The sequence below is a fragment of the Meles meles genome, chromosome 15 (assembly GCF_922984935.1).
Source record: "Meles meles chromosome 15, mMelMel3.1 paternal haplotype, whole genome shotgun sequence".
Lineage (NCBI taxonomy): Eukaryota > Metazoa > Chordata > Mammalia > Carnivora > Mustelidae > Meles > Meles meles.
Window position 1 is genome coordinate 5,893,697 of NC_060080.1, and position 133,952 is coordinate 6,027,648.

Consider the following 133,952-nt stretch of genomic DNA (forward strand, 5'->3'; position numbering starts at 1 on the left):
CTTGACGAAGACGGAAATCTCGGAGCCAGTTTGTCAGGCCCTGGATTTGCGGCTGACAGTGACTTTGGAGAATTGTCCCGAGACTCGAGTGCAGCCTGGAGTGTGATCGCGGCAAACTCCAGCTGATGAAGAAACAGCTGCAAATCACCCAGGGACGCGGGAACGTGTCCTGCAGATTCTCCCCCGCGTGCTGTTGTCCCTGAGAACGAGCGCTCCCGCCCACGGCCGCTCCCGACGCCCAAGGCGACTCTTCTTTCCAGGGCTCAGGTCCGAGGTGTCCAGCGGGTCCCGTTCACTGTTACGTTTCCTAGTGCATTTGCTCCACAAACGCTGACCCGATGCTGTGTCTGCGCCGCACGCTGTTCTCGGTGCTGCAGACACAGCAAAACGGGGGTCCCTGCCCTGGGGAGATGGGGGGCGCATTCCAGCAGTGAGACCGAGATCATATACAGGAAAATTCTAGCACATTTGCGGGGGTAAGTGCTACGAAGGAACTTAAAGTAAGAAAAGCCAGCAGGGGCCGCATGATGAGCCCCAGCCTGACCGACTCTTGCTGGGCTCCCGCCCACCCCGCCATCAGCAACCGTGGGTGCTGCTGGCTCTGGGGAAGGACAGCCTCGGGGCGAACGAGGGAGGGCAACTGGCGGGTGTGGGGCAGCAGGGCTGCAGCTGCTCCTGGGACTCCCCGAAGCCACATCCAGCACGTCTGCCCCCAGCCTTCCTGCAGCAACCCCCGCCCCCGGGGTCCTGTCTGCAGCTCCAGCTCCCAGACAGACCGCTGACCCACCCCCCTCTCAGGCTCCAGCACCAGCGAGCAGCACCTGCTCCTCGTGGGATGTGGGGCCCAGGCCCGGGGCACCCCTCCGGCTGGGAGACCCCCGCACGGTGAGTGGCACCCCTTCCTCAGAGCTTCTGAGAGTGAATTATTCCAGCCCCCTCTTCGTGTCCTCAGCCCAAGGGTGGAAATGCTCCCTGCGGTAACCACCTCTGGGATACCCAAGAGCTCTCCTCTCGCCTTTTCTGTTACCTCGTCGGTACTTGAAACCTAGCTCACAGTTTTTTTTCTCTCTGCTGAAGTTTGCGACCGGACCCTGACTAGTGCTCTGGACTCTCGGACCCCCATGTCCTCTCCTGCGTCACATGAAATCCGCACTGCTCAGAGAACAGATGCACAGGCTCACCAAGTCTCGGATTTAAAATAGAATTCTACTTACGGGTTAGTTCGACACTGCTGCGTAACAAAGTACCCCAAAACCTAGAATCTTAACACAGCAAACATTTATTACCTTGCACAGCTTCTGAGGGTCAGGAATCGGGAGTGACTTACTTGGGTGGCCCTGGCCAAGGCTTAGCCACGCTGGGGGGTCAGCTTCAGACTCACTCATGTGGTCGTGACAAGTCTCTGTTCCTCACGGCTGTTGGCCAACGATCTTAAGTTCCTTGACACCTGGGCTTCTCCACAGGGCTGAGCAGGACATGGCAGCTGGCTTTCCCCAGATTTAGACAGAGAGAGAATGACAGAAGTGACATACCACCATGGTGGGTCACAGACCAACTCTGGTACAGTGGGAGGGACCACAAGGGTGTGGGATGTAGGGAGGGGACACCAGGAGTGGGCGATTCCTGACGCCATCTTGGAAGTTGGCTACACAAGCTCTTTTCACCAGGAACTTTGGGCCCTGGGGTGAGGAGGGATCAAAGCCAGCCCGAGTGTCCCAGTTCCTGTGCTGCTGGGGAAAATCAAGAGACTTCTAGACCTGGGCAGGAGCTCTAACCCATAGGTCCTACAAGTGGGATATGGCTAAGTCCTCACTGCAGGCACCATTTTAGAAGCTCTTTGGAAACATTTGTTGGAAATGGCAGGGACAATTTTGGCTGTGTGACTCCTCCAGGCATATCTTGCTTTGTCACTAGAACTCTCGATGTAGGAATTATGCTGGCATTTTCTCCAGCTGCTGAGATGTCTAGATGTCAATGGCTTATACGTGTCTTCTGTAGTTATAGCCAATATATTTCAAACTTATTAACCAGACTACAATTAATTTGGCTTTTTAAACCCAAGAAGTAAATAGTATAGAAGTAGCCACACATCACAGGACATCATAACTCCTTAAATCATTTTCCTTTTCCCAAATATTACTCCCGGTTGATTAAACACCCAGTCATAAATAGAACCTTAAAGTGAGGCAAATAATATTTCCACTTTTGCAATGGCAGGGATAATAATGGCAAATCTGAAAGATTAGCTACATTGATACATCGATACAAATCTGAATGATTAGATACATCGATATAAAGATTATTAGATACTCTTAAATATTTTGGACTTGAAATGATTATTCTACTAATACATGGAATGGCAAGGTGTAAGAGCCCAGGATAAAATCCGGGCAGTCCTTCCCTCTGCCTGCCCCGCCCAGCGAGAATATGTATGCAGCCTGTCTGGGGGGAAATACTTTAATTACTGGAAAGATTACACACAATCGATAATGTTCTTCGGATCCACCAGAGAAAGTGACACCCTTCAGTAGTTAAGGAGATAAAAAGATCGAAGTTCTGGAAATGTTGAAAACGCCTCTTGGGCCATTTCCACACATTTATACATAGGATCGTGGTAGCTCTGGTGTAATGTCTATAGAGATAAAGATAGGCGACTCGAATCCTAAATGTTATGTTGATATGCAATCTGAAAATAGTCTCTATTGAAGATTTTTTATACACTTCCACATTTTCTGTGTAAGGCCTTCACATTCTTAGTTACAGGCAAAGGCCCAAGTTCTCTGAGATTCCATAGCCAAAGCATCAGTGAAATAGAAGGAAAGGGGGAAAAAAAAAAAAAGAAAAAACCACACAAACCTCTTGCTGGAAGCCGTATGCAAGAGAGAAATGGTGACAGTGTCTGAAGAGAAAAAGCCATTTCTATTTTTTACATCTTTTTTTTTTCACTATAGTAAGGGTGTAAATTTTCACTGACATTTTCCAACTCAGTGGAAATCATTCGGGGGGGATGTGAGTGGACGCGATTGGCCACCAAAAGTACACTGAGGGCTTTGGTGGTCAGGGATCAGCTCTGCTTGACTTCGCAGGTCTTCCGCCAAAACCATTTCTTGCCCCAGGCCACCCTCACGGGCACCCCGTGGCACCCAGAGCTGGGGTCGAGCCCGCGCAGAGCGGCAGGCCGTTCTCCCGGGGGCCCCCGTGGGCAAGTGACTGCACTAGCCTCGGGTCCTTTCAGCTCCAGCGCACTTTCTGGAATTCTCCTGTCCCGGAAGAAGATCAGGTCTGGAAAATGAGGCCGGAGAGCGTGCTTCACGGAGCAGAGCCGGTTTTCCATCCATGCTCTGCCACGATGGTACCACAGGGGAGAGTTTGCCTTCCTGATCTCCATACGGATGTGCGGCTGTCTGTGCTCTCCAAAAAGGCTGCGGAAATATTTCTGGTCCCACATCCTCTTCTGGAACCTTGCTTACTCCCACAGCAAGGGGTGGATTCTGTCTCCTGCCCTTGAACCTGGGCGGGACTTTGTGAATGCAAAGGAAGGGAAGCTCTGTGAATTCCAAGGCTGGTTCATGAAAGGTCGTACAACTTGGCATGGTTCTCTCTCTCTCTCTCTCCCTCCCTCATCACCCTTGGTATGCAGCTGCCATTTCGGGAGGAAGCCCAAGCTGCAGAGGGAGACTGCCTGTAGCTGCTGCCACCGGCACCTGCCATCCCAGCCCCACCTCATCTGTCACCCGCTGGGCACGGGAGTGGGAAAACCCTCACGAGGCCTCCAGACCCTCCCACCGTCTGACCACCATCGCCTGCGAGCGTCCTGGGTTCGAGCCCCACAGGGCTCTCTGCTCAGCGGGGAGCCTGCTTCTCTCTCCCTCGACCCCTCCCCCTGCTGGTGCTCTCTCTCTCTCTCAAATAAATATACAAAATCTAAACAAAATAAAATGAGAAATTAAAATACAAGAACCATTTCTTCTTTCAGAGTCAGAAATTTCACACTGCTTCTTCTTCTCTCTGGCCTAGTGCTTCTAGTCCAAGCCCCCCACAGAGCTTTATTCTAATATATGTTTGCATTTGAAAATTATTTCTCATCCATAATATTATGCTTTTCTGCAAAAAAGAATATGTGTGCTTACATACTGAAATTATAAGTGTTTTTGTTTCCGTTACCACAAAACATTCCTCAACCCTTAAAAATTTTTATAAACATTAAGATGATATTTTACAGAAAATAAGATGTGCAAAACTGTTTTTGTTTTTTCAGTTATTTTCAGTGTACGGGGATGAATATTACTATCGTACAGAACGAGCCAGGGTTCAACACGAACTTTAATCCGTTTGTAGTTGTGTGGGTTTCAGCGCCGCGAAGCCCCACTCACACGACGAAGCGGATGGAGTCGGAAGCAGGTGCGTAGACAGATGTCTACGCAGGGCCTTGTCCACGTCACTGCTAGAGATGGCACCGCAGTCCAGTCTCAGGCGTGGGTTTTAGCGTTCTGAACCATGACACCTCGGCGACATCCAGCTTCCATTTTATTGGTGGCAAACAGCTGGAAATCCCTTGGCTTGAACATCTCCTGGGCAAACGTTCTGGGCACTGACCGGAGGCGGAGCGGGCATCAGAGCAGGGTGATGGGAAGCCGGTCAGCCGGGCCTCGGTTCTCAACCACTTCACCTCTGCCTCTAGGGGCGACCCTGGGCTTCCCGGGGGTCCTGGGCTGGAGGCCCTCTGAGGCTCCCCGCACACCAGCTCAACTCGAGTCTCTTCAGGGACTCGCTGGTAAACCCGGGATACAGCCTGTGTCTCTGCTTTCCAGACTTGTGTACGTGTGGGCCCCGCCCACGGCTGTCCCCCGCCTTCCTGGGATCCTTGTCCTTGCAGGCTGACATGTCAGGATGGAGCCGGTGGAGCGTCATGTGATCTTCTCGCATTCTTAACTGGTACTGAAGTCCCTGCGTGGCAGGAAGGGCAAGTTCTTCGACTTACCCAAACGGACGTCTTACACTCTAAAGACGAGCCTTGGGGGGCAACCATTTACTCAGGGACAGCAAGATCGTTTGAATTGGCTCAGTGACACATATTCTTTATTGAAATTTCCAAAAGTCATTTGGAGGAAAGGCCTCAGTTAATCAAGGCTCTTTACAGGAAGTTCTATGGAATACTGTCCTGCTCGATGCTCAAGGGAAACAGGGCTCGGGGTCAGCTCTGTTTGGAAGAGATTGCACACCATTCTCTCTCCTTGGAATTTCCAAATATACATTGAAAGTTTTAATACATTATGTAACAAAGAAACCCATTTGAATGGACTTTCCAAACTCATCAGACCACGAATCCAGTTTTTTTGTGTTACACTTACTATTATCCTCACATAACCAGCCTTCCACAAGTTTCAAGGGAAAGGCTAAAGTCCATGACAATTTTGGTGACAGACTTTGGTCAGAAACAGCTCAGCCGGGCCCTGGATGACCCCATTCAGCTCTCCGCCTTGTAAGGCGTCCTGCGGACCTTAGCGTGTGTGCATGACGGGGTGGATGGATTTTTGACTTCCGGTTTGAACCATGCCACAGACGGCAGAGAGACAAAGCAATGTGCTCTTTATTTGGGATTTTGACATGTGGGCTTTGGGGGATATTGGAAATGTTGTAATTTTCCAGTACAAACTTTGACATTTTGTTTCTGGGTCACAGAGAAAACACCACCTCTCATCACCAATTACTGTTTTCCTCAAATCCATGCTATTTTTGTCTGGCTTCCTTTGAAACACCAGAACAAATGCTAAGCCTTTCAATTCTCCTCTTGTCATTCAAATTCATGGTACAGATTTTTTTTTTTTTTTTTTAAGTCTTACCTTGTGTTCAAGTCGTCCTTCAGGACACGTGAGTTGCTCTCGAAAATCAACTTGTCTCGCAGCACTCGTCCCGTTGCTAGAATCACAGCTCTTACCTCTTTCCCGGCGATGTCACTGACTGACGGTTTCATGGATGGTCTTTGCTATCATCTGTACCTTGTTTAATCTTCAGGGTCACACTCTCACTTCTGGTGTCAGTTATGTCCAATCACATCGCTTCTTATGTATTTACAATTACGTGGAAAATTGACTTCACATGTTCGTTGATGTTCTTCACTCTAACTACCGGTCGACAGTTTCGAGTCTAGTCCATAGTGATGCATTCCTCTGTCTCCAAGGCTGTTGGGACAAGATTGGTTTGACAACGCTGAGGTTAGTGCTGTCACAGGTCAAAACACGTTGCGACTTGCTGGAAAACACGCGGACTCGGACTTTTAATTTACAAATTAAGGGTGTGGGACTCAAATCTTTTCAGGTCTCTCTGGAGAGCTTTATGCTTCTGTGCGTTGCTAAGCTCAAGACTCTTCTCTTTCCATAAATAATATGATAGCATTTTTTAAAAGATTTAATTTATTCGTCAGAGAGAGAGCACAAGCAGGGGGAGTGGCAGGCGCAGGGAGAAGCAGGCTCCCTGCTGAGCAAGGAGCCCAAGGCGGGATTCGATCCCAGGACTCTGGGATCATCACCTAAGCCAAAAGCAGATGCTTAACTGACTGAGCCACCCAGGTGTCCCAGTATGATTGCATTCTATAATTTTTTTAATTCTAAAATTTTTGAGATTCAATTATTTTTCAATTTACTGCAGCTCTTTCTGTAATCAATTCTGTTCACTTGCTACCCACCAAGTTCCGGTTTGACTCTTGGCCCAGTGCCTTGCCTGTGGTGGTGGCCGGCTGCGTGGAGGCACGAATGAACACTCTCTTGGTTTGTGAAAAGTTTCTAGGCTTTAAGGGAAACCCCAGACAACTGCATTTCAACAGGAGATACTGTGTCAAGAAGGTAGAGCGCTCAGCATGTGAGGAAGAGAAAGCGTGCTCCTGAGCATGGACCAAGTGAGGACAAACCCACAAAAAGCAAGGATCATCTCTGAGTTCCGTTTTCTGAAGATCTTTGTAATACTCAGGAAAATCGACGTGAGTGGACAACTTTAACCTAGAAATCGATGTGAACAGGAGTAAATTGGGGCCATAATGTGAAGGGTGTCGAGCATCCACGGAAGGTCACTAGATCGGATACTTGGGGTGACAAGAGAGACATCACCGTGGTTGGGCAGGAAATGATGGACGCCGTGATTTGGGAGGTTTCAGTGGTATTTGTGGGCAGATAATGAAGAAGGGAAGAGGAGGGAGGCTGGTGGTGGTGGGTGCTAGTGGCAAGGGAAAGGACCCTAAAGGGACAGCCTAGAGAGACTGCAGACAACAGCTAAGAGCTTAGTGACAGGTGGGCTGAGAGGATGGGAGAGACAAGAGGCAAAGATAACTCAGTTCTGAGCCTGAGTAAGGAAATCATTATGGCACCAATGAGAAGGAGGAAAACACGGCAGGGAGAGTTGATTTGGGGAATTTGGGGGACAGTTCCGTGTTAGACCAGCACGGGAGGTGACCACCCACATCTGGGTGGAAAGTTCCGCCGGTGCTGGAGGAAGGGGAGGTCTGGAATTCTAGGGGTCGCTGGGCACACACGCGACCTCCCGGCCACACCTGTCACAAGGCCAATGCCTTGGATCACAGCTCTTTTCTCCTTGCATCATTCCAAAATGAAAGGCCCCAGTTTTGGTCTGTTTCCAGATAGCAATTTCTTGTGCTGTACTCACTGTTGACACCTGCTCCCAGTTCTTGTTACGTTTAAGATTTCAGGATCGTCACAGCAGTCTAGACATAGATATACCCCGGGGGGGCTTTAGAGATATAATAAACCCTGGAGAGTCTGTGTTGTTTGCACTATTCTTCTGAATAACAAAAATACATGGTTTTTTTTTTCTAGAAATAACTCAAACCCAGAAATTTGTACATAAAAAGTCCAAACTCTTGCACCGGTAAACCAGGAGACATATAAAACGCCTTCATACAAACACTGCAATAAAATTTGGAAACAACCCAACATCCAATAAAGTAAATAGGGAAGTAATACATATTTATGTAAGAGAATACTATTCTTCAACGACAATTAATGAATTATAACTATGTACAGCAGTAGTGATAAACAGTGTCAATGAAAAAAGGAAGTCAGGGGTAAATATTAAGTATGATTTTATTTATATGAGATCAAACGCAGGTAAAATTTTTCCAAAAGAAATACGCAGGTGGTAAGGTCATAAAGGTAAGCAAGGAGAGGATGCTTCAAGCAAGGGAATGGTACGCTGCCTATACTTCCAGAAGAGACACGCAGAAGACTTCTAAGATATCGGCAGTTCCTAATTCTTAACCTTGCTGTAGTTACATTGATATTATTGATATTTGCTTTATTGTTGTGGCATAATGAGAGAGAGAGATTTGATCTTTGATCCAGGTTGCTAACACAGCTCCTAAATCCCCTGGAATTTCCTGGAGGAGAGCTACATCTTGTTCTAAAGAGATGGCTCTCCGTGGGCTGCTCGATGGCTTCAGGATGGGGCGGGTCACCAGAAAGACCAAGCCATGATCAGAAGCATGGAGATCTGGAAGATCTCTGGAACTTCTGGAAGAAACAGTGGCTGCTTTGAAGTTTGGATAGTGTCTACAGGTCCTAGAGGAAAGATCACCTTGTTTCCAGCGGTGAGGGACCACCTGCAAGAGGGGTCCTGATTGGCGAGCAAGTCCAGGATGAGCCATTTCCTCGTCCTAATGCTGAAGCCGAGTCTGGCCGGAAGCCGCGCCCTGTGACCACCGTCTTCCCTGTGCTCGGCCAGGCCCCCGGGGGTCGCAGACAAATGCACTAGCCTGACAGAGAGGCTGGCCTTCCATCTCCGTGCAAGCCCCCCAGCAGCAGAGTGATGGCGCAGCACTTCCGGCTGACTGGCAGTCAGTGGGACCCGAAGAGCAACAGGTAGGAGACAAGTTTCTACTCGTGCTGAACGTTAGCGCTTACGAGGTCTAACAACAAAGAGCTGGTTTCCGCTGGCCAGAAAATGATCCGGAGGAGGAAGGTTGTTAGGAACCAAATGTTTGTATCACCTCAAAATTCATTCGATGGAGGGGCGCCTGGGTGGCTCAGTGGGCTAAAGCCTCTGCCTTTGGCTCAGGTCATGATCTCAGGGTCCTGGGATCGAGTCCCGCGTCGGGCTCTCTGCTCATCTGGGAGCCTGCTTCCTCCTCTCTCTCTGCCTGCCTCTCTGCCTACTTGTGATCTCTCTCTATGTCAAATTAATAAATAAAAAATCTTAAAAAATTCACCACATGCAAGTCACAGGAGAGCTTGTTTCCGCCCGCTGTCTCCCGCGTGAGGATGCGAGCGCGCTGGGCATCTGCAGGCCTGAACAGCGCACTGCCAGAACCTGGCTGGGCTGCCTCCCCGATCCCGGACTTCCAGCCCCAGAACTGACACACGAACTCTGTTGTTTCTAAGCCACCAGTCTGTGGTACGTGCTTACAGCAGCCTGGGCTAAGACAAAGGTAAAGGAAGCTGAAAGTCAGTGGAAGCAAACGATTCTGGGCAGCCCGAAACGCCCGTCATGGGATGACCGCTGTGTAATGTCCCCGTGGGTAAACCCGAGGGGTTGCATGGGTGACCAAAGCGCTTCCACTCTGCGTGCTCAGTGTCTGCAAGCGGAGTTCACAGACATCCTTGCAGAGGCACGTGGATAGCTGGGGATACATGCATGGCCTTGGTGTCAGACCTGAGTTCAAATCCCTGCTCCAGCACACAACGGCAAGACCCTGGGCGAGGCTTTTAACTTCTCTCAGCTTTAGTTCCCCTGTTCGTAAGATAGGAGAAGCGTCTGCCCCTCCATATTATTGCAAAGAGCAGAGAACTAATGTGTGCAAGGGGCCAACACGTAATAAACTCTGGGGAGTAGCCCAGTTACCACGGGAGGGAGTCCTCTTTCCTCCATCGTTCCACGTTTCTCTGAAGAAACCAAGGCGGACAAGTAACTGGCACCTGACGAACGGGTCGCAGAGCCAGGGCCACCACTCAAGCCTGGCGACTCTGTTCTGTGTTCCTTCATCAGTGGCCGACTGACCAGCTGACCCCCATTCAGTGGTGGGCTCAGTCAGAACGGCTATCTGGCAAGGAAAAATTTTAGCACATGCACGTGCAAGTGTCCACACACACACACTGTAAGTCTTTCACGAACAGAGTTCAGCTCGGGCGATCCCGTCAGCGAGGATGGTGCAGCCAGACAGGGGCCTCATTCGGAGATTCGCAAGGATCCGCAGCGCCGGGGTCACCCACAGATCTGGTCCACCGTACTGCCCAGCGTCAGGCGGCCGTGGTTCGGGGGAGCGGCACAGAGGAAGAACACGAGAGCTTCTCTGGGAAACCTGACATTCGTGCTGCTGAGTGTGAGGACTCAGACGTGTTTACTACGCCCCGCTAACGTTTTCTCTGACGAGGGAATGGGGAGCAGAAGCATCACAGACCCACGCAGCGCCCAGTGAGGGGCGCTGGGGGAAGAGAAGCGGGCAGTGTGGTGTCTGATGGGGAAATGACAAAATTTGGAGGCAGAAAACCAGGGTTGGTGTCTTCGTTCTGTTTACTTGCTGGGTGACCCTGGGGGTAGGGTAGAGGGCGGGATGGGCCTCACACCCCCAAATCTTCAGTTTTCTCAAAAACAAAGAACACTACTGATGCCAATGTTTCAGGAAACAGTTATAAAAATATAATGCGTGTAAAATTATGTAAAAGTTATAACCTCCTGCATTGCAGTTTCCGCGTCTGTGGTAGGGCTGCTAACAGGATCTGCTTCGTTGGCCAGTTAGAAAGCAGCGAGTTAGGCCCATGTGAGCACTTGCAACAGTGTCTGGCTCGAGTGAGCGAGTGAGCACGCACATTATTAGGCAGATGATCATATGAGACCAGACCTTCACCCCACCACCGTCTCAATGCACTGTCTACCCACCAGCATCGCCGCGTCTCTTGGCTTCTCGCCATTAGTGACTAGTTATCATTATGAGATACCGAGTCCAGTTTTGCCCATTTTCCTTTCCTTTCTGAGAAGGCAGTGACCAGAATCATTAAAAAAAAAAACAAAAAACCAACTCTACTGCAGTAGTGATTTTTAAATAGATACATATTACTTCTCTGTGAACAATATTAAGCCATAATTCTGATCAACAATAGGATATGAAGAAAAATGCACAGAGTGGTGTTTAGGATTATAATCTAACACAGCACATTGGTAATAGACACACAGAAGAGCAAGTGTCTGACAGCCATGCGACCGCAAGACTGCAAATAAAACGATTTTCAACATAACGTGCAAGCTTTAATGAGTGGGCTAATTCATGAAGAATAATAATAAGACCTTTTTTAAAAAGTCAATAAATTTTTAACCAAAAATCCAACATTGTTCCAAAATAATTAGTAGGAACAAAGATGTGGGATGATAATTTTTTCTCTATCAACGTAAACATGGTTATAGATTACTTTTAAGATCTTTATCATTCTAAAACGAACAGAAAGCTACTTGAGAGACCCCAAATCCTATCTTAAAACGAATAGACAATGATGATGATACAGCAAAGAAAGCTAAAATTAAAATCTATCTTGGAAAATGTAAGAATGGACTTCTCTCTAATGAGCTACAGAACAATAGTGATAAACGTGGGACAAAGAGTGGACATTCTGGAGCCGGACTGTCTGGGCCTGAATCGTGGCTTTGCCGCTCAGTAGCCATGTGACCTTGGGCATCTCTGAAACTCAGTTTCTCATTTGCAAATTGAGAGTGATAGTAATTACTTCATGAAGTTATTGTGAAGATTAAATTAGTTAATACCTGTAGAGGTCTTAGCCCATCGTCAGGTGCATGTGTGCTCAATAAATCTAAGCTATTTTTATTCTGATAAATGCATGACAATGTTTTAAATATCCAACGTGCACACAGGAGACGTAGTCACCGAGAACACGAACACTCCGCGTAAACTGACTTTTGGCGCTCGGTGAACCGTCCGTCACCGCCAGCTCGTGGCTGTCGCTGGCGCTGCGTCCGCACGACCACGCCGCACAGGGCGCAGCGTGGCGCCCTACCAGTCCACACGGCCCGTCCACTGTAAGGTGTGGCCCTACTTCCTGACTCGGGAAACGTTAAAGAAAAACGCGGCCGGTTGTCAAAACATTTCAGAAAAGTCAACCATGAAGAAAACCACGCGTCGTGGAGCCGAGGAAGAACTGGTCGGAAAACTGGGAAGTGGTCCGCGGAGCGGACTACGGACAAAGCGCGGACGTGGGGTCTTTCCCGGAGCAGGGGTCCCGGGGGGCCGGGGGGGGCGCTCCGAGCCAGCAGCCCCGCCTGGGGCCAGGCGCCCCCCGGGACCCCGCGCTGCCGCGTCTCACCGCGAGGAGGAGCAGCCGCGAGCCGCCGCTCCGGCTCCGGGAGGAAGAGGCCCCGCCGGGTCGGGCGGCAGCGAGGCCGCGGGTTCCGACGGACGGAAGAGCGGTCCGGGGCGGTGAGACACGTCCCGCTGCTCCCGCTCTTACCTGGCGGATCCCTCCCGCGGCCTGCGCCGGCCCGAAGCGGGCTTCCGCGGCGCGGGGACGGGCGGGCTCGCGGGAGACCGGCGGCCCGAGACGCGCTCCTCTCGCTGGCGTCCGGCCGCGGCGGGCCCCCCGCAGAGCGACCCGCACAGGATGACGTGTGACACCGACGCCGGCCGGAGCAGGGACGGCTGTGGCGGGAAACAGACCGTCGCGCGCTGGGGCCGCCGCGGGGAAGCCCGGCTGGTGTCCCCGCCGCGAGGGCTCCCGCGCGCCCCGGAGCGCTCGCTCTTCCCGCGGGGCGGCCGGGTCCCCAGCGCCGCCGCCTCCCCCGCCGCTCGGCGCCGCCGCGGGGCCCACCGGGCCAGGGCGAGGGACCTGGGCCACCCCCTGGCGCGCGCCCCCGCCCTGTCCGCTCCCGCCGGCCCGGAACGCGCGGCGGCGCCCGCTGAGGCGGCGGAGGAGGCGCGCGGCCCGCGTCCTCACGTCGGCCCGGAGGCGGCGACCCGGCCGGGAGCCAGGAGCGAACTCGCCCCGCGTTGAGCAGCGAGACGGGCCGGTCGGCGAGCTCAGGCCGCCCCACGAACGACACTTCGGAGCAGCCCGCGGCGGCCCAGCCGCACCGCAGAGCCTCGCGGCCGAGCGCGGCGTCACACGCTCGCTCCCGGGCGGGCTCGGGGGACTCGCTGAGACCGAAGCCACAGAGCCGTGAGGCGGTCGGCGGGAAGAGCGAGCGCGGCTCCTGGACGGAAGAGGCTGGAGACGGAGCCCGGCCGGCGGAGCCTGCACAGCGGCCTGTGGCGCGGCCCCGCCGCGGGCGTCCCCCGGGTCAGGCCGCAGCCGCGCGCCGAGGAGACGCGCTCGCGCTCCGCCCGACCCGCAGGTCCTTCCAACGCCTGGAGCCGACACCGACGAAGCGTCCGATTTGACTCCGCAGTTCGCTGGCTTGGGCGACGGGCGTCCCCACAAGGTTCCCAAGGGCTTCGAGCGGGTGGGGGTGACAGACACCCCCGAGCGACACAGGGCCTGGCACTCGGAAGCGACGGCGCGTCTCGGGACGGGCTGGGGACACCCCGCCGCGGGGAGTCGTTCAAAGTGTCCGGACAGTCTCCCGGCGCCCCAGACCGGAAAGCTTCCGGGGCCAACAGGGAGGGGGGCGGGCGTGAAGCGACAGTCTGGGCGCGGCCGGACCCGCCGCGTCGAGGCGACCCAGGCCCGCAGCGACGGCCGCGGCGCAGGCTCCGTGCGCGGCGCTCCAGGTCCGCCGCGGCCCCGAGCTCCCCGCGCGCGCCGGGTCCCAGGTTTGCTCTAAAAGCCGCTGGAGCTTCCGTCCCGTTCTGCCGTCGGAAGAAGGCTTCGTGGCCAAACCCGATAAAGGCATGACAATATAAGAAAACTCAAGATGAAAAGGAGCCAAAGAAGTCAGGTTAAAGGGACAGGAAGAAAAACACACCGAACTCAAAAAGAAAGTAACTTTTTTAAGAACAGAGAGTTTAATGTGCGTTAACGAGAACAGTATACAGTGTGTGCGTTCTCAGAAGCATGCTGGCTGCAACATGCGAGCGGCAGGAGCCGGACTTCTAACAGTAACAGTCTAACTTAGTAGATACTTGACCCGGAAGATGCTAGAAGATACACAATGCCGGGTTATGTGGAATTCGTTGACATGCTTTTTGCTATACATTTGGGCTTTCATCTAGAATTTCATAAACAAAACTTCATTAAAACCGATTCAGATTTTACAACTACTAGGAAAGAAAACTGGCAGAGGTGAACATTTCTCTTCTCCAGCAACTGGTAGCAGGTTACTGAGTGGTAGGTAGTATCTTCTTGACCCGCTTAGGTTTGGTGAGGAAGCCGGGCGTGAGAAGCTAACCAAATTGTCACGAGAAATGGTCTAGTGGGCAGGGTACTAAGACCTAGAGCCCTTGTTGCCTTGAAAGAAAACAAGGTAAATAAGTATGAAATATATGTTAAAATTGGAAAATGACAGTGGGTGATCAAGACCATCTTAGTTATTTCAAACAGCTTCTTAACTTGAATAATATGGAGCATGTAACTCTAGATTTGAGTAAAATGTCATTTATTCAAATTTTAATAATTCGGTTTAAAATATTATTTCACATTTTGTTTAATCTTGGCAAAACTAAGAAAGGGCTCCTGATGTCTGTCACTGGTGTTAAGTAGCACTACAGAAACGATATTCAGCCTCAGAAAGGTCAGGACTTCAGCGTGTTCTCTGCCAACAAATGACCGCTGATGACACCCCCCCGGGCACATTGAGAACACCGCGTGCTCGGGAACCATCACACCCCTTTACCCCACAGTACTGTGCAAGTCACGTTTCGGCCAACTTTGGTCCTCACTCCAGTGAGAGCGAATCATTGACATTTTCATGGGCTTTGTAAAGAGCTGTACTACGAAGAGGCTAGAAATAATTGTTCTTTCTTCTCCAGGACCCTTTTGTGTTCTTAAAAATTCTTTATTTTCTTAATGCCTCACTGTAATGGGAAATTCAGGGTGGAGCTAATCATACAAGCCACCCACGTCCCATTTAGGAAGTTCTCTGCTCTGAGTTCAAGTAGGGCCAAGTCAGTGAAACCTTTCGGCCACCCCAGGGACCAGCGCACAGCAGACTCAGGGCGGTGTAAACCAAGACTGTGCTTTACTAGTAATTTTACTTACAAGGCTTTGGCTGTGCAGTGGTTCATTTCCAGCGATGGTGTTAGATGTTCTTACTTAACTCTGTTTCTTAAAGCGGTAAGAATACAAATTCTCTAATTGGTGAAAATCGTGTCCAACAACTGGCTTAAAACTAGTTGACTTTGAAAACCAATTTTTTACATACCTTAGATTAAATTGGATCCTCTGAAGATGTATCTATTTCAAAGGCCGCATTTTCTTCCTAGACATGAAAGGGTTTAAAATTACGTAAGATTTTAACTTCTCTTTCTAGTTAATCAGTCTCAACCAAGGATTCTCAACCTTTCTGAAGTGCTGAACCATTAAAAGACCATCCAGTGTGGGCTCACTGTTATATATAAATTTCTATTTTTCAATTAATTTTCATAATTATGGCCTATGCCTGAAATTATGGGGTAGGGAAGGGTAGGCGCACCACCACCTGGAAATTAAAAATACCATCATTTCAAATAGCCCGCCCCAGGCTAGATAGCCCTCACCGGTAACCCCAAGCAAAAAGTTTCCCCGCCTGCTTCTTCCCTTCTGCCAAGTGTCAGCATTAAGTCTAGAGGAGCAGGTAGGGAATAAGGGAACCAAGATGTTCAGTCTCAAGTGTTTGCCAAAGTTAATTTTATCGCACCTTCCCTTTTACCTGCTTTTCCCTCAGTGTCACTCATCCACAAAGTGAAGGGGACAGTGACCTCTTTTCTGGGCAGTTGTGTTGATTTACTTAAGAGTGAGCCAGGAATTCAGAGATTTTTGAACTCGGGGATACTTCTAAATAGGCTGAGAATTCCTGGTGCAACCAAAAATTAAGTAGTCTTAAAACCTCTTAAGTTTAGTATTTTAGCCAGAAGAATAAAGAATTTAATTTCATTCACACAGTATTTTCTAATGGTTAGTATTTGGAAGGAAAAAATCATGATTAAAATGTATGTTACTGCAGCACTACAACATGCAAATGATCTAAGGAGTTCTCAAGTTGAGAATTTTAGCAAATCAATTTCTAAAATTACTTGGTTAGGCAATTAAAATTATTGACTGCTAAAACTTACATCATAAAATATAACACAAAAACAGATTTTCCCATCAATTTTGGAAATGTTGATTCAGTTACACATGGTTAAATTTCCCAGAATTTGAGCGCTGACCTTACACCCTCAGCACTGTGAAAACTCTATCAATTGAGAGATGTCAATAGCTTCCTTCATTTCCAGTCTCCCCGCAGGAGGGCTGGACTCCTACCTTCCAACCCACATGTCCAAGGTGAATGACTGGGCTTAATGTTCTGCTACGTGAACAGAACTACCCACGGCTTACGGTGAAGGCAGAATGGTTTATAAAATATGGTAAACCTCTAAGTGACACAGAAGCGAAGGGACTGGCAAGCTTTAAAGCACTGATTTTCTTTTCTATCATGTTCCACCCAGCTTAGAGCAGAGTTTCGTGTATGTGAGGACCAGACTGAGCTATCCAGTATAAATAGATACACACACACACAGAGACATACAGATTCAAAGGGATGACGGTATGACTCAATACGCCATCTGGCTTGTCGATTTCTGTAACAGCATGAGGAGGAAAACTTTTCCATACTGCTCAGACAGTAATTAAGTTGTTACCCTCCCAGGACCTGGACAAGCTACTTCCTGCAGCTACAGAAATGCCTGGTGGAGTGTCGTGCTGTTGGGCACTAAGGGCCAGCACAGCACCGCTCAGGCTCGGGGACCGAGGAGCCAAGTTCCCTCCAAAGGACCAGTGGGGCAGCTCAGCGCACGTCTGCCAGTTGTGCGACTGCTCCATGAACCTGAACGTCTCACAAACTGTACACACATACGACAAAACACACACACAAATTACTCTTTTATTTGTAATCAAATGTGAATCATCACTGTAGTGAATAAAAATTCATGAGTCAGAATAACATGCAATTTTTTTATTGTTCTCTAAATCTATTTGTACACTTAACACCCTAGTATTAACTTCACAAACAGCATAAAGAATGTACGACAGTGATATTAAGCTGCATCTACTCACCGGAAAAAGAACAAAATATTGCCTCTGAAATAATTACTAATTATACAACATTGTGAACTAAACCTCTATAAATACTAAAATGTTAACATTTCAATACATAATGTCAATAACATCCTGCCTTAAATTGGTTAAAAACATTTGTTAAAGTCATGCAAAATAAACACTTTAAGGAAATGTTAGATTATACTCAAACATCAAGACAATGAAACCCAAAACAGCAACTATTCAGCGCAATGACTGGGCAACTAAATAATTTATTCAGTGTATTAATAAAAATCTATTAAGTGAAAACTGTCACAAATGTAACACTAACTTTGGGTAATTGCACATTCTACGATCTCACCATCTACGATCTTATCTGTGACTGAGGATATACTGCCAAAATTAATTCTACATAAATAGGCTATGTTAAAACAACAACAAAAAAATTCAATGCATGATGACAGGGTCCACTTCTAGTCCATATGATACTTAAATGTGGTCATTCTCTTAACCCTGCTAACAATAAATGCAAAGTCTCACCAGTTTTATCTGCTTTTTACCCTTGCTTTGTTACATCTTAAAACTTCTTAAAGTATATCCTTTTTTACGGTCCTCCCCTGGGGTTAGCATGCTAGTTTTGGAATAGATGAAGTAGACAGATATACTCTACCCTGGTATAGAAGGCATAATTTAATTTTACTTGATTAAATATTTCCTTGTCTTTGTCAAGTGCCACTGACCTTTCTGATGTAATTATTTCCTCATTCTCTTGACCCATGAGTATCAGAGCCTATTATTACCCGTGTCTCCCTGATTCTCCAGAGAAAGAGTTCATGTTTTTCCCTCCCACTGCTAGGCTAAGAAAAGTTGGGTACACGATTTAAAAGAGTCACAGAAGAGACCAGCGTGGGATCTCAAGCCGGTGGATGGGGTGAGAGCCGCGTCTGGGATGTGGAGGCCAGCATCCAGGTCCCAGGCAGGTTCTCAGCCCCTCCCCACGGGCCACTCTCCCAGCAGCTCAAAAAGGTCTCATCACTGGGTCTCTATTTTGAGCACTGTTCATTCACCTTCTTATCAATTTTTAAAGCCCTTGTTAAACAATGCGTCTATTATATACAGCACTGGTTCTCTATTTATACAGTAGTCTCTGGGCTACTCCATAACCTATAAATTCTTATCTTTTACCCTCGAAGAGCAAAATTTGCTTCTGGTTCATCTAATACCATGTCTTCCTTTGAATATTTGATGAGTGAATGTTGTACAAAAGGGGTCTCTAGCTTTCCATTTTCTTTGGCAAATCATGCCCTTTCTATCTAATAAGATATTTCTAACCTATTTTTATACTTAGATCTTGTCCCAAAAAATTTTATGAGGTTGTGTGCCAATGCAAGTTCCAATAACAATAGTGAGTTTTTAAGCTTCTAATTACAAAGACAGTGGAGGCTGACTGATCAATCGCCCCTTCTTACACTTTCCTCGGTGTATAGTGTATGCTTCTTTTACCAAAGACCTTCCCATTCATTATTTGTGAATGAAGCGTACAAAGGTGGCATGCACGGATGGGTTCCCTATAAATGTGGGTCAATTCTGTCACAGGGGTAGAGTAATACTACTCTGCTTTTGCTCATTTCTCTTAAAGAATGCTTTCTCTTTCCTCTCCAAAGCCTGTACTATCAGAAGAGGCCACTGCATGGAGCTCTGAAGACTCCTTGGAGAGCCTTGTATAACTTGAACGTTGGCTTCGCTTATGCGTCATGCTTTTGAGGTTTTCATTCTGAATAGCAGTTGGGTTGGAACTGGAACCAGGCCTCAGAAGGACTTGGGAAGTCTCCCTCGTTCCTTCCATTTCATCAAAATTCTGATTGGATCTGTTCGCTGGCGCACTGTTGTTGTTCAGAGTCACGGTACTGGGTGTTCGGTTCAGGTTGTAGGCTTTCTGACACGCTGGCCAGTTTTCTTCAGGACTGCTGGCTATCAAGCTACATTCGGAAGGGCTTTTCTTGTCTTCAGAACAAATGGACATCCGAGCTATAACTGGGTCTTGCAGGCCGCTCAGGCTATGTGGTATCCCCCGTTTTCCACTGCGGCTGTCATCTTCGAGCTCAATGAGATTTGCCTTTTCAAGCTGGGAATCATCAGCCCCTTCATTGTGAAGAGAATGATTGGGAGAACTTTCACTGGATCTCACTCCTGAATCAGATGAGTCCTTCTTGTCAAGGAGGGCATCTGACAGATATTCTTTGGCTTTAATGAAGGTTCTGATCGGCTCAGCACTGTGTTCTGGAGACTTTGATACTCTCTCTACTTTCCCTTCCACTTTTTTATCTTTATCATCTTTGAGCAGTGGAGTATTATCCGACTCTTCCGTCCCAGATTCATCCTCATCACTTGGAAGTTTTTGATAGCGCAGCCCACCTCCCTTAAGCTTCAACTCTGTCTGGAAGAGGCTGGACCTTTCTGAGGACTTCTTGCCGGGGAGCAGCTTACTGCCTGACTGGTCAGACTTCTCATCTTCTTCCGTGATGGGATCCAGGGGTGAGGCATCGTTAGTGGAAACCCCTGATGACGAATAATCTATAACATCTCCCCTCTTCATTAAGAACGACTTCCTTCCATCATCTTGCTTTGGTTCACTATCCTTCCCTTTCTCTTGTTCTAGATTAGAGTGAATAGAGCCCCCTGATGAACTCTGACCCATATAGTACGTGCTATGTGGAGAAGATCTGCCGCTAATTGTTGTGGAACCTGCACCCCCTTCTAACTGAGACATCTGAGCAATATACTCTCTATAGGCATCTCTATACTCGGCCTGCACCTTATCAGTAAGCTTTGAAATTTCAATACTGGAATCCTGGGAATTGAGACTCGAAAGACTTGGGGTTCTGCGAGTTTGTGACTGTGAAGACAGAAAAAAATAAATTTAAGATTTCAAATAAGCAAAAAAAAAAAAAAAGGCATAATAAATATCAACTTAGGAAATATATATGTACACTCGGAATTTTTAAAGTCCTCAAAATACCATATTCTTTTTTTTTTTTTAAATACCATATTCTTTTAAAGAATTCTACATAACACAGTTTAATAGAAGCTGTGATCTTATGGATAATTTTACTGTTATGAGAAAGCTTTATATAAATTTTAATAATGTTAGTTTATTATTAATATTTAAAGGTATAATTAAAAGTTGTATTAACAAATAATCTTAGCACCTATTTTTATAATTTTAAACTTTTAGCTTTATTTAAGGCAAGTCACTTTCATTGATAAAATACAAAAACTCCTCTTAGAAAAGACAAAGAAAACTAAAGGTATATCTCAAAAACAAAATACTCAAGTCTTCAATGTATGTTAAAAAGAACCTTTCTCTGATGAGCACTGGTTATTGTACGGATGTGCTGAATCACTATATTGTGCACCTGAAACTAAAACTAACTGGAATTTTGAAAAAATTTTAAATTAAAAAAAAAAAGAATTATTCACTAAATATCCTTCAAATTTAAAAAAAAAGGAACCTTTCTCAACTTGTATGACATGTTTCTGTCAAATTTTAACTGAGTATGAAAATTTACTCTAAATGCCAAAAATAATAATTTAAAAGGAATAAAGTACAGGGAGCAATAGAAAAGACAAACACAGGATCCAAATGAACAGAACTGGAAGCCATGAGGCCAGCAGTTAGGTCCCAGTAAACAGAGAAATGAAGTATTCTTAAAAGTTTGATTTCCAATGTGAAGTTTTAGGATTTGAATTGCTTTAGATCTCAGAAAAGCTGATAAGGGAGGAGTAAAGAATACAGATTAAGAAAAAGAGAAGGGAAATGGAAGAAAAAGAACAAAGGAATTCTACGAAGGGATAAGAGTGAAGGCTGAAGCAAAGAAGCAGAAATAAGGCCCGGAGTCTTCCTCCCACAGGGCGAAAATGGCCCATCTCCTTGAGAAGGTCCCCTGCGAGTGGGTTCGGACTGTTTGGAGAGCGACCTCTCTGCTCTCAAATGCAGTGTGTACACAGCACTTCGGGGGCCCCAGAGGTCTCAACAATTCTCATCAGAGCATCACAGGCCAATGCCGGTGCCTCTCACTCTCCTTCCCACCCATGTGTCCAGTGGGGCTTCCAGAGGCTCCATGACGTGTGAGGTCACAAGAGATTTACTGCAGAAGCAGATATGGGGGCAAGGGGGAGTCTGGTTGCCTTCTGTTAAGCCAGGCATCGAAGAGATTTGCAAAGCAATCCCATTTTCACTAAAGTTTGTCTTGTTTTGGAAGATATTCCCGTTTCTCATAAAAATGCTATTTATGTTAACAAGTGGTTTATTTTTAAATAAATTATTAAGAATTTTTCAAGTTTCTCAGTTCTTATTTCTAACGTAATATACAGATAAAATTTACATAAACCAAACTCTCTGGGGTCTTCAGTCATTTTTAAGAGTACAAGGGGACGGAGATGACAGGACCACTGCAGAGCTGCCGCATGAACGGGAAGGCTAGGAGCCCCAGGTCACGGGAGGAGATACAAGTGTGGAAAAGCAGAGAAGAGATTTCTTATGGACTGCTAAAAGGAACCCCAGGGGAAAGAAAGGAAGCCCTGCTGCAGAAACACAGGGACAAAAGGGGCAAGTATGACCTTATCTTCTTATAAAAGAAGGCAATTTTTTCTCAGTCAGTACCCAATTATAAAAGTTTCCCAACATAAAGAAAAAGGCACCTGGTAATATAAAAACATAATGACAATAACAAAAAAATGTTTTTAGTACCAAACCAAACCCAACTGCCTTAAAAACGGTAGACCTATCAGGGGCTGCTTTCCCTAAACACCGCTCCCGTCGGCCCCGCTTCTCTGGAGCTACTGTGTTTCCTCCCTGGCTTATCTCCTGTCTTTCCTGCGTCCTACTCTATTTTCCCCTAGTTTATTGTTCTTATTCCCTCCTTACTCTTTCTCATGTGTCTCTCACTTTCCTCTTTATTCCTGATCCTCCTCTGGCTCTTGTCTGCTACGAACATCCAAAGAAGAAACGCACCCATATCTGGTATCAGTCAACAGAAAAAAAATGAATATCCATGAACACTGGGTATTGGTACCGAAAACCTGATTACGCTGCTCAAAGCGATAATGTATGTGGCAATTTTCCAATACAGATGTGTCTTAGCCACTGACGAATGAATTTAACAAGAAAACAGCAAGTGAAGCCTGAACTGTCACCAGCCTAACCAAACCGGTCCAGTCCCCATTTCCTCTCTGTGCCATTACCCTAGTTCACTGCTTTGACAGTTCTTGCCAATTTCCAAAATTATCTTTTGTTTTGTTTTGTTTTACTCACTGTCCTCTTCAGAAAAATACAGTTCCTTAAGAACAGGGAACCCTCTGTCTTGCTCCCTGAAGTACTCATTAAGTATTTTCCGAATGACTACGCAAACGCACCAACATATTCTCAGTGAATTACAACCGGCCTACTTCTCTTCGGTAATATGAAAAATGACATTTAAGAAATACCTGCCAACTTAGATTACTGTGACGTGGGGCACCTTCATCTAGGCCAAGTGTATTCAGTTCTTCAAAGCTGAAGTTCAGCGTGTAGGGAGTTTGACTAGAAAGCTCGGTATGCGGCAATTCGTTGTGTGAAGAGCGGCGAGCGGATTCGCCGTGAGGAACTGGGCCACTGTTATTTTCACTAAGTAAACGTGGGTCTTCAGGGACCACTTGGTTTTCCGCATTTCTCATTTCTAGTACCTTTACAGAAGAAAAAAAATAACGTTAATATCCATACTGACAAATCACATTTTAGAAGCTTTAGAAATCATTTTTTAAAATAAGACATTATAAAATTATAATGAAAATGAGAAAGCAGACTTCTTGTGAGTTTCTCATGAATTTGAAATGTATCTGCTTATCTTTCATTTCAATCATACTAAAAGAAGTAATGGTAAAACCATCATATACATAGCACACTCTAATTTGACCATTACGTTATTATTACTTTAGTTTAAAATTTAATTGGAGAAGGAAACAGGATGCAACTGTAGTGTGTCAAAGAGAACCAAAGCTGGAGAGTAGCTAATGTGGTAAAAGCTACCTTTCTGATCAGAAACTACCGCAAAGGGGGGAAAGAGACGTCAGGATAGAACAGGCCTCAATCCAGAAAGCAGCACGGATGAGAGGGCATTTATAGCAAGCTTTGGGGTGGGGATCTCTGGGTAGAAAACTGCTAGGAGGAAACATCAAGGTTAAGGGGGAATTCTGGCTGAACCAACTTGACAGGATTCTCGCTGAAGGCAGGCCAGGGTGATCAGGTATCAACTCTGGGTGGTGGGGAATGAGTTTGATCAGGGACCAAGGCTGATCAGATCATGAGGGCGGGGGGTTGTTTCTAAACTGACTTAACATGATCTTTGTTAAAACTGGGAGATGCAGGCCTGACAAGGACAGACACCAAAGTCGAGGCCTAGAGGCTTGGGGAGGCTGACTAGAGGCAGTTCAAAGAGAAGGCCTTCGTCAACGAAAGCATGGAGAATTGGCAGGTCACCTCTTTACCAAGGTTCCAGGTGAAATGCCCAAAGAAAAGGTTGCCACGTGCTGCTGTGTACATTGTGCATAACATAATATACAAGGGTTGTACTTAAGTGTAAAAGGCACTTGTTACAGGTTTTTTAAAAATACAGAGAAATAGCAGTTTGGACCAGTAATGATAGCATTTGCCTCATACAATATCATAAATAATTCTATAAACATAAAATATCTTACTGTGCTTCTAAAAAGGTGCCAGTCCCCAAAGTTCATACTCATCTCTTTCTTCAGTTCATCAATGTTACACTGAGCTAACACACGGCCATTTATGTTTGCCTGCATAAAAACAAAGGCAAGTATAAAGACAAGCATAACGGGAGATATCTCAATTATTAGTGATTAAAAAGTACATTTACATTTAGTACTAAGAAAGTCATTAGAGACTAGAAAATACTGACTTCAACAAGGTTACTATCCTGTGTATTAAAATAATAAGCCAACTTACTCTGAACATCAGCTACTCTGCATTTTTCCAAGTGTCCGAGTCACGCAAGTAAAACAAGTCACTCTTCAGGGACAACCCAGAGCTAGGCCTCCCAACTATTTCCAAAACCACCTATACTCTGTCATGAGCAATAAACAAAACCATTAGTTTTTCTCCTCTAGTCTCGTAACATATGAACAGGGACGAAGCCCCTGGGAGGGGACAAAGACATCTGTCCTTATAAGTATGTCACAGACAAAGTTCTAAACGAAGTAAGCTCCGACAAGCCTCTTCATCAGTTACATTAGATAACTTCGGCCATAAAGAATGTCCGCCCACTAAGTCCCCAATTTATTAAATTCACCAAAAATGACTGTGTCACTATTGGGTCTAATTCTAATTTCTGCCAAAGAAGAAGAGATGGAATTTTCTTCATTAAAAATAGGTGGCTTGCTGATTTTACAAAATACAAAACCTGGCTTTGCTAACTGTGGTAAAATGATAGAATACTTGTGCTTAAAACTGACGCAATGGTCAGTCTCCGGGATAATTCTGAAGACATGAGTGCACAAAGCAGGCCTGTGACAGAGGTCCCGCCGCAGAAACGCACGAGGCAGTTCGCCGCATTTAAGAGACCAGGTGCTAAGATGGGCCTCCAAAGCCAGGGCCGCAGGCAGAACTGAGTGGGAAGAAGATGCTGTCATAATGGAAACAAAACTGCCCAGGATTCAAACTGGAGACCTCACCCTTTCCTGACACTACCCCAGCTGCCTGGAGGAGTCAGGTTTGCACCTTGGAAAGGCAGTGCTTGATGCTTTTGCAAACAGGGATAAGCACTAACCACATCTGTAAGGAAACCGACATAAACGTGCTTTTGTTTCCTAAACGTAGGTTGAGATTAGTAAAATGGCATCTATACATGCTCATAATTCTTCTTTTTTTTAAGATTTTATTTATTTATTTGACAGATAGAGATCACAAGTAGGCAGAGAGACAGGCAGAGAGAGAGGGGGAAGCAGGCTCCCTGCTGAGCAGAGAGCCCGATGCGGGACTCGATCCTAGGACCCTGAGATCATGACCCGAGCCAAAGGCAGAGGCTTTAACCCACTGAGCCACCCGGGTGCCCCATGCTCATAATTCTTTACAAAACTTTTCAGATGCCATTCTTTAAAATATGCAAACATTGGAGGCTTGTTATTAATGTCTACTGTAGTTCTCTGCTAGGGAAAGCATAAAAAGCGTACATAGAAGTATCTCCTGTAACAGGGACACAGCCCTGTACGATATGGGAAGCCTTCCCGAATCCCAGGCAACACTGTCCAACTTTGCGGTAGCTACTAGGAGGGCAAGAACAGGACCTAGGAAGAGAGAAACTTCCTCCAATGTGTTAGTCTTACAAACCAGACCCATGAGTTTCATCAGATGGAACATATCATAATCCTATTAAGACATGAAAGTAACAGTTTGGGGAAAATGAAGCAAGTGTGGCTTATTCTGATAATTATTAAGTCACAAATAAATAATGCAATAAACAAATACAACATAAAAACCCTTGAAGGGCTCTGTGCTGTGCTCGGGAGACGCAAGTTGCCGTGTCTCTAACTGCGAAGCTCCGCAGAGCTCTGTTCTTCCCAGCACGGCATTTGACTTACATTAGGTCATTTAAAAAATAACATTGTGGGGGCGCCTGGGTGGCTCAGGGGTTTAGGCCTCTGCCTTCAGCTCAGGTCATGATCTCAGGGCCCTGGGATCGAGCCCCGCATCGGGCTCTCGGTTCAGTGAGGAGCCTGTTTCTCCCTCTCTCTCTGCCTGCCTCTCTGCCTGCCTCTCTGCCTGCCTCTCTGACTACTTGTGACTTCTCTCTCTCTGTCAAATAAATAAAAAAATAAATTAAAAAAAATAACATTGTGATATAGCTACTTTATTTTCTTTTATCCATTTATAAACTGAGGAATATAGGGCAATTTTAGGGTACAAAATAATAAGAATCATGTTTCCATCTGGAGCGTTCCTATTCCAACAGAGAACCCAACTTGCAGAAGCTAAAACTGCAGCGTTCATCGTCCACGGAGCCCACCCCCCACGCGCTCAGGCCCGCTCTGAGGCGGCAGGTAAATGGGAACGTCACCTTTTTGATGGTTGCGCAATACTGAGGCAGCATACTCTGGTCCAGCCCTTCTATTTGTTTCAGTTTCTCGCATACTGCGTCCACATTCATTGAATTCAGTGATGCCACTGCTCCCGAGGCTGGGCCTGACCCCTAGATGAGCCATGGAAGAGTACGTGTGAACAGCATTTAGCGCCGGATGCATGAAGCCCATGACAGAGAAACACTCGCGGAGTCGCACGGAGAAGTACTCTGATTAATAACACATTTTCAGACTAAAGCTAAAAACAGCAAATGTATGTAGTATGGGAAATGCCATTAAGGGATAGATTTAGCTACTGTCTTACTTTAAGGAGTAGCTTATATAACAGCAAATACAGCCTGATCACAACCACTTTTCTAAGAAGACAAAACATTCCATGAATCAAGCACAGGCTAACTTCTCAAATGTTTACAGCCTGACCGCAGAAGGAGAGGGTACAGTCCTTAAGGAGGGGTTTAAAAAAAAAAAAAAAGGAACAAAGAGGGAAAATTATTGATGGCTGTATTATAAAAATACAAAATGCAAAAATAAAATCTATGAAATAATTTTTAAGTGCCTATAGTAAATAGCTTTAAATATCTCTATGTACTACCTGAATAATCAATGACAGCTAAAGTTTTCAGATCCTGATATTTGATATCAGGAATATCAGGATAGCAGGAATATTTAAAGGAATTTAAAACTTCCCTTTAAGAATCTATACAGTAAGTATATAAATATAAAACAATATCACTTCTTAACACAGGTAAAAGTAAATACAATCCATTAAAATTTGGTCTCATTTAAAAGAAAAATCACAACAATAAATAATCTGGTATTTACTTAGAAGAAAAGTGTTTTCGGAATGTGGTGACATACTACAGAAGTATTTGCCCCGTGGTCCATTACATACGGATTGCCTCATTCACGGATGTGGACACTGAGGTCTAAAGAGGTTAAATTTTGGGTTCCAAGTCGCAGAATAAATAGCTGGTTAGTAGAAGATTTGGGCCAGAAGCCCAACTTACCAGTTCTTAACAACTTCCTACTTTCCTTGTTCTAACAGTCTATTCTTGAAAAGTTCAAAGAAACTAGAACCACAATGGACAGAAGACAAGCCAACCAGCATAGCAGGTAACGATGATGTTCCAAATGATCTGCCCTGCTTACCGTTCAATCTGATCTTAAAATAAGTAAAACTTATCCTATCCTCAAGGATGTGTAAATTTATATTCTCTAACTTTTACCATTAACAGGACAGAAGGACACCATAACACACCCCAGATGGCCTAGTAGCCAGTTGTTAAACTTTATCTGTAACGTGAAAGCATAAATGACACTGTCATGAGAACTGAAAAATAAATATGTATGCAAACAGCTATACAGAACGTTCATCCGTATCACATATAAATACAGTAGGGAATGAGACCATATTGAACAGGGAGTTGTAATATCAGTTTTATGACAGGGAGTCTCAGCAATTTTACAAGTAGGAGACGGACCCAGAAAAGTATAGATTACTTTTACTCCCAATTAATGACTTGGGATATCCTGTACCAAACATCTTTCGTCAGTTTGTTTTTAATGAAATATAAATTTTAAATATGCCATATATTATATGGTCCAAGCTATACTGCTTCAAAAATACTAATAGCAAAATATTAGTATTTCCATAATTTAGTTTTCATATCCCTAATCATAGTTCGATTTTCTGCCTGAATGATGTAGCCAATATTCAAGGTATAATTCCTCAGTATCTACAATGGAAATTTAAAATCCTTTGTAAGAATTTTTAATAACCAAACTTGTTTTATCTTCCTTTCCTTTTAAACAGCTTTATTGAGTTATAATTCACATACTCTACAGTTCTCTCTTTTAAAGTGTATGATTCAATAGTTTTTAGTATATTTGCATAGTTATAAAATCATCACAATTCATTTTATGATTTTCACGTCCCTAAAACGAAATGCCTGTCTCCATTAGCAGTCATTCTCCATCCCTCCGACATCCACTCCCAGCCCCTGCCAACTAGGGAATCTTTCTGTCTCCAGACTTGCCTGTTCTGGACATTTTCTATAAATGGAGCCATACAACATGCAGCATTTTATGTCTGGCTTCCTTCATGTAGGATAATGTCAAGGTTCAGCCGTGTGATAGCAGGTACCAGCACTTCATTCTTTGTATTGCTGAATAATATTTATCTTTAAAATGATCTTTAATACTGCCTTCCAAATATTCTTATTCCTCAACCTGTCTCTTCTCTCTGGATACATTTCTACCTCAGATATTCTTCGTTCAAAAACAACAAATGAACAGTTTGATCACCAACATAAATAATTATCATACTGGATTATAATTTATCCTATATAGAATGAGTCCATAATGATGTAAAGAAATAACTGAATAAGTGAAAACAGATAATTGAATAAATGAAGTATGAAAGACAGCTTTTCCTTATAGAGTTGGATTAACAAATATGGAAGGAAACAGAAAATTACCATGAAGAAACCAGCACAGTCATAGTGGTTGTACATAAGATACCTCAACGTGTACTAAAATTAATGCGTAAAAGCATAAGCAGAAACAGGTTATTTGCAGAGTGTCAAAGTATCGCTGCCAAGATATTTATTCATTACAAAGTTTAGAGAAAGTAAAACTTCACAGTGTTGAAATCTGGCAGACGCCACCTTAACCAAGTGATTAAGGTCAGCATTACCAGCGGTAAGATGTGGCCCAACACTAATAAGGACGTGCGGAGAAGGGCATCACATCATTCCTGTGCGTCTCTTATGAGAGGTAATATAACCTCCAGAAGACAAACCCAAATAGAGGAACAGTCTGCAAAACACCTGACCAGTATTCTTCAAGAGTGGTAATTAAGGTCACGAAAGACAAGGAAGGACCAAGGAATTGTTACAGACCAGAGAACTCTAAGAGGTAATTAGCACCAAACACAACTGGATTGGATCTTGGATCAGAAAAATGACATTAGTGGAAAAAAGGGGTGAAATTCAAGTAAAATCTATAGTTAGTCAACAGAATTGTACCACTTTAATTTCTGCTCTTAAACAGCATACTAGTTATGAAAGATGTTAACATCAAGAGAGTACTATTTTCGTAAGTCTAAAATTATTTCAAAGTAAAAGTTTTTTTTTTAATCCCAAAAAACTCTTTCTGACAGTGCTGAAAAGGAAAAGTATAATCGGCGTAGAATAAATTAACTCTGCCAGCTCAGGAGAAATGTAAACTTTTAGAGTATCTTATTTCCACAGGGAATCTGGGAACTCAGCAAGAGAGACCTGCTGACTGATACTACTCTCTTCCTGGAAAGAGAAGCTCCACATAACTTTACTTTTATGAGTCTTTAAAACTTGTACTTTACCAATTATCTGAAAACATAACTTCTCAAAAAAAAAACAAAAACCCACAACGTATCATTGGGGATTATGTAGAAAATATATATTCCCTAAATGACTTTTCAAGTTGTATAAGACAGACAAACAGGAACATAAGATCCCTGTAATTCCATCAAAGCTATCGTCTGACTCTTGATTAAAGTAGGGCTATATCAAGATAAAGAGTAAATTATCAATAAATTAAAATATGTTATAATATGCTTCTTTGAGTAGGAGAACTGGTAGTTATCTGTGAGGTCTTTCCTCAAGTAATCCCATATAACACAATTATTCTGAAAACAAATCGATCTCAGTAACCAAAATAATGATTTTTGGGTGGAAATCTCATCAAAGGAAGGTGAAAGAGTAAAAAAGTGGTAAGAAAAAAAGCATACTTAATAATTCAACAGGTAAATTACTAGAAAACTAATTATATTCCTTTGCCAATACAAAGACTGGTAATACATTCAAGTTCATCATGCATTCTTACTTGAAATATACCTGCTGTAAGTCTAGAACAGATCATTTCAGCAAATAACACAATTTATTTTTTAAAAATTTCTAATGCAGATATTTGAATACAGAAGATGTTAGTTTGTTTAAACTGTTAAATATAAACTTCAAAATGCATACAAATCAAAATTTCTACAGGAAAAAGCAACGATAACAAAACAGACTAGAATTACCTTGATGTAAGTGTATTGTTTTATATTGTAAGTAGATTATAACTACACTCTGAAACATTACCATTTTGGTAAATTTATGAAATAAGCTTAGCATTGGTTAGCCAGAATGAGTGTCATGCAGAGGCTGAAAGCAGCTATTAAAATAAACCCAAGCCACTGAAATAAGCACAGATTTATCAACAGCCCAGCGTGAAAGTGCCCATGATTGCTTCTAATAGTCTAGTAAGAAAAGTGAGTAAGATTCACTGAAAATTTCTGTACCTGTCTTTGTTTGTTAAACCCAGAGTCACACGGCTTTAAGGAAGGAATAAAACAGAATGAAGGAAACAAGCTTAAGTAACACATCAAACAGGCACATATAATAAACACAGGCGGCCCACGTGTCATTCCTCAGACTTTCCGTAGCTTTGAACACACCACTTCTGCAGCAGCACAAGGGAAGGAACACACGCAGGCGTGCACATGCACACACATGCACACACGCACACACACACAGAGTTTACTGTCATTAACACGTGCTTGGTAACCTTATCATTGTACTCTCAAAATTCATAGTCTTCCCATTAAATGAATGACTCATGGGCCATACATTCAACAAGAAAACCGAGTAAATAAAACTTGCTCTAAAAAGTCAGTTTTTCTACCACATACCAACATAAAATTAATATTTAAATATTCTGATTAAAACACTACAGCTAAAGTTAACCAATTTAATAAGAATACAAGCACTTGGAATTCACATGATCACTTCATGAAATCAACTGTTATCTAGCCACCCTACACTTAATGCTCAGAAACATACTTTTCACACTTGGGTTTTCTTTCATTGGGCATTTGGCACATGAGAGATGCATTAAAACACCATCTGAAAGGAAAGGCCTTAACAGCCTTATGACTTTATGCTATATTGGCGAAAAATTTCTGCATACCATGATTAACATAACTAATTTTAGTGATGGAGATTTTTAAAAGCTCCAATTCAAAGCAGATGCCATTTTTCTGTACCCATTAGGCACGGAATTAGGTACCCATTAGGCTGGTGGCAAAAACAGTTAAATAGTTAAACTAATCTCCAGAGGACTGACAATATCGATTCAAAATTAGTTCCAATATTGGGTTTTTTTAATCAATACAACAATTTTTCTTTTATTTTCTTATTATTAATGTGAGTCACCATACAGTGCCTCCATTTTTGATGCAGTGTTCCACGAGTCATAGTTTCAGTAAAGGACAGGGCTTTGCTGTTTGCTAGCCTAACGTCAGATGTTCTCCTTCTGACCTGCTCAGGATCTGCTGTACCTAATGGAAACCTTGCTTTCTAATTTACATACCAACCTCATAAATAGGATTTGCAGAAAGTTACCATCTCTCTCTATATTTGTGAAAATATAGAAAGTTACCATCTCTCTCTATATTTGTGAAGACTTGAAAAAAACATCAAAAAGGAGTCCTAATGAAATGTCAGCTTAGTCTAAGATACTAGAAACACAAAAGAAAGCTACTGTCAACCTAGCTGGAAAATATAACTTACTCTTCAAATTACGTGAGAAATAATAACGAGGTCAAAGTTGACAGACGAGGCCTCACCTACCTTTTAGGGCAATCTTAAAAAAAAAGGTACTAAAACTGCAATGAATGTGATTGTGCTATTTTTTAACTTCTAATTGTACTCTAGGGTGTCTGTGACTTCGTGACTGCAATATATTTCTGTGGAAATCGCTCCATCAATTTCGTGCCAGTTTATTAACTGCTTAGGGAGAAACGTTTTCTTGAGTTTGAGGCTGGCACACACTTTCAGGCCCAAAGTGCACACAATTTTTCACTATATCATGAAAGTAAAAATAAGTTAATACTTCTCCATACTGAAACAGAATAATAAAAACACATTTCTAATATACTTTAGAAAGTGTGAATGACCCTGAGAAAAGCCACTGAGAGGTGGCCGCAAGCGTGTGTCCGGATCCTATACCCTGAACAAAATCTAGAACGAGCCCATTTCTTACCCAAGGCATCTTTAACTTTCTCGTCCAACTCTGCTCCTGAACAATGAGAAACAGCTTGATTTGGATATACATTTGTTTGCAAACGGGTTAAAAGTTCTAAGCCAGTGGTGGAAATAAAAATTATCTACAGTTCAGCCCCATCTTTTTTTACTTTATTTTTTCTTCTTCTTTTTGCTTACTTATTGCTACTCTGCCAACTGCATCCAGTTTCATGAAAACCAAGACCTTCATTTTTAATACCTTTATTAATTCATCAATTTTCATTGATCTCTAATGGCACACGGGAAGTAAGGATACTGTCATTAATCCTGTCTTTGCACTTCTGAAGTTCTTCATAATACTACTGGGTACTAATTCTTTTCATGCCTTTTTAAAAAATGAATTAATTTTTTAAAGATTTTATTTACTTATTTGCCAGAGAGAGAGAGAGAGCCCAAGCAGGGGGAGCAGCAGGCAGAGGGAGAAGCAGGCTCCCCGCTGAGCAGAGAGCCCAATGTGGGGCTCAATCCCAGGACCCTGAGATCAGGACCTGAGCCGAAGGCAGATGCTTAACCAACTAAGCCACCCAGGTGCCCCAATTTTTCATGACTTTTCAATGTGGTATGTAAGTGATCTAAATACAGCTGCCTGAAGGTATCAAGGAAACCCGTGGCACAGAAGCCCGAGAATGACTGACTTCGGAGCTCAGAGAATTCCCTTGGCAGCCTTTGAACCCACAGGCTCAATGTGGGCAGGAGTTTCATCAGTTTTGTCCACTGCTGTGTCCCACCAGGATGGGTCCCGGTAGACACTCAACAGATTTGTTGAGCCGGTGAGTGTTCACACAGGGACCTGTAGAACTCAGCGCTAAGTAATTCAAGGAAGGATAAGAAGGAAAGAAATGCTGTATCGTTCTGCTTTTGAAGGACTGCTTTTCAGTGAAATACGGTTTCCACCATGAGCAGCAGACCTTAGATAAAAACCGACTCCCGGACTGCTAAGAGCGACTCTGAAAGACCATACCAAAATGCCACGGAGGCGCCGCCCCGGCCTGAGAGAAACCCTCCCCACTGGGGCCTCCCCTACATGGTCACGGAGGCTGGGCTGCCATTATTTCCAGCGGAACCTGGACGGAAAGAAAGCACAGGCACCAAGTACGTTCCCTGGAAAGCAGTCACAACTTTAAAGTATTTATTTGGAGCACTCAACCAACCCAGAAATCCTTCTAGATTCTAAGAAAGCAAACCAACAGAAGCATCACCAGATGGAAGGCAGAGTGAACCTCCACTGACCGGTGTATTTGTACACCACTCCTACGACTAAGACAGGTAATTTAACATGAAACACTTTTAGTTCGAGTCTTTAAAGCTCCATAAAATTTGGCCTTGGTGTAGTAATAATAATAATTAAGTCTTGAAAGTGTCCTAAGGTTGAGTAATCCTTACATCAGACCTATGTGGTAGGTCTGCTTTTTCCAGATGAGGAAGTTGGGCATGGAAGAGGTTCAGTAATTTGTCCAAGGCAAAGCGCTAACCGCCAGGGTCGGGTCTATCTGACTTCAGATTGAACACCTGGCTAAGGCATGCTGAGTGTTAACAGGGGCGAAGAGAGCAGCACGGTCTGAGGAATGGGCTGTGACACGGGCATGTGGCTCCAGCCCCACATCGGGCACCCCCCTCCTGTGCACCTCAGACAAGTCTCTCAGACCCAGTCCTGAAAGTTCTGCACTGTGGGGCTGAAGGAGGCCGCGGGTCCTAGTGCTCCTGCGGACCCTCAAAAGGAAGGCAAGTCCGGGGTGGGGGCCACACTGCACTTCTACTGGTTTTATGAACTAGAGCTCTAATTAGGATTTCACTTCTGAAAAAAACTCCTTTGCTTTACAAGATTGAAAACCACAGTCCATTTGAGCTCTGATTTCTGGGGGACACATCTTGGGTCCAATGTTAATCTTCTTCCCCAGCTTTATAAGATCTGGCATGTATTTTCTCTACATAAAATTGTTTTTTAAAGTTAGCACCAAGTCTTGTATTTTACCTCTTCACTGTTGTGAAACACCGGACATATCTATAGCTTATCTGGAAGTCCTTGGCTGGCCTTCACAAGCTGTACCCATGACAATGTTCTTTAATGTGAGAAAACCCAATTGTTTCATTAAAATCTACTTTTTAAAGGTTTATCAGAATTCCCTGTGGTAAAAAAAGATGGGACCACTTATGTTGAAAATGACATAAGTGGCTAACTCGTTATGGTCTTCCTTGTATTGGTGGTGGTGTTTATTTTGACTCATTACTCTGTGTCTGTAATGACAAGATAGTTTATCCAAAAGCCTTTGTGTAGCTCCCGACTTATCTATTAGCAGCTCTCGTCATCAGCTGTTGCATATGAGGGGACAGTTGAATGAGTGAACGGACTTGACCCAGAATCCTATTATCTCAGAAACATAAAACTTTCTACCACAGGACTGGGAAGCCATATGAGCCCCGAAGGGTTAAATAATTTTTATATTAACTACTTCTGTGTTGGTTCAGCTATAAAAATCCTAGACAATGTTTCCAAGTACAGATACTTCACATTTCCACCACTGCTTTTGATCTGGGTTTGAACTAAGTGTCTATTTTTACTAGTCTTCTACCAAACAAATTTTACATGCTATTGTCATTGTTAATTTCTTAAAAGCAAAGAAAGCTTGGTAAGCATTTATTATTCACTAAGCCAATCACAAAACTATCTTTTAATATTAAAAGGAGAGCAAACAGTAGAGTTATTTCACTAAACAAAGGCACTAATATATGCAGAGCACCTTTATCCTTTGTTATTGGGTTTCTAAACACATCACAAGAATTGCATTATTTCCCCTTCCCCAAAAACTCATTTCAAATTTGCTTAAAGCTCCTTCACTGGTCCCTGAAAGAAACTACAGATATCTTCTAATTACAAGACTTTGTCCACATACTCAAGCATAGGAATAGCTACTATTTTAGCATGTCTGTGTCATTAAGACCAATCAAATTCTTCACAGTACCTGATTTTCATCAAAAGTTTGCTAAGGAATTTTAGCTTAGAACGTATGTATGAAGGGCTCTCTGACTAAACTAAAAGTCATTCTTGCACATAGTGGGCAATGATCCACGCATTAAAGATTCCCCCAACACCCAAATAGAATTATTATGGTTTACTGTGTCTATTATTCCTAGATAATTGAAGTCACTCAAACACTTCAGCTGAAATGTTAATGACTTAAAAGGAACCATCAACTCCTCAACGAAATCATCAAAATGGTTCTCTTTCCTCTCTTACTAACATTAACTCAAAGAAAATTAAAGGTACAAAAACTACTGCCTACCCAAATGCATGTTTTAAGTTCAAAGTTGCGGATGAGCTCAGGATGTAGTATTTCCCCCACGTTAATTCTAACTGTCAAGGCACACTTTAGCAGAGCTCTAGATTAAACTGATCATGTCCACATGGGCACAACATTCTGCAAATAAATCAAAAGAAGGTAAAATACAAACTGGGTTCCCAAATTCCATATTGAGTAAATGAATATTTTAAGGCTCATCACATTAAACATATTTCTTATTAAACATAAAGTCCTGAATAACAAATCTACAGAATGATTTCCCACACAATTTTTTTTAAGAAACCCCACTTTAAGGTGTTGGCCCAAAAAGGTTTAAATAATTCCCTTTACATAATAAACTACCTCTGTTTACCTAGCAATTTTATTTTAATAAAAATACAGGTCAAGAAAAACAGTACTACATTCACACTGGGGTTTCACAAACTGTGACACCCAGATTAAGCCTGCGTCACCACAGATGCATTCTGGTCTACACCACTAAGCTTCTAATGTCCTTCTGTGGTCTCGAGGAGATTGTGGACACTTTCCAAAGTATTCCACATGTGCAGTTCCAACTGGAGCCTTAAGAAAAAGAATCAAAGGTGAAAATATTGCTCAAGACTAAGGAACATATGCCACCAACTGACTGCTCCTGAAGGCTGCTAGAAAAATCCTGCCCTTGGACAATAAAAAAAAGTGCCCATCCCATGTCATTGAAAAAGGGGAAAAACTGGAGGATATACAGGGTAGAGTTAAACATTAGTTTTTAAATTAATCCATGAACTATAATGATTAGTTTCAGCTACTCTACGCTAGCGGCCACAACAGCAGAGACGCAGAGTTAGGGGACTGCTGTCACCACAACTAGGACAGTTGTTACTGCTGCAGAAGCCATGACAGGCTCGCGTCCCACCACAAGACTACTCCGTTACCCGCAAGGAGTCTGTGGGTGAAGGAAGCCCCTCAGCAGCATCCTCCTTGATAACCTCCTAACAACACAAAACAAGAGCGTGGGTGAAAGGTGAGGGGGCAAACTAGGATGACGAATGAACACGATGCTGACATGATCACAGACGACACTGAAACCTGGCTGTGAGTCGATTTCCCCTAGTGGCATTTACATTTGAAATAACAGTGTAAGTTCTATAGCTTTTACCTTCTAATGTATAAAAGTATATTGACAAGAAATTTCTTTTTGTGAATTGTTAAACTAAGCTGACCATCGGGAACACATAATATTTTACAATGTATTTTGTTTTGGATTAGATTCAATCATACGTTTAAGTAATTCCCTAATTCTATTTAATTTCTGCTTTAAATTAAAATGTTCTTCCAATATATCCTTGAATTTTTATACCATAGGGCTAACATACATACATATATATAAATATACACACACACACACACACACACAGATACCATGTATGTATATTTTTGTAAAAAGATATTAGAAATTAGCAAATGTAAAGGTTTAGTTTTTAGAGTTTTGGTAAGAGACACTGCACTCTAAGCCAGAAACTCTGATTGTAAACAGCTCAACATTTATTCACTGAGGCCGCTAGTCATTTTCCTTCCATAGACATTTGCCAGAAATGAAAACAAAATACATTTTATGTTAGTAATAGCTTATCTGTCTTAAGACTATTTATAAAGTAAGTTGCATTCTTTTGTTACAGAAAGGAAATAACCAAACTTCTACTGCTGACTGTGTGTCTTATTAGATTAATACTTTAGTTACCCTTTTTTATACTTACTAGGCCATTGCTCTGATCTCTGGGCAAATTCGTTTTTACTGATGGACGTGAGATGAGGTGTTGGGAGCTGCCAGGGTAATACCTTGGCGTGTAAAGGTAGGGGGCAAAGAATGGCTATGGAAAAAACACGTAACAAAAGAAGGGGATAAACAATTACAGAAATCAAAGTGTGATGAGATTTATCAAACGAAACTAACCAATAAAACACAACTCCAAATTTTTAATAATGCAAGTGACAAAACAAAAGAAAAAGAGCCTTACTTATAGTCTCTAAGATATCAAACCCAAATTTAAGACCCAGTATTTAAATTTTCATATTATTGATTTAATATAAGGTTTTTTAAGCAAAAGTTTTACACCTTCCAATCTGACAAGAGTTTCTCCTTAACATTTTCATGGGCTTACCGTGTATCAGTTACTAAGTGACTTACAAATATTGACTCACAATTTACTTAACAACAACAAAAAAAAGCAAAATGGACTCTTAATACCATCCTTTTCAAAAAAAAGATTAGCCTTAAGAAAGACAAAAAAAGTCTTGATAGATATGAGAACACCTTAGCATGGATTCCAGGAATATTATTACTCTAAGTTCCCAGAGCTTACTTTTTTTCCTATGCCGTAGAGTGTATCTCCTAAATAAGGTGTATTTTTTTAATGGGGAATCCATTGTTTAGCGAGATTTATAACTCCGGCATTTATTTGTAGCCAACTTCACATAAACAGGAGATATCAGATTATATGTGCTAAACATAAAGATTAAAACTCATTAAGCTTCATTACACTGAAATAACATCTTCCCATACCTTTTTACTGCTGCCATTTAAGAAAAATTTTCCCCTTTTAACTTTCAGACTAAGAACCTCAAATAACTAGAACAAAAAATAACTAGATCTAAAAACATGAGAAAATGTTAAGTGTTTTTAAAGTGATAAAATACTATTAAAGCATCACATCAGCCTGATGGTATGGTAAATTAAAAAAATAAATAAATTTCTTGGTTTCAAAACCTCAACTGTCATCTACCAATCAATGAGCCATTTTATGTAAAATTACAGCAGATTTTAAGACTGCTAAATAAAACCCTGCATTTCAACACTGTCTACCACACAGTTAAATTTTACAAGGATGGAATACATTATAAAATGCTATTGTTCCACCTTCTTCCTCCTTGTCTGAATAAAAGAATAGAATAACATTCTTACGACCTCTATGAAGAGTGCCGCTAATTACGGTTGAGCTTGAACAACACTGGCGTGAGTTCTGATCCCCACCATCCCCCACCCCCGAAACCGTGTAGTCGAAAATCTGTCAAAATAACTTTTGACTTCCCAAAAACTTAAGTACTAATAGCGTAGAGACTAGAAGCCTTACCGACAACAGTAACAATCAAATGTGCATATTTTATCGGTTTTATGTACTATATGCTATATTCTTACAATCAAGTAAGCTAGAGAACAGAAAATATTAAGAAAAGCATAAGGAAAACACATTTACAGTACTGTGCTGTAACTGCTTTTTAAAAAATGCTGTGTAAAAGTGGACCCACACAGCTCAAACCCGTGTTGTTCAAGGGTCAACTGTACTTATATGGCCAACATTTTTCAAAACCTGAAAATTTAATTTAAATTTTGGAATTTCTTCATTGCCACATTTACTCTAAACTTTGCTTTCTTCCTAGCTCGCATGACATTTACTTAGGCATGCAGTTGGCTTCTGTGAACACTAGCCCCTATGTTTTTCTCAAATTAGACTAAAGAGGGAGACAACAAAAATAAGAAACAGTAATGGACCTTAGCGTACAGTTCCAGAAAGTATAACACTAGGGCTCACGCTCCAATATCCTGTAGGAAATATTAGGGCTTAAGGTCAGTAGGAAGGGTATAGCTCAGGCCACTAAACTTGATAGGGTCTGTGTATTACCGATCACTGTATTTCCATCTTTTGCAGTAGAAAATGACCACAGTTATACTACGTAAATAATTATGCCTGACTGTACATAACCTGAAATATAACTCCAGAAAGGCTACAGTGCTATTACTTGGCAATAACATCTGATCCTACAAGTGATATCTTCTATCATAAGCTCACATTTAAAAGATATAACACATATTAAATCTAGATTTACTGAATACTGTAGAAATTTAAGTTTGAAGTTAAATCTTGTTCTAAATGCCAATATAATCATGCAAAATATAACAAATGGAACACTGTTAATGGACAAACAGAGAAACAGCTCCCTTTGTGGCACAGGATCGTCACTGATGACCTGTGGAGGTCACTTCCTTAAAGAAGCAAAAAGCGTCTCTAACATTCGAGACTCAGCTGAGATCTAGACCCCATTAAAGTTAAAAGTTCTTTTTATTTTTTAAAAAAATCATATATTTTAAATTCAAACTTAACATTTTTCCTATTCTAAAGCTAAACATGCAGTTTCAAAACAGTAACAGAATCCACAGCAGAAAAGTTCTGGTATTTCCCCCAAACAAATTCTTAGAATGAAAGATTCCTCGCACTTCCTTACCCTGTTGTAGAACGGATGCTGAGGTCCCGTCATGCCACTGTAATAGCTGCTGTGAGGCTGTGGGGACACGACCCCACCTCCAAACGGTCCATTGAAGGAAGTGGATGAAGAGCAGACAGACGGGGGCTGGCTGTAGCCTGACGGGGGTCTAGGAGGAGCTTCGTGTAGAGGCAGCGGAGGATACGCGAGCCCCCCAATATTAATCTGGTCTCTCGCAGCGCGAACATCTGAGAGATTAAACAGTACCCCAGAAGACAAAAGAGAAGAGGACTTCAGTCATCAGTCCAGCTATCACGTCCTCCTTTAGTCATCAAATAGAAACGTGCTTTTTTCCCACTCTTGCCAAGGATTCCAACTGATTTAAAGGAGAAAGCAAATCCTGACTCATAAAAATCTTGTTCACAGACATTCTAGTGAGAAAAACTCAACTACTTTGCTACTAAAAGCTTTCTTCACCATTTGAAAAGTCACCAACATCTGGATCCTTCTCTTCAGTTACCAGAACAATAATATTTTTTCTCTAACTATTTAAGGTATTTGTGCTATTCTAACAGTGGCTATGATCCATAAGGTATTATTACTCATAACTATTACTAATATTTATGAATAATAACTATTAATAACTCACAGTGCTCTAATATTAATAAATACAGTGATTGCTAAACTGTGGGTGTGCAAACTATATGATTTATCCTTCTCTGAACAAAACAAACAATTCCATAGCCACAAAATACACCTTGATATCAGCCTTATAACTGGTACCTAAAAAGAAAGCAGAAGTGGACTGAAGCTCTCTCTTCTTAACTCTCAGGAAACTCAAGGGCAGCTCAGCAGCGCCGCACGGAAGGTCATGTGTTTCAGGAACGGGTATGTGTATGCGTGCACGACATTGGTGGTTCAAGAACAAATGAAACGATTCCAAAACTTGAACGTCACCGTCCCTAAGTTGCAGTCCACAAGTTTAGGTGAAAATTTATCAAGTAATATAAGGATATTTTGGCCCCTTCAGATAGAGACCCTATTAAGATCAGTCACAGAAAAATTGTGATGGACCGACATCTTACAGGGGTGACTGCGTCTTAAAAGGAATCTGACTGCAAAGAAGTCAGGAATGTGGGTTGAGAAACATTACAATAAGGTGGTTTTACAAGCGACATTTTCTTAGAGTCTCTAAAGGAGGTCAAGATTCCTAATCGTGTTTCATTAACTGTCCTGTGTAGTGCTTGGTTCAGTATTTCTTGGTTTTTCATAGAGCAAGACAAACTCGCATAGCTAAGTTAGAAATGAGAAACATCTCGAAGACCAGATGAGACAAATCACACTTACTACTACTACCCACCTGCAATAATTTCCCGTAGCTTGGGGTCTAGGTTGACAGTGCATGGCAAAAAGGTTTTTACATCTCGAGCCACAAGAACTGGGGTCCTTGAAGACAAAAACACTTCAAAGTTTCTTATATCTCCATCTATTTCTAGCAGTGGCTCAACATCTTTAGTTGTTGGAATATTCTTTGATATTCTTCAAACAAGAAACAAATGAAAAACGTCATTAATGTCAGCATCAGAAAGGAAAATTCCACATGTACCTCAAAATTTATATATGAAAATAAATAACACATTATACATCTTGTTTTCATTAAAAATTTTCTTAAGAAAAGAAACCGGTACACTACAAAATTATGAAGATAACAAGTGTGAGGTCAGCCTTTGGCCAAGGGCAGGACCGGAGCTAGGAAACAGGAAGAAGAGCAGCATATCCTAGGCACTCACATGTTGGTGAGGACCGCTCTGTGCAAATTAAATGAGTTACCGTTTTACGCACGAGAAGAGTGAGCCTCAGACAAACGAGGCAGCCTGCCTAGAGCCACGCAAGCACACAAGACAAGCTGACCGGTTCTGACTCCGTGCTTATTATGGGGTACCACGGTTCTTCCCTTTGCAAAGAAGAGAAGAAATAAACAATAATTTTTAAATAAATTACATAAAATTAAAAAAAAGTTAGTACAGGTTTTTCCTTTTTCAAAAAAGGTCTTATTCTCTATTTCTTCACTGCCCAGACCCAATCCTGGGCTGGTAGCCAAATATTAAAAGCCATCTGAGGGAAAATCCAGAGAACAAAATTAGCAAACAAGAAGAGAAGAGTGTGCTGGTGAGAAGATAAGGACAGCAATTTTGTCTTCATGAATTTCAGGGAGTCCCTCTCACGGACTCACTCGCACATATACAAAACGGAAAAGCCCTCCGAAATAGGATTACTCTTATAAATTAGAGTATTCAAACTGATTCAAACTGATTAGCATTCAAACTGATTAGTAATATGGTTTAAATGATATGAAAACCTTGGAGAATGGTTACAAAGAATCATTTGCAGAAGTGGCCAAAATTTCAGAACTTTAACAGTTAAAAAGGTAGTTCGTCTGTTTGAGGAGTTTAACATGAAATACTAAGAAGAGAGGCTACAAAGATTCAGATAAAAACACACAGCTGACAAGTCACATGAAACAAATTAACTGAATTTCAATGCCAGCTCTGCTTAAACTTGAATGTGAACAGTGTTCTCAGTATGATGAACAATACTGCTGTTCACAAGCCAACAGTCTACTGCTGGTTTCCAGATTGAAGGCTCGATTTTAACCTTTTGAGCTCAATACATTAAGCTCTTCTACTGAAAGAGATATTTATGTAAATGATAATCTTTTGGCAGCAGGCCACTAAAATCATATGTGTCTTTATTTTTCAGATATTTCTCCAAAGGTTAGTATTTAAAGAATTTAAGTAACTTCACTTTTCAATTAAGAGTGAATTTAAATTTCTAGTATTATGAATCATGTGAATTAAAGTTGCCAGCAGTTAAATGGCCCACAGAAAGCATTATAAAACCTCAGGCATCAATGAGCTCCTAGTAAGTTTAAATGCAATTTCTTTCTATGCTACCAATCTAGTGGTACTTGTTAATGCCAACATCAATGTAAGTTAAAAGCATTTTGATTATAAATGACAGTGGTTTAGAGAAAGTCCATATTAATTCCTTGGCAGAAATTACATAAGCCATTCAAATCACTTCCATTCAAAATGAGGTCTTAAATTACAGGGGAATAAACTTCCTATTTTAAATCAAAATATAAACAGATTCGAAAAGCATAATTTATGAAGGCATTATTTATCATACTTTGTCTAAAAGTAGCCACCTAATAATGTCATTATTTAATCATTGAAGGTTAAAAATAAGACAAATTTTCTTTAAAAACTTAAACAGGGAAAACTCTTAACTGTCTCAGAATTTTTTACCTTAAAATCAATTTAACCCCTAGTAGACTCAAATACTTCCTACCACAGTGAGTGCCCATTTATTAAATAATACTCTAATGCACTCTGGAAAGAGATGGAGCACACAGACAGAAAACAGCTACTCTGCACTGTAGCCAATGGGTGAGGAACAAAAGAGGAAGTGAAGTGCACATCTGTGGAAACACAACCAAACACCCCGAACACCTTCGGAGCTAACTGTGCTCTCCTGTTCCGTCTTGATCCAGTAAATTCCTACTCATCCTTCGTCTCAGTCCAACTTCCCCTCTTCCGGGAAGTCTTCTCCAAGCGCAGGCCCGCATAGCACATACTCTTTCTTGCACACCACCTATCACCACTGGAATTTTATTGTCTATTAGTGGAATTATTTTATTAATGTCTACTCCCCCTCTAGACTACAAGTTCCTTTAGAGCTGGGACTAGGTTTGGTGGTGGTCACGATTCTACCTCCAGCGCCTTGAAGCAGAGCATTGTCACGTGACTTTTTCTTAAATACCCGTGGAGTGAAAAATACATCTCTATCTGTAGAGTGAATACACACAAAAAATGCATTAGTCCCTAAGAACCCTACTCTTTTATAATAATTTTCACTTTAATTCCCCTTTCTGATATTGGAAACAAATTTATGCTTGGGAAAGTGTAGGTCGATCCACTTTTAGTCAATTTTCATACATGGTGTGAGATAGGGGTCCAACTTCATTCTTTCACATGTGGAAAGCTAGTTGGCCCAGCACCTTTGGGGAAGAGACTATTCTTTTCCCCATGAAATGGATTTGGCACCCTTCTCAAAGCTCAATTGGCCAGATGTATGAGTTTCCTAGTGTAGTCATTGAACAGGATGCCTTTAAAATGCAAGATTACTTTTGCAAGTTTTGAAAGTATTTCTGAACTCTCATCTATTCCATTGGTCTATAAGCCTATCTATAGGCCAGTACCTCATTGTTTTGATTACCGCAATTTTGTAGTTAGTTTTTAAAATTGAGAAACGTGAGCCCTCCGACTTTATTGTTCTTTCTTCGAGACTGTTTTGGCTACTCATATTCATATTCAATTTCGTATGAACCAGAGGATCAGGTTTCTATTTCTGCAAAAGGCTACTGGAATGTGGACAGGGACTGCACTGAATCTGTAGATCACTTTGGGTAGTGCTGACATCTTAATATTTAGTCTTCCTGTGGATGAACATGAGATATATTTCCATATACTAGGATTTTTTTTTAGATTTTTTATTTAGCAATTCACAGTTTTCAATGTACAATTATTTAACCTCATTGGTTAAATTTATTACTGGGCATTTCATTCTTTTAGATGCTATAGTAAACAGAATTGCTTTCTGAATCTCCTTTCCGATAACAATCTGCAGAGGTCTAGAAACACACTGATTTTTGTGTTGATCAGGAGCCCGCAACTCTGCTGAATTTATCAGCTCTAGCAGCTTTCTTGGGGATTCCTTGGGGATTTTCCATATACAGGATCATGTCATTTGCGATAGGAGATAGTTTTTCTTCTTCCTTTCCAATCTGGATCCTTTTACTTCTCTGTTTCTCGTCTAACCGCACTCACTAGAACTCCACGATGACAGTGAACAGCACTGGTGAGAGTGGGCGTCTCAGTCAACTCGGGCTGCTGTAACAAACACCACAGACTGCACAGCTTAAACATTTATTTCTCACATTTCATGGAGTCTAGAAGTCTGAGATCAGAGTGCCAGCTCAGACAGGTTCTGATGAGAACCCTCTCCCTGGTTTGCGGCTAGCTCTCTGGTCCTTCTTACAAGGACACGAATCCCATCATGAGGACTCTATCCTCTTGACTTCTTCTGAACCTACTTACCTCCCAAAGTCCTCATCTCTAATATGATCACACTGGGCTAAAACTGCCCCCATGCAGAAGGCTGTGCTGAGTGTAAGACAACACTCAATGGAGCAGAGAACTTGTTAGAAAGCAAAGAGACATTTCCAAGCAGTGGTCAGAGCTGATTCTCAAGACAACAGTGCACAGCGTCAAGTGTTCTCAGTGATGCCACTTTTCAAAGCTTACAAAAGTCATCTTGCATTCTAAAGGCATCCTATTCAGTAACTACACTAGGAAACAACAAAGCACTATATATGTGGCCCAGTGAATACATATCTAGGCCAAAGCTTCAGGTTTGTTTCTGGTTTGAAGTATTTAATGTGTTTGATTTATGGTGCTTAAGGATGGTCCAATTAGGTTATAGAATACAACCACAAAAGTACTTGCCTGTTTCCAAATAAACCATTGGCAAAGCTAAAAATGTATTCTTTTCCGAGAGACCTTATTCTACACATAAAAAAAGTTATTTCCCTCTGAATGTGTACATATCCAAGATGTGTATTTCCTACTTGGCCAAAATATTAAGGCCAAAGATTACTTTTTTACGTTGGAGGAAACAGGTAGTCATGTAATAAATTTTTTTTTTAAATGCTCAATACACAAACTCAGTGGACTAACATTAAGACCACAACAATTTGTGTGCGAGCAGCTGGGCTTCAGCCAGACCTCACACGGGCAGCACAAGATATGACCCTGGTGGCAGAGATACCACTAGATCCAGGACCCCAAGCAACAGGGCTCCCCTTTCCTCGGTTACGTGCACCCTTCTGAACTGTAAGGCAGTGCTGCTGGCCATGTCTTGATCGTATGCTTCAGTGTTCTTGCTTCTTGCTTCGGGCATGAATAACAAACAGAGTCAGAAACTGAAAAACTAGGACTAGAAATAATAGGAAAATTTTATGACCATAAAAATCTCCTCCTTGGAATTGAGAGTACACTTACTGCGATGAGCACTGAGTAATGGAGAGAGCCGCCATCACTATATTGTACACCTGAAACTAATGTAACGTTGTATGCTAGTTATATGGGATTTTAAAAAAAATCTCCTTTATATGTATTTTCTAAACCACTGAATTATTTTGACACAGAAGCATTTATACTCGAAAAGAAATGCACCCTAATAATCTCTAGTGATGATTCAGTTCAATCCAGTGGTGAACAACAGTGTGTTCAACTGTTGAGGAAACTTAGTACACACCAAAGTCGGGGGTATAAGTCTCCCTTTGAAGCTACTGTGTGAACTTATTACAGATTTACATGTTAGACACTTTCCATTAAAGGCAGTCATTTCTAGGAATACAATGCCTACACTGCAACTTGAAATGCAACTTGATTCTGAAAGGACAGAACAGAGGCAATGGCTTTCCTTACATCCAGATTTGATCATCTCAAATAAGTCAGAATAAAGCTGTAATATTTAAAAATAAAAATTTAAAGCAATGTGGGGCACCTGGGTGGCCCGGTCAGTTAAGTGCCTGTCTTAGGCTCAGATCATGATCTCAGGGTCCTGGGATCCAGCCTAGCACCAGGCTCCCTGCTCTACCCCTCCCCTCTGCTCATGATCTCTCTTTCTCTCTCTCACTCTCAAATAAATAAATAAAATCTTTAAAAAATGATAAAAATAAAGGTTGGGTTACTTGTTAACTGTATGATTTGGGACAAATCACATGACCTCTCTTGATGCCTGTCTCCTTATTTCAGGGGGCTGACGCAGATCTCTCAGATCCTCCCATAGTCCTGTGGGTGCTCCCCACACCATGCCATGTGGGAGATGCTGGTTCTTTCAAAGTGATGAAGGAAAGCACTGGCCTACACAGTCCCGTCCACATCTCAGCTCCTTTGGTTTTGGTGTAAATGACACCAAAAGCGTAACTTCATCTGGCTAAAGGGCTGCAATTTTGGTAACTACAGGGATGAGAGAGGATCAACAGAGAGGAAGGGTAAATCACGAAAGCACAAAGAGGTACGTGCCTAGGCTCTTTACTGATAAGACACTGCCTTCTATTCACGTGTGCTGTGGAAAATGCTCTGAGGAACATGTCCCTTTCCTTACGTACAATCGGATAGGAAAAACATATTTGAAGGTTAAAAAGAGTTGAGAAGAAAATTTTAAAAAGCACGAGCATTTGTAGAATACCTACTACGGCCTGCCATCTCTGGGCCAGGTGTTTGAGCTAGTTTATCTCGTTTCTATCTCCTAACATTCTATGACGTAGCATTTCAATTTTTAAAAACGAGAACGCAGAGGCTCAGCGATGGTAAGCTCCCCGCCTGACATTACCGCCGATGTAAGTGGCCCAGCGGGAACCTGTCTGGCCTGATGCAAAAGCCTGAGCCTTGTTCCTTGCACCGGTTCAAACTGGGTGCCACAGACATAGTTCAAAGTTCTTAATTAATGATTTACATATTTTTAACTCCTTAAAACATAATAAAATAGAACACAGTTATGTATCAAATCTTAACATGCTTAAGACCAACATATAAGCTTAATATACCAGGTCATCCTGGTTTTTGTTTTAATTTTTTGCAGACTTTGAAAAATAGTTTTTTCTCCATCTTCAGGTACACATTTAAATTCTTTCATTTCTTAACCCAGTTTTTCTGTTCATAAAATTGGGCAAGCAAGTGCACTACTCCACCCTATGTGTCTGAGTGCAGAGTGTAACAAACAACTAGAAAATCACAATGTCGGGGCGCCTGGGTGGCTCAGTGGGTTAAAGCCTCTGCCTTCGGCTCAGGTCACGATCCCGGGGTCCTGGGATCGAGCCCCACATCGGGCTCTCTGCTCCGCGGGGAGCCTGTTTCCTCCTCTCTCTCTGCCTGCCTCTCTGCCTAGTTGTGATCTCTCTCTGTCAAATAAATAAAATATTAAAAAAAAAAAAAAGAAAATCACAATGTTAATTCAGGACATGACCCACGTGCCAGGACCTCGTCAGTCAGAGAAGCAGCACCCAACAAACACTTCAACCAATTATAAGAAATGCGAGCAACTGTAAGATAATACTGGTGACTGACCTATGAACCCAAATTAATTAAAAACATCCTGCCACTGCAAAGCAGGTTTAAAAATTGGTAGCATTTGGGGCGCCTGGGTGGCTCAGTGGGTTAAGCCGCTGCCTTCGGCTCAGGTCATGATCCCAGGGTCCTGCGATCGAGTCCCGTATTGGGCTCTCTGCTCGGCGGGGAGCCTGCTTCTACCCTGCTCCCTCTCTCTCTGCCTGCCTCTCTGCCTACTTGTGATCTCTGTCTGTCAAATAAATAAATAAAATCTTTTTAAAAAATTGAGAAACAAAATTACATTTGAAAAAAAAATTGGTAGCATTTGTATCTACTTAGGATTTAGGATTTTTTTTCCTTTCTAATTTTATTTGAGAGTGAGCGAGTGAGAGAGAGCGCACATGCGCACAAGCAGGAGGAACAGCAAAGGGAGAGGGAGGAAAAGCAGGCTCTACACTGAGCAGGGAGCCCAACGTGGGGCTCAGATCCCAGGACCCTGAGATCACAACCTGAGCCAAAGGCAGATGCTTAACCACCCAGGCTTCCAGGATTTACAATATTCTTTTTTTTTTTTTTTAAGATTTTATTTATTTATTTGACAGACAGAGAGGCAGGCAGAGAGAGAGGAAGCAGGGTAGAAGCAGGCTCCCCGCCGAGCAGAGAGCCCGATACGGGACTCGATCCCAGGACCCTGGGATCATGACCTGAGCCGAAGGCAGAGGCTTTAACCCACTGAGCCACCCAGGCGCCCCACAATATTCTTGATATCATATTACCAAAACTAAGTAGAGAAAGAGATGTTTAAACCAATGTGAGATTGCAAGGATCACCCACGTTTCAAATTTAATATTCTTCAGCACAGCTCATTTTTCTTACTAAGTGAATTTATTAGGAAATGTTATAATTTGAATCAATTAATTTATATTCATTCTGCTTTATTTACTAGGATTGTGCGTAAGATTTGATTTGCAAATAGGTTTCCACTAGGGGGGAAAGCCAGAAAAACAATACTAAATACTAAATACTAAAGCATGCCTACCCTGTTGCTACCATGCAAGTGATCAGACAACACCTCAGATGGTAAAATAATAATTTCAAGCTAGAGTAATGAGAGAAGACTGCAGTAAAAAGGTTAAGAGAGGCAAAATAATTCACAACTGACTCAATATGAAAATAGTATCTATCATTAAAAAGTAAAGACCACTGTTTTATATCAAGTTTGTACTCTGATATATTAACAAATATTCTGATGAAAGTGAGAGATCCCAGTTTCACAGCTACGGGAGGTACTCACAGTACTGTGAGGTCCTACCAAGCGGGAAGAGATACTCATGTTATTGTTTCCTTTTAGAAATTTTAAAAATTGTTCCATTAACTATATAAAAGCAGCAAATGTGTTGCAATAAAACTCTCAAAGGCAGGCAAAGAGAATGGAGGCTCTGAAATCAAAGCCTGCCTATGAATATGCCTCAGATTAAAGCAAAACCTTGATTAGATAAGCTGTCTTGAGGATTTAATTTCCAATAAGTACAGAACCCAAGATCTACAGTAATTAGAACTTAATTATTTTTTCATCCAAATACAAATTTTGAAGATCAATTTTAAACACTCCTTTTTCATGTCTACCCTCTTCCCAAAAGCTAATTTAAAAGCATTTTAGCAGGAAAAGGTACTATTTGACTTAATAAAGGCTATGCCATATGGTCAGATAACCATTCATTTGCCTATGATCATGATTCTCAATGCTTATGAATGTCCTGTGAAGCCATTAAAAAATAGGAATGGAAATTAAACTTTAAAGTTTAAAATATTCATATTTAAACTCTGTTTTCCTTGTTTTTCTGCTATGGAAAGGGTAAAGCAGAAATGCTTTAGATCTTATTTCTTGGCTGAAAATGTTAATCATGTCTCTAGTGAAATACCCCCATCTCGTGGACTTTTTGGGTATTGCCAACAGAAGCCGCTCGTGGGTGGGTTTACAGCAGCATCTCCCCTCTCCTGTTTCAATTACATAGCTTTTTTTGTTGTTTATTCTCATATTTCAAGAAGTCTTAAAAATATTTTGATTTGGAATTCTGAAATCAGAAATCTTTGCTGTGAAAAATAATTTCAGGTAAAAAAAAAAAACCTGATCTCTGAAAGTCTCTATATACAGAATAAATATAAATATTTATAGTTTGGTGGCAAATTTGAATTCTTCAGTAATCGGAGTGGGGTTTTTTTTTTTTTTTTTTTTTTTTTTTTTTTGACAGAGAGAAATCACAACCAGGCAGAGAGGCACGCAGAGAGAGAGGAGGAAGCAGGCTCCCCGCCAAGCAGAGAGCCCGACGCGGGGCTCGATCCCAGGACCCCGGGACCATGACCCGAGCTGAAGGCAGAGGCTTTAACCCACTGAGCCACCCAGGCGCCCTTAAAATATAAATGTGCGTAACAGTCTCACTGTATCATAAAATAAACTGTAAACCTTCATGGGTGAGACTTTTTGTTTCACATATTAAAACATATACTTTAGAGAAAATCAATTTTTCTATTTCTGTGTTTCCAAATAACCTTAGTATATACTTCAACTTTGCATGTTGGAGTTAGAAACATACAACTTTTGAATGAATATTTGAAATTCTTTCTTTATTCTACATTACTATAAAATTACTGAATATGGTATCATGAGAAAATATTTTAAAAATCAGTTTTACCCTATTTAAAGCAAAAGAAAAGTTACTGAAAAGCTACCTTAAAAAAATTACAGCCTCTTAGTGCATATAAAAATAGTATAAAGTTAAACAGATGTACCAGCTGTTTAAGTGCCAAATATCAAAACTGATTTTTTTAAGCATTCCCTACAAAACCTACTGCAGTTACTAGATACAATTAGAACTGAATAAAGCATTTATTTGCGGTTTTATGTAAGTTGGTAAGAAGTCTGCATCTTTTTAACAGAGAAGATATTCAATCCTCTGGAAAAATTTCTATCAGCCACTGACACATAACATACCCATTGACTGTAATAAAAAAATTCCAAGTATTTATTTGAAAAATGAATAAAATATACCTGGAAATAATAAAATTATTATAGTTCTGCTTTTCTAGTGTCAGACCTACTGCCCCAGTGTGTAATCACAGACCGCTCCTGGCTTCCAGAAATAGGCCTGGGGAAGGTCCAAGAGGTATAGCTGTGGGATCTTAGGCAGAAAAGAACTGCCACTCTTTTCCTCCCAGAGTTAGTATTAAATAAAACCATCTATGTAAAGTGCTTAATCCAATGTGTGACATATATCGAGGGCTCAACTAACACTAACTAGTACTTTCATTAGCATGCACCCAGTACCTAAAAGACTCTATAAATATTTGCTTAATGAATGAACCCAATGGCAGTTGAGCACGACAAAAATGGAGAGCACCTAATTCATAAGGCCTTTTTAAACAGTACGACAACAGCCTGCAAGCAGGACCTGAAGTGGGAGGGGCCTGTCTGAAAGTGTGTCAGTAAGAAGTAATTCCAAACCACGGCATTCATAAAAGGATTATAAATGCAAGAAGCCTTAGAAATGTACCTGAACTCAAGAGTTTAGGGAAACATCTAACAAAAACACTGCTTTCATTTTAGTATCACCCAAAAAAGGTGTGTTAACTGAAATATGTAATCACCATTCAGTTGTGTACCCTGAGAACTTACTTAGTGCCTGACCCAGGGATATATGGGTGTAGTCACAAGGAAACATTCTACCCACATTGAGAACCAACAACAAGGGTCTGTATGAGCAGTGTTCTCAAGATAGAATACGGCTTCTCATTCACCACCTGCCCCCAGTCCATGCTCTCCTCAACCCAAATGCCATCATCATATTTCTTTACTGTCTCAGAAGTAATCACCACTGCCTACTCCATACCAACAATGTCTAGAAGCGAGGAACTCAGCAAGGTTTAAGGAAGGTCCAGTCCATGGAGTGAGGAGTCTAGTTCAGGAAACAAATATTAAAGAAAGAGCAATGCAAATATTTAAAGAAGGGTAACTATGACAAGCACTATGATGGAAAATACCAGCATACAGTGAACACATCTAGTAAAATCGCGGAGAATGGAGTATGCCTGGTCACAAAAGGCTTCTTGAGGTTGTGGTATTTAAGATGTGAATGGGGTGGGGGAGGGGAGGATGGGCCACAGAGAAGTGCTGGTGGAAAGGCAAAAAGCAAGTGGGAGGGGAAAAAAAAAAAGGCAAAAGGGAGAAGCCATGAGAATGGGCTGAGGCTAGGACTGCTCAGAACTCCAGAAAAAACTGATTCTTATGTATCAAATTTTGACCCATTATTTCTCTTTATCCTCAGAGCCCCCAAGTTGACACACAATGACCATAATTTCCATCTTATAGTATTCATAAATCAAATTCAGTATGACTCTATAAGCAACCCACTAATTGTTCTCTCTACACCTATCAGTCAATGCTATGGAAACCACCTTTCATTCACTCTCAACTGGGGGTTGAAATGTGGGGGTTAGAGGACAAGCCATGCAGCTGGCAAGTCTAAGGAAAAGGCAGCAATTTAAAAAACAATTCAAGGGGCCCCTGGGTGGCTCAGTGGGTTAAAGCCTCTGCCTTCAGCTCAGGTCATGATCCCAGGGTCCTGGGATTGAGCCCCACATTGGGCTCTCTGCTCAGCAAGGAGCCTGCTTCCTCCCTTCTCTTTCTCTGCCTGCCTCTCTGCAAATAAATAAATAAAATCTTAAAAAAATAAATAAATAAAAATTTAAAAAATTCAAAGAGCAGTCTTCTAAATCCAACATTTTACTAGAAAATAAAGAATACAATGATCTTAAGAACAAGAAACTATTACAACAGGAAAGACATACAGGGAAATCAGTCATAAAAATTACTGGAGTTGTTCAGAATAATCAGCTTTCTTCAGTACACTGCAACAAGACTGTAGAGAACACTGTTCGTTTCTTAGCTTTTCCACATTCATCTCTATGGCCATTCTCTATCACTCATTTTATCTTTACTTTATCTTCCCTAGCCCAGGCCATCTTACATTGATGCAACCAAACACCTAGGCACCGTAGAGCATACAGGGTATGGATCCATTTTTTTCAAGACTCCACACAGATCTCCTTTTTACTCAGGATAAAAAGCCAAAACCCTCACAATGATCCTCCATGTCCCATATTCCCCTGACCTCCCTGACCTCATCTCCTACCTCCTTCCCTTTACTGAGTCCTCTCTAGCCACATCACATCCCTTGTTGTTGCTATTACTGGTGCATTCCAGCTACTCTCAGGAGCAGCTGAGGACCTTTGTCCATACTGTTCCCTCTGCCTAGAAATGCCTCCCCTAGATATCTGCTTGGGTAATTCTCTCACTTCCTTTTAGTTCTTCGCTCAATTTTTACCTTCCCAACAAGAACTACCCTGAATACAGTACTGACATTCTATGTAGTAAGGGACAGTATGTTCCGGGAAAAAAGATGCAAACAATAATTATATACAAGACAGTAATTTAATAAATGTTGAATGGTGACAACCCAATACATACAGAGGTCACATCATACCAAAATGATAGAATTTATTAAGGTTCTAAACAACATATAAAAAGCACCGAAACAACATGTATGAAACAGTGTTTGGAATGAGTATTTCTAGTATCTCAAATCTAAATTAGAAGAAATATCCTTAGTACAAAGGATGTATTTTGTACTACCAAGGAGATGAGGCAACTTCTTCACAAATCTAAACTAACTGGTATCCAGCTTTTCATGCTACTGAAATCCATGACTTACATCCACATGCAACAGAAACAAACCTGTTCCTAATGCAGGTCATGTGATGGGGGAGGGGCAACAAATCATAACCCAGAACATGAAGGAGAGAAGGAGGAGGCCAGTGAGAGCCAAGGGAGACAGGAGATAACAAGAAATGGGTGAATTAAACTTAGGAAAGTTTGGGCTGAGTATCAAGGAAGAACATCATAAGATAGGAGGTTTTATTATGAAAAATGTCAAGTACAGAAATACCACTACTTAAAAAATTTAAGGATACTGAATTGAGCATAAATGTTGTAAGTTAGATGCCTACAGTGCCTACTCAGCAAACAGCTATTTCAGTGATGTGGAACATGGTTACCATTCTAAGGCTCTCTCAAAACTTATTCAACTGTTTTAAACAATCAAACTAAAGTATGGCATTATTCTTATCACAAAACTATTCTGACCATATCATCCTGAGTAAATGACTGCTTGAGTCGTGTCAAAACAGAAATTTAAAACATTATCTTCATGAAAACTACTTAAATTGATCCTTTAAAAACCTCTATCATTGCTTAAAATGCATACTGAAAAATACCAGAAATAAAATTTTATACTAAAATATTTCAATGGTTGTCTAAAACGTCGTAACAAAAAGTAGACAGAAAATCTTTATCTATAGTTTTTATTTTACTCCCTTTCTTCTTACTAAATGTATGTTAACAAAAAAAAAAAAACCCTCAAATGATCTAGACAAAAGCTTTTAGCTCAACACATAATTGCAAGAAAATTACAATAATTGTACCAATTAAAATAATCTTGAATGAACAGTATGTCATCTTAATGTTCCAATGGTTTATAGAGGGATCTACTTAATTAGCTGAAATTGCTTTCCAGTGTTAGTATCAAATGTCATTTGTTAAAAGTTGAACAATTTAGAAAATAATTTAACAAAGCGATTTTACCAAACACCGAGAACCAACATTTTCTTTTGCAGCTGAATAAAGCAAGCAGATGTGTCATCAAGTTGCTATAAAAATAAATGAGGCTTTTTATGGATTAAAAAATAAAATTTACTACTAGCGTTAAAAATACTATTTTCTGATTGTTTTTATCAAATCAGATTTCTTTAATAAAATAAATGAATATCAATTACATACTGCTGTTTTTGTCTGCTGTAAATAAAACTTTTTATTATTCAAATGACAAGCAATGGAATCAAAGAACTCAAGTATGGTTAGCTGGAAATAGTCATCTAAATTATTCTAAAATATTCCAATATATGTTCTTTCAATATGCTGATCAAATTGTCTTCCCATAGTTTTTCATTCCAAATCATCTTAAATTCAATTACTAAGTCAATTCCTTAATGAATTCTTGAAGATTCTTACTCCATTGTCTTTTTCTCTCTTCCTTAGAGTATCTACAAAATAGACTTTATAAGCATTTGTAGGCATATAAATCACACTTTTTTCTTTATAAAAAAAAAAAAAGCTACAGGCACCTGGGTGGCTCAGTTAAGTGTCTGCCTTCAGCTCAGGTCATGATCCTGGAGTCCTGGGATGGAGGCCTGCATCAACTCCCTGCTCGGCGGGGAGCCTGCTTCTCCTTCTGCCCTTACCCTGCTCATGCTTTCTCTCTCATTCTCTCTCTTCCTCTCTCTCTCTCTCTCAAACAAATAAATAAAATCTTTTTTAAAAATCTAAAAATCCCCCAAATCCAATGCATAAATGGATGGCAGTCCCAGCAAGTGCCAAAGTCTAAAATAATGATTAATTTAATAGCAAAACAAAGTTTTGATTATCTCATTTTATCTCCAATATAGAATATTCTCTATCTCCTACTCATCTTGGTTTCCTCAGGAAAAGAAAAGAAAGAAAAGAAGAGGCAAGACTTTAGGAAAACATGTTATGTTCAAATGATAGTATCTAAAATGAGATCAAATTACTCCTCTCCCTTTTGTATCTTTTGTCTTCCTGCCACTATCCCAGCAAAGATTAAACAGGAAACTCTAAAACTAGTACCTTCTAATTTAAATAAGTTAAAAGCTCTGTCTCACACAAACACGCTCAGCATCTTCTATCTAGTTTAACATGCGGGAATAAGAAATTCTCTGCAAAGAAATGGGACACTGTGGACCTTTTAGGATCTATGTGATTTCACCTGAAAAATTTACTAATCCCAGAGTTGCAGATTCTGATCATACTTGACCTCCTTGATGGACTGTCCATCTTATTTCCTTCCTGTAGGGTCTGAAATAGCTAACCTGGCCTCCTGGCAATTTCTAGATCTCAGTTCTTAACACGCTAATGAGTGCTGCCCCTCCTGCATCCATTTGCTTCACACTTTTTAGAGCTACTGGTACTGACATTAGAATCGATCAACGAACCAAGTGTGGTTGGTGATTCACTCTGCCACCATGAAACAAAACACTGGTTTTTTTTAAGCCTTCAATAAAGCTATGCTCATACACATAATGATCCTCAACTACACGTAGCATGTGCGTAAAGGTTATTGAAATTAGATGAGTTTACTAAGAAGTACAGTTCTTGGATGCATTTAATTTAAACTATATCCTCAAGTTAAAATGTTAACAAAGCAACAAATAATTATTATTCAATAGTTGCATCTCCTTTCTCCCAAGGGAAGAATACTAGTTCCCCAAAACATCTATTTATTTATTCACTTAAAATATGCTCAAAAGGATTTCAAAGGTATAATCACAATACTATTACTAACAATAAGCTCAAGATTTCTTTGCAGTTAATTCTGTCCTTAGGCTATATCCTACTAAGAATAAAGAGTCAGAATACTAAGTTCAAAGGTGACTGAATTATTTTCTCTGTGTGGTTATGTTATCAATTTCATATACAAACAATTAGGATCATTTCTTTCTGTTTTCATTTGATACTAGGATTTGCTTTTATCATCCTTTTTATTTTGGAATATGACTGAGAGTCCAACCACATAAAAATGTACAGAGAGGCCTCATCTCCTATCTGTGTATCCACGGCAGACAAGGATTCTCACCAGGATCTGGTTTACCCTTCCTCGGAGTTTGTTTTCTACTTTTACAATAAAAGAGTACCTACCTATTTATATACAAATGTTCTTATTCCTCCTTCTTTCTCGTATAAACACTATCATGTTGCACGTTCTTTCACACTTCACTATTTTCACTTAACATATCCTGAAAATTCCTCCATATCAATCACAGAGTTTCTCCTCATTCTTTTCTACAGTTATAAGGTATTAGCGTACATGTGCTAAAATCCATTCAACCGACGTTCCCATACACGTATGCTTACGCCGCAGGGTTTTGTTATTTGTGGTGTACACTCAGAGTAAATTTTGCAAGTGGGATCGCTGGACTGAAAGCAAATACACATGTACTTAGTCAGCACGGTATCTCCAGCATCCAGCAGCAGATCCACAAATAATAAACACTTAATATATTTTTGTTGGATTGAATTGAAATATGAATTTCTTTGAGGACTTTAAAACCTTTTATTCATTGTCACAACTCTCCTGCTTCTGTCTCCTGGGGACCCAGATTTTCACCACTTCCCACCTTCTTCACAGAACATGTAGAGGGCCCGGCACCTGAGACTTCAAGCACAGGGCCCTTGACATATAAAAAGTTGATTAGTGTTTCCGTAATCCTGAGACCCAGTGCACTTCTAAGCAATACACTCGACTAAAGGAAGGTAAAAAGCCTGACCTGAGTCCCTTCTTTACCCAAACCACAGACTGACATGGACTATATTTATTTGGTTAAAGGTGGGGGTGGGGACGGTGGGTGGAAGAACAACTGAAAAACATAATACCTAACAGGTTATCTTAGAGAAAGCTCATGTTTTTGTGAAGACAAAGAAAAACTGTAGAAAAAAATAATATAGCAATGCCTGCTTAATAGGTGAGTTGTCACTGGAGTAAATAAAACCATTTATATTAAACATCTTATATCGTACACAGAGTATCACTATCTTCTAATATTCTAGAAGGAAATGGAGAACACAGAAATGTAAAAACTTCAGACACTTCATTTTCATCATAAACTTTCAGCGTCTCAAGTATCCCAGACGGGGCTACCGCTGAAAAGGCGGCCGCCTTCCAGGGCTGTGAGCGGCAGCGCCCTCTGCAGGTGGCCTCCGCAGCCAGCTACTCGCTCGCCCGCTCGGCGGCTGTGACATTCAGGAAGTGACTCCCCTTGTCTGGGCTTCGATGGGCTCGGGTGTAAAATAAGAATCGCAACACTGCTTCACAGATTGTGAGAATAAAAGGTGTTAAAGCGTAGAGAAGAGTGACAGGCACGTAGGTAGTTCACGGCCTCTGAGAGGCCTGGGTGGAAAGCTCTGCTACTTCCGAGCTAAGCGACTTTGGGAGGCGACCTCAACTTTCTGCAGCACAATCCTCCCTGTCAGTAAGGAGCCGCCCTAACCCCCGAGCCTTCTAAAGCTGCGAGAGAACTCAGGCCGCGGCAGAGAACCTGGTGCCTGGGGAAGAGAGGCTGGAGATAGACGCACCAGAAGGAGAAAACGCGGGGAGCGACCCCTCCTCCTTAAAGGAGGACCCCTGTGAGACGAGCAGCTCTCCTGCTGCCCGGATTTCAAATTTCCTGAACCCGACTGTACTACTCCAGCAACAATACCGATTCACGCAGACTCTGAGAATCCCGTTTATAGTTCCTGAATGAACGCTTAGTCTTTTCTCAGACATATTTTTATTTACACACAAATAATTTCTCAAGGATAAGCTGAAGTGCCAAAGGACCACCTGTCCACGCTACTCAAAACTTTGTGTAAAAAATACACCATGTGAAGAATAAATCCCATTACATGGTTTGAATTATGATTAAGAAGTTAAAACATTAAAAAAGTTAAATTTTAACTGCTGAATAATAACTGTACTCATCTAGCAAATAATCATAACGACACAACACATTATGATGTAAAACTTATTCACGAAATAAAACAATATTTTTCTACACAACCAAGAGAAACACCAATCGCATATCTTATAAGAAAAAGACAATTTCTAAAATATCAAAGAGCAGAGCAACTCAGCGCATTGCCTACAGCATGTGGCCATTATGTATCACTGCCATCTGCTGGAACACCTACTGGATAGAGCACTCGGTTTAAACAACTTTAGTATAAACTGAACAGCAAAACCAAGAAGAGTTCACTATCTGTAGACTATTAGTATACCATTCTCTGTAATCCTCAAGCTAGTTATTTACCTAGGATTAAAAAAAAAATACATATGTGAAAAATGGGGAGGGGCCCCTGCGTGGTCCAGTTGGTTAAGCACCCAACTCTTGATTTCAGCTCAAGTCATGATCTCAGGGTCCTGAAGTGGAGCCCCGCACTGGGCCCTGCACTCAGCATGGAGTCTGTTTGAGTGTCCTCTCCCTCCACCTCTGCCCTTCCCTCATTCTCTTAGCCCCCGTTTCTCTAAAGTAAATAAAAGCTTTAAAAAATATGGGGACTGAAAAATTAGGAAAAACCATATGTTGACAGTACTTTAAGAAAAACTTTTGTAATCTCAGAAGTTTTAATATAGGAACTATACACTAATGCTTTGTTAGAGTTAGCATTTCATTTATATGTTAAAATAATTGTTTCAGTTACACTGAGTCTTATAAAATTGTCTAATTTCTTGGTACTATTTGTCTTCTAAGGAATAATTTATTTTGAGCAGCAATTGAACACTGAAGGTATTAAGTATTCTGACAAAAAGGATTATAATTTCATTTCTGAATTGATAAACTGTCAACTCTTAAAACTTTACATACTTGACATTTCACTGAACCTTAACTGTATGTTTTTTAAGAAAAAATTTATCAGAAAAAAATTTTTTAAAAGTACTTCAAATCACTGAGCTTAAGTAACAATATTTCTTTATTGTTTAATGCAAAGAATGTTTTCCAGCTTATATTCAGTTTCAAAAATCCTCCAGATACAAAACTGAAAATATCTGCACTAATGATTTAAAAAATTTTAACCTCCTTAATATTCAATGAAGACACTTAGAATAAAAAATAAAATGGAAAAAATAATAACATTTCAAGATTCGCATTTTGTATGTATAAATACACAAAACTAATAGAACTATTAACTTTTTTTTACTTCGTAAGTTACACTGAAAAGGGAAGACTATGTCCAACTAAAGATGTAAATTTTACATTAGATATTTACCTGTGCTAATACGACTCCAAAATTATAATGGAATTAATAAGAATGGTTAGTTGAATCCATCCAGAAATATACATTCATTGCATATTATTTTGTATTCACTTTGCTTTATATGCATTAACTTATAACTGTAATAAATTATAAATTATAACTTATAACTAACTCAATCTAAAATAAAGTGCAATATCAAGAGGCCAGACAAAGTACCTTTCATAGATGGTTTTTAATGTCATTTGATCTGGAATACCTTCAGTCTCTTCCAAATACAATATGAGCCATGAAGTTCGGTAAGGCCACTGCTCAGTAAGGTTGATCCAGCTGGCAAGCCTGTCCCAGTTGAAACTAATCTGATTGGCTCTCAGTAATCGTCCTTTAAAAAATATAAAAACATTCTAAAATTAATAGATGTGTACTATTATACTTAAGTGAAACATTTAGCATGTTGACAATTAATTTAAATATTTAGAAGTTGCAACTTAATTTACATTGCAAATTCAAATCTACTATTTCCATGGCTTCTATAATCCAAAGAGCTGTACTGGAAAAAGTCTAGGGATTAAACACAATTCTGTTTAATTCTAAAGTAATTCTTTGGTGTCATTTGCCACTAGTGTTATATACTGCTTTGATCATGCACATGCAGGCAAAAATCTTTCAGAACTATGTGTCAGACAGTCTCAACACTGCCCACAATCAGACAGAGAACATCGATGCACCCGTGACGGACCCTATCTGTTAAAGTGCCATCTCAGAAGCTGCTAGGCAAATGGTACAGTGCATTAGAAGGTGATCAGTTCTGTGGAATAAATGAAAAAAGCAAGGTGTATAGAAGGAGGAAGTATAATTTATATAAGATAACAAAGGAAGTTCCCGATGAAAAGCTGACTTTTAAGCAAAGACTTCAAAGGAGATGAGAAGGCCAATATACATCTCTCCAAAGAAAGATCATTACAAGCAGAAGCCCTCGGGCAGAAACATGCCTGGCATTTTCAGGACACAGCAAAGAGGTCAGGAAGGGATCGAAGAGCAGGGTAGGAGAAGATGAGGTCAGAGATAGGGAAAGAGGTAAAGAGAAAGACATCAAAAAGGGCCCTGTAAGAAACTGTAAGGACTTAATATTTTTATCTTTAGCAAAACGGGAAAATAAGAGAGTTCTGAGCAGAGAAATAACACGACTGGCTTCTATTTCGAAAGGTCACTGTAGCTGCCGCATGGAGAACAGACCACAGAGGAAGCAGCAGGAGCAGGCTACTGCTGCAATGAATACAGATGCGACATAATGATGCAGAGGATACGGGCAGTACGTTACAAACCATGAAAAGTGGTTAGATTCTGGATATAGTCTGAAAATAGAACACAAGGATGTACTACAGATTGGAGGTGGTATATATAAACAAGATATCAAGGTTTTTTCCCCCCCAGGGAACTGGAAAAAGAGTTGCATTAACTGAGATGTGAGACTATGGATGGATTAAGTTTGGGGCAGGGGATCAGAAGTTCACTTTTGGACATGGTATGGTCTCAGACATACATTAGACCTCACTAGGTATCAAGCAGGCAGCTGAAGAACAACAAGGCTGAAGATATACATTTGAGAATCATTTGCATGTAAATGGTATGTAACCCTTTGGGACTAAATGAGATCACCAAAGGAACTGGTTCAGATAAAAAAGAAAAGAAACAATGACTGCACCAGGGGCATTCTGACACTAAATGGTAAGAGTAGATGAGGTACTTATTATTATTATTATTATTATTTAATATAATTTAATAATAATTTATTATTTAATATATATTAATATATCATTTAATGTATTAATATATAATATATTAATATATTATTCAATATATTATATATAAATATATTATATTATATATTATATTATATATAATATATATTATATAATTATATTAAATATAATATAATATATTATTATAACTTAATATAATTTAATATAATTAATAATATAATTATTATTAATATTACTTATTATTTTGTGGTACTTATTGTTATATGACTTTGTATGTTCTGTCTTTACCAACAGGGCAAGAACTTTATCTTGTTCACTGCCTATCTCCACCATAGCCAGAGTGATATCTGGCATATCAAGATACTCACCATATATTTATTAAATATGTACAAAGATATTGATAACATAATTTCCATTGTAGAACATAATCAATTTAATAAAGTTTGAGACCTCACTTACAGGGATTTCATTACCAAAAATACGGCACATATATTAAACACAACCTCACTTGCAATTTAGTTTATAGCATGCACCCCAACCTTATTCTAAAAGCAAATTCCAGTGTAACTATCGTAACAGTGTCAACACTAGTCAATATTACTAAGTACCATTCAATATCATGCAAAGGAACATATGCTTACATATTAAATTTATATGTATTTAAATTTATATGTAAGCATTAACATGGTGAAGAGCAGAATTCTATGCATGGAATCCAGTCACAGGGCACTGATCTTCAATTTTATTATTAGTATTTTTATTTAAAATGTCATTTGAAAACTGAAACAACTACAGCATATAAAATCTGAATTTCAACTTTAAAATTTTATTTACTTATTTATTTTATTTGAGAGAGAGAGCGCAAGCGAGCACGGGCACCTGAGTAAGAATGCAAGGGCAGAGGGAGGAAGATACGGACTCCCTGCCGAGCAGGGAGCCTGAGGATCCTAGGACAATCCTAGGACACTAGGATCATGACCTGAGCCGAAAAGAGACGCCTAACCAACTGAGCCACCCAGGCTTCCCCGAATTTCAACATTTTAAATTATAAGTTAATTAAGACATCCATGTTCATGGATTGGAAGACTCAATATTGATATATTAACCCAAGTCATCTAAAATTCAATGAAATCTGTCAAAATTCCCATAACCTTTTTCGCAGAAATAGAAAAACCCATCCTAAAATTCATATGGAATCTGTGACACTGAATAGCCAAAACAATCCCGGAAAAGAAGAACAAAACTGGAGGACTCGTACTTCCTTATCTCAAAACTGACTACAGAGCTACAGCAATCAAAACAGTACAGACTGGCATAAACACAGGCATACAGATCAACAGAACAGAACAGAACAGGAGAGCCCAGAAATAAATCCCCATGTATATAGTCAAATGATTTTGACAAGGGTGCTAAGACCATTAGATGGGGAAAGGACGGTCTTTTCAATAAATGGTGCTGGGGAAACTGGAGATCCACATGCTTAAGATTAAAGTTGAACCCCTACTTAACACCATATATAAAAATTAACTCAAAATAGATCAGGTTACCTAAATGTAACTTAAAACAATAAAATGCTTAGAATAAAACATAGGACAAAAGCTTCTCAACACCGGATTTGGCAGTGCTTTCTCGAATAGAACACCAAAGGCATATAAACAACAACAACAAAAACAGACAAACGGAACTTCATGAAAATTTTAAAAATTCTGTACACCAAATGGCACTATCCACAAAGTAAAAATGCAACCCACAGAATGGGAGAAAACATCTGCAAATCATGTATATGGTAAGGAATTAATATCCACAATAGAGGGAACTTCTAAAACTCGACAACAAAAAACCCAAACAACTCTATCCAAAAATGGACAAAGGACTTAGATAAACATTTCTCCAAAGAAGATACAGGAATGGCCAATAAGCATATGAAAAGATGCTCAACAGCACCAATCACTAGGAAAATGCAAATCCCATCCACAATGAGATACTACCTCTCACCTAATAGGATGGCTATATCAAAAAAATAGAAAGAAACAAGTGTTGGCCAGGATGTAGAGAAATTGGAACCTTTGTGTATGGTTGGTAGGAATGTAAAATGGTGCAGCCATGGAAAACAGATTTAAGGTTCCTCAAAAAATTCAAAAATAGAAATACCATGTGACCCAGCAACTCCATTTCTGAGTATATATCCAAAAGAACTGAAACCATGGTCTTGGAAAATACTAAGATGCACTCACGTTCATAGCAGCATTATTCACAAGAGCTAAAAAATGGAAGCAACCCATATGTCCATCAACAAATGAATGGTTAAGCCAAATGTGATATATACGTACAATGGAATATTACTCATTCTTTTAAAGGAAGGAAATTCTGCATGCTACAACATGAACCTTGAACACATTATGTTAAGTGAAATAAGCCAGTCACAAAAAGATAAATACTATATGATTCCACTTATATGAGGTACTTAGCACAGTAATATTCTGTAGAGACAGGAAATAGAACAGTGGCTGCACGGCACTGAGGGAGGGGAGAAAGGGGAGTTATGATATAATGGGTGCAGAGTTTCAATTTTACAAGACGGAAAGAATTATGGGGATAGATGGTGGTGATGGCCACACAACAGTGTGGTTCCATTTAATCCCACCAAACTGTGTCCTTGAATATGGTTAAGACAGTAAATTTTGCTGTGTATTTTATTTAAGCCAATAAAAAAGAAAAAAATCTATCATTTGAAAACAAAACAGTAGTGGTGTATAAATCTGAATGTCAACATTTTAAATTATCAGCTAATTATACTCGGTCATACAAATTAACATAAAACTATCTTTATACAAAGAGAAAAACCTGACGTGAGATAAAAGATTTTTTAAGTCATCGAGTTTTAAAAATAACAGTGTACAAATGACGGTTGATTTTCATCATCAAAACTAATATAGGTTTTATTAGATATACTTAATGCAAATAAAAGTGGTACACAGCAGTATAAACATTATGAACACAGTACATCCTTTTGTTTCTGAAACTAAATTGCTTTCCTAACGTGATCAAGTTTATTATCTACTGTAAGAAGTTACCTGTCACAGAAACAATATTAAGTAACCTTCTCATGGTCTGAGGACTTATGTCACTGAACCAGTCCTCGGTAACCAGCAGTTTTGTAAGATCAAAGGACATCTGCCGAGTAATGGTCCGCTGCATCTGCCTTCTTCGATAAGTATCCTGAAAGAGTTTAAGAACAATGAGAATGAACCAATACTCCAAGTCCGAGAACTGAGGGCTTTTTGAGAAGTTACTGCATGTTTATGATGACAACAAAAACAATCTAAAATGTTAGTCAAAGAGGAAGATTATATAACAGTAATAGGCATTATTATTGTTATTCCCTGAGGCAAATCTTTACAGAGCAGTTATAAAGTAGTATTAGCAGCAACGGCATCCAATGGTGTGGTTTAACTTCAGATGTATTTTGATTTACTGTTGTACAGTTAGAGAAAGCTAAATGCCTTGAAGGTTATAAATAAGCAAAATTTGGTAGAGAATTCAAGTCAAACTCTTACAGGATTTCCAATATCAGAGGGACCCTGAAATAACAGAGTAAATAAACTCTTTATTTCAAGGATTCAGCATTTTGATGTTCAGGTGATCTTTAAATGTGCGACAACTACGCTTACATACGGATAAGAATTAGAGGCACTCGAGTGGGCAGAGTGGGGCAGAGAATCTTCTAGTTGGAGGAAGAACAGGCCCCACAAAGGCGAGTTCTCCTCTAAAGTCATGGTGGATGCAAGCACAGGGAGCCCAAGAGGCCAGACTACTAAGAGACAAATTCGAAACGGGAAATGATACCCTCCTAATTTAGTATTATCAATTGTCTTTCATATTAATTTTGCATTCATACTTGTGCAGGTTAGAGACATAAAATCAGAATCAAAATGTCACTGGAAACACGTTATATAAAACGTCTCAAATGTATGGTAGCAAACTAGAAAAAGAAAAGCGTGCCAGCGCCAGCCCAGCGTTAAGTGGCACTCTCACCGTCCCGTACCTCGTGGACATCTTCCTGCCTTGTAACGCGCCCTCGATCTATGTACCAAACAGCGTTCTGAGAGTGGGATAGGGCCGGGAAAACCTGAGTGTTCGAGGAGAAACCCAGATGGCCGGGCAGGACACAAAAATCACTGCACGGTGAAAGAAAGGGACAGAGCTCGCAGACATCAGGGAGGGAGGAAGGCCAGCAGGAAGAGCACGGAGCTCTTCTCACACCATGGGCCTCTTTCCCCGCTATAGTCTGGTGGCAACGGGCACCTGGAATGGGTACAACCCGACCTGGAATGGATATGGGGCTTCTCCACCCTGGACGACGTCCTCTGGAGAGCTTTAAAATCTCACTCGCAGAGAGCCTAATTCGGCTGCTCGTAATGCAGCTTGTATTTAAGTAGCATCACCTTCGCTCCGCTCGAGCAGCAGCAACGGAACACGTGGCTCAGAACAGGGGCAGCTTACCCGTCTGTTCAGGGCTGTTCTGCTACCGAGCTTAGTCATCTCTCCCAGGCTGTGCTGTGAGACTCTTCTGTCAGCATCTTCCTGGGTCCCTTAAAGAGTTTGTCGAGAGAGCACCACTGTATTAACACTCTGCCACACGGGAAATACCAATAGCATTTTTCAAGGTAAAAGGTGAGTCACCATAAAACATTACGTAACTACTTCAAACCGAAGTGCCCGCGGAACTGACTCTTTACCTGCAGTGTCTGGGCACGGAATGTCCCCATTTGTCGTTGAAGTCACAAGAAATTTTCTTGCATTGCTGAGTCCACGACTATTAAGAAAAACAGGTAAGTGAACTATATTGCGCATATAGTCGTGTCCGTTTATATTTGAGTCACGAAGCACGCTGTTGAGGTTCTGGTTAATCGCCTTGATGATAATATGCGGATCACTTGCAAAAATGGCAATGAAGGGGCCTTTTGAAAACAGAACTCGGACCTGTGGTAGAAAAAATGCGTACTTATGATACAAAGTTCAAATTATCCAAAGCAACAAAAAGCCTCTCAAAATCCGTATTATCCTTTGGTGACTATATTTTTTAAATACTACTTTTTTCAAAATATTATTTCATATGAAAATAAATTTCATGAAGGTCTCAATCTGGTTGTTCACCATCTGGCAATTTTTCATCACCTAACTGTGATAAAACCTAACTGTGATAAAGCCTCCACAGAAAACAGTTAACCCTGTCCTATTCTGAGATATCTGTGGTCTACATAAAAGGAAAGACCAACACACACGGACACATTTGTGAGCAGACATGAGGCTCTGGGCACACTGGTGTCTCCACAGCTGCACACTACTGCTTTACCATGCCTCACAGAGCCACTGATGCACCCCGACTTCAACAAAAATACAGGTTCTGGGGCTTCCCTACCCTTGCCTCCGATTCTAACCATAATCATCTGCAGAAGAAAGCTGGAGTCACACCATGGACTTAAGAGCTACTCTGTTCAGTTGCTCACACAGCCATTGGGCTAAAATTGTTTAAATCTGTTTGTGATGAGACATTTATTCCTGTTATGCTTTTGCACTTAAAAAAAAAATGGTTGGTTTTACAAAAGAAAAAGTACTATTCAAATTCCACTTGAGAAATTCACAAAGTCATTCCTCTCGGCTGCCACATGTGACAAATACAAGTTTCAGGATGGCTAAGACATACAGTGTCCAGCATCTGGAGTACTTTGTCCTGCTCGCAGGCGTCCAGTCCATCAATGATCACCACCAGCCTTGTCTGATTCTGAGTGAAACTGTCAATGGTTTTTGCCATCCTGGCCATCAGCTCCACTTCACACTTAAGAACCTGCACAACAGAAAGGACAGAAGCACTGAACGTGGAAGAAATTGAAGCACATTTCTTACACTGCCTGACAGAATCTCCTCTAACAGGAAGAAAAAAGTCCTCACAGCCAGTTCCGGTCCCACGTAAAACTGCAGTGAGTGCTTCACAATTTATAAAGTGACTTTACACAAATTAGAGCCCTTTACCCTTATAATGAGGTAGGCACGTTATAACCACTTCAAAAGGACACACTAGGCTAAGTGACTCATTTGCCGAGATCACACGCTTGGAAAGTCACTGAATGCGAATTCAAATGCTGTCAACACCACACTACAGTTGGCTCCTCATGGCCTCTGACCTTGATCAAAGGAAAGGGCTATAGATATTAGATGAAGTCCCTTCTGCACCTAAAAGTACGGTCCTATTTTATATGTTTTAGTGGTTTAATTTGCCTTCTCTACTGAGGAGCCTATCTTCTCAGGCAGGAAACCCAGTGTTATTAGGTAGGTGGTGGTGACCTGTGGAGCAATCTCCTAATTCCTAGGAATACCTTATAAAAGTCTATTTTATAAAAACCTGTATTGTTTTAATTTTTCCCACTTCAGACATACATTTCCACAGGGCAAACGTGGACTGAAACTAAAAAGAAATGCAACACGGTAACATTGACAGAGTCCACGCCCTAAAGCCCCACCATCAAGGTCACGGGGGCATACTCACATTCGGTTCCTTCCTAATGATCCGCGAGTGCCTGTGCTTACCTTCATGAACCCCTCACTCTTGAGTTTGTGCAGTGTGGAGGCAGCATTATGGAGGCGTTTCCTCTGAGAATTCAGGAGAGAGTCCAGCACCTGCCACCACGTACGGCAGTTCAGCACGAAGGCCAGTCCCACTACGGATGCGATTGATATGAGGACAGCATTCACCGTCAGATGTTTTGGGTCGACTCTGAAGATAGCCAGGAGAGTAATTCCAGCAATAATGCAACCGAAGATAAAAAGGAAGATGACAAAGGATGGCAGGCAACAGGTCTTTTTCCATTTCTTTTTGCCTGTAAGACAGCAAATGGTTTTCCCAATTATTCACATACCAAGTATCTAGAAGACCATAGAATGACAGTCACGGCATATGCATTTCTAACAGTGAACTCGTGTCTCCACAGAAGTGCACGGAATATTCATCCCATCCTCATCCCCAGCACACGCACACAGAGGAGGAGGAGTAAGGAAGTCCTACCCTGCGAATCTTCAGTCTTGAATACTCGAAAGAGCCTGGTCGCCAAAAAGCCAAACTCTCTCTCACAGGCATCCGAGAGAGTCGCGATCATTTCAGCCATCGATGTTTCTCCACCTACACTGGACAGCCTGTTGTAATCTGTGAACAAAAACCTTGGGGGGAAAAGGAGAATAAAGTGTTACTCGGGTATCTAAAGAAATAAATAATTTCCACATACGTCATCTCTGTATCATGTGACTACATTTTCTTAAAGTTTCTTTTAAAATATTGTCACTGGGGCGCCTGGGTGGCTCAGTGAGTTAAAGCCTCTACTTTCGACTCAGGTCATGATCCCAGGGTCCTGGGAAGGAGCCCCACATCGGGCTGTCTGCTCCGCAGGGAGCCTGCTTACCCCCCCACCCCCGCCTGCCTCTCTGCCTACTTGTGAGCTCTCTCTGCCAAATAAATAAATAATAAAATACTGTCATTGAAGTTCTGAAGAGGGAAAAGAACTTGTGATTAGGTTCCTCCCACTTCTAGTGTCAGACATACTTGTCTTAGGAAAAGGCAATAACCCAAGTGAAATGCAGCAGAGTCGTATGAAGTTAACTGACGAGAAGCAGAGGGGTAAAACAGGGCGGCAGAGCTCCGGCAAGGCATCGCCACCTGCAGGGCCTTGGCACAGTGACTGAAAGAGCCACGCACGGAAGTGTCTGAGGCACCAACCAAGAGATCAGAACGCTGACAGGATACTACAGTCATTAAGAATTTAAGGCCATTTGGGGGCACCTGGGTAGCTCAGTGGGTTAAAGCCTCTGCCTTCGGCTCAGGTCATGATCCCAGGGTCCTGGGATCGAGCCCCACATCAGGCTCTCTGCTCCGCAGGGAGCCTGCTTCCTCCTCTTGCTCTGCCTGCCTCTCTGCCTAGTTGTGATTTCTCTCTGTCAAATAAATAAAATATTAAAAAAAAAAAAAGAATTTAAGGCCATTTGAAAACTCAAGTTTTAGAATGTTTTATTTATAGCTTAAACATTTAGTAAGGCTTTAGAAATGAGGTGCAAGATTCCTTTCAGGTTATTCTTTGAGATAACTGAATCATTTGTATCCTGATTCTCCGAATGGATAGGACTTCTGCATTTGCTCCTTTCTCACCTTCCATCCCTAAACTAAATGCTCATCTCAATGGTATGTAAAAGCACTGTTCTCAAAATACAGTCCAGGATCACACTGTACTCTGTTGTGTGACCTTGACTTAAGCTTTTTTTTTTTTTTTTAGATTTTATTTATTTATTTTATTTTTTTTTTTTTAAAGATTTTATTTATTGATTTGACAGACAGAGATCACAAGTAGGCAGAGAGGCAGGTAGAGAGAGAGGAGGAAGTAGGCTCCCCACTGAGCAGAGAGCCCGATGCCGGGCTCCATCCCGGGACCCTGGGATCATGACCTGAGCCGAAGGCGGAGGCTTTAATCCACTGAGCCACCCAGGCACAATTTATGCTATTTTAAATGTTCTTTTTTTGAAATACCATGTCATTAATTTAAAATAAATTTTCTGTGAAAATACTTCCCTCAATTATTTTATTCTACTCTGAATGTTTTAACTTTTTCATCTCACCTTTTCATTTGTAAATCCTTCTAATACTTAATCATATATGCTAATTATGTAAGATTTATTTTTTATTTTTATCTCTTATATTCATAGTTTTTATGTTTCATCTGATTTGACTTATTTATTTTCAACTTAAGTTACACATTTTATCTTTAATATTTTAAAATTCTTAATCATTAGTATGCATTTAACTATTTTGCTAATTTCTACTGAATTCCTCTTGCTTTCAATTCTGTTTTTCACTTGATGTTCCTTTGGAGCCCTTTACCTTTCCTTTATTCTTGACATATACGTTTTTCACCTTTTCTGAACTATTTTCTCATACATTTCCTATTTGACATTAATGATAATTTTAGACAGGCAAGTCAATTTATTTCCTCAGGCGAGGAAAGAGCATCTCAGAGGGCATGCTCAGTAGCCAAGAAGACAGGCTAATGCAAGGGGATGCCAGGACCCCATCCTACATCCTGCGCTCTCTTCAAAGTGTTCCCAAAGGATGGAAAAGGTGTCACGTTATGGCAGGGTGAGATACGCGCAGATCAATCTGGTGAATCAAAGTTAACCAGAATTTTTTAGGGAGAGGTGTCTCTGTTCCTTTTACATACAAGAGGAAGATATAATATAAAGTGATTTCTCAAACCTATTTAATCAGGACATGTTGTTTTATTTCTCATATAAGAAGTTTAAGAAAAATGCCTTGGGATGCCTGGGTGGCTCTGTAGGTTAAGCGTCTGCCTTTGGCTTGAGTCATGATCCCAGGGTCTTGGGATCGAGTCCCATGAGAGGCTCCTTGCTTGGCCGGGAGTGTGCTTCTCCCTCCCCCACTGGTTGTGTGCACGTGCTCTCTCTCTCTCTCTCTCTCTCTCTCTCTCTCTCAATCTCTCTGACAAATAAATAAAATCTAAAAAAAAAAAAAGAAACAAATGTTTTTTTGTAATGTACATTGAGAAAGCATTATAAACTTTATTTTTGCTTCATCTTACAAAAAGCTACTTCTGTCAAAGGGACCAACTTACCTCACAGGTAAAGCTTTAGTGGTCTGCTCTGGCAATTCAGGTGGGTTTACGAACATCAATTTGAGGAGGAGTTCCAAATATCCAATATGTCTTGCCAATCTTGTGCTGAGGACCCAGGCCCAATTCCAACTCTCTCCTTCCCTTCGGCCACCAAAGTAAATGACAACTGAAATGCACAGTTTAAAAAAATTATTCAAAACAATCATGACCCAAGCAGCCTTTTTTCTCACACTGTCAAATATTAAGTACTGAGAGGCAGACTTTACATGACTTTCCCTGGTTCCATGCTATTCCCTAGCTATTCCTCAAAGAATTCCTCAGCTAGGGGCATCTGGTGGCTCAGTGGGTTAAAGCCTCTGCCTTTGGCTCAGGTCATCCCAGGGTCCTGGGATCGAGCCCCGCATCGGGCTCTCTGCTCCACGGGGAGCCTGCTTCCTCCTCTCTCTCTGCCTAGTTGTGATTTCTCTCTGTCAAATAAATAAAATATTAAAAAAAAAGAATTCCTCAGCTAATTCACCAACATAGAGAATGTGTGTAGAAAGTAAACTAATGGGCACCTGGGTGGCTCAGTGGGTTAAGGCCTCTGCCTTAGGCTCAGGTCATGATCTCGGGGTCCTGGGATCGGGCCCCATGTTGGGCTCTCTCTGCTCAGCGGGGAGCCTGCTTCCCCCCCACCCGCCTGCCTCTCTGCCTACTTGTGCTCTCTCTCTGTCAAATGAATAAGTAAAATCTTTAAAAAAAAAAGAAAAGAAAAGTAAACTAACTAAAATATGATGTAAGAAACACAATGAGAAAGAGAATGCCTTACGCAGAAACACATCACTTAGTTCAGACTCAACTATAAATGATTTGGGGTTGGTTACTTCTTGCACCTGTTGAAGTCACCAGTTCCTCCAACAGTGAATCCATTTCCTCTGCTATGACTGAAGCTATCCCCGAAGACCGGGACTATAACTGATGTTTTTTACTTTGCTTTTAAGTAAAATGAAGATCCCAGGGATGATCAAAATGCCCAACAGCATCCCACTGATGGCTATGAAGACTTACTTTCAAAAAAGACCCAAATACAGTAAATCATTAATATATAAAAAAGTGAGTATAATAAATTAGAGTTCTATTTTAATTTAACGAGCAGTATGTCAGTGTTTAAAGCTATTCTAGCCAGACTGAGAACAATGTTCCTCTAGGCCAACTTACAAAATAGCAAAAAAATTATGACACTCTTGTAATTAAATATGAAAATCACTTAAAGGAGAGCTATAGATAATATTTTATATTTTATAAATATAGATACATAAATATAAAATATTAAGATAATATTTTAAATAAAACAAGAAGTACTTAACATTGTCTTTATTTTTTTAAAGAAATAAAAAGCAAAAACTTACTAAAAAATATGTATAAGAGAGCCAAGAAGCTCAGTGACACTGCTATCCCAAGATTCAGGTCGATGGTGAAAGCAAACAGTAAACCGAGCCCCCCACAAAGCAGCAAGGTCAGAAACACGATGAGCCAGGAGAACTGAAAAAGAGGCTCAATCTGTTGTCCTGCAAAAGTCTTCATTTCATCTGAAAGAGAAACAGGAAAACCTTAATCCTTTTTTTTTTTTTTTAAGAAATACAACTTCTTTTTTTCCCCTCCAAGTTTTTATTTAAATTCCAGTTAGTTAACATACAATGTAATATTAGTTTCAGGTGTAGTTTTGGTTTTCTTCTCCCACGTCTTTGAGAATACAACTTCTAACTCAATCTGAAACTTTCAACATAAACATTTACTGGGCACTTACTAAGGGCCTGGATGGAATGTTGCTACTTCATCATTTTAGCCAATGTTCTCTTTAGACAAACATCCCAACTTCATTCCCTAGGGGTTCACCCACCCATTTTACTCACTGTCTTGCTTCACACTGAGGACACACAAATCCTTTTCCATATATTCCCATCTGGTAAGATTCCGTTATTTTTTGTGGTTTGTATTATGTAAACAACAAGGTATTGTTTCCACATACAAACTGGAACACATGACTTTGCTATGTGCCTTCAACCTACACATGACCACCCTGCCTCTGTGGCACGCCTCCTCACCCCTTCTCCCTGCAATCACATTGGAGAGTCACTGCTCTTAAACGTGTGGGCTGAGCCCAGATGAGCCCTGAACAAGTCATTCTTTCAACAAAACTTGGTAAAAATTTTACAGGCAATATTGAAACCTGTCCCTTTAGAACGAGTAAGATTTTGCCAATCAGAGGGGCAGTGGGAGGTGCTGTCTAGGAAGTTCCTAACAAAGGGAGCAATTCAGGAAAAGGACCTAGTCTGTTCTTGCAGGAGCCAAGAGCCCTCTGGGACTGCAGCACGGGGCACACCCTGGAGGCAGTGCTGCTGGGTATGCTGTGCAAAGTGACAGGTTTCGGAAGGGCTCCGGACAGGATGATTATAAATAGCAAATGCGGGGAGCCTGGTGGCTCAGTCAGTGGAGCATGCAACTCTTGATCTTGGGGTCCTGAGTTCAAGCCCCATGTTGGGTGTGGAGTCTACTTAAAATTAAAAATAACAACAAACAGCACATGCAGAAAATCGGCTACCAAGGGGTCTTAAGAGTGTTCTAACACAACTGGATCTTTGTTGTAGGAGGAGAGCTCAAAATGACCATGAGGAGGATCAACCGGAAGGAGTAACACATCCCATTTAGTCAACTGCGCAACACACACTCGGACATGAACATCTATCTTGCTGCACTTCAGAAAAAACACCAGAGGAAGCCTTGTTATATATACAGACTTTGCACAAACATGCCCTTCACCTTCTAGTTTCTTGAGTAAGAAGGATTTCCCACTTCCCCACTGTGCGTACAGCCCCACACAAATGGGCGGCTGCATGGTCGGCTCGCTGAGGATATCTGCTAGCGCGCTGCTATACAAATCGTAACCAAGCATGTCCCCGTCTGTTTCCGTAGGAGACAAGTGTCCTGTAATTATAAACACGCCATATCCTCACATTAAAAAAAGACATTACCACTAAAAAGGAACATCAATTCTCAGTTATCAACTGGTCATTTAATTAGGAAAAAAAAACTTATATTAAATGGTTAATGTGTGAAAAAATAGGTTAAAAGATTCTTAAACACAGTATTTCACTGAACTTAAGAAGCCTACTTACTGCAAGATGCATCGTTATTATGTATAACCAAGAGAGAAAAAACATGTTGCCAAACTGTGACCCCATGCTCTCCTATCCATCAGCTATAAGACACATTCCAATTTCAGAAAGTTTAAAATGTGGAACAATGTACATTTTAGAATCAAAAAAATATGATTAAAACACAAACCAGTACATAGGAATAATATTAATACATGTAATACTTTCTATGTACTTACTATGTACACTACTATATGTGTATTACTGTAATATACTTACTATGTAAAATACTTTCTTCCTATGTAAAACTTTCTTACTATGTAAAACCTTCTTCATTACATAAAGAAAGCTATTAAATGTTACTGAAGAATAAAATATAGTAATTGGAGAAAAAGAGACTCCAGGCAGAAAGGTTCAATGGCTTTGAGACAGGAATTCTCACCAAATTAATTTATCACTTTAAGACAAATCCAGTCAAAATCTATGGGAATTTTGAAACACTGAAAAGCAGAACAACACATAAGAATAAGAGAAAATTTTAAAAGACTACAGAGAAAGAGCCGTTGTCTTTGGACAAAAATCAAAACATACTATAAAGCTACAATAATTAAAGCCCTGTAGAACCAGCACAAGCTATTAGCGTAAGTGGCATTCCAAACTAGTGGGCAAGGGAGGAGTTAGTTACGTGGTGCTGGGAGGGGCAAACCACCCACTTTTAAAAAAAATAACACGAAAACTCTATACATCTTTACCTTAAAAAAATGTTTCTGAAACATTAAAAAATTAAATGTAAAAAAACCCTTTAAAAATACTAGATGAAAATACTAGGGAGGGCACCGGGGTGGCTCAGTGGGTTGAAGCCTCTGCCTTCGGCTCAGGTCATGACCCCAGGGTGCTGGGATAGAGCCCCACATCGGGCTCTCTGCTCAGCGGGGAGCCTGCTTCCCTTCCTCTCTCTCTGCCTGTCTCTCTGCCTACTTGGGATCCCTCTCTGTCAAATAAGTAAATAAAATCTTTAAAAAAAAAAAAGAAAGAAAAGAAAATAGTAGGGAAAAAACTTTTTAATCTTAGTGTGGAGAAGGCCCTTCTTTCTCAATATAATACTAAGGCCAGAACTGCAGGAAAAGACCAATAAATAAACTACAAAGTGGCACAACTTTTAGATAGGGAATAAAAAAACCCACCACCATGAACAAAGAAGAAGCTGGGGGGGAGGGGTGCAACATGTAGGATGGACCCAGGATCCACATCCCTAACATATAAAGACACTTAAAATTATTTTTTAGGGCGCCTGGGTGGCTCAGTGGGTTAAGCCGCTGCCTTCGGCTCGGGTCATGATCTCAGGATCCTGGGATCGAGTCCCACATTGGGCTCTCTGCTCGGCGGAGAGCCTGCTTCCCTTCCTCTCTCTCTGCCTGCCTCTCTTGTGATTTCTCTCTGTCAAATAAATAAATAAAAAATCTAAAAATTATTTTTTAAAAAAATATCAAAAACTCAAGAGAAAAATGGGCAAAGGATACAAAAAGAAAAATGGAAAAAATATAAATATCCTGTGAACATATATGAAAAGATCTCAACCTAACAATTTTATAATGCAAATTACATGAGATTTTTTTCTCACATTGATCTGATTCGCAAAGATTAAGGAGGCTAGAGCGCCCAGTATTCACATCACGGGGAGCTGCACTACAGCACGTGGTCTGAGGCAGAAGAAACTGGCAGAGCCGTTGGGAAAGTCTCCCAAAACTATGAGCATCCACTGACTTGACTATTCTACTTCTGGGAATCCCAAGAAATAATCCTAAAAACAAGAGTTAATGAATACATTTACAAAGACGCTTAACTGTACCACTAGCTTTTAAATATAGTTCATTATTAAAAACTTTTACAATATAGTATGACCTGATTATTAATTTTTAAAGCTGTATATACAGTATAAAACATTTTAAGAAATGTATAGAAAATCCTGTAGGGTTGTTCAAACAGTTACGAATTAAGAGATAGGGGACAAGGGAAAATTTGCACTTTCTACTACAGTCATGTCTTCATTTTTGAAATTTATGAGTGTGCACTAATATTATAATTAGAAAAAAATATTTTAAAATACAAAAACTCATAATACAATAGAAGCATACTTAATCCCACAAAACAAAGGAGTTTGTGAGCATTGCTAGGGGGTGGCGGGGTAGGGGTACGGTGGTTGGGTTGTGGACATGGGGGAGGGTATGTGCTATGGTGAGTGCTGTGAAATGTGTTAAGCCTGAAGATTCACAGACCTGTACCCCTGGGGCAAATAATACATTATATGTTAATAAAAAATTGAAATTAAAAATTAAAAAAAAGAAACATACTTAAAAACCGCCTGTAAGTAAGAAGCTCAACTGGAAGGTGGTGGGATTCTATCTCCTGTTGGTTTCTGAGACTGACATAACTCTCAATCTAGCAGAAAACTGTTCCATATTTCAAAACACCCCATATAATTATATACTCATGCACATTCTTCTCCATCAAAAACTCTTCGAGTACAATATTCAAAGCCTTATGCTAGATGTTAGAGAGCATATAAAGAAGAGTCCCTGTCCTGAAGAATTTGGAATTGGAAGGGAGAGAAATTCTACAAGAAATTTAAAAAAGGCCAAGTAAAAGAAGTATATAAAAAAAGAAATGTAAACATAAGTGCTTAAGCATTCAAATGAGGCAAAAATTGTATCTGGTTTAGGCAGATTCGTTAAAACATCACTGAGAAGGGGACAACTGAAGGAGCCTTGGAGGAGAAGATCTGGACAAGGAACCTTGGTGGAGATGGAGGGGCAGGCCTGTGGCAGGCATAATGAGCAAACCCGGAGAATTCTAAGCCCTCAGGCCACAGAGAAAACAGACCATGTTTAGATAAAAGCACAATGTATACCTGGGAGAGCAAGAGGGAAGGGATTTTTAAAAAGCAGGCTAGATTTCTAGAGGTCTTAAAAGCTGATGGAGGGGCGCCTGGGAGGCTCAGTGGGTTAGGCGGCTGCCTTCGGCTCAGGTCATGATCCCAGAGGCCTGGGATCAAGCCCCACATCGGGCTCTCTGCTCAGTGGACAGCTTGTTTCTCCCTCTCCCTCTGCCTGCCGCTCTGCCTACTTGTGCTCTCTCTCTCTCTGTCAAATTAAAAGCTCAGTCAGGAACAAAACCCAATACTTACTGGCTCCAAATATTTGAGTTAAAATACTTTTTTGATGGCTACAGTCAATGTTGTAGGGAGTCTCGCCTGCTTTATTGGGCCTATATAGTAACCTCCCGTCTTTGGGATTTCTTAGAAGAAGTTCTGCCAGTTTCCGACTCCTGCCACGAATAGCAATATGCAAAGGAGTGTCTCCTTTCTGCAAAACAGACAGAAAATTGGAACTTTCATATACTCTACATATAGTATATACAGAATAACAATTTTCATGTTTCTGTAAAATAATGAAAAAATCTGAACTTGTCATATTTTTCATATAGAGTGAATAAATAATCTGAATTTTTATTTCTACTTCTCTGTAATTTTTTTTCTCAAGTTCCTCACCTAGGCTTTCTTGGCTATTATTTCTCCCTCAGCCCCCAGAATGAAATTCATTCTTCTCCCCTCCACTCAACTCGCTGAAAGGAGAAGGAACAGGCTTTCTCCTTGCAGCACCTCCCAGGCCACGGATCTACCTCTATTCGTCACCCAAGTATTTATTGTCCACAATGTCCCTCCACTTTCCTCAACTAATTTAAATTCTACTGTACAACTTTCGTCTGCATTTGTCTAGAAAGCATCACAATCCATACTGCTGTCCCATCTAGCATGAATGATCTCCTCTGCTCCCATACCCTGCCAATCAGCCACCATCATATGAAGCCCTTAAACTCCGTTCTACACTTTTCTCCCTGGAGTCCTTCATATTGTATCTATCCATCTCTTGCCAATACAACCTCTTCTGCCCTCCTTAACTTCCACTTCTCCCTTCATCAACCTACCTTCTTCCCTTATTAGAATCCCCAATCACATTAGTATTCACATCCAACACTAACGAAAACATGTAAAAGCAAACCAAAAAAAAAAAAACCTTGGGTCTGCAATGTGTCCTTCACTTTTTACTTCAAAAATATCTCTCTTAAAGACAATGACCTAAAAAGTTAACAAATTAAGTTCTCAGATGAGCACTACCCTGATCTCTCTAAAACACTAAATGAAAATGACCTGCAGTATTCTTCCTATAGCTTTGATGGCACAACCTTATCTTGATTTTGACTCTCCTCTTCTGCTTTGGGTCTACTTCTTCCTTTTCTGGATTCTCTTTCCCCATCCTGAACACACAGCACAGTAACTACATATTGAGCTCATTCTGTGTAATGCACTGTGCGGGGTGCATAAAGATGGAAGACAAAACAGTCCCTGACCGGACACAGCTTACAGTGTAAGAGGGAGAAATTAGAGAAACACGCAAATTAAAAAAGTAGAATGTGTTATGTGCCATAAGAAAAGTAAAGTTCTGATCTCAGCTTTCTTCCCACTGATGACCTTAGTTGCACCATGCAATCCTTATCTCTTGGTAACTTAAGTGCCAAATTCTCATCACTAGGCTTGATTTCTTGCCCAAATTCTAGTCCCACACTTCCTGATGCCTCGTGAATGTCTCATCAGCCTCCAAACAAAACACATCTTAACCAGATGTCATTTCCCCACCTGAACCCTATCTCTTATCCCCAAACCTGCAAAAGGTAGAAACATCACCTGTGACATTTCTGCCAGACACAAGATTTCTGAAATTGCAGGGGAGACATTAATACACTCAGTCAGTGTGCAGAACTGAGATCAGGGAGAGGCCAGGTGAAAATAGCGTTAATCCTCATTCTGAAATGTATCTGGATTAAATCCTCCATGAAGAGCCAGGATCAAGACTTTTGCAGGTTTGTGTTCCTAATTCTATCACGAAAGCACCTCACCCATCCTCACAAAGTATGTGTTGAATGAATCAACAAACGCTGTTAAGTATCATGTGTGCTTGTCAGCAAGTATGTGCTGATGAGGCAAAGCAATACACAAAAGGATATTCCAGGAAATTTATTAATGAGTATGAAATGAATATTTGTTAATGGCATGTTACCGAATTAACGAGGCCATGCGGAATCTTCAAGGGCACTTAGTCCAGTGGTTTCTTATTTGCAAATTAGGAGACCAGAGCCAGAAATGAGTCAATGGCAGAATGAAAAAAAAAAAAAAGGCAACGCAGAAAGTTTTCTATAAAGCCAAATATATTCAACTGCAAAATCTCCTGACTTTATGTCATTCCTCGTTTCCTTCCTTTTATATGAAATTATACAAACATGGTAATAATAGGTGGGAAGATTTTTTTGTTGTTTTTTTCTTAAATAACATTGTTTCTTGATAAATGCAAATACATATTGATTCTGTGGTTTGTTTAATTGCCTCGTAAATAACAGAAGGACAAACTTCAATCTATTATGGATTAGGAGAGCCCAAATCTTACATGTTCAGATGGAAAAAGTTTTATTTCTTACTTCATATGTAAATCAATTCACTCCTTTTATGGGAGGAAATCAATTGGAAGTAGAGAAAGAATTCTGTTTAAAATGAAAAAATCAAGCCAGGAATCAATTCTATATGACAGATTAAGCAATTGGGAGTTAAATTTACCATGGAAAATATGAACATTTCTCTAAGAGGATTATGGCAAGGATATGGCAGAACATTTTATCTCCTGTTAGTGGATATTAACGCTAGTCTGCTCTGAGTCTATCTTTCTCAGCCCCTTGGAGTCTTTCCTCCTCTTTGTCTGCAAGAAGCTGGACATCTGACGGCGTCCTCCTTGGACGGGGGTCAACGGCGGCAGAGCCGAGCAACAGAAGGAAAATCTGATGCAGCCCCTTTACTAGCATCCTAAGCCTGCCCACTCCTCAGCACGCTGTCAGAAGAGCCAAGAAGGTATCGCAGGACCCAAATCCCACACAGATAGCCCCAGCAAGTCATCCCTCCCTCCACAGAATAGTCCAGTGAATATACAGGTCAGTGTACCAACAGCCTTCCCAAAAGTGTTCTCCCGGCACAGGTGTTTCACCTTATCTACAGCGGACACTTTCGCTCCTTTATCCAGCAGCAGCTCTACTACTTCAATGTTCCTCATCTTGGTCGCTTTTATAAGTGGTGTTTCGCCGTCCTGCGGGCGGAGGTAAGAAGGTTTGCCAGATTAATAGCTTTACTCATAAATGCTGGAAGTCACATCGGTACGCACGTAAGAATTCAAATGTCTGACTCTGGCACAAGTCTATATTGAAATGTTCTCAGGAGGGGCGCCTGGGTGGCTCAGTGGGTTAAAGCCTCTGCCTTCGGCTCAGGTCATGATCCCAGGGTCCTAGGATCAAGCCCCACATCGGGCTCTCTGCTCCACGGGGAGTCTGCTTCCTCCTCTCTCTCTCTGCCTGCCTCTCTGCCTACTTGTGATCTCTGTCTGTCAAATAAATAAATAAAATCTTTAAAAACAAAAAACAAAAAACAAAAAAAAAAGAAAATGTTCTCAGGAAAACATAGCTGTAAAAACTAACAAGAAAATGCCTTCCCTTTCCCAACCAATCATTTGTACCAAAGTAATTTTCTATCACTCAGCCAAAAATGGATATGCCCAGCTACCTATCAGCCATTCCTGGCAACAGTCCCCTGCCCCTCACTGATGTGACCATCCCCGAGGTTCTACCACTGGCACGTGGGACAGCCGTTCCAGAGGCTACTTCCCATTCACACCACCTCCCACCACCAACCCACAGCTCGGCCAGGAAATGTCCAGGCAAACCAGTGCCCAGATCTGTCAGAGATCTTTACCAACATCGCTTCTGTGCTCTGTGCAGCTGAGCACCTGTGTGTAGCACAGAAAACAATCTGATACAAGAAGCGTGCCGCTGGAAAACCTCAAAGTTCATGACTGCTTTTCAAAATCAAATTAAGGGATATAGGAAGAGACCACAGTTTAGCACTAAATTAGAAGACAGAAACCTGCTCAGAACCCCCAAATGGTCACAGTGGCTGACACATCAGTTAAAAAAAAAAAAAATTATCAAGGAGTCACCCTCACACCAAAAAGTATCCCAGAAAACTTTCTGCCCTAGGGCACTAAAGCTAGTATAGAAAGATGCTGGTAACAATCTCCAGCAGATAAAATGCAAGTATCTTAGGGGTGACTCCACAAATCTGTTTATTCATTGAGAATTCCTGCCAATTCTGGGCGCCTGGGTGGCTCAGAGGATTAAGCCTCTGCCTGCACTCAGGTCATGGTCTCAGGGTCCTGGGATCGAGCCCCACATCAGGCTCTCTGCTCAGTAGGGAGCCTGCTTCCCCCACCCCCTCTGCCTGCCTCCCTGCCTACTTGTGATCATCTCTCTCTCTGTCAAATAAATAAATAAAATCTTTAAAAAAAAAAAAAAAGAATTCCTGCCAACTCAATCCAAATACACTCATTCCAAGTACGTTTTCCCCACAGAAAACTATTAAACATAAGGCCAAAATACAATTACTAAAGTCTTACATAAGTTTTATATTTTTCACATGATTTGAGCAAAAGAGACTAAAGTGATGGGTTCGGGGAACCAAGAATCACTCACATTGGTCTTTTAAAAGGAAGTATGTTCTGCATTCCAAATAAAAGTATCAAAGATCTGAAAAACTGACCTGTCCACAATTTACGAATAGCTGATACTATATTTTCAGAAAGTATTTAATCACCATAACGGATTACACACTATATTTTCCTGTGAATAACTACCTTTTGAAAGGATACAAAATAACTCCTCAATTTAATACAGATCATTACCAGTAAAATCAGTATAATTCTAATGTCAAACAAAAACAACTGAAAAAAATAAGCAGTACTAATATTCGGCACTGGATATTGCTAGAACAGAAATGTTCTTGATACCTTTGTGCATATCTCGGTGTCAGGATTGCACTGTAAGATATCTCTCACCATTGTTGCATTTCCTTTCTCTACAGCCCAATACAAAGCAGTTTTGTTGTCCTATATAATAGAAAAAAATCAACAATCACTTCGTTTCAAATACAATATTGGAAACTGCTGTTTGTAAACATAAAACATCATTTTTAACATTTCTGCCAGAAAGTATTAATAGATCTTACCAAAAAACAGGAAATAGTATTAACCCTTACTCTATCTTGGATTTACTCGAGAAATTCTTTATGAAAGAAGCCTAAGAAAACATATTACTTGATGTATAAAGCAGCAACCTCACATACTCGATAAGGTAAAGTGTGCTTTTGTTAATGTGGTCAGATTTCTGCGCCGTGTGCTGGAAGTTGTCAATACCTGAGCTCATTCTTGAAGAAGTCAAACATTCTGACCCTTGGTTTTTCATCTGCCCAATCGTTCCAAAAGATAATGCATGAAAATGTACTACACAAACAGATGGTGAACTGGTAAACTGTTTTTACCACGTTTTGCTTTCTTAATCCCCCAACCCTGCATCCATACACACAAATCCTGATCTGATCCTTTAAAATCCCATCTAGTTCAAAAACCAAAAATAGATCCAACAGACCCTGAAAGGAGAGCTAGAGAACAAAATAAAGTGACTCAAACATAGGAAAACAGGACTGACAGACAAAAAGGAATAAGGTAAACTCTAAATCGGTGATCCAGTAACCATCTTTCAATGAAACTACGATTTTAATGCCAAAGACAGTCACTGACTGACTGGGGTTGCCCCACCAAGTCTCCTAAACCAGATTTTCCCTGGCGGAGTTCCCCACCTCAACAAAGTGCAGTAGCTTCCCAACATTCCAAGCCTGGCCCTCAGACCTCCCCAGCCCTGCCCCTTTCTACTCCCGTCTCTGTCTCCCATGCCATGCTCCCTGCCGCCCCCACCACCCCACCAGCCTGACCTTTTCACCAGCTGAGGAGTACAGTCTTTCACTCGTCCATTTTCTTGAATTTCCTCACCCTATTATTCCACTACCCTTGCCTGAAATATGAGCCTTCCTTTTTCTCTGTCTAAATCCAACCCGTCTTTCAAACTTTGCTCAAATTCAACCTTCTCGCAAAAGCCTTCCTAAATGCCTTCTTTTCCCACCTCAAGACTCTTACATTGGGAAGTTCACTAGGCAATCAATCATATACCGTCTCATATACCTAAAGGCATCACTCTATGTTTAAGTAAAAACACAAAAAATAAATGTAAAACAAAGTAAAAACTTCCTAAAATACATATTTCTTACAGGCAAGGGTTTCATGTTAAGTCCCTCATAGCATCTGGCATAATCTTTATTAGTTTGATTCAAAAATAGATTTGGATACAAGCTAAATTCAAGGGTAAACTAAGTTAGAAATGTAGGCTGTCCAACAACAAAATGGACTATTAAGTACAGATTTTTTTTTAACCTAAAGCTGCTGAAATATTGGATATATTCACAAGTTTAGGGGAAGTCTACCTAATCTTAGTAAGCTTTGTAGCTCTGTGGGCTATGACTGCCTTAAGCAAAGTCCATAGTCACTATCAAGGCGTCCTTGGAAAGGCAAGCAGGACAGGGACGAAGAAGAAAGATAAAACTGCAAGAATGGAAAAACAACATCTGGATGAAGAAGACAAAACAGAGGGAAAATATTAAAGAAAATAAATAAACTGGATACATTCAAAGTATCAGCAACTGTCTCAGTATGAACTACTCATTTCAGGACCGAATGTATTTATACACTAGTAAGAGGCGTATTCGGAAACTACGAGCTTTGAACATGCTCTACTGTCCTCTAACGTGACACTCATAGAGAAATTCTGTAATAATGGTAGCGAAGATTCCTATAGGCAGGATCTACTAAGTCATCTCCAGAGAACCATCAGAAGAATGGCACTGTCATCAGTCGACGTGTAAACTGACGGTGCGCAGAGAGGACCGCAGCACAGGAGGCACACACCTGTCCTCTAATGTCTATATCGGCGTACTTCTGGAGAAGTGCTCGGACAATTTCCACATGACCACCTCTGACAGCGCCGATCAACACAGTATCCCCACTCTAAAAAGACAAAAGAGGAAAAAAAGAATAAACTGATAATAAGAACAAATAAACACTGTTTTGAAGTTAATCGTATATTAATAGATACTTCTCTGCAAATTTGGGGGGGAAAAGAGCATCTCAAAATAACAGAAAAGTTTTGGTCAACTAACATTAACACCAGACATTATTAGCCTTAGAGTAAGAGACAGGTTATACCTCAAAATGAGGAATTTCTGAAATTCCACAAGAAAAGCTTAGAAAGAGGAGTTACCCAGAACAATAAGCCATACTATTTGAAGGTGACCGACCTCCCATTATAAATGTAAATTAAATTAAATGACACCAGAGCTGTCAATGAACCAAAAGAACACTCAGAAATCACATAATACAAAACCACTAGAATAATCCTATCTGATGAAAGCCATGGATTGTAAAAAAGGGAGTTGTAGGGGCGCCTGGGTGGCTCAATGGGTTAAGCCTCTGCCTTCGGCTCAGGTCATGATCCCAGGGTCCTGGGATTGAGCCCCGCATAGGGCTCTCTGCTCAGCAGGGAGCCTGCTTCCCTTCCTCGCTCTCTGGCTGCCTCTCTGCCTACCTGTGATGTGATCTCTGTCTGTCAAATAAATAAATAAAATCTTTTTTAAAAAGTGGGGGGGGGAGTTGTAGGGGTAGGGCTATCAGTGAGTATATAACCACATTTTACTAAGGGAGAGGGTAGTTCTCAAACCAGTATCCATAGTCTAGGCAATCTGGCATTATAGCTAAAAGTGCGTAAGACTGGCTCATTCCCCCAGACAAGGATTAGATGAAGTTTATTACCTCATAAAGACATCTCCTTGCCCTAAAACCGTATTTACCAAATAACAATCATTATTAAATGTATCTTCCTACTATTTCAAATGTAAAATGCCTATTTTGGCAATGAGCATAACTTATTTTTACTCCAAATTACAAATCAGTTGTAGGAATTTGAGTGGGTCATTCCATGAGATATGGCTCATCTCAATCCTTAGTGGGCCTCAATGGCTTATAAATCAAGAGGCAAGTCCTTGAGGATTAATGAATTCAGCACCCTGTGTAGTATCTTAACTACTACATTAAAAGCAGAAACAAAGCCAAAGTAAACCAATTTTAGTTGAGAATGTCAGCATTACTGCGGTGCCGGAGCAGTAAGTTCATGAAAGGTTATAAATCTCATTGCTCACTATGCGCCGTGCACCGTTCTAGGTCCTGGGAAACAAGACAGACACGTTCTCAGCTCTAGAAGAACTGACAGTCTAGAGGAGACAGACAGACAACATACAGTAAACACAAACAAAAAATTAGACAAACAGCATGCAAATAAATTAAAATATAGTGATGTCGTGGAAAGTGACTGGACAGTGACTTTGATTGGGTCACTGGAGATCTTTCTGAAGAGTTCATACTTAAGCTGAGGTCAGAATGACAAGGAGGAGACAGCCACATAGTGATCATGAAGATCAGTGTTCCCAACAGAGCATAGCTGGTGCTGAGGTCCCAAAGCAGCAACAAGATCAGTATGTTCTAGAAAGGAAAAAAGTTAATATGGCAACAACCTATTAAAACAGGGGAAGGGAAGTAGACAGATACAAGATGTGTTCTGGAGGTAGAGCCAATGGGATCTGCTGAAGAATTAGATGTGGCAGGTAGGGAAAATAAATCAAGGCCAATGTGTAGAAATTAGGGCTTTAACGATTGGGTGAATGGTGATGCCAGCCACTTGGATGGAGAAGACTGAAGGAAAAGCAGGGTTGGGACGAACCAAACAAGATATCAGCTTTGCTGTATCACTTAGAGCCCATCAGACATTCAAGCAGACGTTTCAAGTAAAGTTGGAAATACAAGTGTAGAGCTCTGAGAAAAGATTAGAGCAAGAGGTACAATTTTGAAAATTTTAAGTATAGCTGAAGCCTTAGGAAAGTGAGTAACACCAGCCATGAACGACAAACACTACAGTCACAGATATCAAGGACAGTTACAGACGAATAGTACATGTGACATTTTTAGTAACAATATTATTTGACAAAGATTAAAAAGAGCACCCTTCACAAAGATGGACTACATTGTAACTTCTTAGTTTTAGAGAGAGAAGTAAAATTCATCTTCTATTAAAAACAATGTAGGGCATACACAAAGAATCCGGAAAGGTGTGAGAAGTTAATGTAATCTTCCATCCTGTTACCACTAGAAGAAGCACCTCAAATAAGGAACCCACCCTATCAGGTATGTTCACGTATGTTCCAGCATCAAGGAGATCCTGTACAATCTCTGTATGTCCCTCCTTTGATGCAATCATCAAAGCTGTATTTCCATCCTTATCTGTTAAATTAACATTTGGATTCCTCTTCAAAATTTCTTTTACTGACTGTGTGTAGCCTCCTTTCACCGCCACAATCAGTGCAGTCATTGAATTCTACAAAACAAAAACAAGCCCAAGAAATCAGTATAATCTAGAAAACATATGATTTATGCCACAGTCATAAAACTGATGTTTTCAAAAAGGCAACTTCTTATTAATAGAGATTTTTTAATCATGAAATGCCAATATAAATAACCAGTCACATACCAAAACCAGCTAGGGAACCCATTTTCTGTTTCTGAAGACATATTAATTTTCTTGAGTCAAGAGGACAGTTAAGACTCTTCAACTCTTCAAACGATAATCTGAAATTGGATTCACTGACAGCGAGCAGACCCTCTCACTAATATAATGAGATGAGATGGGATGATTCAAAATGAAATGCATTCTACATTAAATAATCCAAAATAAGGTCAATCAGGCTTCAAACAAAGAATTGTTTATAATAAAAATCTGTAGGAAAAACTGAAGTAAAACAATGAATTAACAGCTATAGGATATTTCAATAAAGTATAATATAGTCTTCTTTCACAGTGATCTAGAAACTACATTTTCAAAAATGATCTCATTTTTAGTGGTTCTTTTAAGAGATGCACATCTGGGGCACTTGGGCGGCTCAGTTGGCTAAGTGGCCAACTCTTGATTTCAGTTCAAGTCATGATCTCAGGATCCCGGGAGTTTGGTTGAGGATTTTTTTTTCTCTCTCTCTCCCCCTCTGCCCCTCCTCTGCTTGCATGCTCTCTCTAAAATAAATAAAATCTTGAAAAAAATAAAAATAAAAAGCTACACATCTAATTTATGACAATAAATCACCCAATAGAAGAACCTGACTCATTACCAAAAGAAGTATTAAAGTCGCTTCCTAAGAAACTGATCTACGCTGAGATGTCATATAATTTCCTTATTGAAATATCCCAGTCATTAGATGAGCCCCCCAAACTGAGTCATAATTCTCTGACATATTAAAATAATAATAATCTTTTAAAATCCTTAAAGAGTCGGGGTGCCTGGGTGGCTCCCTGGGTTGAAGCCTCTGCCTTCAGCTCAGGTCATGATCCCAAGGTCCTGGGATCGAGCCCCGCATCAAGCCCCACATCGGTCTCTCTGCTCAGCAGGGAGCCTGCTTCCCTTCCTCTCTCTCTGCCTGCCTCTTTGCCTGTTTGTGATCTCTGTCAAATAAATAAATAAAAATCTTAAAAAAAAAATCCTGAAAGAGTCAAAAATCATAGAAATAAGCCACTTATCCTCTTGATAAACTGTCCAGAAAAAAGGAAAGTGAAAGGTATGAATCTCAGGGCTATCTAAAAATCATACTCCTCCTCCACACAGCACTAAAAATATTATACACTTCACAAAGGTCAGCAATTAGGAGCTTCTGCCAATATGGAAAATAGGAGGAATGGCTGATATTAAGCCAAGTGTGGTTCAGAGTTCACTTTTGTTACAAAGCAGCCAGAGGTCTGGTAGTACCCTTCTCAATACTTCATGATCCATTTCACAGAATATTTAATTTTACAAAGAATACTCTGTATTAATAATTTCTTATGCATAAATATCATTTCCTTTAACTATACTTTCACAAGTATAGTGGATGGAAAAGCCATCCACTAGCCTTCTCCAGTACCAGCACATTTGGCACAGGGCTGCGTGCACAGTGCGTGCTCAATAAGGAATTAATAACTGCTATTTGGTAGGATGGATTGAACCAATTTTTTTTTTTTTTTTGGATTGAACCAATTTTTAAGCTTTCTAGGTTTTGACTGCTGATTTTTGAATTTTTAAATCTACTGGAGAGGAAAATAAGTCACAGCTAAAAATATCCCAAAAATTACAATATTATTTTAAAATCTTAAGGAAACGGTATTTTCACTTGATCTTAGCCAAAAGACCGAGAAGGAATTTAAGGAAAAGGTATTTTAACAGAGCATAACTTTTTCTCATAATTAATAGTATTTCAGACTATTTGATTTAAAGGGTATTTCAATACTGATTCAATCAACAGTAAGATTACTGTGAGATATTCTTTATAATTTTAGCCTCCCAAAGTTTACAAGCTCTAGCAATAGATCCTTAGAAGCATATTTATAGTACATACTATCTAGAACATAGTATATTTGTCAGGATAATAGGAAGAAAATGCTCATTTTTCTAAGTATCACTTAAGAACTTTAAAGAAAATGTTCTAGACATATACTAAGAAAGAATATTCTTTCCCTTAAAACTAAAAACATATCTCTATTACCAGGGTTTATTAAATAGAAAAGACACTTACAGCTCCTTCTTGATCAACATCAGCTCCCATGGCCAATAAATGTTTAACACACTCCAAATGCCCCTTCCGTGCAGCCCAAACAAGAGGGGTAGTTCCATACTACAAAAATACAATTAAAAATGTAAAATTATTATCAGAACTATGGTAAAAGAAACTTTCTCAACATAAATTCAATAAAAATCATATTGAGTATTCACACATTCTTCTCTAGTGCACATGGAACCTTCTCCAGAATAGATCACATCCTGGGTCACAAATCAGGTCTCAACCAGTATCAAAACATTAGGATCATTCCCTGCATATTTTCAGACCACAATGCTCTGAAGCTAGAACTCAATCACAAGAGGAAAGCTGGAAAGAACCCAAATACATGGAGACTAAACAGCATCCTTCTAAAGAATGAATGGGCTAACCAGGAAATTAAAGAAGAATTGAAAAAATTCATGGAAACAAATGATAATGAAAACACAACAGTTCAAAATCTGTGGGACACAGCAAAGGCAGTCCTGAGAGGAAAATATATAGCGGTACAAGCCTTTCTCAAGAAACAAGAAAGGTCTCAAGTACACAACCTAACCCTACACGTAAAGGAGCTGGAGAAAGAACAAGAAAGAAACCCTAAACCCAGCAGGAGAAGAGAAATCATAAAGATCAGAGCAGAAATCAATGAAATAGAAACCAAAAAAACAATAGAAAAAATCAATGAAACTAGGAGCTGGTTCTTTGAAAGAATCAATAAGATTGATAAACCCCTGGCCAGACTCATCAAAAAGAAAAGAGAAAGGACCCAAATCAATAAAATCATGAATGAAAGAGGAGAGATCACAACTAACACCAAAGAAATACAGACAATTATAAGAACATACTATGAGCAACTCTACGCCAACAAATTGGACAATCTGGAAGAAATGGATGCATTCCTAGAGACATATAAACTACCACAACTGAACCAGGAAGAAATAGAAAACCTGAACAGGCTCATAACCAGTAAGGAGATTGAAACAGTCATCAAAAATCTCCAAACAAACAAAAGCCCAGGGCCAGACGGCTTCGCAGGGGAATTCTACCAAACATTTAAAGAAGAACTCATGCCTATTCTCCTGAAACTGTTCCAAAAAATAGAAATGGAAGGAAAACTTCCAAACTCATTTTATGAGGCCAGCATCACCTTGATCCCAAAACCAGACAAGGATCCCACCAAAAAAGAGAACTACAGACCAATATCCTTGATGAACACAGATGCAAAAATTCTCGCCAAAATACTAGCCAATACGATTCAACAGTACATTAAAAGGATTAATCACCACGACCAAGTGGGATTTATTCCAGGGCTGCAGGGTTGGTTCAACATCCGCAAATCAATCAATGTGATACAACACATTAATAAAAGAAAGAACAAGAACCATATGATACTCTCAATAGATGCTGAAAGCATTTGACAAAGTACAGCATCCCTTCCTGATCAAAACTCTTCAAAGTGTAGGGATAGAGGGTACATACCTCAATATTATCAAAGCCATCTATGAAAAACCCACCGCAAATATCATTCTCAATGGAGAAAAACTGAAAGCTTTTCCGCTAAGGTCAGGAACACGGCAGGGATGTCCATTATCACCACTGCTATTCAACACAGTACTAGAAGTCCTAGCCTCAGCAATCAGACAACAAAAAGAAATTAAAGGCATTCAAATTGGTAAAGAAGAAGTCAAACTATCACTCTTCGCAGATGATATGATACTGTATGTGGAAAACCCAAAAGACTCCACTCCAAAACTGCTAGAACTTGTACAGGAATTCAGTAAAGTGTCAGGATATAAAATCAATGCACAGAAATCAGTTGCATTTCTGTACACCAACAAGACAGAAGAAAGAGAAATTAAGGAGTCAATCCCATTTACAATTGTACCCAAAACTATAAGATACCTAGGAATAAACCTAACCAAAGAGGCTAAGAATCTATACTCAGAAAACTATAAAGTACTCATGAAAGAAATTGAGGAAGACACAAAGAAATGGAAAAATGTTCCATGCTCCTGGATTGGAAGAATAAATATTGTGGAAATGTCCAAGCTACCTAAAGCAATCTACACATTTAATGCAATCCCTGTCAAAATACCATCCATTTTTTTCAAAGAAATGGAACAAATAATCCTAAAATTTATATGGAACCAGAAAAGACCTCAAATAGCCAAAGGAATACTGAAAAAGAAAGCCAAAGTTGGTGGCATCACAATTCCGGACTGCAAGCTCTATTACAAAGCTGTCATCATCAAGACAGCATGGTACTGGCACAAAAACAGACACATAGATCAGTGGAACAGAATAGAGAGCCCAGAAATCGACCCTCAACTCTATGGTCAACTAATCTTCGACAAAGCAGGAAAGAATGTCCAATGGAAAAAAGACAGCCTCTTCAATAAATGGTGCTGGGAAAATTGGACAGCCACATGCAGAAAAATGAAATTGGACCACTTCCTTACACCACACATGAAAATAGACTCCAAATGGATGAAGGACCTCAACGTGAGAAAGGAATCCATCAAAATCCTTGAGGAGAATGCAGGCAGCAACCCCTTCGACCTCAGCCGTAGCAACAGCTTCCTAGGAATAACAGCAAAGGCAAGGAAAGCAAGGGCAAAAATGAACTATTGGGATTTCATCAAGATCAAAAGCTTTTGCACAGCAAAGGAAACAGTTAACAAAACCAAAAGACAACTGACAGAATGGGAGAAGATATTTGCAAACGATATATCAGATAAAGGGCTAGTATCCAAAATCTATAAGGAACTTAGCAAACTCAACACCCAAAGAACAAACAATCCAATCAAGAAATGGGCAGAGGGGGGCGCCTGGATGGCTCAGTGGATTAAGCCGCTGTCTTCGGCTCAGGTCATGATCTCAGGGTCCTGGGATCGAGCCCCGCATCGGGCTCTCTGCTCCGCGGGGAGCCTGCTTCCTCCTCTCTCTCTGCCTGCCTCTCTACCTACTTGTGATCTCTCTCTCTGTCAAATAAATAAATAAAATCTTTAAAAAAAAAAAAAAAAGAAATGGGCAGAGGACATGAACAGACATTTCTGCAAAGAAGACATCCAGATGGCCAACAGACACATGAAAAAGTGCTCCACGTCACTTGGCATCAGGGAAATACAAATCAAAACCACAATGAGATATCACCTCACACCAGTCAGAATGGCTAAAATTAACAAGTCAGGAAATGACAGATGCTGGCGAGGATGCGGAGAAAGGGGAACCCTCCTCCACTGTTGGTGGGAATGCAAGCTGGTGCAACCACTCTGGAAAACAGTATGGAGGTTCCTCAAAATGTTGAAAATAGAACTACCCTATGACCCAGCAATTGCACTACTGGGTATTTACCCTAAAGATACAAACATAGTGATCCGAAGGGGCACGTGTACCCGAATGTTTATAGCAGCAATGTCTACAATAGCCAAACTATGGAAAGAACCTAGATGTCCATCAACAGATGAATGGATCAAGAAGATGTGGTATATATACACAATGGAATACTATGCAGCCATCAAAAGAAATGAAATCTTGCCATTTGCGACGACGTGGATGGAACTAGAGCGTATCATGCTTAGTGAAATAAGTCAATCGGAGAAAGACAACTATCATATGATCTCCCTGATATGAGGACATGGAGAAGCAACATGGGGGGTTAGGGGGATAGGAGAAGAATAAATGAAACAAGATGGGATTGGGAGGGAGACAAACCATAAATGACTCTTAATCTCACAAAACAAACTGGGGGTTGCTGGGGGGAGGTGGGATTGGGAGAGGGGGAGGGGGCTATGGACATTGGGGAGGGTATGTGCTATCGTGAGTGCTGTGAAGTGTGTAAACCTGGCGATTCACAGACCTGTACCCCTGGGGATAAAAATACATTATATGTTTATTAAAAAAAAAAAAATTTGGAAGGGGAGGCGAACCATAAGAGACTATGGACTCTGAAAAACAACCTGAGGGTTTTGAAGGGTCAGAGGTGGGAGGTTGGGGGAACAGGTGGTGGGTAATAGGGAGGGCACGTTTTGCATGGAGCACTGGGTGTTGTGCAAAAACAATGAATACTGTTACGCTGAAAAAATAAATAAAATGGAAAAAAAAATCATATTGAGTATTCTTAAATTACTGTTTATACAAATTATAACTTTAATCCTAGATAAGCCATATTTTCCCGTTTTTTTCTCCTGAAGCGGTGATTAACCAGTATATGAAACTTGTTTTAACCAACTTTAGCTTTTATAATTAGTGACAATGTTTTCATCATAAAGTCATACAGCCTCTAATCTTCAACAAGCCTTCACTGCTTCCTGCACCTTGTGAAATAAATTTAAAGTCCAACAGTCTGACTACAGGCAAAAACATTAAGAACCAAATGACAAATATAATTCTAACTACTTTACACGGGTTAACTCATGTAATCCTTACCATAAGAACAAGGAGAATTTGAAATATCACATTTTGACAGAGAGCAAATAATGCCCTGTGAAATTAATTACAGGCATAAAGTCACAAAGCTGCCAAGAGGTAGAGTAAGACCCATGACCCCAACAGGCCTGCTTCAGTCTGTGCTCTTAACCACCACCCCCAAATCAGCCTCTAAACTTGACAAAATAAACTTCCCTAGAAACTGCACTTAAAAGCACCTTCGCCTGGAATGTGATTCAAAAAGCATCAGAGAACGCACATTATGCATAAAAGCAATGCTGTGTCTTTGGGGAGTCTGGCAATCAAGAGATGTATGAATACCCCTGGTGATCTTTAACTACATGAGACTACAGACTGAAATAAACATGTAATAAACGCCTCCTTTCCATAACAGCTCTAACAAAACTTTCTATGCTGATGGAAATGCTCTCTATTTCTGCACTGACCAATACAGTAGCCATTAGTCTCATATGGCTGTTGAGCACTTGAAATGTGGCAAGTATGACCGAGGAACTTTGTTTTTCTATCTTTTGTGTTTAGTATAGATACAGGGTACTACACACAGCAGGTACTAAACTTTTCTCAAAATGTCAGAGTGACATGGGCGCCTGGGTGGCTCAGTGGGTTAAAACCTCTGCCTCTGGCTCAGGTCATGATCCCAGGGTCCTGGGATTGAGCCCCACATCGGGCTCTCTGCTCAGCAGGGAGCCTGCTCCCCTTCCTCTCTCTCTGCCTCTCTGCCTACTTGTGATCTCTCTGTCACACAAATAAATAAATGAAATCTTAAAAAAAAAAGTGTCAGAGTGACAGGCTAGGTAGCATAATACCTGATTCTGGAGGGGCTGTGAATGCCAGGTCACATAAAGCATTTTTCAGTAGGCCAGAAGGAGAAATCAGAGATTTCACCATCATAATAAAGTGTCAAATCAGAAACATCAACAGTGAGAACTATATCCACTTTGGACATAAAATAAAACCTCACTAATCTGAAAGAAAAGACAGTCAATCTTGATGAGCACAGGTGTTGTATATTAAGTGATGAAATCACTGAATTCTACTCCTGAAACCAACATTGCATTGTATGTTAACTAACTAGAATTTAAACAAGAATGTGAAAAGAAAAAAAAAAAAAGAAGAAGACGACAGCCATTCTGGATTAACGAACAGTCCCAAATACAGTATTTTTTAAATGCCATATTGTAAATATTTGTAATAGTCTCTTTACAGTCCTTGTTAACCTATTATTTTAGGTAATACTTTTTTTAAAATGAGCATAACCTACATAAAGTATATAAAATACTTCAATCTAGGGGCACCTGTGTGTCTCCGTTGGTTAGCCACCTAACTTTGACTCAGCTCATGATCTCAGTGTCCTGGGACTGAGCCCTGTGGGTGAGGCTCCGTGCTCAGCAGGGAGTCTGCATCTTCCTCTTCCTCTGCCCCTTCCCCCACCACCATTTCAAATAAATAAAATCTAAAATATAAATAAATAAAATAAAAAACATCTATCTTAAATGACTACTTGGGTTTTCTACGTATGTATATATCCATACAAGCACCATCCAGATTAACATAAGGATGATTCCCAACATACCCATCAGATTAAGCAATATTATTTTACTTAAATTTATGCCGAGAATATATTCCAATTATCAAAAATGTCTAATTATTGGCTATTTTCCTACATTTCACTGAACTGTTATTAATTTGAAAAGATTACAGTTACCCACAGTGTGTCAAGTTCGAATTATATACTCATTAAGTGTTTAGGATGAATATTAAGGATTTAAAAAGTGAACAGAACAAAATTCTGGGAAACTTTCTGAAGCGGATGGAAATGAGCTGAGTGTGAAGGATGAACAGGAAGTAAGGCAGATGAGGAGGACAGGCTCTCCGCATTGAAAGACACATGCAAAGGCACGAAGGGCTAAAACCAGGTGAATCCAGGCACCCACATCCTTTGGCAGTCTAGCAGCAAAGCAGTTTTAGGGTTCAGAAGGCAGGAGAAAGGGCAGAAAGGGAGCCAAGGGCTGTCTTCACACATCATACCAGGGACTGATGTCTCCAGCCTTTTGAGCATGAGAGAGAGAGAGAACTAAAGAGAGAACTAAACCTGAATTTCAGAAAGATCAATCTGGCAAGCATCCAGAGAAAGCAGCTACCTTCCTCCTGCGGGTGGGAATAAGAGTTACAAGAGAAAACTTCAAATAATGAAAACAGATGGAATCTTCCCTATTCTCCAGAGAATGATGAATGTGATGTTAAAAAAAAAAAAAAAGGAGGGATACCCAGTAGGTAATACGTGTAAGGGATTCACCCATCTGTCTATATAAACTACATTAACATGTATTAGCAGAAGATGAGCCAGCACAGTCTCATGAGATCACATGAAAAACCTTGCATTTAGACACACTGAGTGCACATAATACGGACTGGGACCTGGAAAGATCCCGCCGACCTACCTTATCAGAGCAGTTGACTTTAGCCCCGTTCTGCAGCAAAAGATGCACTATATCTGCATGGCCTCTCCCTGCCGCCCAAATGATTGGGTAAACGCTGTACTGCTGGGAGACAGGTGCGGGGGAAGTAGGCGCACAGAACAGGAGATGAGGAGGGAGGATGCAAGGGAGGGAGGGAAAGAAAAATCTTTTAGGTGGATATTTACAAGAAACATTTGCTAAGAAAAGTAAATAATAAAGGGAGTAACACAAAGTAATATTTTAAAAAATTAAGTTACAGATCATTCTCCACATTAAAAAAACAGGTAATACTCATAAGACATAATCAGCTAATAAAATGCACTCAACCTTAAATATACATATATTATGAACACATTTATTTTTACAGATTAATACATTTAATATGATTATCTAGCCAACAGGAAAGGCTAGTAAGAGAAAGGTACAATATAACCCTTCCATTAACTTACATAATCCTTCTATTAACATGAATTAAGTTTCTCCTTTTTTTCAGCTTTATTGAGTATAACTGACAAATAAAATCACAAGATATTTAAAGTTTACAACATGATCATCTGACATATGTATACAGTATAAAAGGATATCCCCTATCAGAAGGATAATCTCTCAACCTGCAGTCTGAGATCGAGTCTCAAGCAGAGTAGAAACGCATGTATTATCATGTAAAGAAATGGCATAGAAAAATGGCATGGATACTCTAAACTTTTCCTTAAATAAGTTTAGAGTAAGAATGCATACACACAGAAAACAGGCAAGATGACATAGAGATTCCAAAATCTCCTTTTGAAAGGTTATACAGTTATAATTAACATTTAAGCTCTAAGAGTTACTGTTTTGTTGATAAAAACTGAGAAATAAGCTTATCTTGAGAAAAAAAATTCTCATTGTCATTTGAAATCATATACTACATTATTATTTTTAATAAGATCTAGCTAATTTCTATCTAATATGAAGTCTAAAATATAACCAGCCTTAAGTATTACCTAAGAGAACCTACCACTTACATTAGAGTGGAATTTCTGTAAACGCTTACCAAACCAGTGACACTCGGATTGGCGCCATGAGCAAGAAGCAACCCCACCACATCAGTACGGCCTTTATAACACGCCCACATAAGAGCTGTCCATCCTCCCTAAGGAAAAGAGTTGGAAGAGAAAAAGAGTTGGGGGAGAGAAAACGTTTTGTCACTTTGTGCCGAGCACAAAAATGCCATTAATGAAGTTCCTTCTTTGAATATTTCTGTAAAAAAACCATTGTGTATTAAGACACTACTATGCAGTTTGGGGCGCCTGGGTGGCTCAGTGGATTAAGCCGTTGCCTTCGGCTCAGGTCATGATCTCAGGGTCCTGGGATCGAGCCCCGCATCAGGCTCTCTGCTCCGCGGGGACCCTGTTCCTCCTCTCTCTCTCTGCCTGCCTCTCTGCCTACTTGTGATCTCTCTCTGTCAAATAAATAAATAAAATCTTAAAAAAAAAAATTAAAAAAAAAAGACACTACTATGCAGTTTTAAATCCCAAACTCCCCAAACATACAACAGTATCTGAAATAAGTCAAATCTCTTAATTCCATAAGTGATTACTCCAAATTTTGACTATATCATGGAAATTAAAATAGAGAACATTCATGTTATATTTTTCAAATTTCCAAGACTTATTGTGGCTGTTTAAAAATTTTGTCTTTGAAACACTTTCTATGTCCCTAGATATTCTTGCATGAGTCTAGATTTTTTTCTAGAGAGGATTTCTAGCAATCATCTTCAACTCTTGCATTTAAACACATCCCATGACTCCCAGATCAGTGCAGCCCTCTGCTGAAGAAGAGAGGATGCTGAGGCAGACATCTGCAGATCACGATTGCCAGGGTGAAGTCACCAAGTGCGAGTGATCAGCATGGTATTTTTTTTTCTAAACTACAGGAGCAATTTTCTTTTCTTTTTATTTTAGCAATTTTCTCTTCAGCTATAATGCAATTCAGTAAAAAAGACCAATGTCATCAAATTATATGAAGAAATAAATGTTTTGGTTTTTTTAAACCAGCATTTAAATCCACATTCCGTTTTGACAATATAAATCACTTAATCCTTCTCAGTCTCTTTCATCATCACTAAAAAGGAGATTAAAAAAATACTTGCCCTGATCTGAAAAAGGCACAACTGTAGAAAGAGAAAACAGATCAGTGGTCCCCAACGGTTGAGAAGTGGGCAGAGGCGACAATTGTAAAGGAGCAGGTGGCGTGCCGCTGAGGGGGAACGGCGCCGTACAGCACGTGGCGGGGACAGAAGACAGTACGCGCTTGTCAAAAGCCACAGAGTTATACACCACAGGAGGGAACTTAACCGTATGCAAATGTAAAAATCAACCAGAATACGGAAAGAAAAAGTTGAATACAGACTGGGCCAAATGCATCTAACTATATCACAAATGAATCACATAATCACAGAACTACTTAGACGCTAACCCTAGGTAACTTTGGAAAGCAGTATTTTGACTGGATACTGTAATGTTAAAGAAAGAACTGAACACAAACACTGTACTTAGTAGATGAATCTGTTTCTCTCAGAGTATTGATTAGCAATTCTGGAACTGCTTTATTTGTATACTAGAGTTAAACAAATAAGTAAATATGTTGTGTAAATAATAAAGCCCAATTTCTCACCATTAGAAAAGAGTTACAAATTAAGGAAAGGGAAAAGGTGATAACAAATTGGTGTGGCAGTATCAACCTGGTCTCTTTAAAAAAAAAAAAATACACACACAAATATAGAAACAGATGCGTGTATATATACAGACATGTATTTTCTATGTCTACACATTGAGAAGAACCACAGGTAGTGACACCCCAGTAACAATAAGCTCACCTAACACCTAAACCAAGATACTGGTTTCTCAATACCATTTTCCAATAAAAGAAACCATGATCCCTTGGAAAACTGACTGATTCCAGAGCTGATAATTAGGAAAATAAGACAGAAAAAAATACAAGATAAACCTGGTCCTGAAGTACGTGATGCCAGAAAATAAGGAAGGGCTTTTTAAAAAGTATAGGGCAGGGCATCTCAATAGGGCACAGAAGCTCCCAATGGCCAAAGTTGGAAGAACCCAAGCAGGAAAGTAAGCACAGAACTAAATTATAACCAAATAATAAAATAAATATTCATCAGAGTACATGTATCTATAGATATCTAACATACAGATCCATAGAGACATGGAAAGAGAAAGAACTCTTCCTCACAGAAGAATTCGAATTAATCAATGTATACAGAATGAGGGAAGTAGAAAAATCACCATTATAACACCACAGTAATAACTCTGCATGCAAGATATATTGGTAGATGTTAAAACAAATGAAAGTTCAATCAAAAGCAGGACATCTGTATAGTTTCAAAGTATCTTCTCCAAAATGCTTAGTAATTACAAAGGGGGAAATAGTAAGCTTACAGTGAATAAATCTGGCAGATACTACCTTAACCAAGAGATCAAGGTTAACATCACCAGTGACAGGCCTGCTATTTTGTACCTACGTGTGGTACGCTGAGAAGAGAACACCATCTCTGTGCTATCCTATCCAGCAGAGCACAATCTCAACCTAATCATGAGAAACAACAAACAATCTAAATTGAGAGACACCCTAAAAATGCCAGAGGAGGGGTGCCTGGGTGGCTAAGGTCATGATCTTAGGGTCCTGGGATCAAGCCCCCATTGGGCTCCCTGCTCAGTGGACAGTCTGCTTCTCCCTCTCCCTGTGCCCCTCCCCCCGCTCTCATGCATGCACTCCTCTCTCTCTAATAAATAAAATCTAAAAAAAAAAATAAAATAAAATAAAATAAAGTAAAAAATAAAAGATAAAAATGCCAGAGGAGTAATCGTCAAAAGGGTCAAGGTCATCAAAGACAAGGAAAGGCTGACTATTTAGGTCAAATTATAGAGCTTGTTATAAAGTCTTACATACACCAACATTTTAATCTTTAAAATGCCTGCCCAGAATTGTTTTAATATCATGCTCTCCTTTTAATTTGTATAATGTCACCCTGTGCAAGAATCTAGAAGAAAACTATGCCCGAATCTGCAAAATGAAAAGATTAGAACTGAATACCTTTAGTTTAGCACCCACAAAGGTCCTCTTAAGAAAAAAATCCTTACATGAAAAAAAAATTCTCACAAGACTTCAAGATGTTATATCCTGGTTCTTCCCCCACCCAAAGACAACCCCTGGGGGTCACTCTCCTCTCCTGCACAGGTCCCAGGGACTCTGCCTTCCCCCACAGCTCAGCCGTTTCTACCACCCACCCAATCCTATGAGGTTAGGGTCCCTCAACACTAACTATTCAGGGAGACACAGCCCTCAGTTTCCCCAATTTTGGTGTTTTAAAGCCAAACATAAAGACTCCATAAATATGTTAAAAGATGCTGTGGTAATTACTTAGGGGAAATAAACATATTAAAAACTAAAAAAGCTTAAATCATTTTGTACAAATCTGAGTTTGACACATTCATAATGTGTACTTTATGGTTCCTAACTCCCTATTAATACATGTGGAAAAGCAATAGAGAAAAATCTTTGGAGTAAGGCAGACCTGGGTTCAACACTCAGCCTGACTGCTTTGGGCAAAGGGTACTTCTTTCAGTTTCAATTTCTGAACTATATGCGCTGAGAACAAGATGAATCCCTAGCCCAGAGGATTGTTCTGAGAAGTCAGCTAACCACAGAGAAGCTAAAAGCACATAAAGAGACCAGGCATAGAATAGGCACTTAATATTACTTCATCTGATTAATTGGTTTGGTGCCTTTAATAAAATATTGAGAACTAGGTAACCCCCCGCCCCCACCATTTCCCTTCTACTTTATACACCAGTAAGATGAGAACACCACATTCTAGTCTCACCTGCCATACTGCCTACGTTACTGACATCATGATCTTCTCTCCCTCAACTTTTATAGCAATATACTTTAACTTCTTTTCAGAAGTAGGATATAAATGGTTCTGTATTTTCCTATAAAATAAGTATACCACCTACTTCATTCACTTTGAGAATACATACAAGATTACAGAGGGAAGCACACTGTGTAAATTATAATAGCAAGTACAAGATGGCAGAACGCTGCAGTTTCTAACAAACTCAGACCGCCTGCACGTCATAAAGCATTATCAGTGGAGTAGTACACATTTTATACAGCAAGGCAGATCAATTCCTTCCTCTCTTCCACTGTTAAAATTAACTTTGGAAAAGGCTGAACATGGGGCGCCTGGGTGGCTCAGTGGTTTAAGCCGTTGCCTTCGGCTCAGGTCATGATCTCAGGGTCCTGGGGTCGAGTCCCACATCGGGCTCTCTGCTCGGCAGGGAGCCTGCTTCCCTCTCACTCTCTCTGCCTGCCTCTCTGCCTACTTGTGATCTCTCTCTGTCAAATAAATAAATAAAATCTTTAAAAAAAAAAAAAAAAAGAAAGAAAAGGCTGAACATTTTGCAGAAAAAATGAGCTAGAAATGATCTCTTTCTTCATGTTTGTTTTTTTTTTTTGTTTTTTTTTTTATTTATTTGACAGAGAGAGATCATGAGTAAGCAGAGAGGCAGGCAGAGAGAGAGGAGGAAGCAGGCTCCCCGCTGAGCAGAGAGCCTGATGTGGGGCTCGATCCCAGGACCCCGAGATCATGACCTGAGCTGAAGACAGCGGCTTAACCCACTGAGCCACCCAGGTGCCCCTCTTCATGTTTATGTTTAAGGAGATGCCAGGACCACCTAAGAACTAAGATAATTAAGAATCATTTCTTGTTAAACCTGTAATGTGTATAGACAGCATGTCTGAACACAATCACACTTTTAAAATAAATTTATAAATATTACTCTGAAAGTTATAACTTTAAACAACTGAAAATATTTTTTAAACTATACTGTCCCTCTTAAAGTTCCTCTTAAAGGAAACCGTTCTCTCGTAAATTTTTAAAACATTGGTACACTGAAAGTTAATGAGTTGTTTTTAATAATATTTCTGAATTTTAAACTCTGAAATAAACTGAAAATGATGACTAAGAGTATTCTAAAAGACGGTCATTATATCACCTGGGTTTTCACATACTCTTGTGAGTCGTCAATGCCCAGCCCCCAATCCTAAAAGCATTATTATAATATAACCTCACACACAAACACAAAAATAAAATGTTCCAGACATATCTATTACGTAAGAGTCCAGCTAATTAAAGAACATACCATAACCGACATACATACCATGTCGCGGTGCTCCAGGTTGACCCCACATTTAAGTAGTTCCTCCACGATGTGCACGTGCCCTTCCTTGGAGGCCGATATAAGCGCCGTCCAGTTATCCTTGAACACACAGTCACCAATGTCACCATTTCAACACCAAAAATAACAATCCAAAGTGAGGAACACTAAATTCAGGCTTACGTACCAAACGATCATACCAAACTGACATGATCTGGCCCACGCTGACCCATCTGAAGTAACACTGCAGCATGGGCTCTGTTAAGAACGTCTCTGTGCATCAGGCCGCGGGGCCCAAGCGCTCGGGCAGTCTTTCCACGGCCCGTCTAATCACAGACTGCGTTTTTTAAAAAAAGAAAAGATGACTATCGAAACCTTAAAGCTAATCCTTGTGGCTGGCAACCATTACTATAAACTGAAATAAAGGGGCTGTCATCAGATTTAAGAGCACGTTCCCTGGCTATTAAACTAAGGCGATCCCATACGATAAATTTAGAAACTACGTGGTAAAGAAAAAACCACTGCCCTTGATTTTTAAAGAAAGGCCACAAGTACCCAGGCATATGTGCTCCTATTCAGCCAGAGCCGTCTACACTTACAAAACAGGAAGAGCTGAGACTGTTCATTTAAAGTAAAAATGTCTTTTGATTTCTTTTCATTTTTTGTTATGTTCAGTTAGCCAGCATATAGTAAACAATAATAATAATAATAATAATAATAATAATAAAAATTCCTCTCCTGCATCACCCCTTTAAAAACTGACTTAGCATATTATTAGGCAAAGTTAAGCTAGATCGGGAGGGGTGACTGTAATCTACTAAGTCACTACTTAAAAACAAAGAACAAAGTTAAGGAAAAGAAAAAGACAACAAATAAGTAGATTATTTTAATATATACCAAATCTTCCAGATTGCAATTAGCTCCATTCTTAATTAACTCTTTCACTATTTCCAGATTGCCTTGCTCAGCGGCTATCATCAACGGGGTCTGGCCACACTAGAGAATAAAAAAGACACACAAGGCTTTATGGAACACCACAGTTAGATAGACCACACTTAACGTTTTTCACAACGGTATGTTAAACATTGCTTACAGAATTTCTTAAATTTAGAAACACCTTTGAAATCCTTTCAGTCTGCTAATAATATAGAAGTCAAAGAGAAAACGAAATTTTTTTAAAAGATTTTATTTATTTGTCAGAGAGAGAGCATAGGCAGGGGGAGCAGCAGGCAGAGGGAGAAGCAGGCTCCCCGCTGAGCAGGGAGCCCAGTGTGGGACTCTGTCCCAAGACCCTGGGATCATGACCAGAGCAGAAGGCAGATGCTTAACCGACTGAACCACCCAGGCATCCCTGAAACATGTTTTCACTGCAGCAGTAGTAGTCTGGTTTGGGCACTACAATTTCATTCAAAATAAGTAAAACATGAACATTAGGCTCTGAAAAGTAGTTACTACAATGTGTATAAAAATCTTAGCAAATCTATGGTAACCAAATTTTCTAACAATACCAGATAGAATATGATACAGAATGTGATTTTAACTGTACATATAAGATGTTCACCAGGGCAAGAGGCAGGAAAATAAAACAATAAACAGAGATAATACAGGTGCTATATATAGTATGTATATTGTTTAAGGTCTCCCTTAAAACCTTAACTCGAACTAAAGCTTCTTCTCGTTACACCACGATTGCCCAGCCTGGGTGCCTAGAATGAGTGACAGAAGTAAGAGACAGTAATTCCTGAGCTCTGAGACAGTGCAGCAGGGCCTGGGCAGCCAGGTCCTGGGATGGGTTCCCTCCAGCAGCAAGACTCACCTACCCCAAGTACGATACGCACACGGTCATCTTCCGTAAGTGCCGTCGTATGAAACCGAGAGGAGCACTGGGCTCACAAGGACAGTACTGAAGGTGTTAGAACATACGAAGGTACATGAGACAAAATGTACACCAAAAATTAAGTTCGATTAGACAAATTATTCTTTTAAGCATCTACTTACTATGTGTATATCAGTGTAGGGGAAAATATCTGTGATTTTTTAAAATGCTAATATGGCATCATTTCTCTACATAAAATCCTCGTGTTTTTCTAGAGCTCTTTTGGAACAGAACCAAAATACTTACGGTGGCCATGGCAGGACTACCTTAGAACTTACTCTGTGCCATTCCCTCCTCACCAACATACCCTTAAACTCTTTGCCACCTCTGGACCCTCACACAAAGTTTTCCCTCTGATTCACCCAATTAACTACCATCTATCTTTCAGCTCTTGGGTCAAACATCAACCCCTCAAGGAACCCTAACTAATGCACTCTAATTTTCTTTACTATACTAATCCTCGTTTGTAATTACTTTTATTTGTGTGATTAGTAACTGATCATTGTCCATTTCTCCTAAAGGCTCTGAGGGTGAGAAGCATGTCTGTTTTCTTTTATTTAATATTATATTCCTCAAAAAAGAGAGGCCAACTGAGAAAACAACTCCAAAATATAGAGAACAGGGGCGCCTGAGTGGCTCAGTCATTAAGTGTCTGCCTTCGGCTCAAGTCATGATCCCAGTGTCCTGGGATCAGTCCCGGGATCAGGCTCCCTGCTCAGCTAGAAGCCTGCATCTCCCTCTCCCACTGCCCCTGCTTGTGTTTCCTCTCTCGCTATTGTCTCTCTCTCTAATAAATAAATAAATAAAATCTTAAAAAAAAAATAAAATAAAGAGAACAAATTGATGGTTAACAGAGGGTAGATGAGTGGGGGATGGGTTAAACAGGTGATAGGGATTCAGGAGCGCACTTGAGATGAGCCCCGGGTATTGTAGCCCAGAAGTGCTGAATCACTAAACTGTACACCTGCAACTCATATTACACTGTGTGGAAGAAACCAACATAAGTGTAGATGCAAAAAATAATACAATAACAATAACAATATTGTATTGCCAGTGCGAAGGACAGTGACTGTCACACAGGTACTCAAATACTTGTTAAGTAAATGAGTAAGTAAAGTCTCAAAGAATTAAAAAATCTGTCAGTGGCAACATACAAAAAAAGCAAATTATAATAACTGACAAAATAAAACAGAGGCTATGGGCGCCTGGGTGGCTCAGTGGTTTAGGCCGCTGCCTTCGGCTCAGGTCATGATCTCAGGGTCCTGGGATCGAGTCCCGCATCGGGCTCTCTGCTCGGTGGAGAGCCTGCTTCCCTCTCACTCTCTCTGCCTGCCTCTCTGCCTACTTGTGATCCCTCTCTGTCAAATAAACAAATAAAAATCTTTAAAAAAAAAAACAACAAAAAACAGAGGCTATTATAAGAGTAATACAGGTAAAGAGTTAAACACAAATACTCCTTCAAACAAAGTACAAAAGTAAACAGATTAAATACAGACATTCTTACATAACAATGGATACTAAATTATATGTCATTCAACCAAGGTCATTATGGAATGAGGTATTATGCACAAATAGATTTTCCAGGTGAAAAAGTTTATCCCTTAAACATTAAATTTAATTATATATTGTATGATAACCAGTATTTTCAAAAGCAATGCACATATTACTTACTACTTGTTGAACAGATTAGCTTAAACATCATGTTCACAACTGAGTCATAAGTACAGACATCAATCATTACACCAAGCTTGCCTCTGCCAGCTCTAACACCTCTCTGACAAACTTTCCGTAGCATCCTTCTCCCTTCTAGCCACCAGAGATAAAAAGTGACACAACTAAGTCATCGGTATAATACATAAATTAAAGCCAATTATTCCTGAATCCATGGCCCTGAGGATGTATGAATTTTACATTAGAGTTTTCAGATTATGGTTTGCAGAGACTCAGAAGCTTTCTGTTTACTTTCTGGGCTCACAGTCACATTTCAGATTGTTCACAGAGACCAGTGCTAGACTCTAAGGGGAAAAAAATAACATAAATGTGCATAAATACCTGTAACACAAATAAGAAAGATGGTATAAATCTGGTAACCAGAAACAAGCCAGACAAAGACCTGAGTAGTTATCAGTTTCTCTTGCAAAAACTAAATATTAGTTGTCTCTCCAGTATCCAGAGTGATGGGACTTTGTTTAGGGGTAGCAATGTGCTCAGCTAAAAAAAAAAAAAAGAACAAAAAACCACCCACATTGTTCAGCTTCCCTTGCAGCTGGAAATAATCCCATGATACTGCTCTAGCCAAGCCGCCAGGACAGCTCGATAGTTAGACTAGCTCAGCCGGCACGTCTTTTTCCTTCTTCTTGCCCCATATGTGGACACAACGCTGGAGCTGGAGCTGTAGCACGACGGCGGATGTGCAGTGACCAGCATGCAGTGAGGAGTGGAGAGATGGGCAGCAAGAGCCTGCGAAGATATCCTGAAGCTATCCCATCAGCCTAGGAATGCTTCCTCCAGTTTGTCATCATGTGAGAAAAATCAGACCTTGCTTTGATTAAGACACTGTTTTAGGAGCTATTACATGCAATCCAAGGAATTCTCAACTGATACACCTTTTACAGCTACACTAATCAAGGAGATAAATAATTTTCCAAAAAGGTTACCATGAAGTTTTATTAGATTCTCAAAGATAGAAGAAAAGTTACCTTATAACCTAGGTCTTATAACAAAACATTTATTTATTCTATTAATTCCTGCTTAACCAATCTGGTAACTATACTTGCGGAGACAGAGTACTTAAAAACAGCCATGACAACTTTATTCTTCCACTTCAAAATGAATCACTAAAGGCCCCTTCCATACCTAATCCTACACATCCCAGTAAACCCCAAGTCCCTGCTTCCCAAAATACACAGAACCACGTAACTCATTTAACCCCTACTCCACTTACAAAAATCTCAAGCCAAAACACATTAAATAAACACTGCACCAACCAAAGATCCCCCAACAGGTCTCATACTTATCTCAGCTTCCCAGAAGACTACAATGCAAAAATATTTCCTATTCAGCATCTCTTTGCTCTTCCCAAGTCCTAGGCAGTCCTATTTTTTATTCAGATGTCCTAGACCTCATTACCATGGCCCTTTAAAATAAACCTTTGCAGCATATATACTTCTTCTAATAATTGTACTGAAACTAAAACATTTTTAAATTCTCCTTTGAAATTTCCCTCAGAGCCTATTTCTAAGCACATAACAAAATGCACCCCTTGAATTTTAAATCCCACTTCATCTTCCTAGGAGAATACTGTCCAACCTCAGCACTATAATCTTGTACCAAGAAGTGCTGAGAGTAACTTTGTTCTTTTTGAAAAGAAAAGAGAAAAGGAGAGGAGAGAAGAGAAGTGAGGAGACGAGAGGAGAGGAGAGGAGAGGGGAGGGAAAAAAGGAAAGGAAAGTCTTCACTACTCTACACTACTCTACAAAGGGTAGACTACAAAGGGAAAAGTTCTATCATCACTGAGAAAATTCAAAGGCCAAGAGCTACCTAGTTTACAAATAAAGCAGAGAGAAAAGATGGCAAGGAATTAGGTGCCTGGGTGGCTCAGTGGGTTAAAGCCTCTGCCTTCAGCTCAGGTCATGATCCCAGGGTTCTGGAATCGAGTCCCACATCGGGCTCTCTGCTCGGCGGGGAGCCTGCTTCCTCCTCTCTCTCTGCCTGCCTCTCTGCCTACTTGCAATCTCTATCAAATAAATAAAATCTTAAAAAAAAAAAAAAAGAAGAAGGCAAGAAATTAGCATTTACTGATGGCAGCCAATTGTATGCTAAAACACAGTATGGCAATTTTCCCCACATTATTTTATTTTATTGATGTAATCTTTTTTTTTTTTTAATTTTATTTATTTGACAGAGAGAGAGATCACAAGTAGGCAGAGAGGCAGGCAGAGAGAGGAGGAAACAGGCTCCCTGCGGAGCAGAGAGTCCGACGCGGGGCTCGATCCCAGGACCCTGAGATCATGACCCGAGCTGAAGGCAGCGGCTTAATCCACTGAGCCACCCAGGCGCCCCTTATTGATGTAATCTTTAAGAGACTTTTTCAAAATTGATAAAATGCATTAATATAAAGTAATTAAATATTTTAAAGGGCAAGAAAGAAAAAAATCCATACAACTTTACAGAACTCTAAAAAATTTAAATTTTATCCGAAGCTTTAGAAGCAAAAATGCCAAAAAAGGCCTTGAGAAAGCTACTTTCTCCCCAACCCTCACACTGACCCATAACTGAACAATCCAGGCTGTTTCCAATCACTATTTTAAAACTCCAATTTCAACCAATGCAATACTAAACTAAATATAAATACCATTAAAATCAGGATTGCCGGGGCACCTGGGTGGCTCAGTGGTTAAGCCGCTGCCTTCGGCTCAGGTCATGATCTCAGGGTCCTGGGATCCAGTCCCGCATTGGGCTCTCTGCTCAGCAGGGAGCCTGCTTCCTTCCCCTCTCTCTGCCTGCCTCTCTGCCTACTTGTGATCTCTCTGTGTCAAATAAATAAAAAATCTTAAAAAAAAAAAAAAATCAGAGGTGCCTGGGTGGCTTATTCAGTTGAGCAGCGGACTCTCGATTTCACTTCAGGTCATGATCTCAGGCTTGTGAGATCGAGCCCCATATCAGGCTCCACAGTCAGCGTGGAGTCTGCTTGAGATTATCCCTCTCCCTCTGCCCCTCCCTCCTCTTGTGTGCTCTCTAAATAAATAAATATTAAAATTTTTAAAAATAAATACTATTAGTATCAGTTAAATGCTAATAAAACAACTACTCTTGTAAGCAGCTCTTTATAACAACAATCTCCAGTTACAAATTTTCTCTCTTATTTATGTAGAACAATTATCGACAATGCATAATCACAGAAGAGTTACCTAACCAAAACATACTGTGCTCAATATAAAAACACTGAAAATATCGGCACATCATCAGACGAACTTATTCTGAAAATGCAAAGAATGGCAATAGAGCATAAACAGATTATAGTCTGAAATAAAACAGAACCGAGTTCAAATTTGGGTTCTACCAGACAGTATCTGGAATAGGAAGCTAAGGAATTAAGCCATTTACCTGTAAATCAAGATAAATAACAGCATTATTCTTTACAGAGTTGCTATGCAAATTAAAGGAGCTGATTCAATAAAATCATTAACTACCATAAGGTTATCATAATAACAAATTTTGCTATGCATTAACAAAATTCTATGTTAAGATTTCCTTATGACAGTTAATGTTTAATGAAATCAGGTACCCTATGTCAAAAATAATAATCATAATCATAAGTAATAACTGCTGATTCCACAACTTTAAAAACATTTGCAATATTTGCATATTCGTGTTCATAGCAGCACTATTCACAATAGATAAGAGGAAGAAAAAAACCCAAATGTCCATCAATAGATAAATGCATAAGCAAAATTCAATGGAATAGTATTCAGCTTTAAAAAGGAAAGAAATCAGGATGTGTGGGTCGCTCAGTCTGTTAAGTGTCCAGCTTTGGCTCAGGTCATGATCCCAGGGTCCTGGGATCAAGTCCCGCATCAGACTCCCTGCTACTCCCTCTGCTTCTGCCCTCCTCACTGCTCCTTTGTTGTTTTTTCCCTCTCTCTCACACATAAATAAAATAAAATCTTTTTAAAAATAAAATTAAAAAATAAGAAGGAAAGAAATCTTGCTATATGGAACAACATGACTGAACTTTAAGGATATTATGCTAAGTGATATCAGCCGTCACAAAGACAAATATTGTATGATTCCACTTTTACGAAGTACTGAAAGGACTCAAATTCCCAGGAACAGAAAGTGGAAGAGCAGTTACCCGGGGCTGGTGAGAGAAAGAACAGGGAGGTGCTGTTTTATAGGTATGGAGTTTTAGATTTGAAGAAGTTCTGGAGCGATTTCAAAACATTATGCACCAGTTGCACGAATGAACACAAATGAAATGGCTCAGATGATAATTTTTATGTTTTTTCCCCACAGCAAAAAAAAATGAAACTCTTTACATGTCTGCATACACAGACACATATATGTATACACGTACAGACATACATATATATGTATCACTCCTCATTCACCTTATCCACTGGCAAAAAAAATTACGTTACATTGAAAACACAGTTTTAAGAAAGTTTTGGGTTTTTTCTTAAGTTTATTCACTCATTCATGCATTCATTATTTTTAAGTAAGCTCTACACCCAATGTGAGGCTCAAACTCACAATCACAAGATAAACAGTCACATGCTCTTCAAGCTGAGCCAGTCAGGTGTCCCTAAAGTTTAATTTTTCTTAAATTTTTAATATACAAACTTTGACACTTAAAAATTTCATACAAAAAGTTTCTTAGTCCCCAAAATGCTGTACTATGGTGCTTCATGATAAAATACAGTCAAGAGCTAACTTAATTGCATTGTTGAATAGAAACATCTAATAGAAGTTAATGAAAATGGTAAATATATACTTCCTTATCTTGTTAAACAAAAAACATGACCTATTTACTGTCTTAAAGATGTAGGCTCCTCAAAATCCCTAAGTGTGTGGAATGAATAATTCAGAAAGAGAACTAAGATTCCATTAAAGAAAATATTCCAAATATTTTGTCTAGTTAATCTATTTCTAAAAAGACTGGGTCTAGAAGTTCTCTAAAATTTCCTAGAAACACTTCAGACTTTAGTAATCAAACTTCCCAAGTACTGATTATTTCATCTAAAAGAAAAGAGTCCATCGTAAATCTAAATTCCATATTCAATCATGTAAGTTCAAATGTATTCCGAAAGTATGAAATTTGAAGTACTTTTTTTTTTAAGATTTTACTTATTTTACTTGACACAGAGAGAGAGATCACAAGTAGGCAGAGATGCAGGCAGAAAGAGAAGGAGAAGCAGGCTCCAGGCTGAGCAGAGAGCCCGATGCAAGGCTCGATCCCAGGACCCTGAGATCATGACCAGAACTGAAGGTAGAGGCTTAACCCTCTGAGGCACCCAGGCGCCCCTTTGAAGTACTTTTAACAATCTTACCAAGCTTAACTTTTATATTTCATACTCACCTGTATTCTTAGCACAATGCCTCGTACACAGTAGTCGGTAGTCAACAAATATTTGTGAAAAGAATTTAATTTCAGAAACTTGGTCTTGGGGATGCCTGGCTGGCTTAGTCAGTAGAGCATCTAACTCCTTATTCCAGGGTTATGAGTTCAAGCCCCACACTGGGTGTGGAAAAAAAAGGGGGAGGCGTGGTCTTACCTCATTTCTCTCATCTACATCTTTGCATTTTTCAAGAAGAGCTTTCAGGGCAGGAATGTTTTCTTCTTCTACATAATTTATTACACTCTGTGATATCAGAACCGACATTTTCACAGAAAGCTGTAGTTAACTTTATTCCAATACCTGTTAAAGGCAGATTAGATAAAATACACATAATTTGCGATTAGGAAAAAACTAATTTACTATTAACTATATTATCACTTTTAACCTTACACTTGTATAAACACACCTCCACTGTCAGGGATAAAAGCAAGGCCCCTCAGCTCAGCTGTCAAAATGCCCGCCCCTCCCTTCCCAAGACTCTCACACATCTCAGTCTTAACTCATCCAATTCCCAGATGCGTCTCCCACGCCATCCTCATCACTGCCCCTAAACAGAAAAAGACCCCACTGCTCCTTCATCTCCATAAATGGCAGCTCCAGCTCCATTCTTCCATGGAATTATCCATGACTTACCTGGTCCTCTACACTCTGCATTCAATTTATTAGCAAATCCTTTCGGCTTCACCTGTAAAACATATCTCACATCCAACTGCTACTCACCACCTCCATCACAACCACCCTGGTCCAAGCCACTGTGACTTCTCATCTAGATCCCAACTGCTCTTCCTGCTTGCATTTGCCTTCCCCACAGTCTATCCTCCACAAGGCAATCACAGTGATCTTCTAAAAACATAGGTCTGACCAGAGCTTCTAAAACCATAATATGCATCAGAATCACCTACAGAGCTTGTAAAACCCAGAAGCCTGGCCCTTACTGTCAGAGATTCTGATCGGACGGGGGTGGGTGCAGCCCGAGTCCACATCTTTAATAAGCTCCCAGGAGAGCTGCTGCCTCGGCTCCTCACTGAAGAACCCTTCCTGCAGGAGCACTGAGTCAGATTCCATCCTGCCTTGCTCAAAGCCCTCCAAAGGCTTCCCAAAGAACTCAAACCCCACATGTTACCTTGGTCTGGACTCTTAAGTGACCTCATCTCCAACCACTCCTCCTTACCCATTTCACAGCTTCAACACGCCAAGCACTCTGCCACCTCAGGGATTCTGTTTGCCTAAATCTCTCCCACCAGAAAAGCACATGGCTTTCTCCCTCTCTTCCTTCAATCCCTGTTTAGGAAATGCTAACCTGACCCTGGGATGTAGCACAGTAACAACCTCACACGTCCTCCATAGCGGTCCCCGCTCCCACCCCCTTGCCCTGCTTTATGTTCTCCAAGGCACTTACCACCATCGCAAATATATCATATTGTGTGTTTACTGTCCATCTACCGGTACTGAATGTAAATTCAAAAAAAGGAGGCATGTTGTTTTACCCAACTGGGACATCCAAATGCAATAAACAGATTTCAATGCATACCTTGAACAAAATACATATACTAAAATTGACCTAAATATCTAAAAGCACAAAACTTCTGGAAGATAACATAAGACTATTTTGGATTAAGCACGATTTCTTTGATATAATACTAAAAGCATGGTCCTCAAAGAAAAGAAAAGTGATAAATCAGAGTTCACCAAAATTAAAAATGTTGTCCTTCCAGTCTCCCTTTTCTTGAGCAACGTCAATTATTGGTATCCCATGTTTGTCCCCGCATTGAATTTGATAGCACGGGACTTATTTCTCGAGTTTCAGAGGTTCACAGACGGACAGGAATCATGCCTCAAGACGGACTCTACCCAGAGCCTCACTCATACCTGATTTAGATAATCAGATTTAGAACTTGAGAGCTGACAAGATTCAAACGAGATTTTTGGACTGTGAGTTAATACTCTAATGAGCTGAGAATTTGGGGGCCTTGGGATAGGGTGATGTGTTTTGCACGTGGATTAGAAATCTATCTCTGGGGACCAGAAGACAGAAACTACTCCACTATATGATTCCATTTATATGATATTCTGAAAAAGGAAAACTATACAGACAGAAAATAGATCAGAGGTTGTCAGTCTAAAGGAGGAGAAAGAGGGGACTACACTGGGGTGCAAGAGAGTTTGGGGAGTTCTTGGACTATCCTATTTTCTGCTTGTGGTGGTAGTTACAAGCTTACATGCATTTGTCAAAACTCAAAACTGGACAGTAAAAAGGATAAATAATTCGATGCAAATTGTATCTCAATAACACTTTACTTTTCAAAAATCATCAGAAAAGTTATGTTACCTGATCCAGTAACTTCACCCCTAAGTATCAATTCTAAAAACACAGGAAACATGGACAAATATTTTTATGTACAACACAATTTTATTCATAACAAGAAACTTAGGATGGGAGATTACAGAAATTATAATGTGTTCACACAGTGGAATAATATACAGTCACCAAATGTTGCTAAAAAATATATTGACAAAAAATGCTTGTGATATATTCGGTGGCAGAAAAAAGTAACTAAAAAAAACTATATTATACAGCATCTCAACTACTGTAAATATATACATTACTAAATGTATATATTTAAATGTATATATTTAAATTAAATCTGAAATGAAACAGATTAAATGTTGATGGCATTAATGTAATTTTTATTTTTTTAGAAACTTTATTCCCTAATTTTCCAGAATGTGATACTTTTTTTCCTGAACTATAATGGACATACAATATCCTATTAATTTCAGGTGCCATCCGTCACCACACAAAGTTATTACAATACTACTGACTGTACTCCCTGTGCTGTACATCACATCTCTAAGAATATGAAACTTCTCTCATTGCAATCCAGTAAGAGATTTTCATTAACAGTTGTCACCAATATCCTTGTCTTCATTTGTTCTCACATCTTGTAAGATGAAGTCTAACACCTCAGTAAGGCATCCAGGATCCGGCTCTAACTACCACTCTTACCTCCTGATACCAGCGCCACACCCTCCCACAGCCCAGCCAAGCTCAAGTTGTCCCTTCCTGCAGGCTGCTCCACACACCTGCCTTTGCTCAATCTACTCCTTCCATTTTGAACACCATCCTCACGTCCACTGTTTCAAAGCATCAACCACTCTCTCCAGAGTACAACCATTACCATTTTCTGTCTTCTGCATTTCCTAACATCTGACATCAGCCAACCAGACTCTAGGTGCCCTAGTTTAGGGCATTCACCATCTATGCGAATCAAGACTCCTTCGGGTACAAGGGACAAATTTAAACTAGCTTAAGCAAGACAGGAAACCAAGGATACTGATCTATTTCCTCTAACCACATTGTGGGAAAGGTGGGTGCCACTGGACTGCAAATGCCAGTAGAATTCTCCTTCTCTGTTGGCTTAATCTATTTTGTTACAGATCAACTTCTTCTACACAAATGGGAATTTGGCTGCCAACAGCTATCTAGTCCAAGTCAGACAGTTCCTCAGAGAAAGCAGATTATTCTTTGTCCCCAGATTCAAAAGTCCCCCATTGGGCCAAGTGCCACTGGAAGCAATGAACTATAGTCACGGGACTGGGAAGGGGTTAAAGGCCACATAGTATTGTTTCCAGAAAAGAGGAACCTGTTGTAATCTAGGAACCTGTCCCAAGAATTTCTACTGTACCATCTCTCACATGGATCGCTGTGATAGCCCCAACTTACATCTCCTCTCTCCAGTCCTACCCCACCTCAATCAAGCTGCCACACTGAACCAAGAGGGACCTAAAATACACTTCTTTCAAATTCTTCTGTTAGTTCCCCATAAATTCATGCTGGGAGAACAAATGATGATGGCTTTATTACCCAAAAGTTTATTCAAGGGACTGAAACCCTCGAATCCTTTGAAAGCTACTGTAAAGATTCAATTCTATAATTCCTATGAAAAGCTATGCTCTGTGTAGAGCAGTGAGGATTCATAAACACAGTTCTGGATTATGATTATGAAGACTTGTAGACCCTTCGCAATCTGGCCCCATCTCACCATTCCAGCCTCATCTCTGTCTCCCCTCCCAGCCTCACCCCTCCCACCCTTGACCCAAGCTGCTTCCCTACTCACTTCTGCTCTTCCAGGTCCAGGCTGATTAATCTGCGTGCAACCCTTGGCTGCCCCACACTTTTTTCCCCAGGCCTCTGCATTTACTTCTCCCTCAGCTTAGAAAGCCCATCCTCCGCAGATATGCCTGGACAGTTTCTACTCATCCTTATGGACTGGCTCTAACATTATCTTCTTCTGGAAGCCTCCACCGACTGGCTGCTTGCTCTAAGCTGGGCCAGGGCCCTGAACTCAGTCTCTATAACCTGTGGATATGCCTCAGCTTTGACGGCTCATATACCATTTTACTCATTCGTGTCCACAACTCTAAACTCCAAGTTCCTGAGGAAAGACCCACCTTATATCTGGTGTAATGCCTACAAAATTGGAGCTGAGAAAGAGAAAAGCATCCCTGACTGTTAGGAACTGGCCTGGCATGCACAGTTAGACCTTGGTATTGTCATGTGAAGATAAACAAGGACAGCCAAGTGCCTACGTAGAGCAGCGCACACCCAAGAAACAACGAATAGCATGAATGGAATGTTTAAGTAAAAAGTAAGTGCTAGGACCGGAAGTGAAGGTGATTGCTTAGATCTGTAAGTTCTTCAAAGATAAGGGCTGTCTCTCCTTTGTCCTTATATCCCTAGAACCTATCACAGGAATATACCAAATAGAATCACAGTAACTGTCAGACTGAACAACTGCACAGGTGTACTAAACGTGCCTCTTCCGTAGGTCTTTGCCTGCCCACAGGCTCTCCTACCCTCCACAGCCCTGTTTTCCACCATCAGCCATTATCAGGGATGGACACATGACCTGGGACACGTGTCCAGTGTCCCAGTGTCCAGCACTTGAGTGCTCAAAAACATAAGCCGGGCCAATGAGATTCCTCTCTTCAGAACTGGGAATCAGAAACCAAAGACTCAGTCATTATGGGCCACGTGCCAAATGATAGTTTTGAGATAACCAGCCAGCAGAGAGAACCTAACAGACATGAATAGAGACGGAAGAAAACAAATGCAGCCCATGAGAGGCAGGCAGAAGGTGAAGCTGCCTTGGATCCTGATTTCTTGATGATTCTCTTAAGTACCATAAATCTCCTTTTCCCTGAGGTAAAAGAGTAAGTCTCTGTTCTGTGCCTTCCAAACAGCCTTGACTAAAATATGGCAGATAAAGCTGAGAAACAGACAGTTTTTGAGCAAAAGCAGGAAGAGGGAGATGGCACACTGGCATGATTCTAGGCAAGTTAATCTCTCAGCAGTGTATGTAGCCCAGGAAAGAAAAATTAGAACTCTGGACACCAGTCAGGGAACCACCAAAATAACCCACAGGAAATGAAGAAGAAATGAGAGATATGAGCTTGAACAATATAAAATCCCCCATTTCTAACCTTTTAACCTATCAAAATACCCAGAAGAGAGATTCTGGATGTAAAATCAAAGAAACTATGTGACTAGAGATTTAAAAAAGAAAAAAAAAGTCAAGGATGACTAGATGCAAACATCAGTGACTGAGGAGGGTGTACCCATTAGCCAAAACGCAAGTCAGGAGGAAGTGAGGACTTTTTTCTGCAGGGTCATGGCCCCCTACCACCTCCCCACTCTGGCCATGGGGTGCTTTGGCCAGGCTGAATTTGACGTGCTGCAAAAAGGATGGGTTGGTTAATCCACCAGTATTTGTAAAAACCATCTGGATATCATTCACACAAAGAATGCAGAACGAGGATTCTCAAACTTGTGTGCATCAGAGCTACTCGGTAAGTCTGTCAAATACAAATATTCCTTGGCTTCTACCCGAAAGAATCCCACCCGGTAGATCTGGGATGGGCCCAGAATTGACATTTTAACAAGCAGCCCAAAATGATTCTGATGACCAGTCTCCATGCGACTAAAGCTAGAGAACAAAGAACACTCCGCGACCGCAGCCACTTCTCCCCCTTGGCTCTCCATCAGCTCTCGAAGGTGCTTTAAACATTTTCAGGTGTTCAGTCCTCAGTGTTGTCGAAGTGTGGGCAACGACAAAACAGCGGAATCGCCCGGTGGAATCGGAAGGCGTGACTCCAGAGCCACACCCCGGCCAGCTGAAGCCAGCGGAACGGCAATTTCTGAAGGTAAGGCTCGGAAACCTGCATTTTTAGCCGGCGCCCCTAGCGGCTGGCAGAGATGGATCCATCAACAGTTACTAACAAGAAAACATTCTTCATTGGTTTAAAGCTTTCTCTATGTCAAAACAACTTGAAAGAAAAATAATCCAATCTTGCTGGCGGACAAAGAAATCGTTTCCCTCTAAATAAATCATGGGAGCATCGCAATCAGCGCCTGCTGCTGTTTTGCCAGGCACTGAAAGGCCTGCACCGGACAATGGAGCAAGGGAGCCCGATAAGAAAGCAAAGGAAGAAAACGAACCACCTCGCCCTCGGAAGCCCGGAGAAGGAAACCTGGAACACCTGCCTTAACGGTACCAGCTAAGGCGGGTCCCGAGACCGAGGGTGTGCCAGCGGCTGCTCCACAAAAGAAAACAGTTTCACTAAGGCCCCTCCCCCATGCTCCCTCCCCCCTGCCCCACACAAGCACCTCTCCGCCGGCGGCCAGACTGACCACCCGAGACACCAAGTCCGAGACCTTCGCGGCGCCCCAGCTAGCGCGGCCTCCCGGGGAAAGCCAGACCTCGAGCTCCCCCGGCGCCCAGCCGCGGGGGCCCCCACACCCGGCCTCGCCCCCTCCCCCGCCGGCCGCGGCCCTGCCACACCGGGCCTCACCCCCTCCCCCTCCCGACGCGGCCTCGCCCCCTCCCTACACACCCCCCCCAACCAGGCCGCGGACCCCCACACCCGGCCTCGCCCCCTCCTCACCAGGCCGCGGGCCCGCCGCACTGGGCCTCGCCCCCTCCCCGCGGGGCCTCGCCCCCACCTCCTCTGCCCATCATGCCGCGGAGCCGACCATCGCACTGACCGTCTCACAGTCCGGCCTGAGGACCGCGCCCACAGCTCGAACGGAAAGGGCCTGCTCTGCAGCAGGCGCCGTCAGAAGACGGGAATGGGAGAGGCGGCGGCTTCCAGCGCTTCGCCCTCACCAAACGCGGCGGCCATTTTCGTCCCTCTCCGCAAACTGACAGGTCACGTGGCCGCGGGCGGCGGGGCGGGGCTGCAGGTGGCCACGCCCCCAGAGGGCGGAGGAGCCGGAAAGCCCCAGGGAGCCGGCGGGTGAGGTGGGTGTGGGGCACGTCTGTGGATCCCCAGACTCAGTGGCCCTCCGCCCCCTCCTTCTGACCTCCAAATGGGTGTATTTTTGACAAGTGCCTCGGGCAATATTTTCTTCCTTGCCAGTGCCCTCTTTTTATGATAATTTATCGTCCCTATTCACCACTGTAATAAAAATTTAGGCAGAGAAATAAACCCAATCATAGCTTCAGAAAACATTGCTAATACACTGCAAACTAAAGCCGGCTCAAGGCTCTCCCTCCAGAACCCGGAACCCTGTCCGAGCGCCTGTGGGATTATATCTATCCTGGTCTTTCCTGGAGCCCACCTCCTCCCCGCCTGCTTGCCAGGCCCCTTGGCAGCTCAGGGTCTCTGCGGAAGGTACCTCGGGCTTGCCTGAGGCCGAAAGCAATTGAGAGCTTTCAACTCGGGTCCTACTGTGGACTCCTTTCAAGACTCCCTCCTGGAAATGTTCAGCTTCCTGGGTGTCTGTGACTCTCATTCTCCTATTTCCGCTCCCATTTCCCTGGCCTCTGCTCTCAGATTCCACTTCCCTTCAACTGCTTGTTCCTAGAGTCTACACCGTCCGCACCCAGTGTGATCCTCCTCCTGTACTGGTCCGGTCTGGGAACGGGCTGCTGCCTCCATGCACCGAGAGCGGAACTGGGAAGTCATTCTATATGGCTCAGCCCCCACCTCCGACCTCCACAAGGTCATCCCATCAGCCACTTCATCAACTCAGATCCAATGGCTACAAAACTCCTACCAGGATTATCCTAAGAGCCCCCAGTCCCCTCCCTGCCTCTGCCGGTGCCCCACTCACTGGTTCAACAGGAGATTGCTCCCTCAGGTCACTTCTTTGATTAAATTTCTCAGCAGCCTTCCATTTCCATAGAATAAATTCCCAAAAGTACTTAGCATGAAGGCCTCCTAAGGAGCTGGCCCCTTGCCAGACTTCCTGCCATCCTCTGGCCTTCAAGCTCCTCCTATCCTGCCCCCACCCCAAATGCTTGTAAATGGCAAGCATTTACAGTTCGTGGAGCATTAGGCCATATTCGGTCTCATCTCTATTCTTTCCCAATGTTGTTTCCAACCCTAGACCTTCTGCCCTGTCTCCTGTCCAGCTGATTCCAAGGGATACAATTGCGGTGGTCCCCAGCTTTGTGTAGCTTCCTGGATGACCTCAAGCAGATCTGGCCAGTCCACCTACTGTATCCACCTTCTTACTCCATAGCACCTAGAGGTACCCAGAGAGTTTGTGTTAAAGCATATTTACCCTGTTTACCTGTCTTCCCCACACTATGAGTTTCACTCCATCCTCCACACCCACTCCCTTACCCTGTTTGGAACAGTGTCTGGCCTCAGTAAGCCAATAAGGAAGAAACCACACTATCTACCATCCTGTCATATGATCTGGGGTACTGCCTCCTTGTCTCATGCGTGTCCTGCCAACATCTGATGGAGCCATGACTCTTCGTTGGCTTTTTCTAGGAGTTGCCAGATTGATCCAATGGGAAATACTTTTCAATGGTCCCCAACCTTGGCACATCAGAACCATTCACGGACCTTCTTAAAAACTAAGACCATGCGTGGGGATTTTAAAATAGCTCCCCAGCTGATTCCAATGACATACCGTTCTCAGACTTGGGTTTGAGTCCGACTGGATCTAAATCAGTGATTTCAAGATGAACATACTATTTTTATGTCAAATAACTTTTGAGGGCCCACACGGGATAGCAGGTGATGTTTTAATAACCACTGACTGTGAAATTGGCATGGGAATTGGAATTTGTGGATTCATAGGGATCTGTAGCCCCAGACCGGTAGCCTGTGCTCTCCAAATAAAGAACCGCCTGAGTAGTGAACAAGGCAGTTGACAGGTTTTCTTGATGAGTGTGTAGACACAAAGAGAAAATGTGGATTGGGTCAAAAAGCACTGATGGTCTTGTGGAAGTGTGTTGGCTAATAAAACGATGGCTCAGGGAGATGGGGTTCTTCAAACCTTGCATGCCTTCGTCTGAGGGACACCACTATGACAGGAGCTGCCCAGAGGATAATCCCTACCTCACACCATTCCCCGCAGCCCCTGCACCCCATGATTTTTGCAAGTACAGCAGCATTGCCTGGTTAGTGCAACTGCCCCTCCACAGCAAGGCCAGGGGCTCTGGCATCAGTGAGCTCTGGCCCACTACATGTGAGCCATGCAGAGTGACAGTGACTCAGCACGCCAGAAAGCTTTTCCTGGGGGAAACTGGAATATACAGCAGAAAGCAAGACAGGGGAGGTGGGGCAGGAAGCTGTCGTTTACCAGCGTCGGTGGTCCCAAGCCCCTCTCTGGGGAGTTCTCATTTAAAAGCCTTGCAAATCCCATTCTAGAAGTGGGACCTTCAGTCCCAGATGTTGAAAAGACAATTGCCTCTGCGTCCTCCCCTCCTCCTTTCCCCAAATGAAAATCCCCAAAGATACTCCGTGTACAAGCTGTTCTTTCGGGAGTAATATTTTTAAAAAAAAAAAAAAAACAGGCCAGATAACTGCCTGGAAAGAAGCTACTGGAAACAGGCTTTGCTCCAGCCCACATTTTTTTTTTTAAAGAGTTTATTTATTTATTTATTTGATAGACAGAGATTATAAGTAGTCAGAGAGGCAGGCAGAGAGAGAGGAGGAAGCAGGTTCTCTGCTGAGCAGAAAGCCCGATGTGGGACTCGATCCCAGGACCCTGAGACCATGACCTGAGCCGAAGGCAGAGGCTTTAACCCACTGAGCCACCCAGGCGCCCCTCCAGCCCACATTTTGATGGAGGATGAGAGGAAGGTGAAGAGGGTCAGATTCCCAGGATGGCAGAGTGGGAGGAAAGAGAAGCAACGAAGGAGTGAAAAGATTCACCAGGTAGTGTTCCCCCTCCATGGCAGGTGTTACCTGGGGAGGGAGGAGACTTGAGGAAGGATTTTGGTGCTATACCAGGCCAAACATTTAATAGCCAAAATGAGAACTTTTACTGCCTCAAAGTGACCAGATATGATTGAAGAGTGAGGAGAAAAGTTATGAAATGATGAGCCCTACTGGAAATTTCATCCGGGGGTGGGAAGCTGGAAGTAGGCAGCGAGCATTTACAGGTGCAGCCCCAGGAACCAGAAAGTGACTTTATAATCCCACTGTGGCTCATTCTCTTCCACCAACGTAATGGGGACCTTTAGGAAATTTTATTTTGATAATGAATATTCCCTAACTTGTGCCAAATGCTGTTTATCCCTTTCAGACTCAAGGACGCTAACACTCCTATCTTGCCCCAATGTAACTATTGCAAAATAGAAGTGAGATGCCTTCTCTTCAGCTTTCTTCCAAACATCTCTCTCTTTCCACTTCCTTGGTCTTTTTGCGGTTTGTACAGCTTGCCTAAATCTTTCTGGCAAACCCATCCTAAGGGCTTTCTTGCTTCAGCAGAAATGCTTAAATCACTCCAGGAGTCTGGCTTTTCTACTTGTCATGTGCTATTATGTGGTGGGAAAACTAGGAGTTATCTTTCCATCCCTCACCGCTCTCCCCATCGACACTGTAATTTTAATCACCCTTTCATCTTTTTAACAATATCAGCATATTGGGATGAGGGTTTCAGCAGTCCAAGCTCCTCACATGGCTTCAATTTCCTTGTATATCAGATTTTCCATAGAAATCTTAAAAAGTTACGGAGCTCTTGGGTGGCTCAGTCAGTTAAGTATCTGACTCTTGGTTTCCACTCAGGTCATGATCTTAGGGTCCTGGGATCAAGCCCCCCTCGGGCTCTGAGTTCAGCAGGGAGTCTGCTTGTCCCTCTCCCTCCCTTCCCCTTCTGGTCCTCCCCCTACTCAGTCTCACAGTCTCTCTCTCTCTCTCTCTCTCTCTCTCTCTTTAAAAGAAATAAATGAATAAAAATCTTTTTAAAAAAGAAATCTTAGGGCACCTGGGTGGCTCAGATGATTAAGCATCTGCTTTGGGCTCAGGTCATGATCCCAGGGTTTTGGGCATCGGGCTCCTTGCCCAGCAGGGAGGCTACTTTCCCTCTCCCACTCCCCCTGCTTGTGTTCCTGCTCTCACTGTCTCTCTATCTGTCAAATAAATAAATTAAATCTTTCAAAAAAAAAAAAGAAAAAAGAAATCTTAAGAAGTCATATACTACCTTGCTTTTGAAACAGCTTTCCTCTGCTTATAAAAAGGAACATATGTTCATTATGAAGAATTGGTAAAACACAAAAAATTCGAAGAGGTAACTCCCCTAATCTCACCACATAGAATTCTCTAACTTTTTGAACAGATTTGAAGCAAAAACTTTATTGACCCAAGTTATTCCTTTAAACATCCATCACTGGAAAGCAGCGGTGTTCACGAGATGTCATTTCATCCTTAATCGATGATGGCCTTGCTAGCACTTCTCAAGGCATCTTTGCCAGTGTCCTCCCTGACCAGTTTAATGAGTATGTTCCCTCTGCATTCACACACACACACACACACACACACACACACACACACAGAAGGAAGTTTCTTCACCCTGGGATGGCACCAGAAAGAGAAGGAATCTAAAACCCTGTGCTCAGCTGGGGTGGGGAGAGAGCCGGAGAGACAGGCAGAATGAGAGAGCTGGAGGGAAGGAAGTTATAACAGACTGAATTATCAGTCCACAAGAAAAAAGACTGATTTTTAGTTGTTCGCACCTCTACTTGTCAAACAAGGCTACCCGCAGGCCAGACACATTTTCACGTGGCCAACCTAGGAGGCTGACTTAAAGGGACAACAGGAAGAAGGAAAGAGAGACATTTTTTTAATTCTTTTTTTTATTAAGATTTCATTGGATAGAGAGCGCGCACAAGCAGGGGGAGTGGGAGGCAGAGGGAAGAGGAGAAGCAGACTCCCCCACTGAGCAGGAAGCCTGACTTGGGGCTCCATCCCAGGACCCCGAGATCATGACCTGAGACCAAGGCAGATGCTTAACTGACTAGGCCATGCAGGTGTCCCAGAAAGAGAAATTTAGGGCGCAGTTAATATGCAGATCAAATAAGCTGTGTGTTCGCTGAACCCCGCTCCAACCCTCAAAACCAGAAAATAAGGTACACTTGTATGTGTATTTGAGGCGGTAAAGCGTAAGTCACATGGACGTCTCTTCCTTTATACTGGGGCACAGGCTTTTCCTGAAAGTAATTTTCCTTCAGAGGCACAGGTAGGCCATAGACAGATAAAATTAATAAAAACTTTGATTAACTTTTATCAAGAATAACAGAAAAGTAGACAACAGGATGATTCAAAATACATCCAGTGCAAGGAAACAGCCTGAATGACTCTCATCTGACTTTCTGAATCCGTTTGCTCAGGGAGAAACTGACTAACGATGGAGAACTACGGAATTTTCTTCTGATAATCATGTGCTCCTGACGTTTTGTTCCATTAGGAATTTGGACCCATAAACCAGTGTGAATAAGTATTTTTAGTCTATGATGGTGGTGCCTTTTGGTGGAAATTCCCATACAAATGGCCAGGCCATCCAGATTTCACGCTGCCACAGTGACTGCGTGGAAGTTTCTTTTGCCTAGAGCATAGCATTTCAATATATTGATGTTTTCCAGATCATGTCTGCTTTCATCCGTTTTAAAAGTGGAAACCTTGCAACCCCGTGCAGCTCAGTACTGCTTCTCTTCCACACCCTCCCACACTCCCCCAAACCTGCCACCGTCCCAGGAATTTATGTCACATTCTTAGCAAAATACCCCGTATCTCCTCAACTGCTTCCCTTCTATGTTCGCTCTGATGAAAACCCAGATCTCTCGTGGGGTCATGCCTTTCCTTGCAGACCCCTTAACTGTTAGCTGGTTTCCCTCTCTCATCACTGGGCCTGGAGGTGAGGAAACACCTTCCTTCTCATTGCTTCCTTCTCATTGTCACATGCAGAAAATTTTCCCTGCTTCCTTCCTAAAACAGTAGACTTTAGAAGCTCGGGCCATCCCCCCTTGCTGCCGACACCTGGCTCACTCCCCACTAGAAAATACTGGAACCTGGTTAGCATCATTCTTTCCAGGGCACGATCCCTGATGATTTCAACATCCTTACAGAAGAACCTGCCAGCACTCCGGCCTCCTGGGTCCCTGACCTGCCTTCCAGGGAAGATCTTGTCGCCCTTCTAAGTCAGGCCACCAGCTGGCGTGCTTCAGACCTAGTCATCCACCAGAAGTTTCCATTTCAAACACTGTGCTCTCAGCCACCTCTCCAGCTTCCATCTCCCCCCACCGCCCCCGGTACACAGGCTCCATTTGTCCTGGCGGCACTGGGTGCCGATCCCAGGACCTCAGTCCACGGTCTTACTCATTTCCCTTGCTTGCTTAGCCTCTGGTCTGGAATCGGGACCGGACGATCGCTACAGTTAGAGAGCTGTTCTTTAAAAGCACAGGGATTCTGGGGGCGCCTGGATGGCTCAGTGGGTTAAAAGCACAGGGATTCTGATGAATTCCACATCGTGCGCGGCAGCAACAGCACCAAAGTATGGTGTGTTGGTAATTGTATGTGCTGAGTCCCTGAAATCAATCTATCTCTCTGTAAATGGATAGAGATACATATGCTTTTTCTTTCAGAATAGTTTTAGATTTACAGCAGCTGTGGTAAAGAGAGTAGCATTCCCACATACCCCGTGTTCCCCAGGGTTTTTTTGAAGATTTATTTATTGAGAGACACATGGAGAGTGTGCACAGAGTGGAGGGGCAGAGGGAGGAGGAGAGAGAAACTGTAAGCGGACCCCATGCTCAGCTCCAACACAGGCTTGATCCCATGACACAGAATCATACCCAGAGACCAAGACCTGGGCAGAAGCTAAGAGTCGGATGCTTGAGCGATGATACCACCGAGGCTCTCCTGCTTCCCAAACTGCCAACATCTTACCTTAGATGGTACATGTGTTATAACTTTAACCAGCGCTGATACCTGACTGACTACAGCCCACACTTTATTCAGATTTCCTTAGCTTTTCTTTTAGCCTAATGGCCTTTGCAGAACCCCAGGTAGGATCTAGTACCTTTAGTCGTTATGTCTCCTTGGGCTCCCTTGACAGCGACAATTTCTTAGACCTTATTTTTGGTGACCTTGACAGTTTTGAGTTGTACCAGTCAGGTTATTTCCCAGAACGTCTCCCCATTGCGATGTGCTCGCTGTTTTTCTCTTGAATTAACTTTGGCAGGAGAGAACTTCCTTTTTGACAACTTTACACGTCTAATGACTGAAAGAACGTTTCAAATGCTAGCACAATGAGCCCAGGGGGCTGGCTTAAGGCAGGGCCAAGCTCATGCCTCGGCCCCAGAGAGAAGTAGGTCATGTTTGAATGCTCAGCATTCATCATTATTCCTGGCACATAGTATAAGCTCATTGAACGTTCCCTGACTAGCGACAATGAGGAGGCCGCATCCTGATGATGAACCCAGCGTTAGCTAGGCGGGAAAGGTCGGCGGGGGGATGTGGTATGGAGGAGAATTCTGGGTAAAGGAACAGCAGGTATTCAAAGGCTGGGAGGCAGGAGAGATTGGAGGAAGCATAATTATCCAATGTGACTGAAACATAATAAAAGGGGATGCCTTAGTCCGTTCCGGCCTTTTAACAAAGAACCATAGACTGGGTGGCTTATAACAAATGGAACCTTATTTTTCAGAGTTCTGTGGGTTGGAAGTCTAAGATCAGGGTGCCAGCTTGGGCAAGTTCGGGTGAGAGGCCCTCTTGGAGGTTGCAGTCTGCCCACGTTTACACTGTGCCCTCCCTGGTGGAAGCAGCAAGGTCACTCCCTGGGTTCTCTTTTACAAGGGCACGAATCCCATTCGAGGGCCCCACACTCATGACCTTAGCACCTCCCAAAGGCCCCACCTCCTCACACCCTTACCCTGGTGCTAGGATTCTGACATAAATTTCGGGCTAAGTGTAGTGCATAGGTTTCTTTCTTTCTTTTTTTTTTTTTTTTAAGATTTTATTTACTTGACAGAGAGAGATCACAAGTAGACAGAGAGGCAGGCAGAAAGAGGGGGAAGCAGGCTCCCCACTGAGCAGAGAGCCCAATGTGGGGCTCGAGCCCAGAACCCTGAGATCATGACCTGAGCCGAAGGCAGAGGCTTTAACCCGCTGAGCCACCCAGGCGCCCCAGGGCACGGGTTTCCGACCTGGGTAACCAGAGAACTATTCACGAGAGCCAATGAGACAGTCACTACGAGAGCAATCACAAGTTCTGATGAAACTAGAAACTAGATGATGAGTTTGATGTCCTAAATTTGGGATGCCTGTGCAGAGGGTAGGATGGACACTGAGGAAGTAGAACAGATAGGCGTGCGGACCGGGAATCCGTCGTGACGGTTCTGCAGACAGTGACCCCCCAGAGGCAGCAGGAGAAGCAAAGGACAGGTTAACAGAAGCAGAGAAAAGATCTCATGAAGGCAGTGGTCGACAGAGCCAAATGCTGCAAAGAGCCCATGACACGACAAGGAAAACCAAGCACCACAATGCAGCAACAGAAGTCAACAACGACCTTATGCGGTGTTCGGTAGAGGGCTGGCCTTACAGGCAATGTGCTTTTTATAAAAAAAAAAAAAGGCAAATTTTGAATCTGATGCGGGGAAGCACCTGTCCAACCTGAGGAGCGGACACACGAGCACGTATTACAACGTTCTGTAGTGGACTATACACTTGAAATATTTCACAAAGTTTTCTTTTTTAAAAATTGTCTAAATTCCCTTTTTCCCATGATGCCTTTTCCTGATTGGAGGGAAGATACGTTATTGTAGGACAGTTGGCACACAGTGGGTCTAAGCTGCTCTATTTGTGTGCGGTACTGTGACATTCCTGACCTGCACTTGTCTTCTTCCTCTCATCAGTGCCCCTCCCAGCGCGCTCCCAGCCCGCGGAAGGCTTCCTCACAAACCCAGAGCCCGGCGAGCCCGGCCTCTCCCCCGCTCCCCACCCCCTCCGGATTCCAAGGGCCCTTTGTGCATGCCTGGAATAAAGCACGTACTGTACTCTGTAGTGATCATTGATTAGCTTCCTGAAGCCAAGGCCAGTGGTTTATTTTGTAGCTACCAGCACGTGGGTGGGAAGTCGTTAAGAGAATTGTGGAATCAATAGCTCAAAGAAAAAGATAAAATACATCACGATGTCCATCTATATAAAATAGGGGGTCTTCCCTACCGTGAGCTCAGTTCAGTGACCCACGCTGTCCACTTGTCAGGATAAACACGGGGAACGGACGGGGACCAGGCAGCTCTGGCCGCCGTGTCGCTACCGCTGCCGGTCATGGCCCAATTTCAGCACAGCCCTGAGTCTCAGAATGGGGTCATTAAAACTGCCATCACAGTCTAAGGTCTTCCAGCGAGAAAGCACCAAGATGGGATTGACTTGGACGTGTTCAGCCTCGCATCTTTGTACAACGGTCCACATTAACAGAGGCTTCCTCCACAACAGCCGTGGCAGAGTCCGGAAGAGCCTCCGGAAACACATTCCAAGTTGGAATCATGGCACAGGAACCTCATGGGGCTGGCTCCCTGTGCTCTGCTATAGATACCATATGTGGGTGTAAGGGTTTGGGTTGGGTTTTTATTTTTCAGATTTCATTTATTTATTTGGGAGAGAGAGAGAGGGAGAGAGCGAGAGAGCATGGGAGGGGGAAGGGCAGAGGGAGAAGCAGACCTGCTGAGCAGGGAGCCTGATGCGGGACTCGATCCCAAGACTCCAGGATCATGGCCTGAGCTGAAAGCAGCCGCTTAACCAACTGAGCCACCCAGGCGCCCTGGTTTTTTGTTTTTTTGTTTTAAAGATCTTATTTATTTATTGGACATTTATTTATTTATTGGAGATCACAAGTAGGCCGAGAGGCAGGCAGAGAGAGAGGAAGGGAAGCAGGCTCCCTCCCGAGCAGAGAGAGAGCCCGATGTAGGGCTTGATCCCAGGACTCTGGGACCATGACCTGAGCCTAAGGCAGAGGCTTTAATCCACTGAGCCACCCAGGTGCCCCTGGTTTTGTTTTTTAAAGTAAGTTCTTCGCCCAATGTGGGGCCTGAACTCATGACCCTGAGATCAAGAGTCACACCTTCTATCGATTGACCCAGTCAGGCGCCCCTATTTTGAAGTTGTTTGAATTGCCTCCCAAAGTGCTTACAATGTGACTACAGTTTATTTTAAATAATTTTTAAGCAGTTAAAGAGTCAACAACGCCTTAGAAAATTATCATATTGAAGAATCCTTTAGTAAAAACAGAGCATCTCACCTCTCATGATGGGACAGGCCCAGTATTCAGTCCTACAGGCGGAATTTAAAGCCTCTGGAATTAGGAAACACACACGCACGCACACGTTTTCTTAAACTACAGTTTTAATCATCTTTAAAGACAACAGGTTAGAAAAGAACATTTATATGTAAGTCAAAAACATCTTTAAAACCCAGCAACAAGCCCGCAGCGCGGCGCTGAGGACTCGGCTCGGAAATGAGCAGTCATGGAACCATCACGTCACAGGCTAATGGACAGGGGGGTGGTTGAAACTGAGAACCATACAACAAGTGCTAATTTATGGGTCTATTGAAAAATAACTCCTTTAAAAAAATATTTTGCAGTAATGACAACGAAGCAGCACAGAACACCACGTGCTGGTCTCATCCAGGGAGGGCCGACGGGCGCGGTCAAGGCCGGCTGTGGGAACCGGAGCCCTCCTTGCGCTGGGGAGACTGTCCCAGCACTCCTAGGCAGAGACCACGACAGGGCTCTCCGAGGGCAGGCAGGAATGAGCTCACGCCGTCTCACTCTGCATGTGGAAGGGTTTCTCTTGGGTCACCTGAATTATTTTTTACTTTCATCCCTATTGTTTTCTAGGGTACCCTCCTGGTTCGGAGAGGCGGTCGCGCCCAGGGGACAGAGATGGAGACAGGCTTGGGACATGTTTGGGTGGGATGTTGGATTCCTTTCTCCTTGCGACCAAAAGTCAGGGGAAGGTGTACTTTGTGGACAAAACCTGCAGCTACAGAACCAAAACTACTTCAAATTGGGAGGAGGCCTATTTTATAAAGTCTGTCAAACTCTTCTCATGTGTTTGTCCTTTAGCAGACAAGGACAAAAAGGGATATTACCAAATTAATTTCTCAAAGAAGTTACCTCAAAATAGAGACAGGGCAGGATACAGTCATTTACGACTCCCGTCAAAGGCAGCCTGTCACTTTTTCCATCTCAAACGTGTTATTAGGAAAATGGTTAGTCATTCTGCTGCTGTTGCTCCGTATCTTTCAGTTTTTCCTTATATTTCCACTTCTTTTTACATTAGCAAAATCTGATAAACCATGAGTGGAGGGGTGGCTATGCACCACTGAGTAAGCTTTACACGGTATTTTGCATGGACCTCTATAGCATTCTTTATAGAACTATATAGTCTTGGGTTGTTCTGTTTTGGCTTGATAAAAGCTTTACTAGAACAAGAGGAGTATAGTTAGTTTAAAAGGCAAGACAAACTAGTCAGCATTTAAGTGTGTCTTCAGGCTCCATTCCAGAAAGTCTTCCCAATCAATGACCTATGAGCTTGTCAGTTGTTTACTGGGGTTTCCATATTAAAAATCTATTAAAATAAATACTATTTGAAAACATATAAAAACATTAATAAGCAGCCCACCGATTAAAATGTCATTGGCTGCACCCTCTGTACAACGAGAGCCTCAAAAAGCAGCTTAGTCGTTGATTTTAAGAGCATTCCTACAAAATACCAACATGGAAAATTTCATTTTAAATTTTCTTCTATAAGGAGAGTTGCTAAAAATTGATTTGACCACACAGGGCTGCAGAGACACATTGTGCAGGCCCTCAACAGGCTGATCTTTCAAACCCAAAGCTCTGGTGTGACTTAGCAAATCTTTTCCTTGCGCACCAGCAGCGCGCACGGATACAGACCCACTTTTACAAGGACGGCTGCAGAAAGCAGAACCTTCTGCCTCTCAGAATCTTGTAGAAATCATCAGCCATTCATTAAATGTACACCGGGTTCAGAGTAAGAGTTTAATAAGGTACTTGAGGGCAGTTAAGATTACATTTCACAGTGTTATGTAGAACTCCACACCTATGTTAGATCTGATGCACTCAATTTCAGCCAGGACGGACAACGGCTGGTTGAATAAAACTCCATAAAATACTGGTTTATATTCAAAATTCCGGACAAATCCTTCCTTGATACAATAACAGGCGCCATTCCGAAACAATTATTCTCTCCAGTCGTTTTTTTTTCTTCCAGTTATAATGTAGAACTCTTACAGTCAATTTTCTAACAATTTTGAAGTTTATAGCAAGGGGAACACAAAAGTATAAATGTCCAGAGCTGTCCGTGAATACACAAATTAAAATTTACAAGGGATGAATCTTACATAGGATGATTTTTTTGGTCCTAAATGTAATCTAGTCCTTGAATAAAAAAAGCATAAATTTTGTAATTATTCTAATGGCAAAATTTTAATGCAATTTCTTTTGTAGTTTAAAATGGGTAACTAAATTGAATGTGCCTTAATGATCTTTGAATGAAATAATATTTGAGAAGTTATAGAAGTTGAACCCTGCCCAGTAAACTTGGTGGTTTGTACTAATATTTTCTAATACCTTCAATTTCACCTACAGCACAAGCAACCAACCAAGCAGAGAAAGCACAAGGAAAACATGTTTCCTTCAATCGAGACTGTTTCACCACCAAAGATTCACTTTAAGGGCTATACTCAGTGGAAATGGCCACTGCCATGCCTTCTGATTTAACGGATTGGAAGGCCTTCCTCTGTTGCCAAGAAAATCTTTGGAAAAGTCAGGGCTTTGAGCTTAAGTAATAAAAGTAAATTTCCACAACCGCTCTGACAACGAATCTGCCTTTGCCCACGACTCTTACAGATCTTGCTAATGGTTCCCACTCATTACAAACACAACTGGGCATACACTTTTGAAACTGATCCTTTAACTTCTTACTAAGGAACTTCCATCTGAGGACAGGTGACTTGCCCAAATCTGAACTCATTAATAACAGAGCCAGATGAACAACCTGGTCTCTTTGCAGGACAATCAGAGCTTCAACGAGGCTACCTTCACTGTCCAGAACCGTCCTTTGACTGTTCATTTTTCTGAAAACTGGGAACTACAGAAATGTCACACATGGTGGGGGTCAATGACAAAAATACTCTTTAACCAAAAATATGGTGGTGGCTGGACACTGTGGAAGCCAAATAAACCTTCCCGATTAGGCTGGACATTTGAGAAGTCAAGTAAGTTTCCCCAATTACCCTGAGTTCCAAGAAAAATGCTCATTTTCAAAACTGAGAACAAGTGACTTATAAAATGGTGACCATTGAGATACATCAAATTAACTGCAGCTGTTTCATGAAAGTGATTCTGAGGGAAGAATAATTATATTTGTTCAATTTTTTTTCCCTGAGTAGTAGAACAATGAACCAAGAGTATAAGGATGATAGTCACCGACCATCTCTGGAGTGGTTTCAAGACAACTGAAGAAGAGAGAAATGAGAGAAACACTCTTGTTCTGTTGATTCGAAAAGAAGAAACACACAGGACAACGACTCCCTTTAGCCTTAACAGTACGTGGAGACAGGCCAGTTTTCAAATCTCCTGCTGTAAGCAGAAGCGAAACGGTAACCCGTACCACACTCCGAGCAGATTCGTTTCATAGAGCACAAGGAGTTTCTTCTCGAGAAGAAAAGTCAAGCTGAGAATCAGAATTATTTCTTTAGTTTTTCTTCTGGATGACACACTCATGATTAGAATTTCTCCAGAATTAGAGAAAAGCTATCCAAAAGCCCTTTCATACAAAAAACGAAACAACAACAAAACACTTGGTTGATCCAAGGGGATGAAAGTCAGTCAAACTATACAGATAACGTATCATCTTCACAGCAACTGGAGAATTCTTAGCCATCTTGCTGTCTGCACGATGGCCCTAGGAGCACATTCACCGAGCAAGAAACAGGTAACCATGATTTTAGGTTTACAGGCTGAGAAATGACATAGGTAGTAGAAATAAACAGGGATTATGTATAATGACCAGATGGGCTAAAAAAAAGTTTTATTAAGCTTTCTTGTTTTCACTTATGACATGCCTAGACTTGTCCTTGAAACTCTTTACCTTTTTTTTTTTTTTTTAATAGTGATCAGATTCTCTGCAGCATTAATTAAACTGAGGAGACCTTTGGGGGGCAGATACTTTCCATGATTATTCTTTTCTGACCTCTCACATTACACAGCCAGCCTAATTTCAATGCATGGGAAAAACGGAGAAAATCTATTTAGCTCTCCATCCTCTTCTGGGAAGTAATGGGGCATGGCTAACCTCAGCAGGTGGAAAAAATTTTCCTTTAGAAAAATAAAAACATTTTATGTAATCAAAGACTAGGATATTTCTAACATTCTATAAAGATACACCAATATTTTTGCTGATTAAGATCTCAAAAGTCCCAAGTACATTTGTTGTTCCTTTCTCCTTTGAAAGAAAAACTACACAACTTAAGCCAGAGAATTGTTCTGCCATAACTTCATTTGCAAACTTATTTATGACAAAGTTAAAAAAAAAAAAAAAAAGACTCACCAGACTCACCAGAAACAGACAATTTACATTTCATTAAAAATTTAAGGCAAAAAGAAAATTAACTGGCCAAATAAAGGTGAAGTCCAATAAAAGATTGGTCAAATGAAGGCGGGGTAAGAAGGCCCTGCCCGCCCTCCTCTCTCCCAGCTGGTGACCCCAGGATTTACCACATTTGGCTGAAGCCCTCACGCCAGGCGGCCTCACGTCCCAAGACTGCGGGATTAAAGGAGACGTCTAGTAACCAGAGGGGAGATTAATTGTGCAGAAAATGGCCTAGAGGATAAAAGCACATTTTTCTACTTTCAGAATCTAAAACTCATTAAAGAGAGTTAACTGCGAAATTTTAATGTGAGAATTTCAGAGTTTAGAAACTAATTTCTTTTAGTCTCTAAAAATGAGGGTCAGACCCAATGACTGTAAGCTTTCATTTCCCTAAGACTTTCCCGATTCTGAGTTACGCGGTCAAGGACAAGGAAGTGATTAGAGTCACTTTACTCCGTGATTTTTCCTTCACGACCCTCATGCAATCTACCAAGGCTATTTTCATAATCCCTCCATAATTCTATATAATTTACGCATGCTAAGTTTCACTTAAAGTCCAACATATTAAAAAGTCATTTACACGTTCATGTCTTCACAGAATCACAAAGAACTCAGAGAAAGAAAGGGGGAG

The 133,952-nt window shown here is 41.3% G+C and overlaps 1 protein-coding gene across 13 annotated transcripts; it reads right to left on the minus strand.

The window, feature by feature from the left end:
- Positions 1–13,930: 13,930 nt before the first annotated feature.
- KIDINS220 (kinase D interacting substrate 220) lies at positions 13,931–118,592 on the minus strand. Of its 13 annotated transcripts, XM_045979736.1 has the most exons (33): positions 118,447–118,592; positions 111,558–111,701; positions 103,305–103,403; positions 102,411–102,509; positions 97,223–97,321; positions 96,172–96,273; positions 89,261–89,359; positions 86,845–87,042; positions 84,528–84,626; positions 82,521–82,619; positions 80,673–80,771; positions 77,771–77,948; positions 74,252–74,416; positions 72,841–73,020; positions 71,453–71,618; positions 68,848–68,999; positions 68,373–68,662; positions 67,492–67,632; positions 66,524–66,767; positions 66,288–66,376; positions 64,859–65,003; positions 60,241–60,403; positions 41,288–41,466; positions 39,949–40,175; positions 37,425–37,538; positions 36,603–36,659; positions 32,352–32,387; positions 30,610–30,642; positions 26,267–26,398; positions 23,892–23,990; positions 22,644–22,880; positions 15,304–15,360; positions 13,931–14,390 (listed from the first exon to the last, which is right to left on the minus strand). In XM_045979736.1, the coding sequence occupies exons 2-32, from the start codon at positions 111,663–111,665 to the stop codon at positions 15,310–15,312; spliced, it is 4,179 nt and encodes a 1,392-aa protein (XP_045835692.1). In that variant the 5' UTR covers positions 111,666–111,701; positions 118,447–118,592; the 3' UTR covers positions 13,931–14,390; positions 15,304–15,309. The 13 variants fall into 13 exon arrangements, with proteins under 13 accessions (XP_045835692.1, XP_045835693.1, XP_045835694.1 ...); XM_045979729.1 differs by lacking the exons at positions 13,931–14,390; positions 15,304–15,360 and adding an exon at positions 17,059–20,052 and having other exon boundaries at positions 96,172–96,270; XM_045979727.1 differs by lacking the exons at positions 13,931–14,390; positions 15,304–15,360 and adding an exon at positions 17,059–20,052.
- Positions 118,593–133,952: the final 15,360 nt, after the last annotated feature.

Bases quoted from the DNA above. Each gene is read 5' to 3' on its own strand.
- KIDINS220 (XM_045979727.1), bottom strand. From the start codon at position 111,665: ATGTCGGTTCTGATATCACAGAGTGTAATAAATTATGTAGAAGAAGAA. The intron at 73,021-74,251 runs GTGAAGGGCATG...TTTCTCTTTCAG, and splicing joins CTTACTCAAGAAACTAGAAG to ATGAAATGAAGACTTTTGCA. The intron at 71,619-72,840 runs GTAAGTTTTTGC...TGTGCATTTCAG, and splicing joins TCTCTTATACATATTTTTTA to TTGTCATTTACTTTGGTGGC.